Genomic DNA, 144179 nt, shown 5'->3' with positions numbered 1-144179 from the left:
TCAGTTCGCATTTAACATAGTTTATGGTACATGAGATATTCTCTTTTCAAACATGCCAGTGACAAGAATATTAAATGTATTAACCTAACTGATCATCCACCTCTACAGAAAAACTGAACTGAACTGCTATCAGTGGTTGGTGAAAAGACAAAGCCCAACAGCCTGAGTCTAATGAACAGCTGTGTAGCCCTCATTAAGAGTGTGGAGCAACCGCTGATCCTTAATGAGCTTCTTCATTAAGAGCCATTTAGAAAGGAAAAGTCTGTAGACAGCCAGACTCAACACCAGGAGCACCAGGGCAGGCTATCCCATCAGGGAAAACCATTACACACACACAGAATGTATATCAGGACACAGTGCATGTTAGACTCAACAGAGCAGTCCCTAATTCAAAGGTTACTCCTCAATAATATCACTCACACTTGACTCAACCAGTAGTTTCAATGATCATTTGGTCTGTGTGATCATGTCTGACCACAAAATGAATTCATCTGAATGCTGCAGTGTCTCTAAGAGAGACTGTTATCTATCTGTCTATCTGAGCTGATTATCTGCAAGGCATGTCTTTAGTTAAGTTTGTAGTTTAATCTGAAGGAAACACTGAATCTCAAATATACTGGCAGTGATGTTCAAAAGAACATACTAGCAGTGCAGACACTGTGGTGGAAAATCAGTGCTCAATGTTCACCTTGCAACATACATTCACACATAAAAGTATCATTTTTACGTCCATTATACTTATACAATCTTAAATTGTTGCACAACTCGGCCTAGTCACATCAGTTTTAATTTGGGCAGTTCTAATCCAGCACAAGGGGTGTGTGTGTATTCAGGACGGCCCATGACCTTGTGCAGAACTCATCAGTTTTGGTTGACAGGTTAATGAGACCTAGTGTGTTGATACAAAGTGCTGTTTACCAGAAATATTCTCAAACATGAGCCAAAAACCATTATGCTACTAGCCTTTAGAAAGCACCTAACTGTGCCAGGAACACTGAGCAAGTATCTTGTTGTTCACAGATATCTAAGCCATATTTGGTAATGATTTGAGCATCAGACAGGGCCACTGAGTATGGTCAGGTTCATTAGAAATACATAATGTCATTAGTGTATCAAATTGTATTAGCATGATACTACAGAGGGATCAAATGGCTAAGGGAGGGATAAGATAGTTCCACCCGTTGGTATAAAAACTAAAGTTTCAGGGTGTTGTCCCTCAGTCTATCTTTTCTGCTGAAAAGTGACTCCTTGATCTTTTGAATAAATAAAAGATCTTGTGAAGACCCTCATCCTTTGTTGTTATTTTTGAAATCCACCACAGTATTATTAATATCATGTACAAATCAATAGTAAACACTTGATAATAATAATTATTAAGTGCAAAGGTTGAACAGTTAGTGAGACAGAAAGGAACTGTGTTGGTTAGCCACATAACTAAAATACACAATTTTAACTCTAATAACATTTTTCATTTGGCAATGAATAATGACAATAATGATAATAACAGTAATATAATGCTGAATAAGAACTGTTTGAATAGTATGGAATTGAACAGCACCTCACCAGGATGATGTTTTCATGTTGGCATGCAGAGCCTTTTTTACACCAGGTGTAGAGCTGCATGTTCCTCACACAGTTCAACCCTAGTTTCATCAAACCACAGAACTTTTTCCCAGCAGTGCTGTGGAGAGTCAGGATGCTCTTTGGCAAGCTTCAGGTGCAGTGATGTTATTTTAGGTGAGCAGCAGCTTCTGTAGTTTTGGTCAGAGATTGGTATTTCACTTGTATTTCTTGTGATCTGGCTGTATTTTGAAAATCCACCCTCCCTCATGTTCATTGTGGTTGTTGTGACTTCCTTTTATTTTGCAATTATTTGACCTGGTTTGTTGCTGGTGTTTTATTTCCTGTCATTATTCTGTTTCCCTTTTTTCAGCCACATCTGTGTCTTATTTGTAGTTATCTCCTGTGTGTGTTTCTAGTCCTGTCTATCCCCTGTTTGTTGTCAGAATCAGATTTTTTTTTTTCTCATGCTGTGTGTGTCAACAAAGCCAGGGAGACTTATCATATGTTCTCTGCAATCTTAATTTGTAATATGAGATGTAAGTACACAAAATATATGTGATAATTATTAGGGTACTTGGATTATAGACAACATGTGGGTCACAGTTTCCGAAAAATGACCTGTTACTCACTGTTTATGATGTTCTGCCTGGTGCATTTAGGCTGTACTATATGAATGTGATACGTGTTAAGTATTTACTTGACTTTAACAGAATTTTCAGCTGCAGCCTCAGCAAGTGCACCTGGCAAAAAGTCAGGATAAAATATAAAATCTTTCTAGAAAGTGGTCTGCATTGATAGTTCCCACCATTAGTACTGTATATAGTAGTATTATATGCATTATATTGTCTTTCAGGAAAAGAAAATAAACATTGATTTTTTTTTTTCATTTTTTTGAGTTTTTAGTGGAGAGTGGAGTCACTCCCACTACAGAGTTAGCCTCTTTCAGTCAACAGGATGGGAACACAGAGGAAACCACAAACCTAACCTGCTCGGAGCAGTTTAGAGACGCGAGTGTTAATTAACATGGCAGCAGACCCGAGTAGAACCTAGCCACTTTTGTAGTGTGGGTTAATTGGGAAGTTACACCTGACATCACTAGGCTACTCTTGAAGTTACTCTGATAAGTCAGTAACCTTGCTGCGTATTACAGGCCTTACATTAATAATGTAACGCTATGGCTTAACTAGTCGCACAGTGTGACAGAGCACAAAATGTCTACGATTGAAGGTATAAATTGTGTGGAGGAGTGAAAGATGTGGGCAGGAGAAGAGCAGAAGCACAAATGTTTCAGAAAAAGCTGAGGGGCTCTCCAATGTACACTCATTATAAATTCAAAAATTGCCAGAAATGAGCATTAAATATAAACTGTGATTATTCAAAAACTATGCAAGACATCAAAAGTTGAATGTAAGCTTAATAGCTGAAATTGTTTAAATTAAGTTTCTAGTTAAAAGTATGCCAAAGTAGTTGTTTAAAAAGTGTGACTGCTGAGTCAGCATTCCTAATTATACTAATAACTAACTAATTATAATTCAACTAATAATAATAATAAATGTATAGTTGACATGTTTGTATTCATCTTGATATCCTAAATCATAAAAAAGCCCCTCCTCCACCCATCCCTCCAGAACCCATGAAAATTAGCTGGTCGCAACTGTATTATGTTCCAGTTCAACAAAAATTAACCAACACTGGTATTATAGTTTTGTCCATTATTGTGCTGTTTGCCCATCCAATTGATACAATTTATCTATCTGGGGTTCACGCCAAACAAATTACCCCCAACTCATCATTACTACAATCGGATCTGAGAAGTTTCCCCTGCCTGGGTGTTGGTCTGATTTCTTTTTTTTTTGCTGCTTTGGGCCACAGAGATAGGAATGAATAGGGTCAAATGTAGCCCCATTGAACAAGTTAATCACATTGTATCTACAATTTATCCCACAGGTTGCAGCAAAAATGCTCCCACTTATCAATTCTCTCAGTTGGGGGTCACCTTCCAAGCCCTGATTATATGCTGCCAAATTTATTGCACCCCACTGTACCTATGCAATTCAATGCACTCAGCATTCTGCTGCCATTGATTGGCTGCATGTGACAGTGCTGCAAGTAATGTGTAAGACACCGCCACTGATCAATAAAAAAATGTATGTTCCTTGAACCTAGGAGGCATTCTGTAATGAAATCAATAGCTGTGTGTGGCTTCTGGCATTAAGATCATTGGCTAGGCTGTTATTTAGTCATTGTTGTCCTACACCAGCAGCAAAACCTGGCTACCAGAAGAAATCAATGGCAGCGTATCACAGCCAGCATCCCAATTACTGGCAGGGCTGGTGAGAAATCAATGCAGCTTTTTGCCATTACTACTTCTTGTGGGAAATCACAGGCCATTATTATACTTAGGGAATCTACTGCACAAAGGTGATGCCTGGCTGCTGATATGTTAGATCCATTTGAGGTGCTTAGCTTCCATTCATGATACGTGATGATAATGTATTGATCATTGGTAGCTCCTGACAAAAATGAACTATTTTCAACTGGTAAACTGGTTATTGCTATTATTATCATGGAGATCCATACTTTGCAGACAGTCACAAACTTTATGTTTGACATACTGTTTGTGTGAGTGTATATAAAATTATGCATAAAAATTAATTTGGAGGTTCTATTTGAACAACAGCAACAACAACAACAACAGTAATAATAATAATAATAATAACTGAGTTACTCTTAAATAGAATTGTGTGTAAGTTGTAAATTGCATTATGCAGGAAATTATATACATTGTTTTGGTGGTCTAAATTTAATTATTTTTGGATTAATGAAACATCAAGGGATCCAAGGGAAATTATCACTGTGCAGCAAAGTTAAGCCTGCATCTTGTAAACATCAATTTACAACAGGTTGTACGCAGCTTCACAGAGACGATGTCTGTTTGGATGTTATTCATTTAACATTAAGACATTGGCAGTGAATTCTATGGGCTTCTGGGGTTTGCACAGTGTCTCTAACCTGTTCCAGTGCTGGGTCTGCAACAATGTTTAGGTCAAGTCAAGTCAAGTCAAATTTTATTTATATAGCGCCAATTCACAACAGAAGTTATCTCGAGACGCTGGTGGATGGTTCGTGTCAAAGTAACACTGACATGAATGTCAGGATCCAAGGTTTTCCAGCAGAACATTGGATTGTAACAAGATTATCAATGTTATTCAACTCACCTGAAATAATGATGATATAACCTTAACCTTAACCCTGAAGTAATAATGAGATTGCTCTCTCTTAGGTGGTTTTTGGTTGTGGCCACTCTGACATGGCTTTCACCTTCCCACATTAACTGTACAGAGAACTGGAACTGGTGCATCAATTTAAGGCCACACTGGACCAAGTGTGTTAAGATCTGCTCAGGATATTTTAGATTTTAGATATATTGAGTGGCAAAGTCAGGGGCAGACACAATGACATCACCCAAATAAACTGAAAGTCTTTTGTCAAGTCAAGTCTAAAGTGACACCAATTCATGATCCTTGAGCATTACTCAAGTCCATACTTCTTCTAATTGTATAATAATCCTACATCTCATCCTAAATACAAATCCTTACCCAAAAGTAATGTAAATCTTGACCTGACCTAATAAATATGCATCAACAAGCCAGTCAGGACTTGTTACACCTATCGCACACAACTTGGTAAAACACAGGTCAAATGCAAAGGTATGATATTAAATGTCAGAAACTCACCAGTGGTCACCCACAAGTCACAGGTAGGCTTAGTAAATGCTTTCATGGCCAATCAGAAGACAGATGCACACATGGCATGTTTGTAGGTGTCTGGTTTTATGTGTGTGCTGGCCCTATAGGTGTGGTGCAGCTCCTTTCTCATCTGTTCCACATTCACCCATCCACTGCTGTGGGATAAGACAATACAACCCTCCAGCAAAGGAAACTCTGGAACTCCCACTGGGAGCCCCAGAAGTTTAAAAAGTTCCAACACTGCAAACATGATCTGTCAACAGATGCTTTCATTAATGGTCTGCATTGCTTTATTGCATTACAAGGCTCAGACAAATTAAGTGCGACCAATATACCATTGGTGCCAAAAATGCGCAGCATGCAGTTCTACAGAAAGTTGATGCAGAGAGACTTGAAACCTTCCTTGCAGGAAAACAACCTGAATTTATCTTGATCGCACCTCATACAAGTTATGCAAGTCAGTCAAGTGTGGTTGCGACAGATATGGACAGTAAGTCATTCTCCCCTGATAGACTCATCCTCCCAAGACAATGGGACTCTGTCTTCGCCCTAATCAGTTGCATGTTTTCATGCTAAAGGAGCTATACCTCACCAGAGTATTTAATTACTGGTACTTACTGGTACTTCATATCATCTTGATTTGGATCTTAACAGTGGTCATTTATATTAAAAAGGTTGTATATTTAGTTTTTCAAGTCAATTGTAGCACACCAGTCAACTTTACTTAAATAAAATGTAACTTCTCAATTACAAATTTATGGCTAGTGAAAATTCTGAGTGGTTGGTGACTTGGGAAAACCTCTACGACAGTGTCTGGATTCAAGATCTGTGTGGAGATTTGGAGGAGTCCAAGAGACTGTGTTGGACAAAGATGGAGGGCCCAGACATCTAAGAGATAAAAATCTGAACAATAGAGGTGAACCAATAAGCAATGTATCTGTGGTAAGTACAAGGGGAAGGTAAAACAGTAAAGTTTGTAGTGTACATAGTGCTCTATAAAGGGTAATTTCATATAAGGGAATCATTTGTGTTATCTTGCATGTAAAACCACTTAATATGTTATGCATTTGTTATATTATTATTGTTCTTATTTAGTTGTTTCCTGTCTACACGGAACTTTATTCTGAAAAGACACTGTATGCATGTAACGAACAGACATTGATAGAGTAAGTAAACTGATGAAACGGAAACTGAACACGGAGAGAGAAATAAGTACTAAAGGTAAACGGAGAGAGAAAGTTATAACGAGAATGGCAACAAGGTTCATTAAATGCATTTGTTTGTGGCAATTTTGACTTTGTTCTGTCTTTTGCTAAGTTTTAGATGCTAACAGAGTAGTGTATTATTTTTTCTTTCTGCTTGTTTCATTTCTGTTGATCTCTTACGTTGGTCTATGAACAAGGAAAGAGAGTAAACAGCATCAGACCATCAGTGGCTAGGGTTAGGGTGAGAAATCTAAAGACAATCAAATGCAAGTCATTTATCATCAAAAATATTTGAGATGTGCAGCGCGTTTTGATTTCTTTATATCGGTATGATGGGATGTGGTTGTTATGTAACACTCATACACTCTGTGCTGTCATTGCCCCACCTCTGGGTGTTTCTGGGTGACAGGTCAGATTGTTTTTGTGCAGCAGGTCCAGGCTTGCTCCATTTCTGAAGAGTCACCACACCACGTAAGTCACACTCTTAACATGTAAATTGTATTGTATATTTTTGATTATAGATCATTCATAGATTTTTGGCTCCCTGAGTGTTGAATTGACTTTGAAAACCACAGACACAGTTAAAAAGTAGTTTGATCAGTCAGCAGAGCTTTGAGTGTTCACATTATCTTTCAGACAGTATTCAGCTCTCTGTTTTGTAGATCTAAAACACAAGTATACCCTTAACAATAACAGTGTATGAGTAGTTTATTGTGTTTAAAGGAACATTTTTGAAGACTTTTGTCAGCAATTTGTTGACTTTTCATCTTTGTTGTTTTATTAGGATTGTGAGCATTGGATATTCATTTCTAAACTAGATGGATTTAAATCATGTGAAATTTAAACTGTATGAAACAGAGTGGAAAACTAAGCCCTGCCTCTTCCTTTTTGTCTAGCTGTAAGCCAGCAGAGATGGAAAAGCTCATGGAGAATGATGTATTTATGGCCTTCTCCACCTATGCTGCTATTGTCATTCTGAAGATGATGCTGATGGCGCCAATGACTGCATACTACCGCCTCACCAGAGGGGTAAGACACAATAGTGCCTTCATTATCTGTCATCTCATTACAAGATATGTCTTGTTTTACATTGGTTTCCATAATTGTATGCACAGGGTTTCTGGATGTGTTTAGCTTAGATTAGTCTCCTAACAACTTCAAAGCCTCAAAGAATTGTGTTGGTTTTCATCCTGGTAAAGAGGAAGAAGAGAAAAAACTCCACCCTCCAAATCCACCATGTCTTATGTTCTACAGTACTACAAAATGAAAAGTCATGCACACAGTCTGAGGCACAACCCAGGCTGTTAAATAGAATGACCAGAAAAAAAAGTATGATGACAATAAGTTCAAAATCACAAATCAAACTAATTATTATATTCACCGAACGACAGTTGTGTATTCTCTTCATGTATTTGCATTTCTACACTATAGTATTGAACCTCTCTTGAACTTTCGGGTATGCAGAGGTAAACACTTCAGACTTTGTGTCAATGCATGTATTATCTCTACGATTTAGGCATTTGCTAATGATGAAGATGTGAGCAGAAAACCTGCAGAAGAGAGGAAGAAGCTTCTGAGAGCCCATCCAGATGTAGAACGAGTTCGAAGGTGAGATGACCTGGTCTTGAAATGCAGATGTTGCCACCACACTGATAATTCATCAGAGTGACATGACTTTTTTTCTTTTTCTTTTTTTACTTACATTGGTTTTGAAGTGTATAAGCACTTACATTATTTGGAGTGAGGCAGCTAAAACAAGTTTTACTACATTAAACAGTTATTTTAACCACTAGCTTTCATACAAAAAGTTCCACGTGTTTCCACTGTTCCACAGTGTCATGCTCTTAACTGAAATGGTTATCATATCATATCACATCATAAAGGGATAGTTGTTGCTTTTTCAAAAGAAGTCCAGCTGCCTTCCACTCCAGCACTGAAGACTAACTAAATGGTAATTTAGGATGAAGGACTTGTTGCCATAATTTGTATCCCGATGGGGATCTCACTCTACTAAAAATGCAGTTATACTGAATTTGTTTGGGACCACTGACATATTGAACAGATGGACTATTATCACTATAATAAATCAAATAGTATGTTTCAGTATAGTATATTGTACTATTTGTTGTGTTGTTTTTCCAGGTGTCATCAGAATGACCTGGAGAACATAATCCCCTTCGTGGTGATCGGTCTTCTTTACGCTCTGAGTGGCCCTGAACTTTCGACTGCTCTGCTTCACTTCCGCCTCTTCACTGGCTCGCGGATCTTCCACACCATTGCTTACGTTGGTGCTCTGCCTCAGCCCAGCAGGGGTCTGTCCTGGATGCTGGGCATGCTGGTCACCTTCTCCATGGCTTACAGGGTGCTCAGTACAGTTGTCCTCCTTTAAAGATGACAACTGGACCAGTAGACCTTGATCTCTTCTACACAAGCTTACATTCCTATGATACCTGAACTTGTTTTTTACTTCACTTTCTATGAGCTTGATTATTAAACAGCCATTGTATTCATTTTTGCCCTCCCTGTAACTTGCTGGAACTGTGAATGGAAAATTTAGTTTTAATAAACTCAATAAATCAACTTTGTGTTTGGGTTATTTCTTCTCAAGGTAATGGAATAGGTTCTAAAACTCAAATGCAGCTATGAATTACTTTGCAAAAATATAGTAAAATAAAGCACAGGTGTTCAGTGTGGCTATGTATTCATGTCATTCATGTGAAAATGAGTTAAATCCACCCTGTTACTTAAAACATTACAGTATGTTTTCAGATATGAATGTAACCATAGGTGTAGCCCGCCCAGAATTATGGCCATATTCACTTTAAAATGTTTGGAAAGTATTCTGTATAATAAACCTGAGGTAAAGTTGTTCCATCCATACTTGGCAGTAACAGTAACACCTCGTCCAACAGGTTACACAACCTTAGGTTGAATTCCACTCATTCATATCATACTGATCTTTGGACTTGTCTGTTCACGGTGACTGTGCAAAAAACAAGGTAAAAAGCACATTCTTTATCTTGTACTTAATATAAACTCTTAACTACACACCTCACCTGGTCTAGAAGAAATACATGTCTGTAGATGTATGTACATGTATTTATAGTTACAAATTAATTGATACATTTTGGGGAATAATGCAACTTCCCATGTTTGTTTTTCTTAATGTTTGACCACAGTGACATCTGACATGTCTGTTACTCTCTTCAATGAGGGGATTATGGTTCATTTTAGTGTTATCTAGTTGTGCTGGTCCCTGCTCCTCTTGTGTATATGTACAGTGTGCTGTGGGTTAATGTTGTTTGACAGATCACAGGTCAGCTTTCTTTGCTTTGCTATCAGCTTTGTAAAATAAATATTTACAGCATATAGTCACTGATATGCTATAATGTTGGACCGATATGAAGAGGTTTTGACATGTCACATATAGATCATTAAATGTGTTTTTTCTGTTGTTCTCCAGTGAATTCTCACAGGGACATTCCATCACTGAGTAGTACAATGGACAGCCAGGTCCTCCAATAATTTTCAACCTATGCCACTGCTGTCATCTTGAAGATGATGCTCATGTAACCTTTGACCTCTTACTTCCACCTCATGAGAAAGGTGCTTTATTCCTAACCTTTATTCCTAATAACAGAGAAGGATGGAACTTTATTTATGAAGACAAATAATTTGAGAGCAGAGTTTCCTACCTGATTTTTAGTGTCTCTTCAAGTGTTTGCAAACCTAGAAGACACCAAATTAGTTTAATCAGCAGAAGACAAGAAACTGGTCCACGTAGATGCAGATGTGGAACGGATCCGCAGGTACACCATTCAACTAGAATTACTCTGAAATATGAGTAATTTCTTTTAGATTCTACTGTAGGCTTTGAATATTACCATTTACTTGAATAATGTAACCACTGATGTTCACCTGACTTCACTTCCTTTCAAAATGTTACAAGAAAAAAAGTTTCAAACATAGAATGTGATGTCTGAATTCAAGAGATGTGATGTAGAAATGACAGAGACTTACTTATTGTCTTTGGCATAGTGTTGACACAAAAACACAAAATCATTTATCTTTTTTTTTTTATCAGCTGTCCAGTGGTGATCAGCTACTGAAAACCACTTGCACGTGTTTGTTGCACCAGATTTCTCCTATTGAAAGCACAAATTGAAAATAATTATCTTAAAGCAGCATTATACAGTCAGTCAGGTTGTGTGTTCAGAGACACTAACATCTGAGAGGTGATGTACATCATTCATTTTCACAGGCATGTATTTACAGTGCTGTGCTACATTAAAATAAAGTGATAACATACAAAATTCTGAATATAAACATAAAAAAACAATATTTGCCACAAATGGAAACAAAACTCACCTGACTGTGTGTCACAGAAGTCACAACTGCACTTAAGGAAAGTAAAATATACCACAAAAAGCAATGAACGCACATAACCACAGAGGAACAGAGTGAAAAAATAAAAGAAATAGTCAAACTAAACCAAGCCAGAGCCAAACATAATAAAAGGAAATCACTCAGAACAAAACATTTTACTGATTCATGTTCATGCAAACAGACTGGTGACTCTAGCCTGTCATCTGTCATTTAAAGTGGAGACCTTGCTGTAATGGTGTTACCTTCAGTTTCCATTTGGAGTCATTTTCCGCATTTAATTTGGACTTCATTATTAAAGCAAAAATTTTACTAAAAGTCAATATGAGTCTTATTTTATCTGTATTTTTCATACATATTTGGTTCATTATTAATTTCCTTTACAAAGATACAATGAATCATATTTTGATTACCTCAGCAGTTGAAGTCAAGATGAATAATGTGTAATAATGTGCTGCCAAATGATAAAACAAACACAAAGAATGAAGCCATATGAGACTGGGAGATATTAAAGAGCTGTTTCTGAAACTCACAGTTTATGTTCTGTACTGTACATGTGTTAATTACTGCACACAATTTTATTCTGTTTTTACTCACTCCTACAGTCAGAGGTGTAGGAGTATCTAAAATAAAGTAGTATTTATGCTCTGTCTGTGACAGACGCAGAACAGACAACCTGACTGTGATGCTTTGGAAACCTGTCTGGCCTCCACTAGAGGGAGGCATTTTAAAAGTCAACTGGGTTGCTCCTCATCAGGAGTCATTTATGGACCAGGTGCAGCTCATAAAGGTGCTTCAGCTCAAGCTATTAACTTCATTAGCTTTGCTGAAAACATTCCCCTACATATTCGACGATGCAGCTTTTATTTAATTTCCAAACAAGCACAAGCACTCTGCCAGGTGTAACATATTTATGCAGAGCCTCAGTGCTGAACTAAATGTAAGAAACAGCAACAGCTTTAATATCATTTAACACGATTTGCTAACATTTTTATACAGAATAACTGTCATCATCAGATGCTCACTTGTGTTTGTTGTGAAGAAGGAAAGTGTACTGACATATTTGGATGTGTCAGCTGCTGATATGATGAATGCCTCACACTACACATGAAGGTGACTGGCTCCAACACGGAGCAGTGAAACCCATGGAAGAGCACTGTAAAATAGTGGAGTGAAATTACCATGAAGGCTGCTTTTGGCAGCCTCTTGTCTGCATTGTGTCCTGTCCCTGTGTAAGGAGGGGAGTTTTATAGGAGCTCATTTGTTTGGGACCCTTGGCCCTCCAGGGTCAGTCATTCCTCAGACAAGCCAGGCATTTCACAGCTTGGGTGGAGGGGGAGGAGCACTCTCCACCATCCTCCAAAAGTAACAATGTCAGACACACCCAGGAGCCTTACTCATACTGCATGCAGTGTAGGCTGGACTCTGTCTGTGAGCTCTCCAATGAATGGTAATTTGCAACCATTTCACATTAGCACAGTATTTGATTTGTCAAAATATTCAGTTTTTTTGCAAAATGTTTGTTGCCTGTCTGAGATCTTCTGTCAATCTCCACTTGTGGCAACTGTCACTATTTTAAAATATCAGGTTCAAATAATTTCAAACTAATATAGTTCACAGCCCATACAGTGTATTAAAAGTTGTTAGTGTGTCCATACTCATCCTGACTCATGGTAGTCAGGACATGAATCCAGGATGACAGTTTAGAAGCAGGACACAGGATGTCCTGGCTCTAGTGTTTAGATCCAGTTCTTTGTACATTCAACCATCCATCCTGACCTACCTGGTTCCAGACCTTGGAATCACTGCCAACATCTCAGATTTATTCAGCAAAATATGTCAGATTCATACCATGTAGTTTCCTTGGTTTGATTCCGGCTGGGGATGTGGATGTAGTTACTTAGTGGTTGGTACGTAGCCTCCACAGTGTTTGTATGTATATCTCTGTTCCACTCACTGTGTACCCGTTGTACTACAATCATGTGTACTCTGCTCAGATCGGTCCTGTGCCTTATTGTTCAGCTGTTTAACTGTACAGCCGCTTAATTGGGCACAACTTCAAAGTAATGCTCCATCGGCACCAAGGTGAGCCAGATATTTATATCGTACACCGCCAACCAATGTCCTGAAAGATTAATGGTTAGAGAGAATCAGACTAAAGGCTGGCAAAGACAATTATGAATCAATTGGGTACCATCAGGTGGACATTTTGAGGCCACATTTTCTTTATTTCCTCTTACCATGCTAAGACATAGTGCTGTTATAGGAGATACAGTGTGCTATCCTCCTGAGCATTTTCAGCAATAAAGACCCGAGTCTGCTTTCATCCTTCATTTTACCAGCTGTCTCTGCCAGAGAGTACAACACAGGTAAACTTGGGCTAGGCTACAACTCTGCTTAGCCTTTCGGCACTGTACATGCAGTTACACAAACTTACACAAAAATATATAGCTTGTGTAGGTAGTCCCATTAAATGCTGACCTGACCTCTATAGTAGAATGGCAATGAATATTCTGTGAACCTAAGAGTTTCAAATCAGCAGCTACTGAAACAGCCTCAGTGATGGCAGAGTTGAGGGGACTGTGTCCAAAATTTTTTTCTAATTTGTAATAACCTTGCTCACTTTCCACAGTGACTGATCATGTGGACTAGGTTCAGAAAGTGTGCAAGGTTTGAACTTCTCCCTCAGCTTTCCATCTTCTTTCTTCATACAACTACTTCTGTCACTTTTTTTTTGGAGAGAGATAGAGGGGAGTACGCTGCAGCCAGGAGAAGGCTATGACAGCAGACTTTTCCCCTGTCTTTAAGAATGGCCATTCAGAACAGATAGCAATACTTTTGACTTTTGGTGTAGTCAGCTGACACATTTATGAACTCATCACAGACTATGTTGTGATTTTCACAACTCTAAAGGATTGAAGGATTATCATTATATAGACATGAGAAATATAAAGGCTAGTGTGCACAGACTGAGTTGTTATAAACCTATATATCAAAGACCAAAACATACTACTGCTGATTAGTAATGTATATATTCCTTCACATACATTAACAGACACTAATCCCAAACACCAGTATAATGTACTTACTACTAATAATAATACATAGAATTCAAAGTTGCTTTTTGTTGTCTGTTATATTGCGATTTGATTGTGAAAAGGGAGCTGAGTCGAAAGGCAATTTACCAGTCGATCTGCGTTCCGACTCTCACCTATGGCCACGAAATCTGGGTAGTGACCGAAAGAAAAAGATCGCGGATACAGGCGGCTGAAATGAGGGTGTCTGGACTCAGCCTTAGAGATAGGGTGAGAAGCCTGGACATCCGGAGGGAGCTGAGAGTAGAGCCCCAGCTCCCTCGCGTTGAAAGGAGCCAGTTGAGGTGATTCGGGCATCTGGTTAGGATGCCTCCTAGGAGACTCCCTTTGGAGATTTTCTGGGCACGCCCAAATTGTGAGGAGACCCCGGGGTGGAGGTGGAAAACGGGACGTCTGGAATGCCCTGCTTAGCCTGTTGCCACCGCGACCCGATTCCGGAATAAGCAGGGAATACTGAACTGATTTTTTATCATATTTATCATTTTGGAACTGGTAAGGCATGTGCTAACAGATTAAACTACACCTGTGTGGTAAAGTATGTAGCTGGAACACAGGGACAGACATTACATTACTTAAAATATTTTGGTTAAATGGATTTAGTTAGTGGTTAACAAATTTTTACTAGGGTTAGATTTGAATGAAATGAAAATATTTCCATTATAAGATATCTTATCCATTAACAAAAATATCATGATATCAGGTACATATGTACACGCGCGCGCGCGCAGACACACACACACACACACACACACACAAAATCAAGCCTAACCCTTCCAGCCAGCTGACTCCTCGTCATATGTTTCAATCTGTGGCTGAGCATGGCTGGGGTCAGCAGATTGCTTATGCTGATCCCAGTGATTGGAGTGCCGGTGATTACCATAAGCAATTTAAATGTTATTGATTTAACCTCCTGCATGCTGTAATTGAACACTGTGGCCAAGCACCCAACTTTGCCCCTCTCCCTCTCCCTGATTCTCTTTTTTATCCCAGGTTTTTCTTACTTCCTATCCCAGCATTTTATTATTTCAACCCCCTTTGCCTGCTTCTGTTCTTCCTCTACATTAGTCTCCATGCTAAACATGTAGTCAGTCCGTACCCTTGGGCAAGGGAAGAGGTGGAAACACCAATAGCCAGTCAATAGGCAGTCTGTCATGGTAACAATGAAAATGTTCAATTGACATCCAGCAGTGGATAATTTACAGTCTCATCACCACTGTTCTAGTGTGTGTGTGTGTGTGTGTTAGAGAGGGCTGGGGAGAGTGGAAGTGGCACATAATGTTTTTTTTCTGCATTAATAAGAATCATTTTCTGATAATTACACTCTTCAGTAGACCATCATTACTAATCACCAGCTTTAACACAAAAGCCCAATTTCTTACTTAATTACAGTTTGGGTGTTTTTAGATAACAAGGACAATGTGATTGTAAATTACAGAGTGGAATTGACAAAAAATGATACTAGCAATTCTTTCATTAAAATATTCCCAAATCTGTTTCATATCTTCTTCATTATACTGACTCATAATGGAGGACTAGATTCAGCACTCAATCAATTAATAAATGGAGAGAAGTCTACCTGGGAGACACAGTAGTGCATTCTCCATTTTTCATTATGCACTGCTATTCCTCATGAGGGATCACAATTTCTTGTTTTAATATTTTAGTGTTCTAACTTAAGCTTCAGAATTCTCTCCAGGTAGCACACTAGATCATCTTGACATTTCAAAGTACTGAAACCTTTGAAATAAAGTGTTTTTTATTAAATTCTATTAACATAATTTATGCTTGTCAGGTGCCCCACCTCAGCAGCAGCTGGGTTGGGGCTGTGGAGAGACGCAACTGCCATATTTCATCCTCTGGTCCCCTCAGATGGAAGACTGGCCTGCTAAAACAGTGGTGATGATTAGTGCAGGAGACAAACTGCCCAGCATTCAGTGTCATTATTCACTTCCTGTTTTAGCATGGCTAAAAAGCATAGGGACTTTCTGAGGAGGAGCTCTTCATTTAGCTATCACTTCAACAAAGAATTTAAAATAGCCTTGTGTTCACTCAGTCAAACATGTTTGTTTAAAATAATCTAGGTTATGTTTTGTTGAATATTTTACCTATATTTTACTGTTTTTGTATTGTCATTTTATTAGTTAATATTGATGCTTCTGCTGGATATGATGTGTGTGGCACAGCTGTGGCTGCAGTGTTGGAGACCTGTTGAATTGTGTTATTTGGGTTTTTATAGCATTGCTTTAGTAATGGGATTTATTCTGGCTACATGACATGTCTGTCTGTGCAAAGTTCTGTTATACTGCATTTCTGTATATTGTTGATGGTTTATAGCTGTGACATCATAATGGCGGTTGTAAGAGGTGGGTCAATTCAAGTAGGACACCACTACTAGGTGAAATGCATGGCCTGCCACTGCATTCAACTAACACAACTTGCAGGAGTTTACCAGTTAGACTGCCAGTTCATCCAGTTTCAGTTCAGTTTCCACCCAGGCACCGATCTCATCCCTGAATCATCATTTACCTGTGACAACCCCCAGACTCCCCTTACAGAGCCCAACACAGTGGACAGACTGGTTTCCAAAGAAGTCAACAACAGATTTATGATAGGCCCACCAGCCCTGTAAACATGCACAAATAACTCAGAGAATCAAATTAGCTTTTCTATTATCTTTTAATAACTGAAAATGATCATATTGATTTTAATATTAATATTAATAACGAATCCTACTCAAATATCTGTAACTTCCGATTTAAGAGATCTCGTTCTCTATTTCAAAGAAACACACGCACTGCAGTCTAGCACTATAGTGGCCTATGTAAAACATTCTTAACTTAGTACTTGGTGTTCTTACCTCTTACTTATGTACTTAGGCATCCCTGACTCCCTAAGAACTAAGAGTGCTGCGTGGACTTGAGCTAGTTATGGAGGAGTGTGGAGGAGCCAACGTGGAGTTCTTCAAGAACAAACCCACCACTGCAGATGTCTGTGTGGTGTCATTGTGTTATTCTGCATCATTTAACTACTGATGGCTCCCTTCTCTGAAACCCTGGAGGGGTTGATCCTTCTTCCAAGTGTAAGTTACGTTTTTTTGTTTTTTCTTCATTACACCACACACATAATGCATGCAGCAAATACTCATCAATTCAGATCAGTCCATGATCAGTATAATATTAAAAATACATTTCTTATTTTAAAACAACAGGGCTTGTCTATCAATCAGTTTCCCGGGCATGGTATCATTTGCAGTGTGACAACAGTGGTGTCAATGCTGAAATGGGTTTTTCTTTGTTGAGTTTCAGGTGAAACACCAGGATGCTGTTCTCACCACTGAATGATCAGCACTGAGGGGTGTGTCATTTAGGATGACATCCAGTCAGCTTTTCTGTTCAGGCTTGCTGCTGTCTTTTCTACTACTACAGCTTCAGTATTCACTACCAAGATGATGCTGCATGTTCACTGGAATTCATTCAGAGGTTAGGTGTTCACATCCTTCTGCTGGGTACTGTGCTCACAGTAGCTTTGAGGACCTTGTGTTCCTTGAGTTTCATCTCACAGGTCACATACAAGCTGCCCAAACACTGGGCCATGTCTAATCAAGGCAAAATAAATAATGACTCCTCATTGTGGAGGAAACCATCATTGAATTTATAAACTGTATTGAATGACAACGTGTAATTGCTAAAAAAGATTATAAAATGTAACATCACTTACAGCTAAGGTAGTAAAGAACAATGTTGTTGTTGTTTGATTTGTATTATTATCTCAATTAGTAAACTTTTTTTCACACCTTGTTTTTCAGGTGGTTCAATGGGATAAATCCCGAGAGAAGCTCCAAGATTGGATGTGGCAAAGTCAACCAGAAAAAGATGACATCAATCAACCCTCATGTCTCCAGTCTACTGAGGAAATGAATGGACTTTGAGTTGGACTTTATATAAGTCACTGAACATACACTCACACACTCTGTTAGTCTCTTAACTACATTCTAAGTCAAGTCTAAATTATTTACTCTGTTTATCTGTTTATTTGTTCTAAGTGTTCTTGAGTGTTTTTTTCAATCTTATTTTCATTACTCAAATAGAGTAATGGTCCAAAAAGACACTTTGAAGCTGTGTTATTTGTCTTAAAAGTTGAAGTTTACTCAATGTATTAAAACATGGTGTTTTATAGTAGGACTGCTAAGGAGTAACTAATTTAATTGTAATTAATTTAACATTAAATTTGTTACAGTGTGGGTCAAAATATAAATAAATACATACATATATGTATACATATATACATATATGTATACACACACACAGAAAATTAGATATTTGACATTAATACTGAAGATATCAAAACTATGAAGGAACACAATATGAAATTATGTATAGAACAAAAAAGTGCTAAACAAACCTAAATATGTTTTAGAATCTTAAAGGTGCAGAGGGTGTTTCTGCCACCTGGACCCAAACTGGAGGAAGGTTCCACAGTAGAGGAGCCTGATAGCTGAAGCTGACTCTGCTTCCCATTTTATGCTGGAAACCATTCTGGGAGAACAGTGTTCTAGTAGGATATAAGGGGACTGTGAGCTCTTTAAGATGGTGGATTTAACCAGGAAGCCAATATAGAGAAGCTAACACAGGAGAAATATGAAATACGGTCTCTTTTTCTGGTTCCTGTCAGTAATCACACTGCAGCATTTTGGATCAACTGGAGAGTCTTAGGAGACTTGTTGGGGCAGCCCAACAATAATGACTTGTAATAGTTCAGACTCGAAGTAACAAATAAATGGACTAATTTTTCTGCATCTTTTTGACAGGAAGTCGTTGATTTTGGCAATATTATGCAGGTGGAGGCCACCCTTGTTTGTTTGTTTTATGTGGGAGTTAAAGGATATATTCTGATCATAGATAACTCTGAGATTCCGTACGGTGGCACTGGAGGCCAGGGCAGTGCCATCTAGAGTTTTTTTTTTAGAGAATTTACACAGGGATCTCCTGTCTCACCACAGAGAGTATCCTTGTATGGCACAGCAGGACCAGTTGTTTCTAGGCATAGACAATACAGCCATGGTTGAATGGGTCCTCCAAAGCAGTTGTAAGATAAAATAAGAAAAAGGCAAACCACTAAACTCACCAGTTAGAAGTTAATGCATTAAAAGAACACAAAAACACACTAAAATACACCAAATACACAGTGAGGTGGCCAGAGTCGAGCTGCTGCTCATGCAGTGCTGAAAGAGATGTAGTCCACATTATAGTCCGCCTTAAAAAATCCACAGCAAGATACACAGATGACATAGCAGCATAGCATCCATGGTTCAGAGGGTTCAGAGGTAATGGCGATCAGTGCTGGTAATCTGACTAAAGTAATCCCACATATACTTTTATTTTAGTTGTCTGACAAAAACTCAGTACCTTTTTTTCTTTGACACAACCATGATGATCACCATTAGAGCTTTAATCCACAGAAGCCAATCCAACTGGTTTAGCTGGACCACAATTCATATGGAAAAATGTCACCAAAAGGGCTGATGGTTAATGTTTTAATTTAGAAATGAGAAGTTGTGTTATAAGAGAGAACACTGACTTGCATCTCTTGAGTAGGTAATTAATTACCAATTACCAATTAAAATACCAAAATGTACTGTGATGTAAGACTTTTGACTGGCAATATGCCTGAGAATTACACTGTACAAGATGTTATGCTAGGTTACATATAGAGTTGATGCTATTACTTTGCTAACTTTCTGCAACATGACTTCTTTTTGTGCAGTCTTGGTATGTTATGGACCTCATTTTAGAGGCTAAATGCTTCCCCGCAGCAACATGTGACCGAGGTGCTGATAAACTTTTATTTGTCTAATAAAAATAGATGGATTTATCTGTTACCAACTTGGCTTCTTATACAGGCAGCACTTATGTCTTGCCAAAATGGGGCTGAATGAATAGCAGTTAATTAGCCCCCGTCCAGGTTATTGATTTTGCTCCTGCAGAACTCATTAACTCTAGATGTGCTGCTTGAATGGCATAGTTGCGATTTGCTTCATCATACTGCATGGAATGCCTATGTTGCTGAGGCATATTATTAATCACAGTTATAGTTTAAATTATTTCATGTGGACAGAAATCAGGAGCCTTCACTGCAGCAAAGAGAGGAGGTTGACGACATGATTTCAAATCTCTGTCACTTTCACTCAATAAAAGTAAACAACCACTTGCACATATTTACAGTACCAGTCAAGAGTTTGGAGACACAGTGCTGATGTTTGTATCTCTATCTCCCTCAACAGGGCCACCCCCATCTTTGTCTCTCCCTAACAGCTGACCAAGTGAGGAAGCAACTCATGAAGACCAAGGCAAGAAAGGACACAGGTCCAAATGGCATCAGTTCCAGGCTGCTTAAAGACTGCAGACCAGCTTTCTAAGATGGTTCTGGGAGGCCACTTTAGACCAGTGGCCTTAATTTCCCAGACCACTTCCTGATGAAAACCATGGAAAGGATCTTACTCAACCACCTCCAACCCCTAGTGAGCTCAAAGCCAGTCCCCCTTCAACTCACTGATCAATGATGCATGGCAGTGGATGATGTAGTCATGTAGCTACTACACAGATTCCTCTCACACCTGGAAAACCTTGTGAGCACTGTGAGGGTAATTTTTTCTCTTTTCCAGTGCCTTCAGGACAATACAACCATTGCTGCTTGGGGGAAGCTACCTGCCTGCCAACAGACTACAGTATATGATACTTAATGACTGTGTCTAATGTGGTGGGTTGCAGCACAGGGGCCCAACAGGGTATGGTGCTCTCTCCTTTTCTGTGCACCCTGTATACATCAGACTTCAGATATAATACAGCTGTCACCTCAAGATGTTCTCTGATGATTCAGCCATCTTTGGATGCGGATCAGAAGGTGCGACCTCAATCATCTTCACATAAGCAGCAGCAAGATTTCAGCAGGAATATGCCCCAGACTACATGGATTGGATATTGAGATGGTGGGGACCATGCAAATACCTGGGTGTTCACCTAAGAAATAAACTATAGAAGGACTAATCAGGTAACACGGATATTCTAGATAAGATAAGATACATTTGTCACATACACACACAAATAAAATACAGCAGCAAGACACTGAGGTAGAATAGGGGTAAAATAAACAAAAAGGTAAGAAAAATAGGAATGAAATATATACACAAAAAGAGAAGAATCAGTTACTTTAAGGTGCGAGAAAGAGTCTTAAGGCAACAGTTAGTTAGTAGTGCTGGTGGGAGTAATATTGATATTGGTAGTGACATAGTGTAGCATTTATGTTAAAAATATGACGGGAGTGTAACAGAATGTGTGCAATACAGTTTGTAGGTTTAAGTACTTAAATAATTTAATAATGCAGTTCTATGCTGTCAGGTTTAACTGGCCAGATGAATTGTAAAGTCTGATGGCACTAGGCAGGAACATTTGCTGTATTACTCCTTCAGACAGCGGGGTTGTTTTTGTTTGTTTTGTTTCTGAGATTGTCCAAGGACTTGTTGAGGGGGTGGGAGGGATTGTCCATAATTGCCAGCAGTTTCGCCAGCATTCTGTCCTTGACCACCTTGTCCAGGGTGGGCATTATAAAATGTTATCATGGTCTCTGAATCTACTCCGTACAGCCTAAGTCTACAAAGACAGTGGGTTCTTTGAGCCAGTTTTGAGCACAGAAGATCTACATGATTACTCTATTTTAAGTTCTTGTCTAACTCTGTTGCAGTGTATCCTTCCATACATCCAGTCCACTGAGTCCTACAAACATGTAAATGTGTAGTTCTGACTGCTAGCATGTAGAGTACAAGAAGTGTTACATTCAGAGATGCCATCTTTTTGCTCGTCTGTACTGGTTGGACAATAGTCGTTATGTGTGTGGGTATAGGAAGTGTGCACACCCCTTCTCCTGGCCAACTGGGGCTGTAACACAAGTCATTAGAGTGTAGAAACTAACTCTATTTACTGACTGAGGAGATGAAGATTGCTATGTCACTTAAAAAACTCAATACTACTTAACCTGTAGGGGTTACAGTCTTGCTGCAGCTTGTCCCAACATCCACTGAGTGAGGTTTCCCCTAGACAGGACACCAGTTTATCACAGTGTTGTACCACCATAAGCCTCAACAGCTTTATGGTCCTTGTCAAAAATTCTCAAAGTGTGTGAAACTCCTGAGCATTTACTCAAAGAGTATGATATGGTGTTAATTATTTGCTTAGAACTTAATCCTGAGTAAAGAGTATGCTCCCTGAGTTTGAAGACTTTACTTGAGCATAAGTAATGGATGATGATTGCTGTAGGTGTCTCAGTGCTACAATGATGTAACTGCGATTATAGCAGTTTGTGAGTGATCATTTCAACATTTCTTCAAGGCTGTAGACAATCTGTTCTGGTAGGCAAAGACTGAGTACAGAATGATGTCAGTGTGTTAGTTGTGTTGCCAGCCCTCTGACAGATCAGATTGTGAGGATGAGGGGGAAATCTGTCATGGTGCCATTCCTTGCATTCTGCAGAGATGTCACTGATGCTGCAGGTGGGACTGCACTACCACACATGGGGATAACCATAGCTGCTGACAGTTTGAGCCTGCCAGCAAATCTGGGATCTGAAAACGGCAGCATGAGGGAGAGAAATATGGAGACAAAGCCTAAAAAAGTGCAAACAGATTTATTTGGCCTGTATGTGGTGTGCTTTGGCTTTCACCCTGTGGCATTTGTAAATCAATAATTGAACGGAGCGAGGATAATAGCTCCTACACACACCATACACTCTCAGCACGCTGAACAAAACTCATTTGAAAGCTAAATAAATTGCTGCTCATGGTCCAGAGTTGCTCACCTGTCTCCTTTCAGTGGGATGGATGGAGAATGCTGTGGGTTGTACACACATTAGCTTGTATGCTGGGATTCCACCAGTGCTTTATATGTCCATCATATAAAGCACTCATCTGTTCCTTCACCCACTGTCACAATAAGTCTTAGTGGTGTTACCTGATCCCTTATCACACAGATTAGAGAAGCCACACAGTCTTGTATCCTGATGGCATCCCTGTAGTGAGGTCTGTACTGTGCTTATTCCATAATGAGACTGTACAATACTGGGGCAACTGTCTGTATTTGTAGATAAAGATGGTGCTGGAAAAGAGATGCTGAACTGTCAAGGGATGAGAAAAGAGCTGCAGTTGTATGCAGACCCAGAACAACTTAAAGTAATTCTGTTGCACCATTAAGTTTATATGTCACCTGGGGATCGTTTTAAATTTTGTATGCATGTGAATGAGGCCTAATATCTTATCTGTCTTTTAATCAGGCTGTATGAAAAAACACAAAATAACCACTCCTATTAATTTTCTATATCAACAGTCTCAATCAAAATATTTCCAATGCAAATTTGCACTTTTATGTGGATGATATTATGATATACTTAAAGACGAGACAAACCACTATCTGTAATGCTAGTGATGGCGGTTGTGTGACACATGTCCCTCCCCATACCTGAAACAGCTTGTCATTTGAATCAGGAAACAGTGAACCAGTCACCTCAGTGCACAATCGAGTGTTCAAGACAGTTTTAACTGCTGGTGGCGGTGGGTGCAGATGGACTTGGAATAATCCTGGAAGAGAATATCTAATAATGGTAATTGTTGCTTCTTTCTTTTACATGTATTCAGCAAGCAATGAAAAAACAGTTGAAATTGACTTTTTCTTTTAGTCTTGCCTTTCCACCTTTACGTCTGTGCTGGACTATGGTTACATTTAGGATTATGTTATATATATGTGTGCATCTTTGCCTCGCTTACACACTCTGAGTACTGTCTACCATAGAGCACCAAGGTTTATCATAAATTTTAAAGCCCTTATTCACTATTGCTTGTTGTATGCTCAGGTTAGATGGTCTGTCTTGTCTACCCATACACTTACACATTTGCAGTCTACAGACATAGGATATAGCCCTATAGTTGGCTAAAATGTCTGGATCAAGAATATTTTTAACCCTTTTTTTAATTTAAGAGGTTCAGTTACTACAACCTCATTGATACGGTAAATTTTTAAAAATGTTGATTAGTGCATCTGTATCTCTGCCTCTCTGTGTGCCACTCTACAACTACAAATTTGGCATGAAACCTAATTTTAATATTATTACACAGTATTGTTATTTATGGTTAGCAACATTTGCTCTGTATTTCTCTGCATTAACTACCTATCATTACTACTGAGTCAAATTTGGCCCATACCACCACTGATGTAACTTTTCCCAAAGACATTTAAAAAAGAAAAAAAGGAAGAAAAAGAAAAAGAAAAAAATGTATTATAATTATTGTATTCCATAGGCCATTGCTAAGGGTGTAATGAAGCCTTGTTTTGATCAGATGTATGTTTCGCACATCTGAACTTGAAAACGGGTCAAATTTGACCCCCAGTTTTTAGAAAACAATGGAGCTCTGTGGCACAGAGAAAAGTGATATATCAGGATACATCCACAATACTTGAAGTTGTGGGGCGCATTTAATTTCATCATCTGTGGTTTTCCTCTAATCCCATAAATACAGCCTGGGTTTTACATTTAGCATTTAGCTCCCGCAGTAGGCTGTATAGATGTATGTGTGTCTGAAATTAGTTGTCCCTGTAAAGATTAAATAAAATGTTAAAAATAAATATCTGGATTAAATTGAATGAAAATTGTCAAACTGCATCCAGAGGAAATGAGAGCAGCACTGATGAGGTCTGTTCCATCAGCTGCTTTGATTTCTTTACTGTCCACCAGCTTCTACAGGAGGTGCAGAGAAGCAGATTCATTTTTGACGATGGGATCAATAACGAGATTTTTGCCCCCTTTTCCTGTCCTCCTGACACAGACATCAAATTTATTGTTTACCTCCCACTTATTGAGTTTTAAACATTGTTAAATCATACCTTTCAGCTGTTTAATTTCACCTTGTGCTAGACCTTCATTCCCCCTGAGAATTCTGTCTTTATACATGCTATCTGCTACGAGTACAGAAGAGGGATGAAGAGAATGGAGAGAGAGAGAGAGAGAGAGAGAGAGAGGGTGCTAATGAAGCTTTCCTCTCCATTATTTTGGTCTCTCCCCTCTCCTATGGCTTAGGTGCTCCTGCATAAAATGCTGATGTGGTTCCCCCTCCCTCCCCCAGGTCTTTCTTCTCCATCTCTTCCCTGTGGCAATAGATCAGATTTCCTCCAGGGAAATCATTACTTGGCATCATTACCATTCCCAACACTTTTATGTACTACCCCTTGTTTCCTCACTCCATTGCTTGATTAAGTTTGGGGGTGGGGGTGGGGGGGATACCTTTTTAAAACCAGCCCCAATAAACAGGTCTTGGAGGAGTTGCTTTGATTGGGGTGTTTTTAGGGTTCCAGTGTGATTGTTGTCTTATGGGACAGCTCCTTTTCTGACCAAATTTTAAATAAAAACCTCCCTATTTCCAACCAGAGACATGAAAAACTCTTGTTATTGGTGGAGACCAAATGCAGCAGATGTTCCAGTTCAACCTTTATTAGCAATGGTAATGAATTTAGCAAGTTGCTGATGATGCATATGTTTGTTAGAGCTGAACATAGCTGGAATGTTTTGATCAGAGGGGACTGGTGAACTGTGAGAACTGTTCTCATTGTGTTGATGAATCTACAGCACTGACTCTCCATCCACTCCACCACTCCACCGTACTCTGAGACACAGCTGGGTTTACTGCAGAGCTAAGTTTGCACATTTTCTTGTTAGAGTTTGATCAAGTTTATTCTGACCATGTCAACAAACCTGTTAACTTAGTGGCCTTCATCACAGCATGGAAGTCTTGTTTATATACAGGAGGTGGCAGGTGATTGGCTCACAGGGGTCACATAGTAACTGACTTCCTAAGGTTCCTTATACATCTTTTCTTGATACTATGATACTATGCTTGTTGTATGCTCGGGTTGGATGGTCTGTCTTGTCCACCCATAGACTTATGCATTGGCATATTCTTATTTATAAGACTATTCTTGGTCTGCATTTTACGACCTACAGATGTACATCCTTCAAAAAAGTATGGAAAATTATTGTCTTTGCTCCCACAGTTTATTCCTACTATCTGCCTATACTGAATTGGGAATTGTTTAGGAATTGAGTATACCGTAAAATGACCTGAATCTCAGAGAGCTGGTCTCACTGGTTCCATTTTTTCATGATCTGGAGGCAGACACATCTGTCTGCAGGAGTTCTGACTGATCCATTTAGCCCCTGTTTGATCCCTGATGTAGGGACTTGTGACACACATTTTAATTTTGATATTTTACGATTCTATAGCTCATTCTTTATTTAACATTCTAAATTGTTATATCTGTGTCTGAAACCCTGTTAATTGAGTTGCTACCTGTCTTGGCCAGGATACTCTTTTGAAAGAGGTTTTTAATCTCAATGAGACCTGGTTGGAAACAGACTTGACTTGGACGTGACCCATCAGTGTCTATCGTTTAAAAGGTACTAACTACTAACTTCACACATGAGGTTCAGATTCATGTGGAGTACTACTCAGCCAGTGAAAACAATTGCATAATTTCTTCCTTGGCTCCGGACAACCTTTGACAATGCTATTGTGATGTCATTCGGGTGATCTCAAGTTGAACTATACACAGTGGGCATTTACCAGGGAAGGAGGATCTAAGGAATGTAAATGTGGAAATTGTGCTATTCAGTGTTTTTGGAGCTAGAGTAAAAGTTAGTTAGCCTCTGTCAGTTCTTTTGTGTCTATCAAGACCTCCAAGTTTATGGAAGTGTGATACTAAAACATCCCCTATAATGAGTACATGCAGAGCATCCATCTTTGAGATGTTTCAACACCTTGATTGGAGTCCATAGGGTGAGACCATGGAGTGAGACCTCACATACAAAGGCTGTATGTAAGGTCTCACAACTGACATGAGGAGGAAGGAGCTGTCAGGGACCTTTTGAAGGAAGACCTGCTCTATATGTACAGTGCCTCAGGATAACGTCTGTTGTGAATTGGTGCTATATAAATAAAATTGTCTTGACTTGACTCCTCATCAAACCTGACAGAGTTTACAAGGATATTCAGAGAAGAATGGCAGAAAATCCCCATATCCATGTGTGTAAAGCTCGCCAGGGCAGTCTCAAGAGGACTCAAGACTGTAATTGCTGCCAAAGGTGCTTACAGTCTGAAGACTTAATATTTCTGTGTTTTGTTCTTAATAACATTTTTCTAAAATTCTGTTTTCACCTTGTCATTGTGGGGCATTAAGAGTAGATTGATTAGGAAAAAAGTAATCAAAATTACATTAGCAGATGACTGCAACATAACACATTTTAAAAAAGTGATGGGGTCTAAATACTTTCTGAATGCACTGTATAAATGGGATAGAGCTGTGCTGATTCCTTTTAATCCTTTCTGTAGCATGTTGATTAAAATTGTAATTCACTCTGTGATTTGCTGTATTTTTAGGATATGTGCCATCTATCGATTTTTCAAACTCATAGTTTTTGTGTCTTTGTTTGACCGGCAGTCCCAGGTAAGTCCCCATGCCTTAGTAGTGCTGTATGTGGCAGAGAGGCCCCAGGGTAGAGCCTCAGGCAATGGCTTTGGCCCAACCACTCTCCAGGGACAGTCCTACTCAACTGGTCTGTTCCATCTTTAGGGACGAATACAAGCACCCCACTCTCCTGTCTTCTGTACTCTGTCTCTCTCACATTCTGTTTCTCTCCTGCTCTGCCCAAAATATGTCTTTCATAATTCCACCAATGCAAAATCATCTCACCAAGAAGGGGCATGATGAGAGTCATGTTAATAGCAGCTGTATGAAGTATGAAAAGTAATATGTTGAAAAATAAATATATATTTATTATTGAGAAACAGCACAGCTATCTGACTGAATCTAACAACAATCACAAGCTGTCATGACACTCAGTGTGCTATTACAACTAACGGTGCAGTTTCTGGTAATTTCTGTGCCAGCCCCACAATCGTACTGACTTTTCTCTTCCTGCTTTTCAGTGGATTAGAAATGAAGCTCCATCAGTCTCTGTGGGCCTCTGAGGGCCACCTTGGCCTTTCAGGCTGGGGCTTGCCAGGGTATTAGGGGTGTCAGGTTCTATGACGGGACGGTGAACAGTAATTACAGCGAGGCCCTGGCCCCCGTCAAGATTTCCTGGTGTCAGGAGGACAGTGCTGTATTGGCAGGAGGAGCACCAGCCCTGGAGTCTCCAGAGGACCCATTAGGATGGAGGCCCAGTGTCCTGATCAAGCCAACCCCTGTGCACTTCCACTGCACAATTACAGCTAGGCCCACTCATTTGAGGAGCTCACCACTGTTGTTAGCGTATCCTCAGTCCACAGCCTCCTTAATAACACACTCAGCTGTGAGAAGTAGCAGAGCAGCAGGGTGAGACGTGCAGGGTGAGTTAATGATGGGGTTTATGGCCTCCGTGTGATGTTACATAAGATCTGATTGGAAGAGAGAGATCCTGACCTTGTGGTGCACTGGACCTATTACTGAAAAACAACAAGTCTGCCCGCTTTGTAGTAAGGACAGTTTAGGTTAATATTCTATTCAGGGCACATTCAGGACATCTTAATCCTGAAACAAAGACATAACAGGTTACTGAGGGTTACAGGAGTTTCTTTTCTTTTTACTCTTTGCTTTCATACTTTCATTCTAATTATGGTTTTTTGTATGTATATACACTATGTGGGCAAAACTATTTAGACATGGTTATAACAATCTGTGAACATGGTTTTAACAGTTTTGTCTGTATTTATTTGTAATTGCGTTGAGCAATAATGTTGCATTGCATATTGCTTTATTGTTTTACACATTTCTCCTGTTCTAATTAAGGGATTAAAAAATATGATATAAAACTACTAAAATTAGTTCTGTAAAGTTTTGTTTCATGTGTAAGACTGTAACACAGTTCACTCGATTAAACATTTTGATTATTCTATTCTGACATTTTTTCAATGTGATTTTGCAGACATTTGCTGGATGGAGATACATATCAATATTAGAAAAAAAAAACATACTAACATTATGATTGATTTAAAACATATAAGCCCTAATATGTGTTTGTTATATTGAGGAGAGGGTGACCAACTCTCCAGGGCAGACTGAAAAACAGGCCTTTGCTTCTAATACTGTGCAGGTGAATCACAGCTTTAAAACAGAAAAAAGCCTACAAGAGTACAACAGTTAATTTGTGAAGAATAAAACTATTTAGAAGTTTTATTTAGTAAAAATACTAATACCAGAGTGTAAAAATACTCCATTACAAGTAAATGGAGTGGAGTAAAAAGTATAATGTTTATGTGTAAAATGTATTGAAATAATAGTAGCCTATGAAGTAGCATTTACTGGAAATAAACAAGTATAAGTACTTTGAGGTCATACAGCAAAGCAAAGAACTTGAGTAAATGCACTTAGTTACAGTCCACAACAGGCTGTCACCATCAGAGACCACTGATATGATACAAACCAGACCCCCCCCAACTCTCTCTCTCTCTCTCAAACACAAGTCAGATCAAGTCAGTTTTATTTATATAGCGCCAATTCACAACAGAAGTTATCCCGAGGCACTGTACATATAGAGCAGGTCTAGACCATACTCTTTAGCTTATAAAATTTACAGAGAGAAACCCAACAGATCCCACCATGAGCAAGCACTAGGTGACTGTGGCAAGGAAAAACTTCCTTTTAAGAGGCAGAAACCTCGAGCAGAACTGGACTCAAGGTGGGCGGTCATCTGCCTCGACCGGTTGGGTTTAGACAGAGAGAGGGGGGTGGGGGGGTGGGATAAGAGAAAGACAACATTGCAAATACACAGACTAAGTCAAAATGTAAATAGTATTATTATTATTATTATTATTATTATTATTGTTGTTGTTGTTGTTGTTGTTGTTGTTGTTGTTGTTGTTGTTATTATTATTATTTTAGCTAAAGGAATAATAAGCCTGGGCACTAATGTGCTTGAGGGAAGAAACACACAGTTAGAGTGATGCAGTGATACTAAGACGGTTTATAGTAATCTCGTTGGCAGGACATCATGGACAACATTTACTAACTACTAAGCTTAACTGATGCATTGAGACTGACCCAACCCGCCAACAGAAAAATGGTAACTTGAAAAAAGAATCATAATAAAATGCTAACCAAAATTTAAGGCATAAAGATGAGTTTTTTGGATTTAAAGGCCTCAACTGAGTCAGCCTGTCTAATTACAATTACTTATTCCAGAAGAAGGGGGTCTGATAGGAAAAGGCCCTGCAGCCTGCTGACTATTTTTTTTAACTCTGGGGACAGATAGCAGCTCTGCACTCTGAGAATGCAGAGCATGGGAGGGAATATAAGAAGATCAGACAGGTATGAGGGGGCTAGCCCATTTAGAATTTTATCAGTCATTAGGAGCACTTGAAAGTCTGATCTAACATGAATAGGGAGCAATGAAGGGAGGCTAAAATTGGAGTAATGTGGTCAAACCTTCTTGATTTGGTTAGCACTCTAGCTGCAGCATTTTGAACAAATTGTAGTACGTGGTAGTCCCGAACTAGAATTTCAGCATCTGCCATGGAGAGAAAAGGCCGAATCCTAGCTATATTGCGTAGGTGAAAAAAGGCAGTCTTTGTAATGTCTTTAATGTGCTGATCGAAGGAAAGAGCAGGATCAAATGTGACACCCAGATTCTTGGCTGTTGTACTTTGAGAAATCACACAGTTGTCAAGGGATATAGTTACTTGATTGAACTGGTGTCTATATCGCACCTGGGCCAATAATCAGCATTTCAGTTTTGTCTGAGTTAAAAGCAGGACGTTTTGAGACAGCTTTTCACAGAAGACAAGCAGACCTCTAGTTCCCTAATTTGAACACACACACACACACACACACACACACAGTGCCTCTAGCAACCCCACTGGTTGTTTATATCTGTTCACTCTGAATAGCTGCTTAATTGCTTCAGACTTTCTTAAAACTTCATTTGAACTGTGTACACCTGTTCCACATTCAGTGGAAGTGTGTGAGTATCTGAACCTGTGGCAAAATGTATTAAAATGTGTAACTGCTGAATTACTGGTAAACTGTTTTATGTAGTAACTCATATAAGTCCTTGCAACCAACAACCAACAGTCTGTATTATACCTGTCTTTATTGTAGACTAAACACAAAAGTCCTTTTGGCTTGGTGACCTCAGCTCCTCCTCATGAAGTGACTCAGAAACTGTGGGCAGTTACTATCTGCTTATTATCAGATATCGTAAGAAGCAGTTAAATGCATTTATTCCTGTCACTGAGTCTCCTTGAACAGGATATTTTAGCTCCAGCTTCAAGATCCTGTGCTAAGCAAGGCAGAACAATTAATTGTATTTCACCCATTTGGCCTCCGTACCACCCAGCTCTAAATGTTTTGGGGATGTGTCCAGTCTACTTTTCTACTACATTGGATCTGATAAAGAGTACCTCTTTGACAGACCAACCCCAGCCTGGGGTTACTTACATGGTCCACATTTTGGAAAATGGATGCCTTCTCAGGGTCACACTGCCATCTGCAGCGCCTCGTCCACACACAAAGACAGAAATGTGTTCTTTCTTAATCATGAGCAGTTACAGCCAACACTGGATTCACAGGTAAACTGCAGTGGACTCTGTCGTCCTGCTGCAGACTGAACTCTGCACCTGAACCTGTTCCATGGACTGAACATATGACACTACATTCAAAGACTTGAAGGGTGCTCTTACATCAACACCAACCTTAGACTTGTCAGACTATAAGTTGCCTTGTCACCTGTATGTGCATGAGAAGGATAGTTGTGATTCAGAAATATGACTCTCATTACTCCCCTCTGACCTACTGCCCTTCTTCTAAGCTGCCTCCTGTAGTGCAGAGCTGTTGCTGCCACATCTATCTCAACTGAAAAGTCCATCCTCACTCATGTAAAGCTTTTGTTCCTTATGCCTGTGTGACCCAGCATATCATAGTTTTATGACATCATCTGTCAAACCAATCCAACACTCAGCTCTTCTATCCAACCTTTTGAAAGCCAGTCTCTTGTCTTCTCAGTTGGCTGTTGTACAATGTGCAGTTCGTCCAGCTGGTACTGAGTCTGTTTAGCAGCAGTGTTCACTGCTTTACTTTTGAAAACAAACTGTGCTTATCCTTTCCTCTGTGGTACATGGTATCTTTACAATGTTCTGTTCCTCTGCAGGTTTTCTCACCTGATGTCGCAGGTGCAAAATTCAACAAAAACTATGCAAATAACAGGTTTGAAATTGCCAGGTCCAGGTCCTTAATGCTGTATTCCTGAGTATCAGGAGTACACCTGACAAATCCACAAGTCCACATCAAGTGTTAATGGGAGGACCTATGCTGATGACCTGTCAGATTTCACAGGTTTCCATTAGCCTGCCAGAGCCTGGAAAAGAGACTATACATACTTTTAAGGCAAGAGATTTTGTGTTTAGGAAATCACCAGATAAAGTTTCTCTTTCTTAGGTGAGTCTGACCACGTGAACTGTGCTAAAGGTGGGTGGGAATGCAAAATGGATCCCATGCCACAAGGTGCCAAAAACATCTGAGCAGTGGAAAAGAGGGCAGGGATGGTGCTTACTGACATAGTTGCCAGTGTGAGTCCTCTGTGCAACTGTGCTTCTCCTTCTCAGTGTAAGAGTAGTTACCTTCATCCTCCTGGAGAACAAGATAAGATAGTCATGGGCTGACATGCTCACAAACACTTTTTATTCTCAGCTACAGCCACTGAGCCACAGCTACACTGGCTACGATGTCAGTTAGCACACTATGTGCAGCATGGAATCAGAGTTTTTCTGGCTGCACCGTAAATACCAACATCAGCTGAACCTACACCGGGATCTTGTTTGTGGACTTCAGCTCTCCCTTTAACACCATCATTCCAGCACTGCTACAGGACAAGCTCTCCCAGCTGAGCGTGCCTGACTCCATCTACAGGTGGATCACAGACTTCCTGTTGGACAGGAGGCAGCATGTGAAGCTGGGAAAACACATCTCTGACTCTCATCACCATCAGCACCGGTTCCCCTCAAGGCTGTGTTCTCTTCCCTCTACTCTTCTCCCTGACCTCCAGACACCACATCATGTGCTCATCCTCATTGGGCTCATCTCTGGTGGGGATGAGTCTACCTACAGGAGGGAGACTGATCAGCTGGTCATGTGGTACAATGAAAACAACCTGGAGCTAAATGCTGTGAAGACAGTGGAGATGGTTGTAGACTTTAGGAAGAACACAGCTTCACCCTCCCTCATCATCCTGTGTGACTCCCCAGTTAGAACTGTGGAGTCCTTCTGTTTCCTGGGGACCATCATCACCCAGGACCTCAAGTGGGAGCTAAACATCAGCTCCCTGATCAAGAAAGCCCAGCAGAGGATGTACTTCCTGCGGAAGTTCAACCTGCCAAGGACTATGATGGTGCACTTCTACACCTCCATCATTGAGTCCATCCTCACCTCTTCCATCACCATCTGGTACACTGCTGCTACTGCCAAGGACAGAGGCAGACTGCAATGTGTCATCCAGTCTGCTTAGAAGGTGATCGGCTGCAACCTGCCTTCTCTCCAGGACCTGTACACCTCCAGGACCCTGAGGTGGGCAGGAAAGATCATGGCTGATCCCTCCCACCCTGGTCACAAACTCTTCAGGACAGGACACTCCCTTCTGGCAGGAGGTTGCAGTCTATCGAAACCAAGACCTCATGGCACAAGAACAGTTTCTTCCCCTTTGCAACTGGGCTCCTCAACAAGACCACCCCCCACCCCCCACCCCCCAACACACACACAGACTGTCACAGATTATAATCCCCCCACCCCCAACTACATGTTACATTAATGTTATACGCACATCTCTCCGGACAATCACTGCCACCTTCAAACATCTGCACTCTACATTTTAATTCTGTATATTTATGCTCCCTGAGTATATATTTATGTTCCTTGTAAATATAGTTTTTGCTTTTTGCTTTTTTTTTTTTTTTTTTACTATCACTGTTCTTTAGCACTGATATACCAAGACAAATTCCTTGTATGTGCAAACTTACTTGGCAATAAAGTCTGATTCTGATTCTGAATATTTTTCTTTTTTGCTATAATTTGGTCGCCACCAACTCTTAAGCTGCTAGGTGCTCCACTAGCTGGTTTCTAGAGTCAAGACTGGTGATTATTGTCTAAGCCTTTATTGCTATTACTGACCCCTTTCACATTACACATAGTGCATTTATATATTACCACTGTTTCTGTTCTCCCCTGTGTGTTTCAGACAGTGAAATAACATGAGACGTTACCTGGATGTAACTCCAGTTCTATAAATTTGTACTGTAAATGAGAGATATATAAATTGTGGGGAATGTCAAGCACGGTTAACTATAAATCCAGCTTCAGTGTGGTCTGGTGTGATGTTGGATGTTAAGTCTCTGCTTGCATTCTGCATTCTGGTTAATCCCATAGCTGTTGAATGGGGTTGAGGTCAGGGCTCTGTACAGACCAGTCAAGAGCTTCAGCCAAATGGGGAAAACCATTTTTTTGTGGAGCTGGCTTTATGCATGGGAATGCTGTTCTCATGTTGAGACAGGAAGGGACCTACCCCAAACATTATTGTTTAAAATGTCACTGTATGCTGAAACATTTCCCCTCACTGGAACTGAGAGGCCTGGAGAAGCAGCTTGAGACAAAAAATACACAGGGGTGTCCATATACCTTTGGTCATATATGGTGTCTTGCACACATACCTTTAGGTTTCCATTGCCTGTTTATACATGTAAGATAAGAGTTCATGAGTGTGTGTGTGGTGTGTATGTAGAAAGCCTATTGTTTTCTGTATTTTCTAAAACTGCACCTCAGTTTATCGCTGATACACACATTTCTCCTCAGATCCCCCATCTGCCCTGTTTGATTACACTTATCCTCTAGAGAGAGGGGAGGAGAGAGAGAGGGAGCAGTGCCTTTGAGTCTCCTCCGCCATTTCACACAACAAAATAAGACGTTTCATCACACAATGCTTCTCCACCAAATGAGCTGGGTGAAAATTGCCTTTTGAATAATCCGCCTCTTGATTTTTTTTTCTTTTTTCCTCCTGAAAGGTTTTCTGAAGGTTATTGTTGAGAATAATGCAGCTCATGCCCCCCTGCAGATGACAATCATCTTTCCAATTTGTTTGAGATTAGGTCATATGAAAACAGCACATCGTAAACACACAGTGTCTGTGTGCCGGCGACGGAGAATGGAAAGGGTGGCACCGTTTCCCCCTGTTCTGAGTGCATCCAGCTTTGATTGCTGTGACACTGGCAGTGGGAGAAACCAGGGCAACAAACAAACAGAAATCCACAGATCTCTGTTACTAACTGGAAGAAAGAGAGAAGGCGAACCCCCACCTTCGTATCGAAGCAGCATGACCAGATTGGATGTTTGATTCAGTAAACACACTACAGCTTCAGCTGCTTCTTTTGATTCAACATGAATCATATCTGAACAAACAAACAAGTTCTCAGTGTTTGAGATACGATAGTATTGACATCAGCGGAGCCATCTGAAAAGAACATTAATATTTCTCTTAGCACCACTAGAGGTTGACTTTTATCACTGAGACACTTAAAATAGCATTGCAGTGCCTGGCCTCTGCTGGTCAGCTGTGCTGTGTGTGAGTGGGTGGATTGCAGTAATTTTCCTTGCATGGTTGAGATGGCAGACTGAGGCCTAAAAGGGCATCTGCTAGAGATTAACCTGCTACATCAAAATAAAGATTTCTGAGACCCAGGAAGCTGAATGGCTGCAGAATCCTGACTGCAGCGAGGCTAACGGCAGATTCCTCAGTGGTGATAACTTGCTTAATGCCTTCTGAATAGAAAATCAGTTGACTGGGTCAGATTAGTACTCGAACATGTGTTTGAGATGCAACTACACAATCAATGGGCTGCTAATTGATTCAGAGACATTGACATTTTTTTCTATCTAGAATGTCAATAATGAGCTAGTTGTCTTTTCTGAAGAGACGCTATGATACACAATGTTCAACTATAAATAGTAGTCAGATAATTACACAACATTACAAATGTAATCTATTGAAGAACCTTTGTAGAATGTATTTAAACAATAGCAAGTGGGTAGGCAATCTGATCAAATTTAAAATTCAAAGACCCTTCTAGCAAGCTGGAAGACTGTGTTCACTGTTCATTACAGCTACTAGACATACATGTTTGACAGAGTGAACAACTTTGCTATTCTTAGAGCTCAGTCATGGCATCATTCGTCTTGTGCTTTTGCAGAGTTAAACTCTGGTGAACTCTGAGAAGAGTGAATTTGCATCCTTGAGCAACTGCAGTCTGAGAAGTGAAGGGTCCAGAATGGAGGAAGAAATCATATTGGCTGTATTGCATCATGCAGTTATATATAACCTTAATCCCTGATATAATAAGAAATACAGATATTTTCACTTATTGTCTTATTGTCCAGTTAACCAGTTAAGGGCTCCCATAGTCAAAAACCACTTTCCTTCACAAGAGCATGCAAATACATTTTGCTGTGCCTCTTCCCAGTGTGACAGGGCTCTAACAGCCACACTGATAGTAGGACTGTTACTGTTTGTTCAAATATGAATAACTATCTCTGTCTATTCTTTCCCACCTTCCATCTGTCCTCTTTGTGGTCACCTCCATTGTGTTCTAATGCAGCCGAGTTAACAATATATTTATTCTCATTTACATGCGTTTGTGTTTTTGATGTCAGACATCAGAGCAGATAGAAACACACAGAATTAGAGCGGGCCTCAACAGTAATAATTGCATGGTGGTTGCTTATAAAATTAGTTAATGGCTGTTTTATAACTTCAATCGTCTGACAAAGTCAACATAAATATAACTTAATGACAGAGGAGTGTGATATATCACACTGTGTGTGAGTGACAAATAAGTGTTCACAAAGAACATAGTGTTTAATATTTCCTTAACGTGTGGTACTGTGTTAACCATGATTAATACATCTTTGACTGAATGTCTGAAAGCCTATGTCAAACATTAGGATTATTTATTCAGTGCAGTGCCTGTATAATATGAAATACAGTGAGACAATATACAAGCTGCTTTGGGTTTCTTCTCTGCATCAACGTAGAAAAGTGATGAGGAGCCAACTTTGCAACGACACCTGGTGGCAGAAAAGAGAAAAGTATGTTGGATTTTATGAGACTGGAGCACAGTCAGAGGATGCTGCGTTCTCACTGCTACTACACTGCAGGGGCATTGCAACTAGTATGACACTCTCAGGTGCCGTCACTGCACATTTACACTTTGGCCACACAGTGGCTTTAAAGGAAACAACATAAGTTTCATCTTATTGTGAGCATGAACCTACTCAACAACTTTAAAAGCAATCTAAAAATGTATTTGTGAGACATTTGTGTGTGTGTGAAATGATGTGCCTGATGGTAACCTAAATAAATATATGAAGGGAACTGTGTTCTAGTATTTGTTTGTTGTGTTGAAGGTCAAATGTTGTACTACTGACAGGTCAGGAATCATTAACAACATTGGGATTTATCCTCCGTCTATTCATTAAATCTTTAAATCTTATGTATCACTTGTGTACTTTTTTTCATCATTTGGAAAATTTCACATAAATACAGCTACTAGTTTTGAAGATACCTTATCACAGACCTGGTTGAGTAGTGGCAGAATAAAGCTCAGGGGATCAGCAGATTTAGCGGGACACACTCTGTGGGGGCCACAAATATCCATATTAAATTAAGCATGGCATTTCTCTACACCTCAGTCAGGGATGTTTGACAACCATGGCTGAGGTGTAGCAGCAGCTGCATTCCTAATACCATAGTTAACTTTGAGTATTACTTATAAAACTAAAGAACATAGTATGGAATTTACTGCTCCCTGCTCCCCTCCTCTACTGTGACTGACACTAAGGCCTCAAAATAACTGGTGCAAAAGTGAGTCTAGTGAATGAACTTCACAGTCATTATCCAGACAATACTATATTCATTTGATGTTTGTCTTTTCTTTTTATAGAGCAAATGTCATAATTGGTTTTGACTGGTGAATCAGTAATGGTGACCTGAGTGTTGTGCAATGTTACTCAGGGCTGACTAATCTTTCAAAGGGTTGTACTCAGTTGGGTACTACACTCAAATCAGACCAAAAATACAAAAGTCCATTATCCCTGCAATAAAGAGTTAATGACCCAACATCGGGAATATATTTGCCAGGGCGCCCATCTCCTTGAAAGGGCCAAAGGATAAGGAGTCATTAAAGCAGTGTTATCTGGTTCAGATAGCATTGGCATGTCTGTGAAGATCATTATTTTTGCCCCTGGAGCAGTTTGGCAAAGGAGAGCAGGGCTAACTGCACACCCAATGCTTACTCCAGGGTCAGCTGTGACACAGGGATGAAGACGCTAACGATACACAGCCTGGCAGTTAATGCTTTTTCTAAATGGTCTTAATGACTATGGACCCTAATGTGGGAGAGCTTGGGCTCTCTGTTTTTTTTGTGCTTTGTCAGCTCACTGTAGCTGCCAGGGACACAGCTGACTTTGTTGCTTTTTCAATTTCTTTACTTTTCACAGGGTATCTTCTACTTTGATGTTTATTTCTTTTCTTCTGGAGGGAGAGGAGTGCACATCTCATAGCCCCATGGCTCATGGCCCTGCTGAGCTGTGAGTGGTTTATATTGTAATAAAGAGTTTTAAATAAAACACAGCATTGTGCCTCCCAGTTCAGCCTTCCCTTTGGTAAAGCTGAGTGCTTTTGTAACGGAAAACCCCAAATCTCAGACAGACACAAGAGAGTAAGAGGGAGCTGACTTTAGCTCAGACACAAGTAACTTGTAACTTGTAGGCAGAATAAATATTCAATGTGGTTCACTGCATTATTGACATATCTGTATTCCTATGAGGCTAACGGATTGAATTGGATTGGTTTGTGTACTGTAAGTGGTAATGCTATTAACTGTGTATAGACCTGAAAGGCCTGCAAGAATCAGAAGAGGAAATCTAATATATATGTACAAGTCTATCCTCCAGAATAATGACAATAAAAAGCAAAATTTTGAGATTGACGTTGTTGAAACTCTGTTGAAAGCTCTGCTATCCTGAATGCAGCCAGTGCACCTGCTCCTCATTATCCCATCAGTTCTGCAGTACTTACTTAAATCCAGCTTTCCAGTCAGATTGTTCAGTCTTCTTTTCAGTTCAGGTCAGTTTTCTAGTGAGTTCTCTAGTTTTGTTACTTCCTTCTGAGTTGCCTTTTCCTAACTATTTTTTCTCTTGTGCTCCAGGATCATTCCCTGTCTGACTGCCTGCCTACCTATTGCTCATTTTAAGCCCAGCCATCTCCATCTTGCTACTCTGCCCCCCACCCCCCAGCTGCTCTTGGCCTCCTCCTTGGCCGGTAGGTGGTGATGTAACTTGATGAGTCTGCAGCACAAACAAAGCTAAATAGTCCACCATTGCTGTTGTTGTTTCTCTCTTCGCACATAGCTATTCGATTTTCAAAAGATTACACTCTGGAACCTCGTTTTAAAAGTTTGCATTTTTAGGCCCCAAAATGCTGTTGTTGTGTGAATGAAAGGCCAAAGGTTTACTGTTTTATGCAAAAACCACTGTTGTGTCCAACTCTTCCTTCTTGAAGGCAGTCATTGCTCTGCCCCTCCTCACCTGCTCACCTCATTCATTTTACAGCCTTAAACTTACCTGCTCTGGTTCAACTTCCTTTTACGGTAAATCCAGATAAACTTGCCACCTGAGTCTGTGTTCCACTCCCAGGCCCACTAAATTATCTTTGCTTACAGCAACATAAATACTCTGAGTGGACCACAAATTCGTCTGAAGTGCAAGGGGGCTCTGACTTCACCCTGGAACCTGAGGCACATGGCTGTCTGTTCTGTTAGTGTGTCTAGTTTCAGTGTTCAGTATCTGGGATCTCTTTGCATGTTCTATGCTGAAAATAGTCACATAATCTTTATACATCACATCATTGTATCTCTTAAACAAGAAAGAAGTCAGACAGCCTCAAAACTGAAAGAAGAGGAACTCTGGTAATCAGGGCCCTCATTCGCAAGTTCAGCAGTGCAGCCAGAGCCATCTGATGGAGAGCTCTGTGAAGGCCAGATAAAAGCTGAGCAGAGGTTTACCACTGTCAGAGTCCAGGAACACAGAAGAGACATCACAAGGATCCTATTCAAGTTATTCAAGAGAATTACAGTAAACTTAAAACTGAATTCTGAGTCAGCCTGGATCAAACAATTCATCCACAACTCTCACTCAAAGGAAAGGAAACAAGGAGAGCTGTCAACTAAGGGTCTGTCAGAGGTTGAAAGACAATTGATTTTGGAAACACCAAATCAAGGTTTCCAAAGAAAAATAGATGCAAAGAAAGCTGGACAAAACATGATGAACTTCATCCTTAAGTGAGCAGCATCCATGGGTCCTTTCCTCCAATCACTATCCAAAATGCTGATCAAACACAGTCATGATCAGGTGATGCCTTCATGCATGAGAGACATTCTAGTGCAAATATGAAACAAGTATTGGATCCCAAGAGTGTGAGAAGAGGTAAACAGGATCACTACAGCTTGTACCACCTCTTAGAGATGGATAGTAAAACCCGTGCAGCAGATAACAACACCCCTGCCAAGACTCTGGATTACAGAGTCTTGGAGAATGTGGACTTTCCAGGTCCAAGACCAGGGGCAAAAGGAGTACATAGCACTGTTCACCTGTGCTGTGACCTATGCAGTGCATCTGAAAACAGCTGAAGGAATAATGTTAACAACGTTAGTTAAGCTACACATAAGTCAATCTCTTCAATTGTTAGGTTAAACTGTCTTGTTGTTTCAATGCCGGTGATACTTTTTATTTAACGTTACAGATACAGAGTTCATAAGAGTTCATGGGTTAAGTTCATCCACTCATGATTAATTCTGTGTGTAAAGTGCAAAGTTTAGGTACAGGTTGATATGTAAGAACATTGTTACATTTTCTAGCTTTTTGGCTTGAACTGTAGTTGAGAGTACACTGGTTTCTTTAGATTAAGGTTTGGACTGGCAGCATGGACACACTCTTGTGTGTGAACTGCAGCAGTTCAGGTGAGACCATCATGCACAGGTGAGGTAGGTGGTGTGGCCCAAGGCTAACTTAGCCTGGCTTGTATACCAGCCTTTGCGGCTTGGATCGCTGTGTTGATGAAAGATGGTAGTGAGACATTGTGGTGGCATTCATAATCAGAAGCTTTCCTCTGCAGCAACGAAAGCAGAACACGGCCCTCCAACACTATTATGCTGCAACCTTAGCTTCTCTGGACACTATACAGTTGTTGATTACAACTACTTAGTGTAAAGCTTTCTCAGACCGTTCTCATTTGTTAGTTAAGCTATTTTTCAGAATTAAAAACAAAAACAAATTAAGCTTTCAAAAAGTGATGGGTACAAAACCAGCCATTTCAAAAAGTGGTGGAGACATGTTCCCAGCTTCTCCAGAGTACATGACAGTCATGGTTTAAAAATTCCTCCATATGATTTAAAAATAACATTTTTAAATCATAACATAGTGGCTATTGGTAGCCTCATTCTCAAACTGTTAACTCTACCTTCCATGAACCAGTATTGAAAACACTGTTTCTACCGTAATGCTCAGTTCATCTGTTATAGATTGGTAAATGCTTATAGTATTCTATGGTAAACTTCTCCTGGGCCAACAAAAGACATACATTTGCTCAAACATCACCTGCATTTATTTGCATATGTTGTAATGGTGCAGAGGGTCATCACATTGTGTTGCATCATCCCTTTGGCCACAGACAACATAGCAGTAACGATGTCACATTATTAGCAGCAGGACTCAGGGGTTAACATCTGAATCCAGGGCAGCTGAGCCATAATAATACATGACACATGTCTGCAGTTTGTGAGAATTCCTCTCAATGGTTGCCACACTCTTTTAATTTGACTATACTGTAATCTCCATCTACTCTGAGTGTTTTCATCTACTAAAGGACTTTCAACAGCTTGTGCCTAATCAAAGAGTTTCTCTCTCTTCTTTGTGTCTGTGGATAAGGAAATTCAATTAGCTTAATTGGCCTGGATATTATGCTCTGTAATGTGGTGTCGACAAACTTCACAGGGCACTTTAGAAGCACCTCACTAATGAGAGCAATAACTTTAATCCAAATGTTTTACCTCGACATCCCAGATGATTCTAAATTGAAATCCAGGTAATTAGTTGAAATAACCCATGAGGAGATAGATGGTGCCTCTTCGTCTGCTAATGGCAAAGTATGAATGAAGTGTTGGCTTTTCTCTTGTTCCATGTGAGACACATGACAGCACCAAAATAGAAAATCCACTTTTAACTCTGTCAAGAAGAAAGCCTATTGTGTATTTTGAGCTGAACAAAAGATGAATTTGAAAAATGTGCAAATATCTTATTTGAATGGAAAATTTCAACCCTGAAACCAAGGATCTTTACTCTGAGGCTCTGTGAGCTCCCTTTCATTTTAGCAAAACTAAGAAGGACATTTTACAAGCACCAGAGACAATAAACTGAGGAAATTATCTTTACTTTTAGTCATATGTCATAGACTGCAACATGCTTTGCTGGCTTACTCTGGTGGTGGATTGGTAATGTTCTGCTCTTGTGTGAGACATTTAGCTTTAGTTGATTCAGTAAACATAGAAGTATAAAAGCAGACTCTCTTCAGATATGAAACTCTGTCTTACAATCATTGAAAAAACAGTCAAACTTATAAGAATGTCAGAAAAAAGACACCACACTCACTGTTAACACAATAAAACTGTATTACATTTGTGCTTAAAATTATTACAATTACAGTATTTACAAGTGTTGTCCTAAAAATAAACATCTCATGCTGGATGACACATAAAAAGAAATCATTGTACAACAGCAAGCAAAAGTGAATATTTCTTTTATGTACACCCATAATTTACAAATTAGAGAAGGATCTTTTCCAGCTAAGAAATGGTGCAGAGCACTGTCACAAGCTGATATTTAATACAGAAATATCAATGGTTTGTTTGTTTGAAGAGGATGAAACTCCTCTACAGCAGGGAACCATTGACTGGCCAGTTAAATGAACCCAAAGCTGTGTGGAAAATTACAGAGCCTTCCTCAACATTAAGCCGGTGATTGAGAAATCACTGATTAGATTCAAGTACCAGCATGTCAAACAACCAAATTATGGACAACTGGTGGTGCACTGAATGTTTATCAAATAAATAGTGTACAAAAAGTAACCAACCCAGACTGATCCCTACACCCCTACAACCACTACAACAACTTGCCTCCATGCGAATCTCTCCATATTTCAGTTTGACCGCTGTGAAAGCAAGATTTTAATAAATACAAAAAGTCTGTTTCAGCAAAAAATACACAGCCTGTCTTCACAAGAACAGAGCCTGTAGTCACAGTCCAAACCCAGGCTGCCCAGATACTGCTGAAAGTAGTTCTGATGGAATGCATTTCAGGAATTGACCTGACTCTTGTCACCACCTGAAAGGTCTCACATAGCCAGGTGTTTTTCTGCAGGCATTAAGTCTGGTCCAGAACATTTAAAGCTACTTTAATTGTTTAATTGTTTGTTTGTTTGTTTTTTGGCCACTTGGGGGCTGCAGAACAAATTAAAAACATAACTTCTGACATAATATACTATCAGCATGGGGCAAACAGTTTCCTATTTACACATCCAGCAGACAAAGAGCAACTTTAGCATCTCACTGGAGCTGTTTGTCTCCACCTGGTGAATGTCCATCCAATCCTCCTTTTAGTCTGGTTTTGTCTCCAACAACTCCTGTGAAAAGTATCTGGCTCCTTAGCTGCACCGTACTCCACTTTCTTCACCAGCTACTTGCTAACTCTTGGTTTGGCTGAAAAGCTCAGAGCTGAGAGTTAGATGATGATGTAAATTTCCCCATTGTGGTAGTCCCACAATGGGGAAATTATTTTATGATAATCTGTAGTTTCACTACCAGGGATGCCTTTTACATTAGAAAATAGATGTCATTTTATCCATTGTTAATTTATTAACAAATGCTGATTAGAGCAGCTTTATTGTTTTCAAAAGCCACTTACTTTGATGAGAAATAGTCTTTTCATTGACATTCACAGCCAATCTCAACAGCCAATCACACTTTTACCTCAAGTACCTCAAGTATATTAATGTAGAGAGAAATTTCATCTGACAAAAGAAAAGCACTGATTATGTCATAATGTTAGCAACTATTGGCATGTTGAAATCCTTGTGATCAGCTGTGGAACCCTAAAGTCCTGAAAGCATTACATGGACCAGACCAAGCCTTGTGAGACTGCATGGCAGATAAGTCCTCAACCTGAAGAGAGATCCTAAAACACACACACACACACACACACACACACACACACACACACAACAACAACAACAACAACAACTCAAGCATCCAAAGGCATTATGTTTGCCGCTCTTCAGTTTACATTCACTGTGTTTTTAATCTGATATCATACAGTAAAAAGGTCTTTATCTCAAAATTACATCGATTGACGATACCTCAGTGTGTTTTAGATTCAAGTAGAAGTTGTTGGACTATGCAGTCAGGTTGGATGCAGTCTGTCCAGATGAAGTGAGACAAGTCTGGTTTTGGGTGGGTTAATTTTTCTTTTTCCAACAAGGCCGGCGTTTATTGGCCAGAAGGAAAGAGGCAGCATCCATCAGTCACAAACAAAGAAATAGACAAACAGTTTTTTTCGTAGTTGTAGTTTGTTGTATGCTTCCAGGGCCTTTCCCTGCCACACTGGCGTGTCTATGGCTATTTTGTACAGCAGAATGTGTCCCCTCCCAGGGAGGCTCACTTAGTTATGTACATGTGGGGGACAGGAGATGAACAGGAGGCAATAGTGCTTTTTGTTGTGTGATTGCAAGCTCTCCTTCAGTCTCTCTCTTTCTCCCACTCCTCCTCTTCCTCCTCCTCCTCCTCCATGTTGGCCTATGAGGGTCAGCGGACCTGGGGAGCGTAGCCCTCCTTCATCAGCCCCTCCTCGTAGTCTGTCTGGCATAGGATCATGTTGTTCTTCAGGAAAAATTTGTCTCCCACACAAAACCTGCACCACACAAAGAGACAGAGGAGGGGGTGGGGGTTTACATAAACATCAAAGCCAGAATCTCATCATTAGTACTCAGCTGTAGGCTAGCAGGCCCAGCCTGCTGCAGCAGCAGCTTTGTGACTATTGTGAAGAATCTCTACCTTAGCTACCATAACCCCCTTCAGCTGCAGCGGTGCCGTGTGCAAACGAGGAGTTCTCCTCCAGGAAACAGTCCACTCAATTACAAGGTGGGAAATACAGGGCTTAGGGGGTGGGGGTTACTTTGAGTAGAGAAGGGGCTCTGGTGTATACGAATGGAATTATCTCTGTTTCAGGCCAGGGTTCCTTTCCACCTGCAGCTACTACAGAACCACCCCCATCCCCCTACCCCTTACTGACCATGGCAATCCTTTCCTGCTCCAGCCAGGGGAGCCCACAGTTACGCTTGACCTTTCAGCACAGCACCAAGTGGAGATTATGTTGAACATGTAAGAGAGGTAACTCAGCTGTATTGCCCTGAGGGCTGCTTATCTCCTCCAAAGTGCAGGTTGGACAAGGTCAGAAAGCAGCAGTGCCAATGTTTACCAGTGGGGAGGTGGAGCTGGGGTGGGGGTAAGGGGACAGTGAGTCTCGCCTCCGTTTGACTTCCCTGGATGTCAAGACTGCTGAGTTCAGTGCTGGGAGCTGCACACAGCAGATGCAACTCAGGTACCTGACGAGCTCAGGCTGTTTGTAGCATTTATTCAGGGCTGCAGGGCAGATTGAGAGAATGATTTGTTACATCCTCTTGGGACCAATTAGCAGGATTCAAATACACCGTAGGTATTGGCACAAAATACTGAGAGTGAGAATGGTGTGTTTCTTGAAAAAAGCCAAATGTTCTGAGGAAGAGATGACATTTATTTTGAACGAGATATGATGTAAAGCTGAAGTACTTTTTTGAATTCATGAACGGATGGAATGGATGAAATGAGGATAAAGTACATAACAGTAGGTAGGATTTTAGGGATGCCTTCCTGCCAACCTGCAGTACTTTTAGAAATGAATGACTCATCAGGTAAACTCTGCTGATAAAATCAGCTTCACCCAGCTAATGTTTTTTAAGCTAAATTTAAAAAAAATTCTCTCTGTCATGGCTGACAAATACATATTGACCTGTTTTCTCCAAAATTACAGAAGTGAGACTTATAGCCTAAAAACAAGGGGTAATAAATTTTTTGTTAATATTTATTGTTTAAAAATTATAATTTAAAGCCTTCATGCAGAGTGTGAGTCCAGGGGGGTGGATGCTAAAACCCCTTTATAGAATAGAATATCATTTAATGTAATATTTTCTGTCTAAGAGAAGAGTGGCCTCAGCACAATTGTGTCCAATACAAGAGTAATGTTTAGTCTTCTTCTCTCATGACTTCATTAGGTTTTTTGCCTCTTTCACTTCACATTATACTTTATACATCATTATACTATAAAGATCATCTGAAAAATCTGAACAAGAAGGAATTTAAATGAAAGGTCTTGAAAATATTTCTTATTGCCCTGAGACAGCTTTGACTGGAGACTTGGACATAGTTTATAACACAGGTGAATAATTGTCTGAACTCTGATAAATTATAAAATTATACTTTTTGTTTCTGAGTTGTAGCTTTCTTTCCTCAACTGTGCAGGATCATCTCCTAATTCAGCTTTTTTTTTTCAGCAGATGGAAACGTTTAGCCTGCAGTGTAATTTTTGTCTAACATATCTGGTTAATGCCAGGACACTTCACACCTTTATTAGCAAACTAAACATAGATGACTCACATCCATCATCTGCACTGTTTGAAACAGTGATTGAGTCAAGGCAAAGGCCTGTTTCATTCATCCACTCCAAAATATGTTCTGTTTAAATGATATGTTCACTCCCACTTTAGCTTTATCTCCTTTATTTTTTTACCTTCTCTCCACTACTTGTACCAGCTCTCCCTCTTTGTCATCCTCTTCCTCTCCTTCTTCCCTCTTCCCACACCTCTCATCCCTCCCTGCTATTATTTCACCCATAGCCCAATTGTTTCTGCTTGGTGAAATGTCAACAGCATATGTGACATATGTGCACCAATTATGATGGGGCTATTACACTGAGCCCATCACAGGCATGTCTAATAAAACACCTTGTAATGCCCCAGTATTTCCACTGTTTGTGTTTGTGTTGCTGTGTGCAGCTTTCAGTGCAGAGTGATAAACTGAATAAATGGAAATATTCTGATAAAAAGGTGAGGCATACATTGTCTTCATTTACCCAGTAATTTTTGAGATCTTATCTTATTTTTATCTAATTATGATTTAATGTTTTTACAAATGTGTATGTCTGTAATTGTTGTGTATGAAGGAATATCATGCAGATTTGCAAAAACACTATACAAATACAAATCCATCTGCCCATGAAGACTGTGGGATTTTGTTGTATGCCTGAGATAGAGATGTAAATATACAAATACAGCAGATTTTATTAGGTTTGGATTCTGAATTTTTTTCTGAAATGATAAAAAATTATAGATGCAGAATAATATAATTTAATATAACTTATAAATAATAATAATAATATATTTTCTTTATTCAAATCGTATATATATATGTGTGTGTGTGTGCATGTGTGTGTGTGTGTGTGTGTGTGTTGATTTAAAGGTGGTTAGTCATTTCTCTGTAGACCTACATCATTTTTTTGTTGTTGTTGTTGTCTTTTTGCACAGTTGCAAAACCTGCAGTTTGGATTTCAGTCATACTTCAGTCATACATTTTCAACGGAGGTTGACATCCTGTTTTTTAATCCCACCTGCAAAGCTGCGATTGGTTGGTTTTTTCTTCCAGCTGAGGCAGGCATTTTTAATGAACGCAACACCAGATCTATTTAAAATTTCAGAGGGATCTTGGCTGTGGGCAGTGATTCAGTGATTCAGAGGTTTGGAGCTAACCTAAATACTCCTTAGCTGCTTTTGAGAGAGACTGTCTCAAAGTGTGTGCTGTTATTCCATAAACATGTCTCAGCCCTAGTGTATTTAAGTTTATGGTGGCAGGCTCTCAAGCCACACACACTGCAGTGTGGCCATTAAAAACAGATACAGTAAAAACCTCTTTACATGTTTTTGGATGACATATCTTATGGGGTTGTTACAATACTAAAATTTTAAGTTGTCTGAGAGGTTAGGTTGTCCATACAAATGTACTCAGGTACAGCCCTGGGGGCTTGGGGACTTGGCACCCTATTTTTGCTGCTGATCAAATAGAGTTGGTAGGGAAGGCTGTTTATTTGCTGGTCGGCTTTTCTCACCTCCAGTCTGGGACTTTAAGAGAAACATAACACTTTTCAGACACAAATAATTGTGGTATCCGCTTTAATTTGCACTCTATTAATGTCTATTAATGTTACAGAGGGGCAGGACTGATAACGTTTGCGGTCTAGCTCTCACATTAACGTTTCATTATTAGCTATAGCCGCTAACCGCAATCTTGTTAACAGATGGCTAATGCGGCTATTGGCTAACTGCTAATAGTTAAACGGCTAACATTAACATGTGCATTTGGCAGGTTAACATTTATAATTATAATACCTGAGTGCTGTTGAACCGGGGGCTTTGCTGACCTCTCAAAATTCCACATAAATGCCTATCCAACTGCCAAATGCCTATCCAAGTTCATTTGAAGCATACGGGCACTGTAACATGCCTCTTCAAAATCTCATATAGGTGTGCAGTTAGGTTAAAATCTGGAGACTATCAAGACCATGTGGTTTACATAATTTTCACACTAATTTTCACCATATGTTCCACTTTTTTACTCAGATTTTTCCTTTATTTCATCACCTACCTGTACCTATACACATGTTGCTGCTCACTGCTACTCATCACAAGAACTAGCTATGGCACCGCCTTCATTAAAGGTCTCTCTAAACATCACATCTGCTCTCACAAGTACAGTATGTCTAATATTAGTGTGTGCAATCGAATCATGGTTTCTAAGTTTACAGTGAGTGCTGTCTTCCCCTCTACCTTTGCTGCCTTCAGTTTCTTCCCTCCATCTTCCTTCCTTTACTTAGAGGTGACTGTGACTAATGAGTCTTTAGAGACCTATTGTTGTAGGAAGAGAAAGAATGGCTTCCACAGGCACACACTTAAAAGATGTATTGCGATGCCAGCTATTTGCCTCGGGGGCTCGTGTTAACTAGAGTATTCACTTTCCACTCAAATGAAGAAACAGGGAGATTGTCAAAGAGCGAAAATAGTCTCAACTGCACCAAATCTAATTACTGTTAGGATGCATACAGGTTCAGAAACACTTGGCCCTATGACACTGATGCTTAATTGTAACAGTGTGTTGTAAATCTTCTCTGGCAGATTGCTGCTGGGTAACCAGACAGTGGCAGCACAAGGACGTGCTGAAGATGAGATTTTCTTTGGGGAATGTAATGTAGTGAATATAATTTCACATTTGGAAAAGGAGGAGATTGACATTTTTTATTCATTCTGTCTCCATCTTTGGAGTTAAACATTCACTGCTGTTGTGTTTTATTGTTTCTGTTATCTTAGCACTCACAGATGTCAGGTTTGAAGCCATCATGTTAGCCTCTTGCACCTTCTGCACCTTGGTATGACCCTACCACAGTATAAACTCCATAGAAGAATCTACATTCAGTTATGAGACAGTGGCATGAGAGACCCACATTTGCGAAGCACTCGGTACCCAAATATGCAATCACTGTACTTACACTCATACAACCCAGGGACATGGACTTGGAACATAAAAATATATCTCAGCTTGTATTTATAATGCAAGTAAAAGGTGAGTTGTTCTGTGACCTGTGTATACAGCTGGACTGACACAAATGAGACAGATGAATGAAAAACACCTTTGATGTAGACACATTGTAAATCTGATTTAAATGCTGCCTCACATTTCACTAGGTTTAGCAAGGTTATTGCCTTCCAGAGGTTCTTCCTTTGAAAAAGGCAGCCCCTACAGAAATCCAGCTACAATCTAGACTAATAACATGCACACTACAAGTTGATGCGGAGAGTCTTAAAATTCAGTGGTACACAGCTAGGATCTTTTGAGCATTTGGGCATTTTGAATTGGCTCTTGGTTGAAACAGATTCTGTCATCCCCAGGAAAAACTGACATTTATTTATATCTAATTTGTTTTTATTTTTTTACGTTTTTCTCCATAGTGTAGGATTATGTAGTTGAATTGTGTTCTCTCCTAGGCTGGCTGCACAGACTCTGAGTCCTCAACACCAATCATACACAAAGTGACAACTGTGTCCCTTATTGCCTATTAGGCCCCTGTCTAACAAGCCTAACTCACGACATACAAGGCACCAGTTGTTGAACTTAGCTGTTCTGAATCCAATTGGTGTCAGTTTTTCCCCTCCAAAGCTCCAGTATGGAGCCTCCTCCCTATATCAGCACTGACCTTCCCCTGCACTGTCACCCATCCTGCTCTCCTCTTCTCCCCTCTACTCTAACCTTCCTCCAGCCTCCCTAGACTGTGGCCTCCAGCTCATCAGGGGGAAATTGGGCCAGCACTGGCTAGATGATGAGGCTGGACGACAGCCCTATCGATTAGCTGTCCCCCAGGGCTGATCTGTGGCTAACTGCTTGCTGGATGGAGTCTCATATCACTTTCCTATTCCCAACACCCCCACCCTCACCAACACATCCCCTCTCCTCAAAACCAGCTTGTAGCACCTTTGGCTCTAAGACCACAGTGGCGCTTCCTTTCCCCAGCTCAGGTAGGAAAATAACAGGTCTGACTGGTGGGAAGGTCACGGCGGTAGATTTATGTCCAGTTTAACAGAGTAAGGCCACAGTGGTTGCAGACATGAGCAATCAGAGCCAATGTAAGATCCTATATTTTCACTGATAGACCAGGGACAGAGCTATTCACTCCCCTCAGCTTGATACCATTTCAAAGTCATGCATAGGGTGAAAAAAGAGGGGGAAAGCCTTTTGCGCTCTGGTAGATACACAAGAAAGATAACTGGTTAGACTGTTCCATTTATTCCACTCTGAAGTCTTCTTTCATGGCAAGAAAAAGAAGGTGACAATTTGATGGTGATGATGACAAAGAAAAAGAGAGAGGTCACAGGTCATGATTGCAGTGACATGTCCAACCTGACCTGGACAGTCCTACCATTTCATGTCCCTGCTCTGTGTGATACAGTGGTGTGGACATACCCTAAAAGCTACCCAAAGCTGGATAGATGCATGAGGGAGAGTGTGTGTGTGTGTGTGGTGGGGGTAGCTGTATGTTCATGCTCGGTTGTAGCAATTCAACCTTCAAACGCCAACATGGGCTGTGGGTGACCTGCAGGAGCAATGGATAATTACACTGTGTGACCCTTTGTGACCTCGTGATTGCCTGCTCTGTTTATCAGATTTCACATTTTATGACAATGTTCCACAGAGAAATCTCTGGGCCATTTGTTAGATGGATTAGATTGCTTTATCGAAGGGCCCGTGGGGGAAGGGAGTCGGGTTTTCATGTTTGTTTGAGGCTGGGAAACAAGAGGGGGCAGAGCTGGTATAGATGAATGAGGCGGCAGATCGGTATGCCAGACAAAGAACAGAAGCCCATTTCCAGGACAGCTGCAACGAGATGATGAGAAACTATTCAGGGAATCTTAAGTGAGATCTCCTGATAGATCACAGGCTGAGCCTGAGAAAATGTGTAAAGGTCATTCTATTAATGTTGAGAAACCCACCAAGACTGGACTTATTTAGTAATGTGGTGGTCATCACTCAGAATTCTAACTACTCTGAATCCTAAATCTTCTAAAAGACAGACATCAGTTGCTTCAGAGATGAAGCAGAACAACAGCCTGCCACCAGGCTGTTATTCTGAGAACTGTTTTCATTTCTTATTTCAGCTACTTTTTTTTAGCTATGCTGTTCCTCCAGAACACAAGGGATCCTGTGAATGTATATTTCTGCACAGGTATCTTAAAGAAATAAAAGTCAGAGGTGAGGAACAGCTTCAATTAAAGCCACTGCCACATGATAAATCTTAGCCAGGTCCTGATGAAATTGTGATGGACATCTGAACTGTGTTTGCAGAGCCACAGCGGACCACGTGAAACACACTAACGTCGATTTTATTCAACAGTTCAGCAACTGCCCTAATGTAAAAAGAAAGATTTGCTCGTGCTTAAATGGGTTTTAATGTGAGAGAGCAGAGTTGGCCTGCCTGGGCCTGGCTGATGAAGATTACCTGACTTCTTCCATTAGGAGAGACTGTCTGGTGCAGCCGGCTGAAGTGGCAAGACAATAACCGAGTGCTAATTGTGCGTAACCAGGTCCTTTGCCTTTAGCATGCACAATGTGTCTGCTTAGTGTGTGTGGGTGCCTGTGTCTGCAACAAAGTTGAGTTTGGGAAAAAAATGAGAGAGACACAGGAACCAAGCCAACACATAACCTTCCTAATGTTCCCCTGAGGCTTTGTTTTGGATAGTTGTAACCTTCAAAAACATTTGATAACATTCTGGTTTGTTCATTAGCTCCAGTAATGTTCCCAGTAAGTCTTCACACTGCCTCCATCACAGCATTCTGGAGTCTTCTAATATCATCTGAAGGGCCTTTTGATGAGAGTTTTTCTGAAAATGCACTTTGTCACCTCCATTTGTACAGTTTGTGAGGGACTGTGTCTTGTTGTTGCATTAGAAACTTTCTGCAATCTCATGTACGGTAGTTATGAGGGTACTGTCCATTAAGTATTAAATAAAATTTATGTATTTATATAGGGGTGGACAAAACACTGCAAGCACTCAAACTATTAAGAGTTCAGGCCACAACCACTAACTATGGATGCAGCACAGGTTTTAACAAATACTGAATATTCTCATCACCAAAAGTAGATGTGTTGCCAGTGAAGTCATTGTAGGACCACCATAATGGTTAAAAATGGTTAAAAATCTTGAAAAAGGTTTTCCTATCACTGAGTTCAGTGTCTCCAAACTGCTCCTGTTCTGGTGCTGCAGTGATGAGCAGTGTCCTGACACCACTGACCACATCCTGTTTACAGGGTGGAGGTGGAGCAGGTGGCCCTCAGGCCTCAGATGTCTCACATGTGTTTATTTATTCACTGGTTCGGTCACAGTGATAATTCTCGGGTGTGGGCTTTTTCTTCAAGTCTAAGCAGCACTTGGGATTCACTATGCTGCGATCTCGCTTCTCTGACAAGCCGTCTGTCTGGACACAGGTATGGAGCAGGTGTGTGGTCCAATCACTTACCTCTGATTACAGAGCTGGCATGCAAAGCAGTCCAGGTGGTAGACGTTCTCCTTGGCCCTCATGACCATCTCGAAGGCAGGAATTAGCTTGCTGCAGGCTGCACAGTTCCCTGTCACACCAAACAACCTGAGACACCCACACACATGCATAAACACACACACAAAGAAGACACATGATGTAAGTCATTCAAAACCTACCCAACCTACCCACTCAGTACACAACTAAGTCCGAGACATTCTTAATTTACATGTTCTATGTTGTTTACTGAACCTTGTAAAAAAAAGAAATGTATCAACCAAGAACCATAAGTTTATATTTAGAGCAGCTCTGGAACTGTTGAAAGGTGACAGGTTTCCAGTTTCTTCATGTTTTCAATCTTTGTGCTAAGTTAGGATAAACAATTCCCAGACTTGGTGAATTCATCTTATTAATCTGGACCTGTTCTGTATGAGATAATTTCTTATGATTTGATTTATAAATAAAACTGACTTGCAACAAAAATGACCAGAAGTCACTTTTTCATTTTTGTCTTTTTTCCTAAATGTTCTGTGAACAGTTAGAACAATGAGACTCAACATATGGAAAACATTTATTTTATTATTTTATAGTCCAGAGTTTGTTAACTAAAGGACATGAGCTCAGCACATTTAAACTTTTGAACAATTTTTGACTCCACCCATGTCCCACCTTTGCATACCATTATTCCTAGAAATACCTCAAACAGAGTAAAGAGGAGTGAAGCTGTTACTGCTGCTTCTTGGTGACTCTGAGAATGAGAGTGACAGCTGTCAAAGAGATTGTGATAAACACACAAACATGCGCTGCTGAGACGGATAGGCTCTCTAAATCAGTTACAAAAATAGGCAGGACAGAGTTGCATTACAGTAACAAAAAAAAAAAAAAAATAGCAGGGCCACAGCTTGTGCCATAGAAATAGATGGGACATGGCTAGCACTACTGCCCAGGGAGGACTCTATTATTTCTTCGCCTGCTCCAGGGACATTAATGTGACTATTCATTAGGGATTCAGGGCTGTTACTACACAGCAACCTAGACCAGGCCAGCAAGGGAAAAAATATCTGATAACGAAATCATATAACAAAATAACCTATTAGGCAGACTTCTTGAGGCACTTTTAGCCGTCGTTGTTAAAATGATAAAACGGCATGCCACTCTCAGAGTCTGTAAGAGATCGCAATCTGATAAATGATCTCAGGGCCTGGGATATGCAGGGTTGTTTATTAACCTTCAGAAAGTATGTTTCCCAGAGGCAAAGGAAGCAGATAGATTGTACCCTCATAAATACCTACAGAATTAAGGACCACTGTCAACACACCTTGAGACAATGAAGGATATCTCATGTAACGTGGTAGGTGGGTGAAAACACAGAGGGCCAATTCACTGGATTAGTGCTGACTTAATTAAAAGAATTATGCCTTTTCCTTTCAGCAATCTAAATTTAGATACATTTGTGGTACTGCTTGTCCTTTCTCTTTTCTGCACAAATGTGCATTGCCGGAAGGGCTTCACATGAAACAGATGAAATGATGATTTCTCTCCTTACAAAGCAGAGTAACTGATCTAAAAAAATTTTTTTTAAATAAAGAACAAGAAATGATAGATTTAGTGTGAGATAATGAGCTTGAGTTTTTGAGCATAACAGCAGCACTTTGTACAGCAGCTTATGACAAAGAGTTGTAATGCAGACACCTCTCACTGTGCAGGGCCAACTGTCCTTGTCTTCCAGTAACCTGAATCATTTTAAGATAGCATACACTCAAGGCTCTAGATTAGAAATGATGGAGGGCATTTGTGTAAAAAAGCTACGTTTTAAGCTTTCTGCCTGTCAGCTTAAATCAACATGGTGTTCTGTTTCACTGTCGGTCGTGTCTGCCCATGCTCTTCTCTCATCTCTTGCAAATTGAAGCTGGCCTGCGCTGCTGAAAAGGACTGTCACCCCACTTTGCTCTGAAGAATTCTGGGTGAAAGTCCTTGTATCTCTGAACATCCAGTGTTTGTGAGTGTCTCCCATTCAGTGAGCATTTGAATCAGTAAATATAAATAAGCCCAGCTCACACATTCAAGAAAAACCAAAACATTTCAACACCTTACATATGGTGTGTTTTAAACAGGTATCCTTTTATTTACGCTGTATATATTCCATCATGCTCTGCTGGTAGAACTTCAGCCTAAACTTAAGTTAACGTAACTTAAAGTACAGGTTTAGTTTCAGGAACTCATTCCCAAAATAGATGGACAACAGTGGAAATAAGGTAGAACCTCTGACAATGGATGCATGTTACATTACAGGAGGTTCCTGCTGTGGAAAGGGCTAAAAGAAGACACTGGATGAAACGTCTTGTTACGTTCCACTGCTTCTTGACTTTCAGGAAAAAGTTGAGCTTCATGGACAACTCAGAAGTAATGACAGTGTTAGTAAAATAATTTATTACCACCAGAGTAAATATAGGAAATATAAAGGAAATGGAGTCCATATGAAAGACCCACTCATAAAGATGAAACTGAATTTTAAAAAAAAGTATCCTTTCAAAGACCCCTAGCAGAACTTCTTCATTTTCTTCCTTCTGCCTGTCATCCACTTGTTTGCTACATAATTCATCCTGTACCTCCCTGTGCTACTTTAACCACTGCTTGAAATGATTAAACCTCCTAACCTGTGCTGGCTTAGGGGGATACGTACATCACCTCCTCAAATCAAACTGTTTTTCTAGCATCTCTGACAAGCTGAGCTAAAAAAGTGCTGATAAAGGTCTTCAGAGGTTTACCCAGACTGCATCTGTGGCAGCCACAGCATCTAGCCAACATGGCTTGCTGGGCTCTTGTGTGGCAAAGACTCTTCAAACCAACTACACACAGGAAGCCCTGGCTCACCCAGTGGGGAGGGAAGATAGATGGAGCGTACCTGCCACTCGTATTTCATCGTTCCACCAGTTTGATGTCACAGACGCTAATGGCTCTCAGGGGAGGAAGAAAATTAAGCATGGTTTGGTTATAATGAATTCAAAGGCACAGACTAAAACCCTACACGAGGATGATGTTTTAGAGGCCTTGTGTGGCAGGGCCTTGGACTCAATGATTTCAGTACTGGATTTAATTTGTAATAACTGCAAAAATTTCAAAGGATTCTCTGAGGCTGACAGTGGTACAGCTGTCTGCCATATCTAGAAGGCAGCTGACTGTGAGTCTGCTGAAACAAAGAAAACAGAATAACATATGTAGAATATTGGGCTTGACATACACTTCGTATCCATTGCTGACAAGATGGCATTTATATTTAAAGAGGCTGGAGATACAACATGAAATAAAAATTCATGCTTTGCTCAAATCTGAATTTTAAAGAGAATAGAGGCAGTCAGTGCCCAATACATTGTTTCAGTCAAAAGGCATTCAATGTGCATTAGAGCCTGGTTCAGCTCAGTGGTACCTATTTGATGAGAGAAAAACAGACACCAATTAAATTATTCCACAAGGCTTTAGCCCAGTGGACCCCAAAACCCAGTGTGAATGTGCAGCCCCCCCCATCCTGCCTTGGGAAAATGCAGTGGTGTCATGCCAAAGCTTCTTCTCATCTTTGTCAAGTTAATTCAAAAATACAATGACCCCACTGCTGATTACTGGGGTGTAGGAAATAAAATGAATTATCCTTGACTTTATACATGAAGCCACCGATACTGTACAAGGCCAATGCATCTAATGGCGGAATGATTTTCCAAAGCTAAGTCAGCACTGAATCACATTGGACAGATCGGAGCTCAGTCAGTGAAGGAGAAACAAACTGGATAAAAAACATAGAGGCCGTGATGAAGTGGGACTGCATCAGAAAACCCCTCCCCCACACCTTTCTGATCTAAGTGGTGTTGACCATTTTTGGCAGCACAGACACATCACAATTTTACAATTAATAACACAACACTAAAATATGAGTGTGGAAAACTTAGAGCTACAAGTTATAACAAATATGTTTTTACAATTTTCCCATTATTGCTGACCGGCACAGGCTATAGCTATCAACACACTAACAGAAGGTCATGTGCTGTTCCTGTGTGCATTCATCGTTTCACTCTAAGTGAATACATTATCAAAGTACTCCACAAACCAAAATGAAACCTGAAGTAGTGACAACTCTTTTCTATGGACTAATGTTACTGAAGAAGTCTCCTCAGCACAATACAATAACACATTCAGCACCACAGACACAAGTACAGATACTGGAACTATCTTGTACAAGGAAACAGTCCTATTGAAAACTGTGTTCTGTGGATTATTCAGTATGGCTGGTCCCTGCTTCTGGAGAGGGATGTTGAAGGTTACAAATGCTATTTCATTGAAGACCACAAACTAAATACCTGCATTGTACTGAGGTAGAGGCAGAAACTTTAAGCCCCTTTTACACAGAGACTGCACTATATTAGACTTAAGACCCTAGAATACGCCACCTTTGGTTGTTTACACTGAACCACACAGAGTCTGTGTAATGTCTCAAGTGTGTGATTTTATACAACTTGCTGGCATCATGGATACAGAGGTGTGAGGTGTAACACAGCACAGTCAGCATCAGCTGGTGTCTGTCCCTCTGTGTCAGCTCTCCCTTTTACACAGATGTCAGTTCAGCTCTAGGACAACCTCCACTACCAGCTTAAAGGTGAGTCAGCTCCTCTGTAGCTTTTACACAGAATGACAAGGCAGAATAACGGAAACATTTCTGCTTTGAACAGGCTGTGTCAAAGGGGCACTAGATACCACTAGATGAAAGAGAGAATTTTTTTTTTTTTTTGTAGTGGTAATTTAGGTGAAATGACCCTTTAAAACTAATTGTTGAGCACTGCCTATTGAACAAACTTTGATTAAACTTTGGAACCAGTGTGAACCAACTGACAGAGGAGCTTTGCTCTCCTCTCCTCTCCTCTCCCCTGCTCCAACCCCCATCTCTGCTGCCTCTCCCACCGCTTCAATTGCTCCAGCCTCGGCATGCATTTATCAGCTGCTGGATTAGAATTTGTTTCCTCATAAACCATTGATCATCGGCCTATTACTAGGCAAATGACAGTTAATTACCCACTACATTAACCACCGGGACCTGGGGACTGACTCCCTGTGCCATCAGTCAACATGATGAATGTGGCAAGTTCAGTAATGCACGGCCGTTCCCTCATCTGCCTGCCACACTGAGAACAACACCTGGATCTCACTTCCAGGCACCCAGGGAAAATCTATGGCAATCTGCATAATTACAGGCTCAGGGTTAATAACAGACAAATGATTTGCTGCATCTCAACGTAGGCTTTTTTAATGGGACTGTGCTTTGTCCATTGGATGATCCACCCTGGCTGGAACCATGCTGGTGTCCAACCTGGAATTTAATCACAGTACGGAGAAGTTTCAAAAGTCTGTCCATAAAAGGGACAAGAGAGGCAAAAAATAATTGATTGTATTTGCCCGCCAATGCTTCATTACAGGTAAATCTTGATAAAAGCAGGAGAACACAAAGTGAAAGGTGGGGCTACAGAAAGCTGAGGTGCTGATGTGAATTGTAGTGTTCAGGGGATAGGAGACAGTTAAGGGTGGCAGATGTAATCAGACTCGTGCGTTACTCAATTTAGTCCTCCCTGCATGTGTGATTGTCAGTGATTAAACAACTCTAGGGGCAAAATTATTTCAATTACTGCGGCCATGACCTGGGAATTGTCCCTGGGATAAGATTTTCCTCCTTGAGTGCCCTGACTTGCCTAGCTGCTGGGTCTATCAGTTCTCATCTGCACCTGGACTCTGATATCCTAATGATGAATTATGGCCTGCTTTTTGAGAGACTGCCGACCATAAAGAGGAACAATTCCCTGAACTGTCAACCTGAAGAGAAGCCGCAGAGTGCTACCTAATTAGCCCCTATAGAAACTCCTTGAAAAGGCTGAAAAACATCACGCATCTCTAAGACTGTGAGGAGAGGAGATAAGCTACTTGTGGCAGTCATATCCTACATTACTATGATCAAATATTAGCTTTATCCAAAGTGACTGCATCCAATGTAATTTTAAAAAAAGCAAATCCTACCCTCACCGATTAAGAAATTATCCCTTATCTTTAACCTTAACCTCCTCTCACAAGCATAACACAATTCCTGGTTAAAATTTACTCAAGTTTTTCTGTTCTGAAATGAGAAACAGCTCTTTTAAAAAGTTTAGCAGGAAAAGGCTTTCAGCACAGTGTTTTTGGCAGTGCTGTGTTTGGGTCCATTTTGGAAAGGGTGTAATGAAAGATTTTGACCCCTGCAGGGGCCAGATGTGCAGTTCGATAGGCACTTCTCTACGCCAACCCACCTGCAATCCCAAACTGGGTGCCAGGCTGTAGCACACTAGCCCTGCAATTATCTGCACCAAACATGCACAGTCCCATGAGTCATTGCTCTTCACAGCTAATTTAGCTAATCTCAACTGGAAGGGACGGTCCAAAAAATAATGCGTCCAGGCAACTGAACTGAAGCATTTTAGTTCAAATCAAAGTACCAATGTTTTGTCCTGCATGGAGGCAAAATGGTGGCCTTGTTATTTCAGACAGGGAACAAAAAGCAGAAATCTGTTGGTGCTTCCTTTAGAAAATCATGTATATTGCACCAGAGTTTGAAGAACTTGAGACTTTAAAGGGGGCATTATTCTACACACAACAGACAGCAAAAGACCAAAACCAGCCATTTCAGTTCTCCTCTCAATAACTCCTGACTCTCCCACTTTTCCCACTGTCCGTAGTGCTCAACTTCAAGTCCACTGACTTTTAAAGGGTCAGTGATTTCTTAAAACAGCTCAACACTCTTCAGTGATGCATCAGTATTTCACCTTTTAATGAATGAGAATGTGTAACATGAATCTGTTTGAATTCATTTGAATACAACCAATGTAACTTCATCCTGAGCTGTGTAACATTGACGTCTCCCCCATTGGAGTGACAAGCAAACAGCTTTACCATGATTCTCCCATCTGTGGTGGAAGATATAAAACTACCATTACATCTCAATTTTGCTTTTAGCAAAGAGAACAACAGTTCACTTTAAGAACAGCCCCAACTGTGAACTGTTAAGGACCCAATTACAGACAGAAATTACTTGATACTAGATTTTTACAACTGGAAATTTCAGTAACAGTCACAAAGCATAAAAACACTTTAATTTAATTTTGACCCAGCATACAGAACTGTGCACAGTGTTTGGGATTAGTCATTTATTAATGGTAGAGCTGCTTTACTTGAGATACTTTGTCAGATATTGGAGATGACAAAAGTCTACTGAGCTCGGGTTAATAGCTTTCTCCCCAAATCATAAAGGTTGTACTTCAAACGCAGGCTAAATGATATTGTTATTGGAAGCCTATCATTTTTTGCCATTAAATGACATTCCTTCTGTGCTTTTGGAAAACAAAACAAAGGAAGCCCACTCTTAACCTTCCCTTAAGGAAATGTGACCCCTCTCATCAGGACGATTAAGTGCTGGATGGAAACAGACCCTCCAGTATGTGTGACCCTCCTTCAGACTCAATCGCTCGTGATTACCGGCACCCAGTTTGACCCCTTAGCATTTTCAGATTACATGTGAAAAGCCCAATTTAATTACAGAACTTCAGAACACACGCATTTGTGAGCTGGAGCATTATTGGTGAGGTAATTGCTAGATGTGTGAAGAGAACTGTGGTGTTGGGAGGTTAATGGCAGCCAAGCTTTCCCAAGCACAAAATAACAATTATAGTGTGCTTTCAGAGCTTTTAACATCTATGTGCCATCTCATTAAACTGCAGACTGAGGTGGAGGCTGCACAGCTACACACACACTTCTCTTTGTATAATGTTTTCTGCCATTTGAACCTTTAAGAGAGACAGAAAAATATAACAAATGACTGAGAATTTAGAAATGAGTGACATGTTCACAAACATTACACTTACTCCACTTCAGTAAAAGAACATGCAAAAAACATGCACAGCTTCCTGTTGTGTTCTTTAGCTTCTGATGGTCAAAACAAAGCAAATCAAATAAAAAAAAAATTTTTCCTAAAAAATAAAAAAATCTTTCACAGAAAAGAAACAGCTGACCTGCAGGATGCTGGTGTGACACATGGCCCATCAGTGAAATCTGACTGACTGACATGTTGAAACATTGACATGGATGGGAATATAAATATGCCTCCACACTGACTGTCAGCAGCAGCATCTTTTCATATTCATTCCATTCTCTTATTGTGCTATCTTCAACATATCAGAGGAAACACCTTCAGAGAAGGTCAACAGGTTATTCTTTGATAATACTGTGGATTTTTCTGTCATTCAAGGAGAGTGGTGGGAACTACCATATCTTCTTCTCAACAACACATTCTGTAGATTCATTTCCTCAATATTTCCTCAGATCATTGTGTTCAGAGAAACTTCATGTAGGTTTTAACTAAACATTTCAAATGGCAGCTTGAGTTTTCTGTTGAATTTAATGTCTGTATTAATGATATTTCCTCCATTTATAAACAATTAAATGCTGAAATGAACATAACAAATATACTTATGATACTTTTCACAGCAGTGAGCCTGCAGAAATAATCATTACTAATGACTCATGTACTTTTTGGTATCTGAAGTCTCCTTTAGGAACCTGAATTTTAAGAAAGAAAAATAAAATGAAAAAAAAAGTAAAGTATTTTTCTTTTATGTTCTTTTGTCCACCAGAGAAGAAAACTACAAGAGAGTAGAGCAGGATAACAGTTGTCATCTATCTGAAACTGGACATCACAAAACAACTGCCACCAAATTACCATGGGAACCAACGCCACTATTAGACCACATACTGTGGGCACTGTAATCACCTAACATTAGGGGGCACTGGTTGGTCAGCTGGTTGTTACTATCAACACTATTCGGTCTTGAAAACTGGTGAAAGACAGGCATAGTAGAGGAGGCTATTTGGATGCTGCATATCTTTACTCATTTTCCAGGAAAGTGGGATCACAGCTGTGATGACCTGTGTCAGATCAGAAACTGTGACCTCCATTCAATGACGTGCTCCTGCTGATACCTGAAATATTTTGCACTTATTCAGTCTTTTAAATGACAAGATAATTACTGTGTAAAACCTTTTTTTTATTTCCACGTACAGTTGAACTGAGGCAGAATTTCTGACACAGGTCATCAGAACTGTAACCCCACAGAGCCTGCAAACGGAACACACAAATACAGCATTTAAACACTGTCAGCTCTTCACCTTTCTGTCTTTCCTCCAGACAACCATTCATACATAAATAACATCCACACAATAGTTCACATTCACACATTCACATACAAATTGTGGCTGTTTTTCATTTTAAATAAACAAAATTAATATCAAGTATAATTTGAGGTCGACATCCATTTTTAGATTTTCTTTTCTTTTTCTTTTGATAATGAATGGATTGAGAGCAGCCAATTAAATTAATGAGAACCTTCAAATGACTGGCTAAAGCCAAATATTTTTCCATATTTGTGAGAATCTTTCTATAGCACTGATGTAGAGCAATTTTTAACTGTTTGTGTTAGAGCAGCGGCTCTGTCCTGACAGAGACAACATGCCTGACCTCTCATTAAAAGCACAGGGACACAAAGTTAAAACAAGAGATTAGATTAGAGTTTTAAAAGCTGATAGCAGTGTTATTTCTTAACTCTGTGGTCATATCAGGTTCTCAGCTAGGAGTTACCTTGGTGTCTGTTTCTTTTTTTTTTAACTAAATGTGTTTTTTTTATGTGTGTTGCATTTTGATTGATGCTGCTTTTTTCTTTGTCTTTGTCTAAATCCAAGAAATCTACAAAATCAGATCACGTGATCAATGATGTTCAGTATGGAGAAAAATTAATGTTGTCATATTAGATCAGAACCACAGAGGACATGAAGCAGAGCTGTTGTTTGGGGCCTGTGTGATATGTTGTGAAGCTGACAGGAGGATTTCTGCAGACCATCACCTCTATCTGTGAGACCCAGCTCTATCAGACTTTCTTCATGTAGTGTAGGTGGCTGAAAAATCACCTGGACACTGCTTGTACAGCATGGCTTTGACTGTCACTTTAGCATTTCACAGATTAAAGGTGTATGGAAACTAGTGGAAGGTGCAGCCCCTCTACAATAAGATGAATTCTCTCACCACACTGTAAAAAAAAAAAAAAATCTAATTTTAAGAAAGTCAGAAAGTCTTGTTTCTGGGAAATGACTCTGTCCATCCATTATCTATACCGCTTATCTGTAAGGGTTGCAGGGGGGCTGGAGCCAATCCCAGCTGACACTGGGGGAAACGTGGGGTACACCATGGACAGATCACCAGTGCATTGCAGGGCCAGGGAAATGACTCCTATTTTAAAAATAATCTGGTAAAACATGTTTTGCATCAGAAAAAAAAATCTCATTTTAAGAAAATATATTAAAAAATATATTTAACTTTGTCTTACCAAGATAATTTGTCTTATACAAGCTAATATTGAGCTCAGTTTAGCCAGTAACAAGCTGCAACAGTGGTTTGCATAAAATCCTAGCAGAGGAACAAGATGAAGATGAGAAAGAAGAGAAAGACCACGTTACAACTCCTCCATTTAAGAACTGTATCAAATGACACTGATTGAAGTTTGTTCATCTATTTTTTTTCATCGTCAAAGAGCATGAGAGCTGTCAGACTCTACAGAACCCAGAATTGCTCCACCTTATTACTGCTCAGAGAACCACACAACACAACTACACAACACACACAGCACAATACCAACCCTTCAGTGACTGTAGAGACAGCAACAGACTTTAAAATGAAGTTTTTCCTTGTTTTAATAAAAAATGCTAAAAACAAGAAAACTAGGTGCCTTTATTTGAGACAAAGTCCCTTCTTTTTTTTCTTCTGTTTGAAGGAATTGTATCTTACAGTAAACTTCTTTTTTTTTTTTGCTAATTAACTAAACAAACTAAGATTAATAATCAGCTTATTATTCTTTAAGTCAACTCAAACACAGAGCAACGTACTCATGTGTTCTTAAATAACTGAGTTTTCACTGTTTGTGATAAACACAACTTGCTTGCGTTTTGGTATTTTTGTGTCATTTTAAGGCCCATCACTGTTTTTCAGAGGCCAGACTTCAGTGTTAGCTATAAGAACTGTAGCCCAGCAGGACTAACTCAGTACAGGACAATATCAGAGAATATTTGGCTTCTTCCTTATGGGGCTGTTTGGGCAGTGTACTGTCTGCTCAGATACACATCAGATATACCAGAGACAGACGTGACCTCTGCAACACATTGATTCTTTTATTCCCCCAAAACCAATTATAGATTGGATGTCCTCTCAATAATGAGTCTTTGTATGGATTTGGTCAGGTTGATTGTCAGGGTCTCAGCTTGGACCACCATCCTGAGATGATGCCTTCAAAAGACTTTCAGCACTGCTCTTGGGTTAGATTAAGCCTGAAATAGTATTTTGGCACCTTCTGTGGCAGTAGATAGCTCTTGCATCAGCCAGCACAGACAAAGTGATGCAGGACTGGATGTGCCAGCGCTGTCAGGTAACTTAATGAAGTTGTTAATTCCTTTGCTGAGTGACTTGTTTGTTGATGTGCCCTGGCCAAGGGCAAAGCGCTGTGGAGAATTAGCATTCTTCTCTTTCTTTTGGCTTTCCTATGAATAAATCAGGCTGTTAAAATTGCCGCATTTACATCTCATTTTACACAAGCATAGCACAGCAGCTACAGCTGGCTCAGCTTGGTTACACAAGTCAGACTCTCTCCTTCCTCACTGTGGTGTGTGTTATCAGAGAGATTCAGGTCTGACCCATCACAAAGCATCAAACACCTCCATTCTCAGCTCTGTGCTTATCATGGAGGAAAGAACAACATCAAAACCATCATATTATGTTCACAAAGCTGTTGCACTATAAGAACAAGAGTCTGACAAGTGTTTTTCATTGACTTGAATAACTTAACCAGTGCTGATCACTGGAGAGATCTGGCTGCCATGCAGCCTGGGAGGCAGCGGCTGGATCAGGGCTGGGTGGCTGGGGGTGTTGGGGGCTGTTGGGGTGCACAATAGTGTCTGGCAGTTCCGCTAGGCCGCCCACTAATTGAGAAGTCGCTCAGGGGTTCAGTGCAGGCCTCACAGCTCTGCCTATACCATCCAAATAATGGCTGTAAGTGGGGCTGACACCAACCAATCAGCATTTTGAAATCCTGTTTTCCACAGCGATGCTCCTGCGCTGCTCCACCCCTCACTGTTCTAACAGCTGCAACCAGCTCCAGCCTCCATCCTACTCTTCTGCATCCCCACTTCATCTCCATAAAGGCCTCATTAACCAGGGGTGGCACAGAAGGCCTGGCTGAAGTCCACCACATCCACCATCTCCACACACACACATACAGACACACCACCTGTCAACTGAGCTGACTGACTCTGACTGAGCTCAACTCCATCTCCCACATCTCCATCAACAACATGAGGTGACCTTCTTGGTCAAACTGGGATGCACGTTTACTCTGAGCCTTCATGTTTGTTTTTTTTTAATCCCACAGAGGTCTGCTCATTTGTCATGTTTCTTTGCCTGTTAGAGAACTTTTAAGTGATGTCACATGTTTTCAAGAATGACACAGGCAATATCTCTATTTTATATGATATTATACGATATTATATTACATGCTCTTTGTCAAACACCAACAAACTAACAGTGGTGGCTAATACAAACAGTTGACAGTGTTGTGTTGCTATGGTGTCGCAGTGTGTCACTGTTCCGCACATTAACAGCACTACCTGATTTCTTCACAATGCTGTAAACATGGACTTACTGTTGCACACTGATACTCGCTCTCTTCTCTGTGTCTGGACATGTTCAGAGTTCAGACTAATCCAGGTCCAATCAAGGTTTCAGCCTCAGCTTCTGGAACATTCCCAGAGAGTGTGTGGAGGCTGAGCCCTGAGCAGAGTGGATGGAGGGACAGTCACCTGAGCCTCATCGGCCTCTGCTGATCCCTGATCTGCCCTGCTCTCAGCCCTGCAGCTACTGTTGATCTGGCTGGATCTTCACTGAGGAGGCAGTTGCACATCTGCACACATATGGGGGTTAAAGGTCATACTGGGCAGTGTTTAACTAAGAGGTGCTCTTCCTCTTTATCCTCCACCTCTCTGTATCTCTCCATCCTCTGCTCCAGCTTCACTCTGCATCCTCTCATTGGTGGGAACAAAGCCAGACCCTTGTCTGTCTTCATCTGCTCCGACAGGCCACATTAATCATGCATGCATTCCCCCTGCCCCAACACACCTGCTTTTGTCACTTGGAGCTATTTAGCATCGATGGTTAAAAAGAAAGTGAAGTGCACAGGGGAGTGGACTGTCTTCGCTCTCGGCCATCACACAGGTTCCACCTCCCTCCCCACCACACTTAACTTTGCAGAGGTGAGGAGATTTTTTTTTCTTTTCAAGCTGACTATGTACATGTGATTGTACACAGGCTGAAAAACTGAAACTGAAAACTGTGGATGATTCCCAAACACATAGTCCTGAAACAAAACAAAACCAATGTGTGCCAAAGCCTGTGGGGCTGAGGAGGGGAGGGGGGCTGCATATCACTGTGTGTCAAACAACAGGGCTGTTATCATGCGCTCACATGCCTGCAGAGGAGAGGTGGGAGCCAAATATGTGGTGGCGCTGCAGCCAGTGGTGTGTTCCAGGCAAGGCACAGGGCCCATGCTACAGAGAACCATTTACCCACACATAGCATTCAACAAGACAACACATCACAACACACAAGGAGTTCACCACTGATACAACTACAACAACAACAACACAGTTCCTTTTTTTTCTTCCACATCATCAAACTTTGAGCACACAGCCCTCTGACACAAGGCAAGTTGTCCTTTTTGTCATTCCTTAATCTATTTAAAAAACAAGATTGTGGTGTCAACATCTAATTAAGATCCTAGAATTTCAAAAGGTACTTAATATGTCAGGATATATTTTGGGTGTGTGTGTGCAGGGTTCCTACAGCTTTAGGCAGATAAGATTTAAGACTTTTTCAGACTTTTTCAATGCGACACAGAATAAAATTTAAGGCCAATTTTACTACAACGAAAATAGTAAAAACTGATAAATAAAGGGTGCAACAGCATCAGTTGTTTCAGGTTGAAGGACAGTTTTGTCCATACATGTTTTTGAGACCTAAAGGGCTAAAAAAAACTGAATCAACAACATATGCAAGATGTGCACATCTCACAATATTCAAGGTGGTGAATCAATGAAAACCAACAGATGAAAACAGACTGACAGTCCACACACTGCAGCTCCCCTAAATAGTCTGCTGGGACATCCACCAGCTAGCATGAGGAGGAGCATGGAGCTTAGGGCATCACTTTGCTGGTGGATGTCACAGTGGACTTTGTTTGTGGCAACGGCAGTGTGTGTGGACCTCTGTCTGTTTTAATCTGTGAACCACATTAATGAAATAAAAACAAATAACAAAAATGGATGTTTGTCTATATATGTTGGCCCTGCAATAGACTGGCAATCTGTCCAGGGTGTACACCACCTCTCACCCAGTGTCAGCTGGGATAGGCTCCAGCTTCCCCACAACCCTTACAGATAAGTGGTATAGATAATGGACAAATGAATGAAATAACAAAAACAAATACTGTCACATTGACCCTGCTTAAACAACAGGCAGTTTGCAGCTACAGACACCACCCAGTGTCCTCATCTTGAACATTACAAACAGTATCTGGATCTTTGTCCCTTACACCAGTTAACCCACCAACAACATCCTCTTCTCTCTTTCACCTACAGCATAGATCTGAGTTCTTTGGCTTTTGTCTCCAACTCTGCCTAAACTTCCTGTAATTCACAGAGCTTTTCTTATTATTGTATTCTCACAGTGTTTGATTTTGTGATGAACTGTACTGTCAAATCAGCACTTCCCCATGTTGTTGAGCCCAGTTAGCTTAGCTTAGCAGACAGGAGACCTGAAACCTAAGGCCTGAGGCCTGTGCTACGAAGCAGGATTTGCGGTTAGCAAGGTAACTTCAGGTTTAACTCTGGGTTTTCAGTCTTACGACAGTGGTTCACTTGTTATTATGGTAAATCGCCATGGTAACTTCTGCTGAATGGCTAACCTGCTACGGGGCAGATTAACTTCAGAGAATCAGATCAAAACCTGTCAAGAGCCCAACTACTGCTCAGTCGGATCATTGGAAAACTAGAGTCATCATTCCAATAGGATCCCAAAGTGGACAGAAGAGTTTACAAATAAAGTGACAAATAATAAAAATCAATATATTTTTATAGCTCAGTGGAATCGTTTTGTTTAACGATAAATCATCACATGCTTACTGTTATATTTTGATTTTGACTTAACAAAGATGCTTTTATCTACAAACGGTTGAATATTATTGTAAATGAACATATCAGTCAGATCGACCTCAGACATTAACTCTCTCCTCTCTGCTTTGGCAGCAGAAACAGTCTGACATGTCTGTAACTTTTTATCTGCATCACATATTCACAATAACTCAGAATAAATCACCATCAGACAAAAGAGCAAAAACACTCACTCAGCATTTACTTATTTACAATAAATCCTCAGCCTGACTTTACTGATTGGAAATTATTTCTAGTGTCTTTTAGTCTCGCTGCTTAAACTTCATCCCTTTCATTCAGGCTCGAGGAACTGTTGGATATACAGAATACACAGAGTATAAATAATACACAAAACATCTACAGTTCTTTACCTTTTGATGGAACACAGAAAACATAATTTGGATTTAAATGTTTTCCTGAATATAAGCATCACATGCTCCAACTTGAATGACACTAGAACAGGTAGATTACAGAAAATCTAACTGCCAAAAAGTGAGAAAAAAATGTTTTTTTTTCCCCCTGAATCTTAAAGTGACTTCAGAGGGAACTGTAGGAAATCAGGGATCAGGAGGTTAACCACAGCTACAGACAAAACACAATCACTTAAAATACACTTTCCCTCAACCATTTTCACTACAGCCTAAAACATTTAGCTTTTACTCTATCAAAGAACTTCCCACATAACAGATTAAAAATGGGTAATACTCGAGACCAAAACCTCTCCTTAATCTGTAAAGCCTTCAGGATCATTGCCTAAGAGGAAAAGGGCCATTAATATATGCATGGAAATGACCTGCGGCACTCCCCATGAAGAAGGGGCAGCAAAGGTCAAATAGCCTCCAAACTGCACTGGAGTTTAATTAAAAAGACAAAGACGAGCATAATTTCGAAGTGGACAGCCACGATTACTGTTAGGTGAGAGGGGGAGCTGGCCTCAGGCTCTTTCAGCAGGCCCTTATTCCCTTTCCCATAAGGCAGAGTGACATCTTCCCATCCCTTTGATGTCAATATAGACCATTTATTAGGGCCATAAAGGTTAATCTGGAAGGAGAGAGGATATCAAATAGTTGGGATGAGGAAAGAAATCCACATGAGCTATCAGTGTAGAGTGAAGTTAAATTTAGCCTGAGTCCAGTCAGCAGGTAATGGAGTTCCCAACATCAGCTTCTACACTGGTTGAAAGTTAAATGAAAACCTTGAAAGAAATTTAATGCTGACACTTTGGTGCCTGTGACCAGAGGAGGGCACAGTGGGCTTCATACATTTAAAAGGCTTGATTTGCTTGAATGAATTTAACGCAATATGAGTCAATATTCATTACAAAGAGGTCTGCCTGGTCAGAGGGGTTCATGACTGGGACGCTCACATGATTTACAATATTACAAAGTATCAGGAGATGATGGATGTGTTCAATTGTACAAAGTAACTGACACAATGAATTTTTCATTACCCTGGTTGATATGTCTGGGACACTGCATTAGATAAGCCCACTGATGAAACACAGAGCTGAGGGTGTATATCAGCTAGACCTCAGAGCCGCACAACAGCCAGCAGACTCCCAGGATCTCAGCAGACACAGAGATGTGGTCCGCTTTGGGTCCACTGTACAGGTTAGCATGATCTATACCATAATAATTGACAGAGGGCTCCATGGTTACACTGAAGCATGGCCCGACCTGTTAGCCTCAAATAAACAGTAAACGTAAGGAGCAGTTTTCCTGTTTCTACAGGAAGTAAAGACGGTGTGTCAGAGGATGCTTAAAAGATATTAGTATTTATCACAGCTTTAGTCCTGTTTTTGTTGCTTTGCTTATGACCACAGTGAAATCACCACAGTCTGATGTGGACAAACAAACTAACTAACCTCCTCACTGGAGCTCAGACTGAAAGCGAGCATACCTGAAATGTCACTAATCATTTCTCATTTGGCAGGAAATCTGTGAGCACACCACTACAGTCAGTTCAGCAGGTCAGGGGTGAAGGAGGAGGTAAACTCAGGTGGATCTTTACAGCAGACTCTGACTGACCTGGACATAATGACCAAGCTGTCATCTGAAATACAAATTATACATACAGACTGACAATAATGTGTCAGAGTTAAAGGCAGGATAGATCAGTAGAAGAGAGCCTGTGTGTAAATGAAACATTGTGTCAGTTGATGTGAGCAGTCTTTGTGGATTTTTTCATGTGGACCTGGACAATCGGGATTAATTTGTATCTTTTCATATTCATTCACCTCTTTGCTCTTACTTCTAAAAGTTACCCACAACCTGAGGACTTTTTTATTTGTATTTGTATTTGTAAGATACATGCAGCATTTTGAAGTAAAGTTTACCTGTGTGTTGTCAGATATGAAAATGAAGCTGTGAGAAATAAATACAACAGCCACAAAGGTCTGCACACACAGCCCCCTCCTGCTGACAGCCCTCAACAGTCTGCATGGTGGAGGCAGTATCATGGTTTGGGGATGCATGAGTGCTGCTGGTGTTGGTCATCTCACTGTCTGTGATGGCACATTGAACTCTGCCAAGTATTGTGCCATTCTCGAAAACCCACATGCTCCCTTCTGCACATGCACTGTTCCATTGAGGTCAAAACTGGATGTTTCAACAAGATAATGCCCCTTGCCACACATCCAAGGCCAGGAGAACTTGGCTACAGGAGCACTGTATCCAGGTCTTAGAGTGGCCAGCTCAATCCCTGGACATGAGCCCCATTGAAAATCTGTGGTGGATTATCAAAAGGTCTGTTTCAAAGTGTTGATCATTATGTATATTCATCTTCTTTTTCTGAATCAAATTTAATCTTTGTTGTCAATCACCATGATCTTTAGTCATGATTTAATGACTACTGCCCTCTGTGAGATTAGAAGAGCTGGCAGCTGTCCTACACACACACACACACACATTATACATGCTGCTATTTAAAGCTGCTTGGTATATTTTAAAGATATCTAAATATCTTTTAAATTGGACTACTTTATACCAAAAACTATGTTTTAGTGGCCATGCACGGTACAGGACAGCTGTAGTTCTTCAACTTTCAGTCTCATAAACCTCAGAAAACTTTATATGATCAGTGGAAAAGACAAAGCATTTTTTGTCCATAGGACTGTCCATTGATAACCTGCAGGATGTGGTCATGTCACTGCTCTGGGTACATGCCAAGCTGTATTATCAGTGACTGAAAATACAAACCCAAATACATGTCTTACAGAGGATCAGCTACTTTTCTCAGGGATCTACAAATATCCTCCACAGACAATCTCTGAGATCATCCTCTCATGTAACAACCTGAACCATCAGACTCTCCTCTCACACAACACTTCAAATCCCCAAAACAAACTGGACAACGTCATTTTAGGGCTCTGTATTGAGACATGAAAACACAAAACTACAGGTGTGATAGCTGTATGGGGAGCATCAGTTCATTCTCTTCCTAAGATCAGATCATAACACAGGTGAACCTCAACCCACTAAACAGACACTGAGCAGCTAAACTGTGCTGCTGGGCTGAGGAGACCTATGATGCAAATAAACTGAGTGAGGCCTAAAGAAACCTCATGAAAAGGTTAGAGGGAAGAAGCTGCTGTCACTACAGCCCAGACCACAAGGATTTGGACGTTTCTTCAGGCTCTGAGCTTCAGCATATTCCATTTGAAATGAACTAACGGATGGATGGAGACCAGCAGCGCTAATTACTTTACTTGAAAAACATCAGTAGGCAAGATTTTTCTGAAAGAAAATGAACCATTAGAAATGTTAAAGCTTGAGTAACCTGTCACACAATAAAAGTGTTAAACTCAGGTAGAGGTATGGTGACGCAGTGGTTAGTACCGTCTACTCACAGCAAGGAGGTTCCAGGTTCAAACCCCAGTTCACCTGGGGCTTTTCTGTGTGGAGCTTGCATGTTCTCCCTGTGCCTGTGTGGGCTCTCTCCAGTTCTCCCACTTCCTCCCACAGTTCAAAGACATGCAGGTTAATTGGTGATTCTAAATTGTCCATAGGTGTGAATGTGAGTGTGAATGGTTGTTTGTCTCTATATGTCAGCCCTTCAATAGACTGGTAATCTGTCCAGGGTGTACTCCCCCTCTCACCAAGTGTCAACTGGGATTGGTTCCAGCCCCCTGCGACCCTTGAGGATAACATAAGTATAGATAATGGATGGATGGATTGAGAATATGACCTGATTGATTCAAAGCTGTGCAGGGTTATGAAAATCCTGAAAAAAGCAATCTTTATAATAACTGTAATTAAATTCCTTATTTTGACCTTACATATACTCCACTAGTCAGAGGAATCTTTCGATGAGCTATATTTGACTCTTCGTTTGAAAGTGTTATTAAGATATGAACTGAGCCAGGGTGAATGTCTACCTTTAACTCTGTTTTCATGGGAGCATGTTTATTACACTTAGTTACATTAGTAACTTAAATATAAACTGAACTCAGCTGACAGCAGTTAGAACAACAAAACAATCTACACTGATACTTTTGGTTTGCCTCAGTCTAATAGATTCAGGAGGGGAAACTAGAATTAAAAATTTCAAAATATAACAGAGCGATCACTACAACAATCTGACAGCATACTTAGGTCAGGATTAGTGGCAAGTATTAAATCCAGATGAAGTCTGAGAATTCAGTGTAGTAGATTCATTCATTAAAGTAAAGCAAATTCAGACATTTGTCTCTAAATACATTATGTTAGAAAAAGGTTCCTGAAAACAGGACTAAAGTCTGTAAATTATGTATTACAGCATTGTGGAGTTAGACCATTTAACAGTTTTCCATCAGCTTCATGTTCAGGATTTCATGGGCGGGTCTGAAATGGGTCGATGATGCACTGGGGCCACCACTCAGCATAATCCCGTCCCAACTCCACACAAGGTCTGCACCTTATTCTCTGGACACTGTCTGAGTTCAGAGACATTCAGTGTTCAGCCCACGACCATATGACACCACAATATCTTGACTAGAACTGACTACACTGACGTCACAGTACAGCAAACACTGACACACACCACAGCATTATCACACAGTACGCTCACTCACTGAAAGTTAGCAGTAAAGTTACAGAACAGAGAGAAATGAACTGAGGTTACAGGAATAATAGAGTTAGAGTTACATGAATGATCAGTAGAACAAACAAAATAACATTAGTCAATCAAACAAAATTAGGATAGCCTACTCAAACTCAAACTGAACACAGCACTTTAATGTAGTATTCGTGAAGAGCAAAAACATGCTGCCTAAATACCTCTGGTCTGAACTGAAATCTAAAAGAAACAGGAACATGGGATTCAAATATGTACTGTACTGTATGTTTCAGGGTTCAAAATATTTTTCCACTCTGTACAAAAAATAAAAACATATCCATGTTGCCATTTATGCCACCAATTGTATTTTCACCAAAACTACACTGCTGAGCTGCACAGCTAAAATGACAATAAAAGCCCTATGAATTCCACTAACTAGAGACGTCCAATAATTTGACTGGTGATTAGAATTTCTCCCAACTTCATCTCTGCTCCTCCCGATGGATCTGTCCTACCCAGCCATTTGAATTTACTGCTGCCGTCACAGGTTTAACGACAATGCAGGGGTTCGGAGAAAGAGACAGAGAGATGCTGTTGAAAACGATAGCCCTAGCCTACTCATATTCTAATACCTTCAGCTCAGTGGTAAAGGTATGCTTAAAACACCAAGTGGTGACATCTTAATTTTTCACATCCAGAGACTGTAGCTATGTGGCTCTCCTCTCTCCTCCCCATGAATTATTCTTGCTCTAAGCAGCATGTCTCCTCACAGGGAAGGGGGTATTGTTTTACAACACAGCCGGTTGTGGCCTACTTGCTTCGCCCGGGGTTCTTTTCAAGGAGTAGTCTTAGGTGACCCCTCTCTCTGGCAGTTATTAATAATAACACGTGCCAGGGAATAGTTCACCTTGTAGCACTGAGGCTGCCTCACCACTGTGTGTATATCCAGCCTCATACAGAAGAATCTCCGGGGAGAGAGGGAAGAGGGTTGAGGTGGGTAGAGGAGAGGGATGTGTGTGCGGCAGGGTGAAAGCTATAGGAAGCCAGAGAGCCAACACACAAAAGACATCAAACAAAGTTTCCCCCTTGTATGTAATTAGAATCAGGTAATCATCTATCTCCTCTAAAGTGATGGAGAGTCTGATTAGCAGCATCAAAGAAGGCCAATAGGGTTGAGACTTAAGAGGGAGATGGAGAGGCAGTGTGTATGTGTGTGTTTGTGTGTGTGGAGAGATGAAGGAAAAGGAAGGTAAAGTGGCAAGGCTGACAAACTGAGTGCTGCATTCTCCACCTAGAGGTCCCATTAAAAGCTTGAGCAGGAGAGCCCCTTTGTGCATGCTGAGTGCTCTATTGTAATAACAAGCAGCGGAGACTGGATTCAATCTGGCGCCTGAATGAACCAATGCAATACAGGAAAATTCTCCCCCTCAAGTGCTCAAGGGGTTCAAACACATCAAGGCTGCTTCTTTTTGAGGCCTCAGAAAACATTTTGTCCTCAGAGGAATCTTTGCGTTAAATGTCTACATCCTAACATAACCTTCAGAGATGTATTTGCCATTTAATAGAATTAATGATATTGAGGTGGGTAGAGGAGAGGGATGTGTCAGACTAACTTGACTTTTAGCCATAAACAGAGCACAGTTCTGCTGTGGTCACACCAAAGAAAAACAAAAATGTGGCCCAGCACAAGGACAGAGTAAGTAATGATGATGGCATTCACTGGCACAGTTGGCACTCTAACCTTTTAGAAAACCACATCCTTCAAAAACACAAAATCCTCCTCTTCCTCCTCCAAATAAGAAAAAAAGAAACAACTATAGATGGGTACAGACAGGGGAGAGAGAGAGAAACATTATGTTTGGTGTCAGACACTTGCTGAAGTTGACCTTACCGCATTAAACAGGAGAGTGAAGAGGAGCTAAACAGATCTCCCAGCCAGCTTTAATTTAGCTGACTGAACGATCTTGATTTACAGTTTTCACCTGTTGCTGCTGTTCCAGTCTTGGTTTCTCAGGCAATGGTTATTTTCCACACAGTTTGAATCAAACATCTTCATTCTAGATAAGATATAAGTTAGCTTGTCTCTGAGGAGACAAGCCCATAGTTAGATTTTTATTGTTAGGCGACCTCTAGTGGCTGAGACAACTATGATGGGAGCAAAAGAGGATATAAAGTGACGTAAGATATAATGCTACAGAGTCTGCTTACGGACGGTCAGTGTACGGACAAGTCGACCAAACACAGGACCTGACCACTGTTCCTTTTCTGTGAGAAACTGAAAGCTAACATAGTTTCTTTTCTCCACCACTGTCTGACAACCTTAACCCTGTTTATTATCGTATCCATGACAACAAAGGTCCTTTAACCTTTAACCCCCATACTTCTTTTAACCCAAGCAAAACAAACCTAACCAGACTCTTCCACAACCTTAACTGTGAGGCCCACTACACCTGCCGCTGGTGCGCTCCTATTTTTTGTTTCCTTGTCTCAGTTTGGACCTTTCACACAGTATACGGATTAACTTTGTAGAGACTTGGACTGAAGTTACATTATCATTTTGGGGTAATGCAGGACCCAATTTAAAACTTAACCTACACTACATTTTTCTGCAGTGACAGTGACAGTATGGTTATGAGTTTGTAGCTCTTATGTATTCAGGTCACACAGGTGACCACTGGTCTCCATAAGATAATTAACCACTGATGACATTTACAAATATTTACCACTTATTATCACCAAGAAGAGAGGAGTGTTTAAGGTTTCTGGAGATACCTCCAGAACAGTGCTAAGTGTTTTTAAATGACCTTTTGGGTTTTTCAAATATCAGCAATGGTTACCTCTATAACCTGAATGATGACAGGCCCACACTGGGGCTGGGTTAAGGGTAAAGATGCTGGCCATGGCCAGCAGAATTATATTATGCTTGCCATGCATCTTGGTATGGTTATGGTTAGGCAGTAAAAGGCTTGGTTATAAGTGACAGGACGTGAACTCCAGTTTCCTACACTAAAGTGGGATAAACTGCCCATATACCTCCGTCACTGTATCACCATCCAAAACAAATATTAATCCTAGGGAGAGCAGACAAGCTCTAAGTACAGGACAAAAACATGAGACTTGAAACACAGCCACAAGTTTCAGGTCAGTAATAATGTGAAGTGTTGGTCAAAAGATGTAAAGACACTGTGGTTCTACTCTGTAAGCATTCCCTACACTGCAGGAAGAGACGTGTTGGTGACCGGCGGTCTGGCTGGCGATGTCCCTGTGCCCTTCAGTGTTAGATGGGAGAAGAGCTGAACATCTGTGGAAGTCATTAGAGAAAAAGAAGCTGCCCCGAATCTTTCAGCCTGCAGAGAATCAGGAGGAGAGAGCTATGACAAACTATACTCAGCCTCCTGCACATCTCCCAGGAGCATGGCCATCATCAAGTGAGCAGGGTTTCTTTAGTGGAAATCACTGGCTTTCAGGTTTTTGTGGAGTTGTTTGCCATCCTTCACTGCCTCAATAATGACTGATCTAGCTGGGAGTCCAGTCTGCCCTGTGGAATGAGGCCATATTTTATTTGGGTACAACTAAATCTTTAGTCTCATATTCCCACTAAATGGTCACTTAATTACCACTTCATTGTTCAGTTGGACACTGACTGCTGCTCAGCTGCTTCTTCTGTCACTGTCACTGGGCTGAGATCTGGTTTTTCATAACCAGTCACTATTGACGTGTAGAGCTGCTCTGACATGTGGAGCTGCTCTGACATCAGTTTCATTAAGGCTGCATCAGCAGCACTCATTCCTGTAGGCCTGAAAGGAGGCTGTAAAAACTGTAATGTTTGATGCAGTAGCTGTGTTAAGTTTGAATTCATGTCAAATACAAGTGGCTCCAACAATGATAGATTAACACTGTCCTTCCTTCTGCTCAGTGCTTCATATTGCATTATCTACACGATCACTGTAAAAAACCTCTTGATGAACACTGAAGGTATCGTAACCTAAAAACAAGCTGAGCATCTAGAAACAATGTGAGCTAATGTTAGCAGCAGCTGTTACCTGCAGGCCCTTATTAAACAGATTTTGAACATGAAACTACTAAAACAATAACCATTAAGCAACCGCCCCCATCTCTTCCAGGCTTTTTGCTTGCACCGTACAGAACAAGAAGCAGCGGAGATGCAGCACTCGGCAGAAACAGAACCATAAACATTAGTTCCATGTCTCTATGAAGTAAGACGTAAATTGCCTCCCACCTCCACCCGATAAAAAGTTGGTCAGATAAAAATTAGCTCTTAAACTCTTAACTCTTAAAAAAAAATGTTGACTATCTTTACCGTGATGATTAATTGACTAATTGATTATTAATGCACATCCCTACTATAGACATTTTCATATGTATTCACCAAGGCTGGGCAATAAAATGATAACAATATATACCGCAATATAATTTTTCCTCGATAGACATATAAGACATGGTTGATACAACATCGATGGAACTCATTCCATCACTGACAGACAACAGGAAAAGCCAAGGATAATGAGAATAGCACCGCGCCAAACCAATCATGTGGCTGGAACAGAGTTACAGCCATGTCAAGTAAGGTTGACACACACAGCACAGAGCACAGGAGTAAGCACATGTGCTAATGTTTTGGGTACTGCAGCCGTGCACAGCTGTATGTCAGGATTAGGAGCTAGATAAAAGAGAAAATACAGAAAGAAAATGTTAACGAAAACTCGAGCGACAGCGCTACAGAGGAAGATGCCCCAACAGACACAGCCCCGAATAACAGAGGATTGACAGGCACTTAGAGAGCCGGTAGAGACAGACACAGCTGATAAAAACTCTCTGGGATTTGTCCCAGTAGAAAACACAAAATATAAATACAAATCTGACTTAATGTTTGCTCCTTCATTCTACCATTTTCTCTCTTTGTCTCATCTTTCTCTCTCTGCTCAGCTCAAATTTTGCTAATTTATAATATAAATAAAAGTTCGACAGAAATAGTGATTTGATTTATATCGTTATATATATCTATATTGACTGATATGAAAAATCATATTGTGATACGAGTTTTTCCCATTCATACTGTAAAAACTTTCAGCCATCTGTTACGTCCACAGAGTGTCTGATACTGTATCACTTTAAAGGACTGAACATGAAACTAATCTTAGAGATGGTACGTGTAAGGCCAATGTAAAGATACAGGGCACAAACTGAGACAAAGTTTCATCCACACGCATTCACAGTGTTTCAACTTTAGAAAAAATGTTTCTGCTTATCTTGAGGCTTTTGACTTTTTTTGAGGCTTTTTTTTTTTAAACTCTGAATGACTGAGCAGCTACACATTCACATGCACAGTCTGCTGTTAGCTAGCTACAGTCAGACATGTGGCCCATTGGCTGTTTGGAATGATTAAGCACAAACTGGACAGTATCAATAAAATAAAATAAAATAAAGTGACTGAGATGAATGTTGCCACAAAGCAGACAAACAAACAAACAAAAATCTAACAAACTAACAAAAAATGTGTGTATGGAGCTCTGGATCAGCAGAGTGAATGTGAAATGGTGAATAATTCAGAATCTGGATCAAGGCCTTCAGCACTCCATGTGACTGTGTCTGAGATTAGAGAACTATATTTGACTACTTTGTGAGTAATCACATGCTGAACAGTTTTCTTGTATTAAAGGTCTGACGTGTGTTCATGAGGAGGAATGTATCTAAATGAGATTTGTGAGGAAAATAGATGAGTTTCAGGCAGACTGAGCCTTTTCTCTTCACTTCTTGCCGCTCCTTGGAGATAAAGCTTGACTTGATGTCACATTCACGCCTGATGCCGACACACAAACTGACAATGCTTCATAAGCCCAATGTGAGATGAAAAAAGATACAGTTTTCATTTACATTTCCATATACAGTATGGTTATACAAGGTGGCTGTGGACTACAGAGTTGATTCTGGAAAAGGAGAAAAATGTAAGTTATTACAGTGAACCATGCTCTACATGTTGGTTATCTCTCACTGATAGCCAGCTCTCCGTTAATAAATCCAGCCGTGTTGACAGCTCTGTGAGTTTGCTTGCATTTACAATCTTAGTAAAACCACTGTAGAGGAAAATTGAAGTTGGATTTAAAAAAATGAATGAATAGATAGATAAATAAATAAGTGTTCTCCTGGTGCTGTCTTTAAAATGGATGTCTGGAATTTACAGTTTTTCATTAACTGATGCCCAGTCAGCTTTCTTTAGGCTGGCCTTGGAGCAGTGCAGCGGCGGTGGTGTGTGTGCAGTGGCACTCAGCAGGCCAGCCGTGCCGCAGTCTTCATTTTCTCAGCGTTTTTTAACTTAAATGTGTCAGTCTGCCCGCTCTCCTCCCTCCTCTGGGCTTTCAAACATTATCGCTCTGTACTGTGAAAATCAAACATCAGCATAAACAGTGGCGTCGCACCATTACCAGTATCATCAGTGGAAGCTTTGGTTTCAAAGGGATCATTTGTTGATAGAATGTTGTTGCTGAATTTCTCCATATTCAGAGAGAGCAAAGCACAAATCAAAATCCAGTAGATAATACCTGTAATTATGTTTGTGGTTGCAGGTTTATGAGGGGACAGCTTGGTTACACACACACATACACACACAAAGGCCTCTCTGTACATCACATTTGATCACAGTTTAAGCCTGAAGTTTTTCTCCCTGTGTTTTTTTCCTCACTCTTTTGTTCATGTGTTGTGAGGATTATTATGTTTCAGCTCATGGCTGTAGACCCCTGAAGGATTCAGTTAGCCCTGATTATGCCAGGCTTAATAACATGCCACCCCGTTGCTAGGATTGGTTTGGAGAAGGGGCTTGGGGACGGAGGGTGGCAGGTGGGAATGGTGGGTGGGTATGGGGTGTGTGTGTGTGTGTAGGGGGGGGGGGGGGGGGGGGATGAAATGTGAAGTCATCATTTCTTCCTCTCTAACTAACCTGGGCTGACAGACTGAGATAAACATGAGGAGGAATAATGTACTAGCGGTCATCTTTTTAGTATGGCAGTGTGCATGCGTGCGTCTAAACAGCATTGCTTTGTGATGTTGCAGCAGCTGATTGCCTGAGTGATGGAGCCAGGCGTTCTTTGTTACTCTGCAGAGCCGATGTGGATTGCTCTGGTTTGATACATTTGCTGTCCATTAGGCAGCAGTGAGGAGACGTCAGGGTGCATTCACTGACAGGCCACACATAACAGTCAATTCAATCACCTTCAGCTTTGAAGATGAAACAATAACGTGTTGGAATTGGTTTCTCCTATAGGCCACATGCCTGTTCAGAGACGCTGGCCTGGCCTCACTGCTTCTGTACGTGTTGGTGCTAGACACACAACGTCCACATCAGCTGATTCACTGATGACATCCTGAAGCTCTGCCAAGAGAGAAGGCTGCACTATCAAGGCCAAACTGATCATCAGGATTATTTTTGTCATTATTCATTGATTTTAGGGACTGAATCATTTCACACATTACATTACATTTAAATAAACCGAGCACTGTTTTTAGCCCCAGGTTGTGTTACACTCCTGCTAATGTACAACTATCTGCATCAACATCAGACTGGTCCTCATTCACAGGTCATCTAGAAGCAAAATATGAATCAAATTGTACCAAAATCAAAACAACAGAGCTGCTGTAAAGGGTTCCTGTTGTTGTCTGACAGGGGTTCAGTGAGCTAACATTAGCGACGTCAGCCGTCATTCATTCATCTTACTGCAGGTTGTGGTGGTTTTTCAGGCTGAACAGGTTAGCTGTGTTGCTTTGGTGCAGACATGAGTCTCAGTCACATCACTCACCCTAAATCCAAAATACTCTGAATGATGATCCACTTTGAGAGACAAGCTCCTTTCCATTCGCTCAAGACATTTTATTTTTGTTGCTCTGTGAATCGCTGCAGCTGCACTGTTGGTGGCTGTACTTGGTTTGATATGCAGCAGAGTTTTCTATGAGCGGAGCATTTTAAGCATCAGTTTCACAGAAGATCATCTTCATTTGATTTTGGGAAGACAAAACTGTGACTGAGATTAATATTTGATTAATTGTGCTGCCCAATGAGAAAGACCTGACAAACTGGGTCCTGGATGTGGATGGAGGTGTGGACACATCACACTGAGATACTAAATATCCAGGAAATGTACTGAGGTCTGGTGCCATTCTGTACGGCCTTATTGCCAACAAATGTCATGAAAAGAAACAAACCAATAATGTGTTTAACTGTCTCTTAGTAAGTCCACTGGTTCCTACTACATCTTCAAAAACAGCTCACACACACAGTTTCATTACTGAAAGAGACTCAGTCATTTCTCCTAACTCTAACCCTACAACAAGTTTATATTTGATCTGTGTAGACCAAAAAGAAGGATGAAGGACTTTCTACATGAAAAATTTGGATCTGGGCTTAGGTTAGGACAAAGAAATGATGCTCTGCGTTTCCCTACTTTACTGCTGACAAGGAAGTTTCATGTCAGATTTCAGATCCATTAATAAGAAGTTAAAATATAAACATGAAACATTTCTTGTTGACTGATAGAGAGATTCATATTCACACTGACACAATGATCACACTCAAATATTATAGGACATTATACAAACATTATAATAAACCACTAAAGGAAGGACAGTAAGCATAGCTCCATAGCATTATTGTCGGCTTCCTACAGAGAGAGCACCTGTCAGTTCCAACAGAGGCTGGGACCTCTTTGTTGACAGCTCTGTAACTCTGACACATCACGGCTTCTATTCTCTGTTTCCCACTGACTGTGGATTTTTGGGAAACACTTTGCTCACACTCACACTCACACATACACACACACACACACATTGGGAGCAATTTGGTATCAGGTATCAAATTATCAACCTTTCAATCAATGAATGACCTGTGCCACCACCTGAACTACAGCCGCCGCTGCCGCCACATCGTATTTTTTTCAGTTACATGTAAATGTAGAAAACAGAAAGACGCATAAACGAGTCGAGGGAAACAAACTTTCCTCGGTGATAAAGAGCGTCTCCACCTGCAGTTGACAGCCGACTCAGCTTGTGTTAGTGTGCAGGCCGAGTGTTAGTCTACAGCAGCTAACAGTGGTCTTCTGTACCAGGCCTCCATCAGACAAACAGCACACACACACACAGGCTGGCATACATGATTCATGTGAGACGTAAAGCCGCTGTCATCAGTGTAAAAATGCAACATGAAATTATAAATCTGACATTTTGCATTTTTTCACATTTTGTCACACACACACACATATATATATATATATATATATATATATGTAATGTAATGTTGAAAAAGATGGCTTTGATTATCTACAATCTTGTCTTTGGTAAATTATGTTGTTGGTATAGAAAGCTTTCCCTGTGTCATTCATTTCTACTGTACAGGGCTGAAGCTAGTAGCTGCCTCTGCCTCAGCACCACTCACACAAGCACCACCATAGTAAACCGAAACTAATGTCACATTAAAAAATTCTTTACAATATTTTCAAATCATCTGTCAATGGGTGTTGTATGCTCTTTAATGACATACGACACCTGTCTAAAACAACATTTTGTTGATTCATGTATCTGCTGTCTTTATCACTGACTGGTTTTTAAATGCCACCGTATAAACTGAACTCGTGCAGAGTTTGTTACTGATGCAAAAACCAGATTTGGGTTTGTTAAAAATGACCATTTGCAATCTTACTATGTGTGTTAACTGATATTGACACTGATAATTGGACTCCTGCTGATAAAAAGGATCTTAACTTCTGTTGAAAATGTACGTTCTGCTTTACAGAAAAAGCAGGAGATTGGACTCTGATCCATCGAATACATATACCTGAGTGTAGGTAGGCCACAGAGTCTAACACGTCAGCATCAGAACACTACATGACACTGCTTCATGATATTTACTTAATAATTCAAATAATAAATGCAATTTTAAATAATTGAAAAGATAACAACAGAGTATATAAACATGAATTAATGAGTCCCAATGAAACACTGCTATTCCACCCACTGTAAATTAAGATGCTTCACTTTCACTAAAAATCTCACAGGTTTTAGTTGGATTGCTCCTCTGTCAGTTGCTGTCTTATTTTAAATCAGATCTTCACTGCAACTATCCACGCGCACACACACACACACACACACACACACACACACACACACACACACATATCTCTTCATTTGTCAAACAAACCTAGTTATCCTGAAAAAAAAGATGCCACAACAACCAGATCTGAAGCTAATCAGAGACTTCACCAGGCAGATAACCGAGGCAAAAGCAAAATTAAAATTTGTGGAAACATGGACACATAAATCTAATTACTATTAATTATGTTATTATTAAGTATAGTGATATTTACTAATAATTTAAATAATACATTTAATAGATAAAAATGACACATAAATTTAACTAATTTAAAAATTGGAAATAGTAAAAAAAAATCCATGGGATAATTTACATGTGAAATCTGCCACTGTCTTATCACTGGACCTTAAAACAGGTCACAGACCAAACCCCAGAGGAAATAAAATTATGGCTGTGCTCCACTCCACCAAAATACAGGAATTCAACTGGAAGTGTAAATGTGTGTAAGTGGATTTCAGTGGGTTCACTCTCTGTGAGCAGACTCTATGTTTTCTGGATGCTACGCCGTGTTTATTGAACGTAACGCAGACACAGTGAGAATATCGTCCGTCTGTCTTACCGTAGGTAGTCTCTCCGGCACAGGATGAGGTTGGCTTTGGTGTAGAGCGTGGACCCCACCTCGCCCAGCCTGCAGTCACAGCAGGCACACTTGAGGCAGTCCTCGTGCCAGTACTTATCGAGGGCCTTCAGCAGGTAGCGGTCCTTGATCTTCCGGTTGCAGCCGGCACAGCCTTTTGGCTTGGTGTCCGGCTGGACGGAGAGCATTTGTATACCTGTGAGAAGCACAGAGAGAAGCTTTAGAGAGAGAAGCTTTAAACACCCAGCCAATACAGCACGCTACATGCTGACTGAAGAGGAGGCAGGCGGTTTCTCAATGGAGACGGCCTCATGGTTAAATACACACAAAGACATTCTAACATTTCAGACACTGTTTAATGAAACACTGCGGCTGAACTGTTAAAGAAGAAAAAACTGTTCACATGTTTTCATTCTGTTTCTTAATCTTTGAGCAGCAGCAGTGCAGTATTCATATATTTAACAACAACTCAAAATTACACTACTGAAATGAAAGTGACCCTCACACACTGGAGCATTAATATCTTTCTAAATAAAATAAAGAAAAGAAAGAAGAAAAAAAAAACATATTTGAACCTGGACTGCTTCAGGTATCAGAACCTGTTTTCAATCAGTGAAAATAAATGTCAGCCATTGTCACTCATGTCAACAAAAACATCTGTGGATCTCAGAGCCTGGTCCGTGAAGGGCCATGGGTTTCCAGATCTCTGTCCCACAGCCCTGCACTGTTCTCACAGGACTGTGACAATGCTGTGGGTCCACAGTGGAAAAGGGATTAAATACGCTTACTCAAAAAGTGTGCAGATTGTTCTGAGAAAATTAACAAATAAAATGATTTTTTTCCCATCATAAAAATTACAGCAGCAGTCACGAGCTCCTGTTTAGTCTTCATTAATAAAACACACCAATTCTTCAGTTCACGCTGAAGATTAAATGTAACAAATTAACTGGACTAAAAATGTAGTCCAGTTCACTGAAATATTCTCAAACTTAAGTGAACACTATTTTCTATTAGACAACAACATGAAGTAAAAACTCATTTTGCACACTAAAAACCTCTAGATTTGAGAGTTGAAGCACAGTACTGTCCAACAACGCCACACACAAAAATGTAAATCATTTTCAAATGGTGATGAGAGGGCTAGAAGTATTTTCTGTTGGTAAACTCTGTAGATTTCTTGTCACTGTGCTGTAACAGTTAGTGTACAATTCTCAGTCCAGGCCTACGTAAAACACACAGCGCATCTCTAACATGAGAAACACACACTTGCGTTAGCTTCAGTCTAAGTCCATGAAAATGAAAATGTCCTGTGCAGTAAAGAGAGGTGAGCTGGAGAGCGGCTGTGCTGCATTTAATGCTCACAGAAACACAAAGGCTGAAAGGAGGTGATCTGACTGATTAACATATTCCTCAGAGAGGAGGACCGAGCGTTTGACAGAGACTCTTAACTAAAATCTCTGACCTGACCTATATTTAACTGAATCACAGTCATTAGAAAAAACAGGTGTGGATGTCATTTCACTATTATTTGAAAAGCTCAATATTCATTGCATTATTTTAGAAAATAACAAAAATAAATAATGATTGAATATTTAATACTTTAAAGTATTATTCAAACCATGGTGAGCTGATGTGAGTGTGTTTGAGCAGCCGCGACTGAGGAACTGTTCCTGGTCTCTGTAAACTACAGCGATGGACTGACTGCGACAAAGAAGAAGAAGTGATGTAGCTGGTCAGTGGTCAGCAGACTAACAGTCCTGTTGAAGTGTTACTGAGAGCAACCAGCAGCCCCCACAGACACAAAGCCACAGTTTCACTCTCACTTTTCTTCTCCTGACCTTCTCTGTGTTTGAAGGGGCGTGGCTACAGGAGAGGAGCTGTGCAGGCTGTATTGTTTAGGCTGGGCTGACTGTGGAGAGCCTTTGTAGGGCCACTGAGGACGGGTGTGGGGGGGGGCAATGTGGCTTCACACCAGGCTGGAATTAGTATTCTCCTACTATTCCCTAAGGACAGGCACACCCCCACTCCCCTTTGTCCTCCTTTCACCACACACACACACACACACACACACACAGTGTTTCTTTTAGTTTTATCTTATCTTTTATAGTTCTCCTCAAACACTGAAACTTTGAATTAACCAGTTCAGAGATATCGGACAGTCTGAAACAGAAAAACACCATCAGATCAGATCAGTTCTGTCAGAGCTTCTTTGAACAAGCTGAGAGACCTTTTCCACTGATTTCACAACAGTTCATTTCAGTTGTAAATCCTGTTGTCTTTTTCTTACCAGTGGGTGTGTGTGAGTGTGTGTGAACACACTGAACTGTCACAGGACACTAATGAAAGCTCAGTCTGACTTCATGTACTCTGCTGTAAATGAATAAAGTTCAAACCCCTCTCACTCTGAGGTGGTGGAGTGGATCAGAGCTGCCGTCCCCTGCTACACTCTGTTCAGACTAAACTCCTGAATGTTTACTGAGGAAAACCTACAGAAACAGAAGCTAACTGGCTGGTTAGCTCCAGCGTTGATCTGTTAATTGGCTGTACTCAGAGAGCGGCTCGGCCGGCTGCTCTCCCCGTGCCTCTTCAGCCCCGGCTCCACCACGGAGTCCCCGCTGCTCATCACCAAAGCAAAGCATCCAAGAGTTTCCACTCCCCTTTTACTGGGCAATCAACCCGACCGCTTCACTCTTCCGATTACCGGGGTGTGTGTGTGTGTGTGTGTGTGTGTGTGTGTGTGTGGAGGGGGGGGGTCACTGGTCATTTTCCATAAAGGAAGGGAAACAGCTGCTCAGAGTCCTGATGGTTTGTGTTTGATTTACTCGCTGGCTTGCAGTCTCTCTCTCCTCATCTCCGGGCTACTGCCGCTGCGCGTCCTCGGCCACATGCAGCCGATCAGCAGTGCCCGGAGGACGTAGGATGATGGAGGGATGGAGCGGAGAATAGCCTGCTATTTCAGTCTCAGCTGTTCGCCAACGAGATGCTGACATTTCACCCTATCAGTTTAATTACTGTTGCCATGGCAGCGGAGCGCCAGTAAAGGCCAGTAACGGATTTAACACACACACTCAATTTACCATGCAGCTTTCACAAGCACAGAGCAGAGAGCGGACCCGCGGTGAAGGCGATGGACGCGGTCAAATATCAGTATAATCACTAACACCACACCGGAGCTCATCCCGTCACTGTGTGAATGAAAGCTCATCAGAGGAAAAACACAGACAGAGGCTGCGGGTCAGATCTGGACACGCAGCGGTGAAAACATCAACTAAACACACAAGAAACATGTCCTTCATACAAACCGAAGCGCAATCAAATGTCTTACCGAAACTTTTCTCCCTTTTCTGCATTTGTTGAAGCAGCCGAAGCACCACCATGCAACCCGATACCGCCTGGTCCAGAGAGCAGCGATCTGCAGACACACTGGGATCAGGCTTTGTTAGAGAGGGAACAATCCAGCGCGGCGACCAGAGACGAATGAAAAGAAGGGGGAAGCAGCGGCCAACAAAACGCAGGCGGGGGTGCTAGAGCGAGCTGTTCCAGCCGTCGGGCGTCACGCGGCGTCTGAGAGGACGTTTATCACCGTCCGGAGCTGACGAGCAGAGAGAGGCAGCGCGACAAACAGACGCGTGTCCTCGGCGGTGCAGCAGCGTGTGATGCTACCGGCCGCCTCAGCGCAGCCTCCCGCTTCACGCCGCTTCACTAATTAACGCCCTGACGTTCACCGGTCACCGCGCACACAGACCGAGCAGAGACGGTTCCTCAGCCCGGAACATCTCACCTGCTCTGCTCACACTCTCACCTCTCTCTTACAGCCTGCTTACATTTCACACAGCTCATTTCACTTCAGCCTCATTCTCATCGTTAGGGACGTGTTGGCGGACTAGCAGCTCACACTGATTTTTCCAAATGCAAACATGGCAGAACAATAACGGAGCTGTTTCCTGTTCCCCTCACCTTTCTCAGCAAGTTCAGCAGAAGCCTCAACTCCAGCCGCGGACTTAGCTACAGAGCCTGTGAGGAGGAAAAGTTTAGCAGAGCGTGCCGATCTTCAGGATGGACGACTTGAGCTTCACATGAACCACAGAGACCGTGTTGGAGGATTCTACCCAGCTACAGGTGTTGGTCCGCCCGTCCTTGAGCTTGCAGTGTGTGGGAGGTTTAAGCCGGTGTCCCCGTGCATCAGCGACCGAGTGGAGAGAGACAGAGTCAGGCTTTATGATGTTCACAGCCCCGGTCCCTTAGCGGTCAGACACCACACCGCCACGATAAGGTCACTCACTCAGGCCCGTTACCACACGCTCCACTGTAACACACGGCATATATCGCGTGCGCGCCCTTGGAACGCCCATTTTTCTCTAACGTCCTTCAGTGTTTGGGGCGCGCGGAGACACGCGCTCCTTTCAGCACACACACTGACACAGGTACGTCTGCTGAGAGGAGCACGCGGTGCAGTTAAAGCGTCACCACGAGTTTCTCTAAGTGAAGGTGGACCTGATGCTCCTGCTGACACCCCTGACTGACCCCTGACCTCTCACACCTGCACGGTTTAATACGAGGAATTCAGTCCACTCACAGTCTCCAAAAACTGCATGAGAACCAGTCACCCATATCAAGACATGCTGTAAACCAGGAATTTATTTCAGCTCTGTAGTAACAAGACTGTCAGATTCTTACAACAGAGAATGTTAAACATGAAGCCAACAGGAAACAGATCTAATGAGGATAACTGAATCAGTTTCTGCTGAGGACACAGATTCCTGTTCTTCTGGATGTCTTTGTCCACGCGCAAGCGTCCTGTGAGGTCCTGGCGGCTGCCTGATGATCTCCTCTCCACACTCTTTATTTAAATCGTTCCTGTAATTAATGGACGAAATTATTCTCCCCTGTTATTGCGCCAATTCGCACCAGTCCGCGGGCCGTGTCTGACTGGATGAGGCCGTGATGAGGCCCACATGTGAAGGTACGGTGCCCCCACACCCCCGCCTCCTCACCGCTGCCTCACGACCTGCTGTTACACACAGACACAGCTCACAGTACTCCAGTCCACAGCCTGACGAGTTAATAGTTGGCATGCGGCTCCAGCCTAAAATGCAGCGATAATGAGATGGGTCATAAAATGTTCTGCGCGCCATTATGAGTGATGAGATGCATTAAAGTTGACAGGGTATTACCTGCCAGTAATTAGGTTTTGTCATGGATTGAATTATTTCAAGGCGGCCTATCTTGGTAATCATGCAATTTGCTGCAGAGTGTGTGGTGTGTGTGAGGCTGCCACCTCTCTCCCGCTGCCCTTCCACTCTCCTTTCACTCACTGCGTTCCGCCAATTATTCATCCTCCGCGTGGATGGAGGATGGAGACTATGCAGGTGGAGGATGGAGGAGATCGTCACATGGATCAAATCTCTTCATCCAGCGGAAACTCGCTCCTCCATATTCCCTTTACATGAGCGTAAGATGTTATGTTGGTACCTGACCCCCCCCCCCCTCTCCCCAGCCCAGCCCCCCCCGCCCCCTCCCTCTATCTACAGTGAAGGAACAGAATGAGAGCGCGGACCTGCACCAAAACCCACCGGTACTCCCCCCGCACTTAGCGGCGATTTGGTTCAGTGTGATGCTGAGCAGAGGACCGAGTGTGTCCGAGGCTGCTCTGATGTCACGTCCTCAGCCGCCTCGTGCGCCGCTTCACGCGCAGCCCTCGCTCCGCAGACAGCCTCAAACTCACAACCCAGACACACAAAGAGGACCGAACACCTACCTTGAAGTAGATCCAGGGATGTCCAGAACAAACTGCTCTGCTCCGTCTCTTCTGTCTCCTCTGGACTTTGAATCAAAGTGTCCACTCGGTAACTTTGTCGCCGCTCCTCCAGCTGCAGCGCGTCCGCACTAAACTTGGCGACAGGAGTTGGAGAACAGTTGTTGGGATGTCACATCAAACTAAACTAGGCTCCCCCTCAGCTCTGCGCGTCTCGGACCCGGCTCACAGGGCGTCTCTGTCCCCCTTGTTGCTTCCTCACATTATCCCTCCCTCGTCTGTCTGTGTGTCTCTGGTTCTCTGGCAGGGAACGCGGTGGAGAGTGGAGCCTCCTCTCCTATTTAAGCCCCTCCACCAGGTCCCCAGTCAGCAGCACACTCCAGCTCATCCAAGAAGCTGACAAGCACCGTTAGGGAAGGCAGCGCATGTTGCTCTAATGGACCTCATTAAGCTCTACTTACAGATGTTCTCTTAACATAATTGATCTGCAGCGAGTTGAGAGGACGGCAACCTATTCCCCAGCCCCCAATTATGGCCCGGTAATTAGATCCCCAACCTCCAGCTCTCCACACTCACCCTTCTAACATTCCGAAATATCAAAGTATCTTTCTCTCAAAGCGACCGCCCCCCACCTCCCCCATCTCCCACCACCACCTCACCTCCATGTCTCCTCCCCCTCCCACCCACAAGACACTATTGACAGTCAGATCTGCTAACCTTTGTAGTGTAGCCAGACTTAGCAGTGCACTGACTCCAACTGACAGAGCTCACTCACTCTTCTATTCCTCCTTTCTCTCTCCTTGCCTTTTTTCTATCCGTTGGGAGACAGAGACAGAGAAAGAGAGACGGAGTGAGTGGCACAGATGGAGAAAGAAAGAGAGAGCAAGGGAAGGGAAAAAAGTAAGTTAGCACTTTCCATAACGGTTGTAATGATAATATCTGTCAGGGGAAAATCTTAGTGTCTTTTATCTGAAATAATTCCTGTGATGGCAACTTTGAATGGGTGGGGGGTGTTTGGGGGTTCTGGGAACCGGTGAGGAGTAAGAGTGCAGCTTTTATAATGCCAATCAGTGCCGCTCCTATCACCCATCTAATTAGTTAGACTGCTAAAACAGAAAGCACTTGACATATAAAAAACTGTTTATGACAGGGTGTCATCAGGTTTTCTCTGAGTCAGCAGTGTTGGATATAATATACACACATATACATGTTGTCATGTTAGTACTGCACATGGCTGGATGTAAGACCCAGATTGAAATGTTTCTTCCCTGTGTGTTTCTCCAGCAGCACACATGAGGCCTGCAGCTCCTGACTGGAGCAGTGTGTGGTGGCGACAGTGGATCAGTATCATCATTCTTGTTAGCAGGCAGAGGTGATGTGTTCCTCTGTCTCTGAGGTCCATTTTAACAGTTTCAATCTGGTTATATTCTAGATTTACTGACAAGCAGTGAATGTCTCCTACTAACAAGTAATGTGTCCATATACAAAGTGTGATAGATCTTACTTTTCTGTGCCATACTGCTCCATTGTTATCAAAAGCACATCCATTGTTTTGGCTGACATGTTCTTTATGAACAAACACACTATAATATAACTTAATCTTACACCACCCTGCTGCCTGAAATGCAAACTCCAGCACCAAATGTGAAGTTCCAGTTAGGTTTAGAGTTGTAAAAGATCAGGTAGAGGAAGATCCCACAGTCAGCAGTTGTGTTTCCATATAATTGTCAAGCAAATTTGAAGCAAACTTTTGAAATATCTCAGGAAAATAAATTAATAAATAAAATGCAAATGAGGTGCGTCTCCATTAACTGTGTTGCATAGTGTTGTCAGAAGGTTCCGGTGTGGGCTGCATCACGCACACAGGTAATAAAAAGAATAGAAGAAGAAGTCGCAACCACAAAACAAGTTGTTTGCTTACCGCCAAAAAAACCTCAATGAAGAGACCAACCCAGTCACTTTGACAGAGAGCTTGGACAGAGAGCTTGAGGGACTCTTTCATCATCATCCTCATATTCTTCCTCTTCTTCCTTAGAAGCAGAAACAGCTCATCAGTCACATGAGTTAAATGTTCATTAAGTCAGAACTTGTTCAGGAAAGCATATAAACCTTTTTGAGCAATTGAAGTTTTTTGCATTTTGCTGATTACTATGGTAAAACTTCAAAATGCACATAAACACACACTAATGGAAACATGGCTAATGGCTTGGTGTGTCACCCTGTTGGTGTATTTCCTCTTTATTCCTCACCTCCTCTTCTTCCACAAGTAAAATGCAGCCTACCAAGGGCTTAATGGACCAGTTTAGCAGTGCATTTGTGTTGGACATTGCAGTTTAAAAATCAGTTATAGTGCTGTGTTGTTTGTGCTGGTGACAGCACCAGAGACTGTTAAGTGTTTGTGTATCAGTTGATATGAGAAGGATCAGTAGACTACAGCTGTCCAATAAATGTAGAGGGGTAAAAAGTACAGTATTTGTAAATGTAGTGGGGTAGTAGTATAGTAATAGTATAGAAATACTCGTTTAAATACTCAGAAATTCTCATTTAAATTTGAGGTGCTTGTACTTAAGTACTGTACTTGAGGAGATGTATTTTATTTACATCTGTCACTGGTTTTCACAGGACAATGGTGAGATGATAGTGCCAATACATTCCCTCTGTATGTGTTTATGGCTGCACGGTGGTGCAGAGGTTAGCACCATCACTTCACAGCAAGAAGGTTTTGGGTTTGAGTTATGGTTCACCCAGGACACCCTCTCTGTGTGGAGTTCACATGTTCTCCCTGTGCCTGTGTGGATTTTCTTCAGGTACTCTGGCACCCTCCCACAGTTAGATGGTGACTTTAAACTGTCCTGTGATAGACTGGTCATCTGTTCAGGGTGAACCCTGCCTCTCACCCAGTCTCAGCTGGGGTTGGCTCCAGACCCATGACCCTCAAAGGATAAGAGGTATATCTGATGGATTTGCGTTTACTCTTTCTGTAGTGTTACTCTGCATTTTCCATAAGATAGCATGTCAGTCAAATTTTGTGTTCAGTTTGACAGCAGTATCACACCATGCGTTTCTTACTAATGACCCTAATATTTCAGCTGTTAACAATACATTAACACAAACAGGTTTTAGGTTGAGAAAGTTTAGAATACTGATGACAGCAGATGTGAGGGGTTTGTCCCAGTAGTAACATTTCAGATGTGTGTCCTTCTGAGAGGATCTCCTCACTAAGGGCCTTTGACATTTACCTGAGAACACTCCAGTCCCTCACTGGTATCATTGTCTTCCATAGTGGAGTCATCTCAGGCAATGGTCCCCCCCCACACACACCCACACACACACACACACACACACACACACATTTAACCCCTCTGCATTTAACCCATCCAAACTAGTGAATGCGCACACACCCAGAGCAGTGTTGGCCATGTTGGCTCTCAACAACAACAACAATACTACTCCTTCATTTCGTGTTTAACAGCAGAGTAAAAGATAAACATTCCCACCATGAATAGGGTGTATAAAAAGGGCTATACACACCTCCTCCCACCCAGGAGGATAAACCAGGGACCTGTCTACACTTACGACCAGCGGAGCCTCTCTTCACTCCATAAATGTTACCAGTATACAGCCTTTAAGTGGGGTCAAGGGATACATCATTTTAATGACAACTTCTCCTTTCCCTAGCAGATCAGTTTTGTCTTTTGGCATACTAGAAGTGTCAGGCCTAAGCTCCAGAGTAATCTCTCCACAAAAAGTCTGGAGAATCACCTCTGGTAATATGTCAGAGGGGAGCCATCCAAATCTAAAGAGTAGCTGGACCAAAGAGTATTGACCCTTCTTATTACTCCACTGAGAGTTAATGGAGATTACTTAATTCAAACGCCTATTCATTCAGTCCGAATATAAAATGAGAACAGCAGCAGTTAAAAAGCTTAGAGTATGGTAAAAGGCTGTCTCATTCTCTCTGACTCTGAACAGGAAATAATAGTCAGCAGCCAGTAACAAGTGAAGGATCACAGCAGCAATCAAAGAGAAGCTAGAGCTTTACATTGTGAAAAGACTCAACATTCGTGATTTGTATGATACAACACACTGAGACACACTGAGCTGTTTCACATTAAGACTTAAACACACAACGTTCTGTGTTGTAAACTGACTTTCTTTTTCAAAAAGTAATCTACTGTAAACACCCTAAACAGCCTAAATTATTCCAATGTAGAAATTTAGCTGAATCACATTTTTTATGTGAACTTGTGTTATTGTCTTTATTATTCATGGCCACCACAACAGACATTTGGGTTCTTGGTTTTGGGAATAACATAGTTGTCTGTTTAATCTTCAGTGTGATCCTGATAATTATCTACAAATAAATGAAGGAAACACCACTCTTCATCACATAATGTCAGCATTCACGACTTCATTGGAAAGACTAGAAATAATTGGTGGAGACAGTGAAAAGAGTTTTAATTGACATAACCCCCACATAACACATAACCCCTGACGTTCCTTATTCAACAGTCTGGTGTGGTGTCATGCTTTACCCTGTCACTTTGAAACACATGTTAAAAGTTCACATTTATTAGTTAAATGTTACTTAGATACTACATTAAAGTAAAAATTTAAAACAGGCCATTTTCATTGGCAGATAACAATAAATAGTGGATGTCCATTACAGTGGGAGTCTGAAGAGGTTCAGAGGTCAACTCATCCAAAGTGGAAAAAAACAACCAAACCAAAGATATTTTCTCTCCTCCCTCTGGTGGCATCTATCTGAGCAGATAGTTCTGACTTTTACTTTGTCCAAGTTTAGAGATACTGTTTCCAACTCCAACCTGATAACATTGAGGTCAATAAAATGTATTGTGTTGTATTGTTCACAACACTGAAAAATGACATTTAAAAAGTTCAACAACAACACATCTTTCTAGAAACTGTCCCTGCATAATACACAGAACATACAGAGGGTCTGTTTCATCTCTCGTTCCATAGAAATATTTGACTGTCAGGTCTGTAGATCATCAATAGTTTTTTCAACTACTACCTTTAGCCCATCCTATTAGCTTCCTCTGATTTGAAAAGAAGCAGTATGCTCTCCTTATCAACACCAGCTTTATTCTTGAGGAATTATTTCACTGTGTGGTAATTATGATTGTAATCCACCTGCTCACTGTTGTAAATGAATAATGTCATAGATGATGGAATATCTTTAAAATGAAAAGATGGGATGGGAAGTGTCTATGACCTGCCATCTTCAGGTCTCACCACAGATGTACTATGGGGTTTAAGTGTTGGCCACTCACGAACAGTCAGACTTGTCCTGAAGTCACTCCATGTTGTCTAGACCTTCTGCTGTAGAACATTGTTGTGCTGAAAGGTGAGCCATCTCCCCAGTTAATGTCCCTGCTGCTGAGAAACAGCATAACACCACCATGCTTCACTGTAGGGATGGTATTAGCCAGGTGATGAGCAGTGTGTGGTACATAGTGACATAGTGAGTTCTGCCGAAAGAGTTCCTAGTGTGCTGCCATATACCTTTTACTCATGGTGGCTTCTGTCTAACCACTCTACCATAAAGAAGTAATTGATGGAGGCTGCTGAGATGATCACCCTTCTGTCAAGTTCTCCTATTTCTGCAAAGGACCAAATCTCTGTTAGAGTGACCACTGGGTTCTTGGTTTCCTCCCTGACCAGGCCGTTCTTTTCTGGTTATTCAGTTTGGCTGGATGGCCTACTCTGGGAAGGGTCCTGGTGGTTCTGGTGGGTCTGAATAATTTCGTAAATTAGATTTCAACATGTTTTCAGTATGTCATTATGGATTATTGAGAGTAGACTCATGGGCAAAAATGACAATTTTATTCATTGGAAATCTACAACACAAATACAAAAGTGAAGGGGTTTGAATACTTTTTAAATCCACTTTACTCTATTGGTATTGCAAAACCAGATGTTTTTCTGTGAAGCCCACTAGGTATCATGAAGTGTATATAAATCAGAGTCAAAAATACACACTGACAGTTCTCAAATCATACAAAATTGAATTGTAGTGAATCATCTGTGTTTAATCCCGTTTTGATTTTATGCGTTTTGGACAGAGATGCATGGATGTTGTCTCAACTCAAACTGGTTCACAGTCTGCTAACGTTCTCTGTGGCAGCAGTCTGGCCCACATAAAATATATTGACAAATGATCACAAGAAAGCAGTATGGACTATGCAGAGATACGTTCAATTTATACCCACCGAATGTTTATTTTATTTTATTTAAATAACACACATAAATCAACATTTGTAAATGTTCCAGATATAGCCAGCCAGCTAGATGTTCCAGAAACCAGTAAAGTGACAGCTTGTCAACAATACGTCTTCAACAAGCTTCGACAAATCCTGCCTATTTATGATTGTTTAAAGTTTTCTGTCAGACAAATGAGAAAACTGGTGGAGCACACTGGGAAGTATTTTAATGCTACAGGATCTAACAGGATGAGGCTGCTAGGTCAAAATCAGAGTTTGCTCTGCTGAGATTACATGTGACAGGCACAAAATACAGAAACTAAGAAGATGGAGAACAAAGCAAAGCATACTCTGAAAGCCTGTTCTGCACATATGAGCACTGTGACTGAATCCATGTAATTTTGGTAGCGCTTACTAATATCAAAGGTGTACATGTTTTTGAAAGAACTGAAAAAAAAGAACACTCCTGATAATTTTTACTATTTTGAAAAAAAAAAAAAGAAAATCAGTAAAAAAAAGTGTGTAGTTTAGATCTAATCACCTTTTAAGATGTTTATGGTTTACCGATGAGTAATATGTGACTAAAAAAATCTGATAAAATAAACAGGACTCAATTATTTTAAGCATGAATAAAAACAACTACAACCTGAGTACTGTGACACAAGTTCAGTGGCAGAACCAGTTCATCCAACTAATTCTATTAAGGGTTGGTCATTTTGATACCAGTACAAATAAAATACCCAAGTTTTGGTGTGATGACGAGAGATTAAGGATGCGTCATCTTTCTGTCTTGACCATTTTTATCTATTTGTCTTAACAGTTTATTGTATTTGGTGCCAAAACACAGTTTGGTTGATGCTCAGGAAATGTTGAAATCCAAGGAGCACAGTCAGGTATAACATGGACAGAGAAAAAGACCCAAGCTGAAAGCCTGTCACAATGTAAGTCCTTTTGCTAAGGAAAACTCAGCCATATATATACATATGGAAATTTCATATCCACTACATACACACATTTGATGCCATCACACACACACACACACACACACACACACACACACACACACATTCTGACAACATCTTAACACCTGCTGGCTCTGTCTGTATCGCACACTAACATACATAGTACTATATGATGAGCCTTTGAATACTATTTCTCCAAGCCTTTAACGATAACCTTGAACAATGCAATGCTGGTAATTGCTACATTATATCAATCAGTTCCATCCGGTGTGATTTCCTTGAGTAGCTTGGGCTGAAATTACTTGTGTGTTCAGAACTGAGCATTTCAAACAGACTGCTGTATGCCTCAGCAGCAATCAATCATCCTTAATCCAAAACCAATTTACTCCGCCTGAAGAGGAAAATATCTTTTAATCTCTTGCCGACAATCCCTGATTGCAGTGTCGAGCTTCAGTTGACAGTCAAACTGTGCTGCTTAGAATGGGACGTTTATATTGGATTTGCAGTTTCCATCTTTACATACACATGAATGAATAGTAAGTACAATAGCCAGGACCAGGGCCAGTTTTTGCCTCACTGATGACGGGATAGCTTATGTTGCACAAGTGGATAAAATCACAGCTGGTTGAATCACGGGCTCAGTAAACAAGAGGTCAACCCTTTTTTCACATCTTGTTTAAAGCAGGAATGTTTCCGTTATTCTGCCTTGTTGTTCTGTATAAAAGCTACAGAATAGCTGACTCACCTTTAAACCCAGTAGTAGAGGTAGTCAGCTGAACTGACATCTGTGTAAAAGGGAGAGCCAACCTAGTGGGACAGACAGTGATGGATGCTGACTCTGCATGTTGTATAAAATCACACACCAGGTACATTACACTGACTCTGTGTGGTTCAATGTAAACAACCAGGGCGTGTATTCTAAGGTCTTAAGTCCAATAAAGCGTGATCACTGTGTAAAAGGAGCCACAGTTTTGCTCACATATGACCGTTATGTCCTCACCTGCTAGAGGACATAACCTGCTAGATGCTTTAAATAATACCAGACCCTAGGTATGACCACAGACCACATCAACAGGGACACACAAAGCCCCAGCAAAACTTCAGAAATTAGTGGGAGATATATGAGAAAAATAACTAATGGTAATGTTGTTGTTCAGTCTAAGTTAACCACAGTACAGCTGAAATCTTTGGTACAGATAAAGAAGCTGAGGTAGTGATTAAGCTCTCACGTACACATAGCATCATTTCGTCATTTCAGTTTCATATAAAAAAAAACAAAAAAACAATGTTTCTCCACAAACACACAAGGCTTTGAGAGCAGCTGTTTGCTCAGCTTGTTTCTCTGATTACTGAAGATCCAGACGTCTGATGACAAAAATCCTCAACTAGTTTAATATTATAGTTATAACATTATATAAAGTGACGGTGACATGACTTGAAACATTAAGAAAGCAGTCGGCTGAAAATGTTCTAATGTCCGGCCATCGGTGACTGGAACATTTCAGGTTCTGTGTTTTAGACTCTCAGCACAGATGAGAGACACACTGCTGACAACCAGTCTGAGGTCCGTTGCTGATGAGTGGAGTTAAAGTTAGTGCATCTGTACATTACACTGCAAAAAATATGACTCCACATGACAACATATTATTATTTTGGTTAACATGTTAACAATTATGTCACAACTAATTAATTAATCAACTTAAATTGGCTTGATTAATCAACTTCAAAAGTAATTAAAATGCCCATCCCTAGTTTCAACCCTCTTAACCTGTTAGAGGTGTCTAATGGGAGTACAGTACAGAACAGTAAATGGACTGCACCTATATAGAGCTTTTCTAGTCATATCACCCATTCAAAGTGTTTTCCACTATGGGTACTCTGACACACAAATACCCATTCACATACTGATGATGATACATCAGGGGTGACTTGGGGTTCAGTATCAGGATACTTCAGCATATGGACTGGAGGAGGCAGGGCTCATTTTAATCTGGTGATGATATATGTACATTGGTAAATTTGGTGTTCGTGCAGAATACAAAGTCATCCGTGTTGGGTTTTGTCTTATTCAGGTTTTGTTAATTAATTTAGGCTGTCACTTTGTACATGATAAAATGAGCATATAAAGTTTACTTGATGAATACAATGTCACTCTGACTGGTAAATAGTAGTTTATAAAAGCAATGTCAACTTCAAAAATGCATGCTTGGACAAAATGCAACACTGGACATTGGCAGTGTTCTCCTTAATTCATTAATGACTGGCAACCATTAAAAATTCCCACTTCATTAACAAAACATGGTTAGTTCTGGATGTGGGCGTGGCACATTGATGTAGTAAGTGTGGGCAGCGTTGGAAGTCAAATACTGCCTTCCCACAGCCAGTTCAATTTACCAGTGAAGGCAGCATAACACAGACCTTACAATATCACCAAACCACGTGCCCTGGTTACACCTCTGTCATGCTATCTGTCCACACTCATTTGACAGCAACACACCATGTCCACTGTGATGGCAGCAGGCTTATCAGAGTCTCTGCCAACACTTTCAAACTGCAATGACTGCTGCGCAGGTTATACACAGTTGTTTAACATAATTTGTTTTGCTAGTTGAATAATTGTATAACTCATCTTATTCAAGTGTTGGTGACTCGACGTGAGAATGTCTGTGAATGTGCTGCAATTCATGCATACTGTCTGAAAGAAGCTTTGACAAGAATAAATCTTCTTTGTGGAGGACTTTGGACACATACACACACAGACACTCACAGCTGAATTATCTTTGTACAAATTGGAGGGAAAAATGCCAGTGTTCCAAGACACCATATTTTCACATTTGAACAATCCCATTCTGGATTAAAGATTTAAATATGAACAGAAATCTTTCAAGTATTCAGTGTACCTCTGACATTCAGCCATCTGTTGTATGTAGGAATTGTTTGTGCTGTACTCTGTCCTTCAAAGCAGATGTGGTTATGTCTGTCAGGATGAGGACAATAGTTATACTGAATCCATTATAACCTCTAACCTCTGCTAGTGGAGCTGGAGGGGAGACATGTTTGATGATTCTGTCTGTCTTATTAAATTAAGAATGGATTTAAACTGAACTATGCTGAAAGACTGGTCATGAGAAAAAAGCATGAAAAATGTGGTTATCACTGGAGGTTGTTGAAGCTTAAGTCAAAGACTTGCAGACATTTTAATTAGAGTTATTGCATTAACAATGCCACAATGTACACATTGTACGTACATTGTACGCATTTATATACACTAAGCACTACACCTACTTATTCATGCAATTATCGAATCAGTTCACATCAATCATGAATGAGGGAAAAAACACGATCTCAGTGACTTTGGTTGTGACATGATTGTTGGAGTCAGACAGGTTGGTTTGGGTATTTCTGAAACTGCCGATCTTGAAACCTTCCAGTGAGCAGAAGTCCTGCGGAGGGAGACATGAGAGAGGCAGAGGTAATGGTCAGACTAGTTGGAGCTGACAGAAAGACTGAGGTAACTACTTTTTGGTGAAGACCATGCAAGGTTCCACTCCTGTCAGCCAGGAACAGAAATCTGAGGCTGCAGTGGACGGAGACTCGCCAAAACTGGACAGTTGAAGACTGGAAACATGTAGCCCGGTCTGATGGATCTGGATTTCTGCTGAGGCAGCGGATGGTAGGGTCAGAATTTATCTTCAGCAGCATGAATCCATTGAGCCAACCTGCCTTGTGTCAACAGACCCATCAGACAAAACCAGACAAACAGAGTCAGGATGAAGAAAACTATAAACGTCCCTGTTGAAGTGAAGAGACTAAGAAACCTCTTGGCTTTATATCAGCCAAAACTGCAACAATCACTGCCCAACAAAAGAGAATCATGGAAATATAATGGGAGAAGTTCAATCACTTCAGAAAAAAATAACACATGGAAAAAGAAATGAGTGGCTGACCTGGGACAGTACTCCAGGATGAACATGAGATCTCATCATTAGTGGCCTGACGACCAGACACCAGTCCTACGCTGGGGCAGCTGAGGTCACTGAAGAGAAAGGTGGTTGGCTTCTTCAACAGCAATGCCAATTCTGTTAACAATGGTGAGATCGAAATGAAAGGTACCTGCTTAAAAGAAACCAAAAAGAACACAGAAATCGCAAGGAGAGGAAGAATAGACTGAAGATAAATCCCAAGTTATAAAAAAGGATATTAACACTTGAAAATCACACAGCCATTGTGAATACCACACAGAGGAGCAGTTTAAAAGAAATGTAAAAATGGAAGGAATAATATCGATAATACATTTTAACAGGAGAAGCGTCAACTTAAACTTTTCAAAATTCAAACACTGCTTACAACAACTAGACAAGAAATTCACAGCATAACTGATACCTGAGGCCTGTCTTAAAAAGAAATTACCCTAATATGGTTGAGATTAAGGGATATGAAATGTTTTTTATCAACAGAACTAAAACAAAGGGTGATGGAATACATCACAGTTGAAATTGAGATGGAGAAATAAGAAAAGATAATGATCAGCTGTGTATAGAGACAAACAGGATCCTGTATCCACACTTTTGAGGAAAGGTTACTGGTAGTGTACATAGTAATAAAAAAGGATTTCAATATCGATGATAAACCCACTAGAACAATACAACTACAGAGTTCATCACTGTGCAACATGAGTCTATATCCCTCAATTAGACCAGACCAACATTCAGTACTACACTCACTGACAATATATTTATTAATGTTGTGGACAATAAAGTTCTAAGTGGACTATGAATTAATGACACAAATGACCATCTGCTAATGTCTGCAATCATCCAGAGCTGAACCAGGACCAAGAAAGACATCAAAACTCTCAAAAGAATTAGACACAAAACAAAAGTTGCAGTTCATTTCTGTAAAGAAGACCTAATGAAACAATGTACATGAAACAAAGTATGTAAGTTGATGTGGAAGATATAAATGAAGTATCACTGAGTGAATCATTTTAATCTATTATATCCTCTCCTGTGGGAAAAAATGTCCTCTGAACAACAAGACAACAACAAACTGACAAAAATTATGAAAAGCAACAAAAAAGAGGGCTACAGTAAACAACTGGAGGAGAACAGAAGCAATATTAAAAATACATGTAAGATATTAAATGCTATCATTAAAAACTGGCAGGAGAAGGCAGGATTATCTAAGCATCCCCTGACAAAAAAATAGCACAATGAAAGACATGGCCTTAAGTTGGAGTGAGGTGGAGGGAAAAATAACACCATCCCAGGACAAGCTGTAAACCAGCCTGTGACTGGGAGAGAATTCAACCTCACCTGCCCCCTCTCCTCACCTGGCACAGGTATTTCATATAGGTCATCAAAGAATGAAAGTAGGTCTCAGTGTTGTGTGTCCCAACAGGAGTTTATGCATTTGTATTCCTTTGTTTTGTTTTGTTTGGATGTAGAATGTAGGCAAAGTGTAAACTAAACTGGCCAGTCTCATTTATAGGAGTTTAGAACTTAAATGTAAAGTAATATGTTGGCCAGTGGCTTTGAGTTATTGGCCACTGATGCATTTTTGGGATGTGAGATGAAACTGTTGATCTGAGCTGTGTGTTGTTGGTGAGGAGAGAAGTGGTGTGGTGAAGAGTTTTTGAAAATGTGACTTCAGTATGGAGAAATGTTGTTTTCCCATTGTAAAAAAAACAAAACAAAACAAAACAAAAAACTGTAATTTGTGTTTTTAACCAACTGTAGTTGTTTTACAGCACTGAGTTCAACATTAGTTCCAGCAGTCTGAGCTCAGCAGTGTGTTAGATTATCATCATGCACTGATGTTCTCTAGATTCACAGCACTAATGAGAGTACAATAACAACAGTCACAATCTCCTCTGGCTATGAAGAATAACATGTCAGTCATTTGCTGTAGTACATTCTCTGCTACAGTTTCTCTGAGCCCCACAGTAACCAAACTAATTGAGAGCCATATGTAAGCAAGTGGTTCTTGCTTTAGAGTAGCACAGGGAGGGAGTCTTACAAATGAGCCCCCCTGGAAGGAAACACAGCTGAGCCACGGTCAAGCAGAACATCACAACGGAGAACAAAACAGAACAAGCCAGGGACACTTCACCAGTGGTTTCAGCAGCCAACACTCAGCTGTGTGTTTGGCATGAGGATGAGTTAGTGTGAGGAATGCAAGGGTTAGATGCAGTTAGCAGTGTAGAAAGCAATTTTCAAAGCAATTTTTGTTATACAATTAAAAAATAGGCTCCACAGTAATGACCACAGACTGGAACACACAGTATGAAAACCTACAGTAGAGTAGACAGTTAAAGGAATGATACACCAAACTCTGTCAGGCCAACAGCCATGTGTGATTACCTGAACCAGACTGAGGGTGTATATCAGGTTGAGAAGACAACACAGTTAACACTGAGGTTCCTTCAGTGATGCTGCTCATTCAGCTTTTTAAGGTCCCTCCCACACACAGATACACACTCTTACTTTAACTATGCACAGTCACACTTCTGATGGAAGCACAAATAGCAAATTCAAGAGATGTCAGGTGACTGACTTCAGATGATTTATTCCTTTACTCTTACCTGAGCAACACACCTTGTCAGTGAGCAAGTACTCTTGGAAGAGGTAGGTCTTCAGTCAAAAGAGACATGTTACATGCTGTAACATATTCCTTATTCTTCTGACACCAGTCAGTAATTAGTGCTTTTAATGAGTGTGTCTGCAAACTGATAGCAACATTACAATTCTGTATTCAAAGCTTAGCTGTAATACCTGTAACTGCCTGTGGTACATACTGCAATGCCAAACTAGTTGGACTCAAATGCACGACTCAGCAATCAGGTGTTCAGGTACAAGCTCAATGTTTAATAGCAGTCTTAGATAGGTACAAGAACAAGAGTTCAGGTGGAGGTACAACATCAGCAGGCAAAATCAAGTCCAAAAACACAAGGAGCAGTCACACTCGGAATGCAAAACTCACAAGAAGAAAAGGCTGGAATGCTGGTACAGAGACAAAAGACAAACACAAGGGAGTGAGAGGGAGGCTTATATACTGGGAGTCAGGGAAGACAATGAGACACAGGTGCAACACATTAGGGTGGGGCAAGTGATCGCACAGGTGGGGACAACAGGAGGGCAGGAAGTCAAGGGACCTGGACCAAGAGACAAAAATGAGTATATCACAATAAAACAGAAAATGACCCAAAAGGATGGGGAACACATGAAAAGACATGACCTGGATGTGACACATATTGAAAATTTTATTGTACCTTGGCAAAATTCATAAAACTCTCACCTTGTTTTTACTGATATTTTACTGAATGACTTTATAGTATGTAAAGAGTTCATACCCCAATGAACATTATTTGTGATAACTTGATGGTTGCAGTATAACCAGGCTCAAAATGGAAAGGGTCATCCTCTGTGATGCGTGAATGTCCTCAGTAAACTGTGGCCAGTTGATGGTGAGATTAGCTGGAATACAGAGTGAAATCTTGGTCTCGTGGTGGTGTTGGTTAGGTGGGGTCAGATTTAATGGAAATCCAGCCATCATCGAGACACGTTTTCATTGATGAAGCTGTCTGGGATCTGGACTGGACTTGCATACTAGTGCAGTGGTTATTCCTCTGTTATCCAATTAAACATTGCAGAATAGTTTCCTTTGATATTGATTCATAGAAGAGGTCAAAGGTGTTGAGTTCAACAATAGTTGATGTAAGAAGCAAGAAGTGTAACACGTATTGACTGGATGAATAATGAGGTGAGCAGATGCCAATAGAGAGGGCACACAGTGTCCTCTATCCTAAACAGCCTGCCCACTCTCTGTTTTTTAGCTTCCAAGCAGAGGACTGGCTGATTAAGAGAAGGCTTGTGGGTGGCTGTTGTTTTACTCCCTATTGATCCCCAGAGCACAACTTTCCATCATGCAGAGAAGGCCAGGGCCAAAGACGACAGCTAATTAAGATGGCTAATCACTTCATTTCACAACGGCTGCAGGCTCTGTCACTCTTCTTCCCAGCATCTGTTGTTTGGTATCAGTGACATGATAAAAAACAAGCTGTATAATTCTAATATTACTGATCTGCAGTAATGGTGAGAAAATCAGGAGTGGAGGGGTGGTATATGGCTGAGGACAGGCCTTTCAATTCTGCAGGTCTGGGAAACAATGGCTAGCCACTGATGGAACTTGTTTGACTAGACCCTGACAGGGAGAGCCCAAGTTATAGAACACCAAAATAAATTCTGAATTGGCCATGACACATTTTACGTTCTAGCAGTGGCATTCCATCAGGACATGTAAGGTAAGCAGAGTTTGACCAGTTAAAGCTAAAATGTGCATCAATTAGAACAATATGGAAGTGGATGTGACTTCTCAGGACAGTGTTCTGTCCCATAAGGGATCCCATCCATCTTATAGTTTACTGCCCTCTTGTAGTAGGCTATTGTCTTGGCAGCTAGGTTGACTACCAGCTACTGCATCTGTTGTTTCTGTCATTTTTAGTGGGCATGGGTGTGGGCGGAGCTTGGCCGAGTCCTGTTGACAAAGGCTGGCGTGTATCAAACAGAGGGGGGAGCAGCATTTACTGGACATTTGCGCATGGAAATTTGTAATAGTCCTTGGATTTTTGATGTGTAACTAGCTATAGCCAGCCACAGACAGGTACGCCTGTCAGGCTTCCTCTGGCTCAGTGTACACTGCTCTGAGATCAGTTATGATACCGAATGTGTTATCATACACATGCTCATATGTGTGTGGCAACTGTTATTTCAAAAGTCTTTTCTTCATAAGTGTTAAGAGATGGCAGTGGCAAGTAAACAAGCAAATTCCACTGATTTATCATGTATAAGCTGTCCTATTAATCACCCTGGTCATTGTGTTTTGAAGAGGAGTAAGGGTATGTTGTGTAATAGCTTTTAATAACTCATTTTACAAGTAAAGCTTAAAGTCCACCTCATAATTCTAAGATAACCTGGTACCTCTAAACATTATTACACAACCTTGATGTTTCATATTCTTTCAGTTTACACAGTTACAGTTAACCATGTAACATAATACCCAAGGCTTTTAATTTTGGTCTTATTGTATTAATACACTCCATTCTGTAAACATAGTGGCAAAGAAGTACAGTTTAACTAAAGCTTGGCATTTAGGTAGCAAGTCATTCCCATCATAGTTTCAAGTCACAAACATGAAAAGAAACAGTATTTAAAAAATAGCTGTGCATGACTCTGGAAAATTCAATAGCTGTCTATCTATCTGTCAGCTGGTCCATTAAATATCTTAAGTATTGGATAGACTGGCACACCAGACCATGTATCCTAAGGACTTTCATCAAGCACCTAATATGGGTGCAAAATCCAGTATTTTTGTTTATGACCAAATACCTGCAAAATTAATGTCATCAACATTTGCCTTAAGTATAAATTGTAATCCATTCTAATCAGCATGTTTATACCTTAATCTAAGATGGGGAACATAGTAATTATTGGAGCATGTTGACATTAGCATTCACAGCTCAAAGAACCACTGTGTAAGTTCAGCCACACAGTCTCGAACTTGGCTGTAGACTAGTGGATATTACAGGGATGTTATTAATTTGATTAATCAATTTGAAAGTCACTTTGAAGTCACTATAGGAAGTTGCTGTTGCTGTGGAAACTGATGGATACAGTGGTATTGCCAATATTCTGAAGCAGTTTCAGTTCATCATAGATGTATCAGCTGATCAGAAAAACCAGAGATATGTTTATGATGATGTAGAAACAGTGTTTCCAGTGACCAGAGTTTGTCCATGGAGCACAGATAGAACTTTATCTTTAATTTATTAAATTGATTTCTAAAATGTAGACTGTCCTCCAAGAAAAGCACACTATCAGAAGTGTCATTAAATACCCAGTAGCAAGATTGTGTTGTGTTTCTATAAACCATGACCTAGATGGTTCCCCAACCTGAACCCATTAGTGTTACAAACATGTTGAGTTTGGAGGACTTAGAGTTTCTCCCTCTGTCCTTCTCTTTAATCACCAGATTTAAGGGATCATTGTCAGATTTTTAAAAGCCATAAAAAATACAATTAATGTCGTAATGTAAGATTCAGTGCTTACCAGTTTTACTGTAACAATTCCCATCAAATCATTAATGCAAAATCCTGTTTTTTTTTTTTTTTTAAGGAGAGCTATGGCAGCTGAATGGTTATAGCACATGTCACAGAACTGTGACGTGGCCCATGTGTGCTGTCTGCTTCTTCTCTGTTAACTATCAAACACAGGTAAGAAAATGACATGCAGATAAATGCAATCACAGATACATACAAAGTGTCACAGTCTTTTTGTGGTCTCTAATGTACAGACCTGTGAGGGTTTGATGGGAATCCATTGTGTCATCAAACTGCAAATTAGGCATGTAGTTCATGCTGCTTTGGGGTTGAAAGCCCCTTAGGATGGAGAGGGCTTTCACTCAAACACAGCTCACAGCAGAAGATGACATGGTTGATGTACAAGAAAACTCAAAGTCTTTACATCTCCTTTCGTTGCTGTCTTTTTATTTTTATTTTTTATTTTTGCAGAGACCACCCATTCTGCTCCTTCATGTTTTAATTGACTGCTCTGTTAGAGCGTTGGGGCACCCTGCACAACAGTCTGCTAATCCCCCTATGATCATCACACCCCAGCCCAGCCTCACAGGGACTGGAAAAACTTGGATCCTGTTCCATTATATCTGTGTGTCAGTTGTGATGCCATCTCCTGTGACAACAGCCGCCTCGGCATACACTGCAAGATGAGAGCTCGTTCTACAGTGAGAATACAGGAGGAAGCAGTCACCTCAGTCCATTTCACAATCACTCTTTGTGAAGTATTGGATTCTGCTTTTTAGGTCAAGTGGACTTATTCTGATTCCTAAACATTCCTCAACCAGTGAGTGTGGTGGAGTGTATTTATGCGTAGAAGGCACAGGATCACCAAAGCAATATTAATGACAGGGAACTCCATGTGGAAAGCCAACCTCAGCCTCAGTGTTACTCCCATCGTTTATTTGCTCTTTTGACCAGTCTGAAAAGTGATTTGTGCGTTGGGATAAACACAGTGGAGCTAAGCCCCAGTCAGCGCTTATGAAAGGAAACTGTTAGGGAATGATTTCCCATCTGGATTCAGCCTAGATAAGCAGTTTGAAACTGCAGTTGCTCGTATACTGTTGACTGCATTACAGGGTTTGTGTGTGTGAGGCCACAACATTACATCTCTCCTTCACTGTTTGATGCTGGAATGCCACTGCACCGTGGCTGGAGTGGGAAAAAGAAAAATGTGAGAAGTTGAGTTAAATCATGCCAAGTTGTACAACATACAAACTTAGCAAGAGATTACAGCTAGAGTCACTTCACAACAGGCAGATCCACCAGGGAGCTAATAGAGAGAGGAGAAACAGGAAGAGCTGTCTCCTCTCACTCTTATGCATCGGGGGAGTGATATGCTGGAAAAAAAAGAAGGGAATCACAAAGGATAAGGCTGAGAGATCCAGGCTCCACTACACATTGGGCCTGTCATCTTCTGGAGCCATTTTGACATTTCCCCCAATCCTGGGCTGCTTTCAGCTTGGCTAAGGGCTGTTTTTAAATGCACTCCACTGATCAGTCTGGGGGAGGATGAGTGAGGGAATCTGGCAGGTTTGGAAAACTAAAATAGTTGACTGATAAGAAGGAGAATTTGATAGTTAATATCTTTACATGTCAGGTGTCAGTTGTCAACACACTGTAGCTGTCTGTCTTTGAATGAGAATTTATTTTAGTGATACTGGGGGTGACACATCTAATAGGCATTTAGCTATCATTGTTGCTTTTATTGTGCTGCTGCTGCTGCTGAAGTATATATTGAAATGTGCACTTGCCAAACTGGATGGGACTGTGGCTGAAAAGGCTGAGAGAAAGCAAGATAATTGGACTCCTATAGATGGGAAAACTGCAAGATGTGGCAAATCTGAGCGACGAGCCCCATGTCAGGATGTATTAAATGGAGCTAGGTCATCTGTAATTATGCCCCTGTTGCAAGGAGGAAGACATATGATCATTGTGTCGCAGTTTTGGGAGCTTTTCAATCTCCATTTTGATGTGAAGGCTTGGGCCACCAAAAGGAAGCCTGCTGCTGACTCAGGCCTGCTTCTCTTTCATTTCTGAGATTGTTTTTCCACATTGTGAGTTGATTGGTTGATCTCCTCCACCTCTGTATTCACAGAATGGGTAGATGGCTTTCCCTGGAGTCTTACCTTTTCTTTCTTTATTGCTAGCAGCACAACTGCAAAGATGCCCTTCAGTTATTCTCTAAAGCAAAGAGCGAATAATCTCTGCTGAGGGGAAACCTCATAGAAACAGTTGCCTTGGAATAATTGCTTCAAACAAATGAGCTCTTGAAGGTCCATTAGGCAAGTATTGTTCCCATCAAACAGTGTGTGATACTGAGGGCTGCTCAGAAGGCCTGTGTGAAACAGATGGAGCCACACTGTCCACATTTCAAATGAGAATTTAAACACTACCTAAGGCCTGTATGACTACCTCAATTTACAGACACACTGTAACATGCACAGATCTGCTGGGTTGACAAGAGATGTTTAAGACTGAACAGAAGTCAGACTTTAATAATGTAACTGGCAGTTCAAAAAGTACATGTCCATTCCAGTGCCTCGTGTGTGTAATGTGACTAAATATGTTATGTGTCACTAAGCTTTAAAAACATCTCTGACGGCTGTTCCTGTGAGCTGTGCTACCATTGTTTCCATTCACAGTATTATCATTAATATTGTTGTTATTGTCCCATGTCATAAGGAGGTGCTATAATAAACATAAAAGCATTTAATAACTCAGTAAATGTACCTCACATAGTCAAATACTTTTTCTCCATGTGTTCCCCATATTGATCTGTATCTCCTGGTAAAGGCCATTTCTGACTATATTTGTTTAAAGTCACCGGTCATTGATAGAAATAATTCCTCCTAGTGCCAATGCAGGTTACAAAGAGGAGCTCTAAATGACACCAAACTGCATGAAAAAGATAGGTACTTCTGCTTCCACAGTCAGTAAAGTTTTTATTATTATGGACATTCTACGTTTTATGTGAAATGCTAGTCTAATTACACATATCTGTAACTGGAACACATATTACTTTGTGAGCTGCCTAGTTGTGGGTGCATTATTCTGCAGCAAGAGTTTGGTGGATAGAGCTCATGTCACAGGAGACCCAGAAAACTGAGAGTACATGAAAATGCTTCAATACAATTCTTTTTCTTTTCTTTGTATATTATAATCAAATATTCTGTCATATCAAGACATTCTTTAGCAAAGACAAGAAAGTCAGTTTAGGTGTCATTGTTGGAGTTTTGTCCTCTTTTTGAACTAACTCTGTAGTTGACAATATCCAGGAGGGTAGCTGCACATTTGTAATTTCTAAATAGTTCTAATAAAGGCTGCAAAGCTCCTGTATATAGAGATGGAATTTTATTGTTCACTTGGACATAAGGAGTCAGTGTAGTTTTCACTCTGGCATATAACATATATGCATTATATTTCACTGTATTTTATGTTGTAATCTATCTTTTAAATAGCTATAGCATGTAACATTATTATCACCAAATTATTTTTTACACATCCTCTTTTAAAAAAGTAACATAGCAATGTTTACTCAGAGAACATTTAACTAACTTTTTAAAAAACTTTATCTGACTTACATTTACTCCACTTGAGTAAAAGTAACATTACTTTTGCTGGAATACAATTTTTCAGTACTCTTTCCTCTTTCCTTGCCCCTGCCATGTTATGTTTGCCCTCAGGAAAGGCTTACAGGTTGGCAGGTGGGGGAAAGCATTGCTATGTTTTCTAATATCTTAATCTTTGTTCTAGCATGGATATTACACAAGTTGAAATGTTTTTGGCTGCTGTAATAAGTTAAGTCTGTCTCCTTTTAGGATGAAGATTGCCAGTGCTGCTTTTTTTTTGCTGATCTTAGCTTGCTCACTCAGTTGTTTGTTTTTTTTTTTAAACCATTGCGCTACCTATTACTGTTTTTGTTCTTTTTGACTGAATTATTATTTGACATTTTATTACAATGTACCCTTAAGCCTTGTTCTGAGACTGCTCCTAGTTTATATAATTTTATCTTAACATATATATTTAATATTTAATTATTTACCAAGTATTTCTCTGAATAGTATGTTCCTTTATGGTCACTGATATCACTTTAGACCTACTAACTTATAGTGCTTTTTGCTCAAACTGTGTTTTTGTAGTGCCTGATTGCCACTGTTTTAGCACAGGACATGCTCTGTGTGTCCTCTTATATATCTTATTATTTGCGTGCATTAAGTGTGCCCTTGTGCTTATCCTTAAAATGAATTATCATCTGACTTATTAGCAGCCCATGTTTCTGTCTCGATCTGTGGACCTCTTCTCCTGGTGGGAACTCTGAGAAAATAAGTGAAAATGTTAATCTGGACTCAGTACATCTAATTATTGTTATTCTTTTGTGAAAGTATCAAGGTGCTGTAGTTGATAATTTGTCCTGTAGCATGATCTGGTCAGGCCCTCTCTCTGGCTTGCATGAAAACATTACACTTTTTTTTTAGCTGCCTCACTGTTAACACACAGAATTCTGCAAGGAGACATCAGTAGAGACATGATGGAGATGAATGGCAGAATGACACCAGACAACAAGTTAGGACAAAGTAACTCATTTCAGTTGGCCACTCTGATACTCTTAGCTACTGGTGTTATGGTGAGTTGAAACCAACTGACAACGCTGTCAGCAGCCCAGCAGGAGAGAAACTGTGGTAGGATTTCATAAGTGAGCTATGACCAAGACACCAACTTAATGTCTGCAATGTTTGCACTGTATACATTTCTATTTTTACACATGATTTCATGTATTTTCATTGCCATAAACAAGCATTTTAAATGTGTTATATAATGTCCTATAGATTCCTTTATGATGTCTTTTTCAGACAGTGGCAGGGGAATTATATCAATCAGTGCTTGCTGCTGTTGTATGCATTCATTCATGTATTGGTTTATAAATAACATTGTCAGAATGAAGAGATGTTGTCAAGCTGACAAACATGAACAGACACAAGTCATAGGCTGAATATGAACCAAACAGATGAATTGGACAATCAAACCTATGATCATTTTGGGTTAAAAAAATGGATGCAGAATAGTCAGTGGATGTCTTATACTTGGTGGGAAGCAGCTCAGCACACTAACCGAGAGACACGATTTGAGCTATTTTGATGCATTTCATTACTGAAAATAAATGTCATACTTGCAACCCATGCATGAGCATGCAAGAGCCCTGCAGCACTCAAAATTTCTCTACAGTTTGTGAGTAATAATTATTTGTGAAAGGTGACAGTGATGCCACTTAGGGTCTGTGTCAAAGCAGTGCCTGCAAAGTGCTTTTGTGGTACACAGCCCAGGCAGGCAGGTCATATCCCTCTTAAGGGTTACATTCTACAGCTGAAACGGTTGGTAGTTGGTATTTTATTGGCTTAATCGAATATTTTAGACTTAATATACTGATGATCTTCAGGAAAATAAGAAATAACTAAGAAATTCCCCACCAAAGATTCATTCCTAACAGCATAGAGAAGGCTTAGAAATAGCACTCCAAGCTGTAAATAGAATGTACAGAAAATATACTGTATGATCACTATGTCTGACTTCAAGGATGGCTATACTATATTTATTTCTTTTGTTTACTTTTTTTTTATATCATTCAGTTATCAAAAACAATAACCCATAATAATGGACAATGATGTGTGTGTGTATGTGCATGTGTCCATGTGTGCTAATGATTTTGAGAATTTCCGAGAGTTGTTATGAGGGCAGCAGCAGGCAGTCCTGGCAGACTCCTCAGCTTCGATTATGTATCCTCGCTTATTCAATCACTGCATTGCTCTATTGCTGACATTTGGTCAATACTGCAATCTTCTAGTGATCTGAATATGCCAGACAGTCTGCTCCACTGAATTCCATTAGTTTTGCCTTCAGATTGATGCACTAAAACAAGATATTGAGTGAGAAACAATAATTTGACTTTTTATTTTGGCCTCTGAGGGAATGTCAACAGTTTATACTTCACTTAATATCTGGCATAAATTGTTGTGCATATAGTTAGGATTTATACACCAGATCTGCGAAAATTACACTGTAATACACATACAAAAAATGTACAAATACATGTCCAGGTAATACATTCATATAAATAAAAACTACAGTGGCAAGAAAAGTAAACTCTTGAATTTAATAAATGGTTGAACTTCCTTTGGCAGCAGTAGCCTTAGTCCAGCTCTTCCAGTCTCTGATCAATGTTCAGGAGGAAGTTTGGAGCCACCTGCAGAGCTGGATGCAGGATGTCTGGTGTGAATGTCTCTCTGAGCTCATTCCACAGCAGTCCTGTTGGGTTCAGGTCTGGACTCTGACTCCACAAGGTGGATTTTCTTTGTCTTAAGTCTGTAGCAGATTTACATTGATGTTCAGGGTCCTGCTGATCTTCAGCTGGTGGACACACACCCTGACATTATCCTATAAGATACACTGAGAAACTAAGAAATTTATGGTGATCTGTCCAGGGTGTACCCCACCTCTCACCAAGTGTCAGCTGGGATTGGTATAAGTGGTATAGATAATAGGTGGTTGGAAGATTGAGCCAAGGGTAAGCATGTAACGTGAAAATAAAAAGTGCTTGAAATCAAACCTTGAGGGATGCCACACTTAATGGGAGCAGGGGATGAAGAGCAGTTCTCCTTTCTAACTGAAAAAGTTCTGTCTCTCAGGGAAGAGGTAAACCCTCTTAGCACTGGACTCTGCAGACCAACTTTGACCTCCAGGCTTTTAAGAAGATGGTCATGGTCGATTGTGTCAAATGCTGTGCTGTGTGGGGTTAAGCACAACCAAAACAACACAAGCACCAGAATTGATAGAGAGAAGGACATCAGTCTTTAACAGAGCAGACTCTGTATGGTGCTGAGCTCTAAAACCAGACTGGAATTTATCAAGGTGTTCAAGTAAGATCTGACAGGAGACAACTTTTTCTAAAATTTTAGAAATAAATGGTAGTTTAGAGATGGGCCTGTAGTCATTATGGTCACTGGGGTCTGGGTTATGTAACTTTAAGAGGGGTTGCACAATTAATTCCATTTTTAAATCTAGAGGGGGACAACTCCATTTATTAAACAGGTAGTAATTATAACCAAAATGAGGGGACAGATTGTGATAAAAACCTGCATTAATTCACATAATTATGGCATACTGACGGGAAAAGAACAGATGTATTTCTACTCAAACTCAGACTGGATGGAGAAGGGTGGATAGAGATGGGGTCAGATAAAGAGCTGTAAATCTGTAAAGACCTGAAGTTCTGCTTCAGAAATTTGAACATTTCATTACAAATCATGCCGACATTTATGCAAATAACTAAACAGTTGCTCACCAGTATGTCTTGCATGTCTCAGCATATTTAAATAAAGATAGTGACCAGGTCTAAAATCTAATTTTGTGGTTTAATTTTACTTAAACTGGACACCACTCCCTATAACCATAGAACTTCCTGGGTTTCTGAAACCATCAGTAGCCACAGTCAACTCAGTCATGGCTCTCATGAATGGACACTTCAGAACAAAACATTCATAACTCCTAGCTACTTAGGTACAACTGTGACTCACCTGTCCCTTTAAGTTACTGGAATAACAAATTGCCTAAATTACAAGACAAACTATGTTAGTTGTCTAGAATGTTCCTCCAGAATGACACATGGTCTGACACCCCTATCAATAGGACAACATTTGTCTGTGCCTGCAAAAACTGTTTTATAACACTATGGTTCAACTTTTATTTAGGTTCAATTACTTGGTTAAGGTGACAGCACTTTCAGTATGGTTCCAATAATAGTCACTTGGTTTTGATTCAGGAAACATTGTGGCCATTGTTTAAACAAATGTTGACTGTCAGCAGGAAACAAGACATAAACGAACACAGACAGAAAAGTGGTCTTCCATGTTTTGGTGACCCATATTATCCACCCTGACCTCCTCCACATGAGCACTCTATAACAATGTCACCTGACCACCTCCTATTTTCTGTCGTGACTACTACGACCACTAAAAGGCTCTGTCATTTGTATGTAAATGGATGTTTTTGGGGCATGTACTGAAATGAGGGAGTCATATTTCTTGAGAGGACAGGCTCTATAGAAGCTTGTGGAATGTGACTTTGTTCAATCAGCTGTGGTAAACAGTGACCGGAGCTGATGCTGACCCCAGCTCTGTTTTTATTGCACTCTTACACATACATCATATCAGTGACCTGTTATAAACAGCTGATGTGCTTGTTCTTCAGAAGGTCAGGACATGTTGGTGATTAAGTTTTGGCTTATTTAATAATTAACTTTTCTTTGGCTGTGCGTCACCTCGTCTATTGCTCTGGAGACAGAATACATGTCTCCATGGATTGCCACAATGTGAATATTTAAAGAAACAGCATAAATAAATGAATGCCCTACAGCTGGGTGTACTTATCAGCAGCCAGAGCTTGTGACAGGCAACTGGATCAAACCCAAACAGCTTCTAGTTCAGATATATCATACTATGTTCTGTAGAAATCCTGACAAAGGACACCTGCTTTTGATCTGTGGAAAATGGTAATGTTAATTTCTACTTTCGATAAGCTGGTTTATGAGTATCCAGTCAAAACTGCCATACTGTCAGTGTATGCTGAACCTGCTTTTTGTGGTTATCAACTTGTTACAGTAAAACCAAAACAAGTTCAGGCTACTGTGGCGACTAATTTTTGATATGTTTAATATATTTTATATTTTAAGATAACAGTGAATCTGGCCTTAAACACAGAAGCCAGGACCCATGTTTAACAAAAGCTATCACCCAATCAGCAGTGAGGACACAGAGTACAGGAAGCAGAATTGAGTAATAATGAGCAAACTGTGAGCAGTGACATGTGCGCCACCAGCTCAAATTTGTCATGGATCCACCAAGTGGGAAGCCATCCAGTATTACAATCAGCAGCAAACCATGATCCATCCAATCCCTTCATCTGTTTGGCTGGCACAGCTCCTACAAGCCACCAATGAACTGTGAGGAATATCACAGGGAAGTTATTTAGCCCTTGTGTGTGTGGAACTCTGGTTCTGTTTGAAAATGATGGTGAAGCAGAAACAAAATGAAACAAAAAACAAATACACAGACCTATGCACTGAAATTGTTAAATTCACAATGATATTTGATCACTGTGAACAAATTACACCATGGTGATGACACAAGTCCTGAAATCTAAGAGACAAAATAAATTGTTTGCCATTACAGCTACAAAAAAGATTCATGAGTGTCCTGATCTGATATGTCTATGATTAACCAGTTGATCCTGAAAGAGAAATAAAACACTAACACAGCACAAAGATACACAATTTGGCATTCTACTGCTACACTCAGCAATAGTCAATGAGTGACTGTGGTCTTGGTGATAGTTGGGTATTTTATTTATTTATTTATTTACAAATTTAACCATTGTTTTCCTTTAAAGAAGTAACTCAATTATACCCAACATCACTGAGAAAAAAATCTCCCATTCACAGTAAGTGACCTTACACAAATATCCATTACCTTCAGTGTGAACCTGTTTCATAAACCAACATAACCACACAATTACCTTTCAATACATGTTTCTTTCAAGATCCTGACTTAAATACACTTACATGTATAACCAGAGAGGGCGGGGATCTTTTATGAAGGTGAATGACTGATATCTCTGTGTAGTGTCTGACGTTCCATATATGGTTTTTACTCTTTTGCAATGCCTGAAGCTCCATGTATGTCTTTCTATTCTTTGGGTTCATGTTTAGGTTAGTAGCCATGAACATATACATATAAGGAACAGGGATAGGGTCTTTCCTCCCTTCTCTCTGTCTCTTGGAAAAAGTGAGGTCATTGAGTGAGAGCCCAATGTCTTGCTGTAAATCGTAAAGACGACTAACATATATATATACTGGTGTTCAGAGCTGTTAGGGAGAGAGATCCATATTGGCTCGGATCCTCTCACAGGCTACTGCAGTGCTTGTCCGATGCTGAACTACTTTGTAATAAACTTCTATATACAAGTAAGTCAGTGTCAGCGGAGATCTTCTCTTCATCATCTTCACATCGACATCATCATCTAATATACCACAAGAATTTGGCGTCACGAACTTCGGACGTGTTGTGACCTGCGGCGTTCCTGGCAACTTCAGCGCACCTACTCCCGCACCGAGCCTGCAGGATATGGTGAGCATTTCTCGCTTCTGGGGTGCTGGTTCGTTCGTTGCTGTTGTGAGTGTTTGCTGTTTGGTCGCACCGGAAAGAATTGTGCTGTGTTGATGTTTGGGGTGATGCTCCGTTCTAAATTTGATTTTATTGCGCTGTGGACAGCGCATAAACAGGGGGGAGAGTGACAGAGAAGTGAAGAAAATAAGAAGTTTGAAGAAGTGAAGAAAATAAGAGTTTGAAGTAAAAAGTGTAGAATAGCCTAATTAGTAACGATAAGGTGAGCTAAATAACATCATGCAAGATTAATGAAGATTGGGCCCTTATCTTCTTAACGGTAAGACATGTGTACATTAGTCACTGCGTGAAAGTTGGTTTTGAGAGATAGTCGGATTAGAAAAAGAGGAGAAAAAAAGAGAAGGAACAATCCTGGGCCCAGGGCAAATTGGACGGTTGAGAAAAAAAAAGAGATATAGGAAAAAGGAATAAAGGGAAATAGGAATAAGGAAGAGATAGAGGAATAAAAAGGTAAAGAGAAAAAGCCGCAGATTTGGTCAAAGCCCTCTGGGAGGCGGTTTTAGACGGGCCAAAAATCCTGGAAAATCACTAGGTGAATTTCAGGTCAGTTCAAGGAACTGGGGGTGTAGAGTGCAAAATTCAATTGTAAGTTCCCACTCGAACACTAGTTGACGAACAGTGTCTGAAGCAGCCTCTCATTGAATATCTACACCTCATGAGGTAGCATAAATTTAGAAGGAAACTAAGAGAAAAAGGAGCGGCAGAAAAGCATGCTATAGGATAAAGTATGAATGAGTAGATTTTGAGAATTTAGGATTGGATGTTGTTTGTGTTTTGGAATGAAGTTGACTCTGCTGTGTGTTTTGTGAATCCTTTTTGTGTCCCTGTTGAGTGTTTGTCTGTGTGTGTGTGTGTGTGTGCGTGTGGAGCGCTGTCTCAGCTGTGTGTGAAAGGCTGTGACACGGGATGGTGTATGGGGTTTATGTTAAGAAGATAGATTTTGTATTGAATAGGAATATATAGGTTGTGGTTGAAAATAGGAGATATAGTAATGTATAAGGAAAGATATTTTGTCTGATACGGATAAGATTTATGAGTTTTTTGAGAGAGGACGTTTTTATGATTAAAACCTATGAGCTTCTTTTTAAGAAGACGTTCTTTTATTGATAAAGTGTATGAGCCTCTTTCAAAAAGACGTTTTTGTTATTGTTAAAATATATGAGCCTCTTACGAGGGGACTTTTGATATTGTTAAAAGTGTATGAGCCTTTTTTGGGGGACAGTTTGAATAAAAACTATGAGCCTTTTTTAAGGACGTTTTTGGGAAAAAAGAAAAGAGAGAGAAGAGGGAGAACTTATGAGCCCCCAAAAGGACATAGAAAGAATAGGAGGATGTTTTGTGTGGGTATAAAAAAAACTTAAAGAGAAATAAAAGAATAGTAGGAGATATAGTTCATGGATGATAATGTATTAATGGAGGAATTAAGATGTTAGAGTGACCTGTGTGTTGGTAGGTAATGTGTCTAATGTGTGAGAGTTGGGGAGAAGGAAAAAAGGAGGTGGAGTGCTCCAGGATGCAGAAGGATGGCAGCTGGCCAAGGTGTCATGTGGATTGAGGTTTGCTGACAATAGTGTGTGCAGCTTCTGAATCCAGTCTGCTCAAGGCCAGTGTAGTTTTATCCACAAACTCTTTTCTACAAATACCTGCATTTTAAACATATGTGTTATATAGGTATAACATATCATATGTTGTAGTTGTTTAAAGGAGAAGCTTGGCAATGGACTGACTTGTTAATGCATTTAATCAATAGAATAGAATTATTTGGGTCAAATGCTGTTAAGAGCAGAGTGGCAAATGTGAGTTTTATTGTCTGTGGTGATTTGAGTGGAGTTGAGGATTGAACACACTTGATGATAGTTGGTCCCTTGCAGGAGCGTGTGATCTTTTGAGCCTCATATAGGATTGGACTTTTGTTGAAGAAATATTTGAGGGAACTTTACACATAATTTGGAGGATTAATTGTGTGTTTAGTTGATATCATATGTCGACTTAGTGTTGTACATCCACTGTTATATTGATTGAGTTTTTGGTTCCTTTGGAGTAAGTAAATTTATTGATTATGGTAAAATAGTGGTTTAAAATAAAATAAAATAGATAAATAAAATAGGGAGAAGTAGGTTAAGTATTTAGAAGTAGTTTTAGTAATCAGTTTAAATTTACAATGAAGGGAGCTACTACAATGTCAGAGAAGGATATTAAAATTCAGAGAGTAATTACCCCTGTTGATGTAGTACAGAAGAATAATCCTTTAGTTAAAGGTATTGCGAAGATATCGGAGAAGTGGCATAAGCGTTGGCCTGAAATTGACCAACCATGGCCAGTGGTAGGGACTCTTAACCCCGATGTAATTAAAATAATGCATGTGCTTGTGTCTACATATAAAGCGGAACAAAAGAAGGGTAAAAAGGGGGAAAAACGTAAAGAAAAGAGACAAGTGGAGCTTGGTGTTCTTCAGTTGTTTGAAAACGAGGGACAGAAATTGATAAAATCTGCAAAAGAAAAGAGAGACAGAGGTGTAGAGGAAATAAGAAAGAATGTAAAGGAAACAGAAAAATTAATGGCAGAGATTAATACACCCTTCTCACACGTGGATCCAGCGAAGAAACCCCCACCTTATGAGAAGAAGGTGAAGTTTGAGGAAGTTTATCCCCAGCTTCCAGTGATCTCTCAGGAGGGTAATTATCAGATTAAAGATGAGAATGATCAGGTAATAGAAGTGGGACAAGCAGAAACGACTATAACGATGTATCCAAGCTCTAAGAGTAAGAGGGAAACTATTTGTGTGGGAGCTAAGGATGATCAGAGTGATTTGGAAGAGGCTATGGGTAGATATGATCCTGAAGTCAGGAGGATGTTGGCTAGAGCGGAAAGAAGAGGAGAAACATGGACGGCAGAGGACTCAGAAGATGATAGTTCTAGTGAAAGTGAGAATGAAGGCAGTGATTGGGAGGAGCAAGTTCCTTTGCCTTCAAGAGGTTTTTTCCCTGCGGCAACTAGCACTGGAATAGAAGAGGAGAGACGAACGGCCTTACAAGAGGTTGAGAAAAGTATAAATCAATGCCTTTCGCATCTCTATGAGTCGTTTAGACCAGAGGATCAGAAAGTATGGGAGAATCAATTAAAGTGGTTAAAGACACAGAGGAAAACCTTGCGGAAAAAGATTTCCCAAAAATTAGGTAAGAGATATTCACTGCGCCCAAGAAAAGGGAAAATGTGTCCAGTGGTTGTTCGAGGACAGAATTTGGAATACAAGCCTTGGCAGAATACAGATATGTCAGATATACTTGAGAAGTTACCTACTCTTCAAGATGGAGCACATCCTTGGATTTCAAAGTTGGAAGAGATTATGGTGGGAACACAAGCTGCCATGGGAGATGTTAAGAGACTCTTGGCTAGTCTCCTTGGGGTTCCAGCTATGGAAGAGATTCTACAGAAAGCGGGACTTGACCGATATATAGGTACTGCTGTGAATGATTCGGAGCTGTTTGCAGCAAGTAGAGGTCGAGTGTGGAGAGTATTGAAAGATACATTTCCTACTAATGTACATCCTGATAATATCTTTATTGAGCCATTAGGACAGGAAGAAAATCCGAGGGCCTATGTGTCAAGAGCCCATCAGGTGTGGAGAAATGTCACAGGAAATGATCCAGACTTGAATCAAATGGAGCAGTCAATTTTGCGGGCTAAAATACAGAAGGGGCTGCCCTTACCAGTGAGGAGCAAATTGGCAGAGGTGGTTGGTCTTGGAAGTATGACAAAGAATGTCTATGCGGATCATATAGCCCATCAAGTGGAGCTATATAGGAAAAAGGAACATGATCAGAAAGAGCAGGATCGAGAGATCCTTAGGAAACTTAATCAAATAGAGGTTAGCGGAAGGTAAGCGAGTGATGAGATATACATCGATTCCGCATATGCATATACTGAATGTCATTTGTTTGGATCAGTGTAGAAGAGCTGAGAGTTTAAGAAAATAGATGGTTCTCCATTGCAGTATTATGCTCAAATAATGAAACTGTTGCATGTGATGATAAACCAGTTGAAGGTCAGAGATACATGTTTAGGTTTTTGTGTAGAGAGCTCATAAGCAGGTGGGGACTTCCAGGTTGGATACTCTCAGATAAAGGGAAAGAGTTTATGGATAAAATGGTGAAATTGATTTAGTAAAATTGGGAATTAGATGGTTTGGAGTAATTTATCATCCACGAAGCCAAAGGATAGAGAGAGAGGAGTGAGATATGCAAAGAAGATTTTGATGTGAAGGTTGTGTGTATATTGAATTCTGAAGGATTGTGGTATGTGAGTTGTTTGAAAGAGAGTTGAAGCAAGTTTTATGAAAGAGAAGGGAAGTGATATAGATGGAGATGAAAGAGTATTGATAGAAGGTGGACTGTTGGAGACATATCTGTTTTGAATATTCATATCTCTCATTATGGTTTTGATGTTTCTTATTGTTTTATCCTTTCACTCTATAGAGTGATATGATAAAAGGGGGGAAATGGAAAATGTGATTTATAATCTGAAATGATATGATATTGTGAATTTTACATTTACTTATAGGATCATGATCTGCATTTGATGTTTTAATTTACATCTGTTGTTTGGTACAAGATACTGGTTGGTGTTTTCTTTCTTCCAGAACAGTATTGGGGGAAAGGATCACTATGGGACAATAAGAATGGACTGGAGGACTCTGAATAAGGATACTGTGATGCAATATTCGGAGTCAACACTTCATCGACACAACAGTGACAGTCGACGTTGCTGAGGAGCTGTTGTGGGATGTTTGATTTAGTTTTTGATTTTCTACATTGTATGAGTAATACTTAAACTGTGTGACATTTTCTTAGGTTGAAATTGTTGAAGGAAGATGTCTTCTGTTGTGGGGTAAATGCATTGGGACCTCAGATGTTTTCTTTCTTTTTCTGATGCCTAGGGAAATTGGGGCTAGGCAGGGAAAGGTCCATTGGAAGGTGCGATGGGTCGACCAGCCTGAAAGTGGACATTGTTTGGATTTTATTTTCTGAGGGTTCCATATGTACTTGCTTGAAGTTATATCCTTGTATTAATGATGAAATTTCTCCTTTTAATTGGTTTGGAGTACTATAAAGTGGTCGCCTGGGGCAGAGGGGCCGTGAGAGAATTTCCTGTCTAGATTGTTTGATGGAAATTTCAGGAATGATAGCTGCTTGACAGGTTTTCGCTCTCACACTCCATAAAGTTGTAATTATGCTCTAGGAAGCATGTGTAGGAGGATTGTTTATTACTTTTGCAAACATGTATGTTTTATTCTTATATTTTTCGAGACTATTTTAGCCTCGAAAGGGGGGAAATATGTAGTGTCTGACGTTCCATATATGGTTTTTACTCTTTTGCAATGCCTGAAGCTCCATGTATGTCTTTCTATTCTTTGGGTTCATGTTTAGGTTAGTAGCCATGAACATATACATATAAGGAACAGGGATAGGGTCTTTCCTCCCTTCTCTCTGTCTCTTGGAAAAAGTGAGGTCATTGAGTGAGAGCCCAATGTCTTGCTGTAAATCGTAAAGACGACTAACATATATATATACTGGTGTTCAGAGCTGTTAGGGAGAGAGATCCATATTGGCTCGGATCCTCTCACAGGCTACTGCAGTGCTTGTCCGATGCTGAACTACTTTGTAATAAACTTCTATATACAAGTAAGTCAGTGTCAGCGGAGATCTTCTCTTCATCATCTTCACATCGACATCATCATCTAATATACCACATCTGTTTTTAGGGAAAGAGGAAAAGCTAAGTAATAAGCAGTTAAATAATATCCTACTCGTCATATGTGAAGAAAAAAAAACAACCAACAACAACCTGGAAACCACATTTGTAAGTAAACTCTCAAATAATAAGACACTGATATATATTTTACTAACTAGTTGTAGTTGAAGACAAACAAGTGGAATCAACAAACTGCCATTTTAGCTTCACTTCTAACAGTTTAAATGAAATACCTAATAGCACTATTTATTCCTGTTCTGAGTCACATAAAACACAATGATACAACCCCAACCAGTATAAATACAGCTAGTATTTCAGGACTTCTTAAACCAGGTAAGGATCCTATCTTAATGTCAAACTAACCAAAATCATCACCAGAGCACTACATATCAGGCTTGAGACTGTAATTTAATCAATAATCTATTATGATCAAACAAGCTTCATTTTATTCAGTCTTTTCCACTTCACAACTCTGACAAAAAAACAACAAAACTCTCTAGAGTCAGAGAAGGTGTATGATATGGTTAACAGGAAATTTCTGCTTAGCTCATGAAAGAATTTTGACCTATCAAAATCTTTCACTAACTGAATAAGTGTTTTCTACACATCACCAGTGACCATAGGTTTTACTAATGGTGTATCCTCAAAACATTTTAACTGCACATGAGCACAAGAGAAATGCACACTCCATTTGGAGTTTAAACCAAAACATTAGCTGTAGTCAAACCACAAAACAGTATCTTAAATATGCCACCTTACTATGTTGTTAGACAAAAACACTGATAAGTTGTGTAGCTGCTTTCTTGTTATATTTGGGAGCAGGGACACAGGAGTGATGACCCAGATGTGGGCATGGAGACAGGGCAGACAGTTCAGTGGATTTATTTAACTAGCAAAAAGCAGAACAAAAGCCTTACTGGATGATAGTGGCAAACAAATCCAAAAAGGTGACAAGTCCAAGAAAGGACCCCCCCCCCCACACACACACACACAAATGAAACACAGGTGAAACAGAAAACAAGCGACAGGCAAAAAGAACAAGACAGGAAATAAAAGTACAAAAGACACACAAGGAAGGTGACTACAAAATAAAACAGGAAGTAACAAAAATAACAGGACACAAAAGGAAGGTGAAAACCAAAATAAAACAGGAAACTAAAGTCATTGAGTGGGTGGGTTATAAGATTTCTCAGCAGTCATCATTCCAAACATCTCTTTGGTTGCAGGTACACTGCTGCTACTGCCTCTGTCCTTGGCAGTAGCAGCAGTGTACCAGATTGTGATGGAGGAGGTGAGGATGGACTCAGTGATGGAGGTGTTGAAGTGCACCATCATAGTCCTTGGCAGGTTGAACTTCAACTGCCGCAGGAAGTACATCCTCTGCTGGGCTTTCTTGATCAGGGAGCTGATGTTTAGCTCCCATTTGAGGTCCTGGGTGATGATGGTCCCCAGGAAATGGAAGGACTCCACAGTTCCGACTGGGGAGTCACACAGGATAATGGGGGAGGGTTAAGCTGTGTTCTTCCTGAAGTTTACAACCATCTCCACTGTCTTCACAGCATTTAGTGCCAGGTTGTTTTCATTGCACCACATGACCAGCTGGTCAATCTCCCTCCTGTAGGTAGACTCATCCCCACCAGAGATGAGTGGTGACAGACTGGTGACTGGAGATGCGGCTGTTGGTGTACAGGGAGAAGATTAGAGGGGAGAGAACACAGCCTTGAGGGGAGCCGGTGCTTATGGTCTGAGAGTCAGAGATGTGTTTTCCCAAATTCACATGCTGCCTCCTGTCAGACAGGAAGTCTGTGATCCACCTGTAGATGGAGTCGAGCATGCTCGAGAGTGAGAGTTTGAGAGTTTGTCCTGTAGCAGTGCTGGAATGATGTGTTAAAGGCTTAGCTGAAGTCCACAAACAAGATCCTGGCATAGGTTCCTGGGGAGTCCAGGTGCTGCAGGATGAAGTGGAGGGCCATGTTGACTGCATCGTCTACAGACCTGTTGGCTCTGTAGGCAAACTGCAGGGGGTCCAGGAGTGGGTCAGTGATGGAGTTGAGGTGGGACAGCACAAGGCGCTCAAATGACTTCATTACCTCAGAGGTCAGGGTGACGGGTCTGTAGTCATTAAGTCCTGTGATCCTTGGTTTTTTAGGGACAGGGATGGTGGTGGAGGCCTTGAAGCAGGCTGGCACATGGCATTGTTCACAGACATCTTCAACACCTCACTGGAGACAGCTGATCAGCGCAGTGCTTCAGGGTGGATGGGGAGACTGAGTCTGGCCCGGCTGCCTTGCAGGGGTTCTGTATATAACTGGTTTAACAATCATGCCATCACAACTGAGACTTGATTATTGATTATTCACTATCATCCATGATATCTTTAATCTTGATGCTGCTCAGAGGGTCACAGCAAGACAAGCAGAAAAGTTGAACACAAACAACAAAATGCAATCTGGGTCATATAAAAGAGTTAGCAAAGTAAAGATTTCCAAACATATATGTGAGTCTGTGCTCTCTGTGTGGATCTAATAATGAAGGAACCTTAGCCTCCACTGGTACTGCCTCGCTCACAATCCCACAGTATCAATTGAGTCAATCAGAGCTTATTCTGAAGGTTGGGGTAGGACACCAGGACCTTATTTCCAGATAGAGGCTTGGCATTATCATTCATATTAAACAATAACCCAATGGCACTTATTTTCAGAGAACAATATCAGTGGTTAATCAATAATGCATCCAAGGTTCAATTTGAAATTGATATTCTGCTTGCAGTTAATATCATGTGGCTACTCAGCTCCAGCTCTCTGTCTATGAAGAAATTACCTGGCTAAATAATCAAATGCTATAGTGTGAGTGGCTGCTACACAGCAGATATTTATCTCCTGGGAGGACAGCTTAATATCACAGGAAATATTAATATAAGAGGAGGACAAGCAAATACTTGTGGAGATAAGATGACTGCTATCAAGCAGCTAAACGATTTTTGACTACCACATGTCAATAATAGGAAAGCTTATGCATTTGTAAAAGTTCTGCCTTATTGCTGATTTACATAGAAATTGCCTTATTTTAGACTAAATAAGGACTTCTTTCATTCACTTATTACACTTTTTAGCCAAGGTCTTGGATAAGGTATTGCTTGAGAGCATTTCTATGCTACTGTGGTGCACTGATGGGGCAATTTTTCATCAAATAAGAATGGCCTTCCACTCTATTGTTACATATCAGAGGGATAAATAACACAGCTACATTTACTCAAATACTAGACATAAGAACAGTTTTTAAGGATTTGTACATGATTTTATCTGTTTTGTGAGACTGTACCTTTCCATCTCTCTCTCTATACAACCACTGCAAAATGTACATGCAAAGCTCAGAAGCAGGACCCAAACTGGTAACGATAGTTGTGTTTGGTCTGTCAATGCATCTGCCAAATGAACATAAATATATTAATCCACTTTCCACACAGTTGTGGAAAATCATTTCCAACATAATAATCTTTACTTGTGCTGAGTTTGTGGAGGATGTTTTGTTTATTTAATGATTTATTGAAGGATTGATCAGTGTGGACTCACCACTTACAGACTAATGTGGTATGATGTATCCAAAATGTTCACCTTCATTTTGTCAAGTCTGTGAATGCATGATGATATGGAATTTAGGATCTCAGTTGTTGTCATGGTTACAACCAAATCCAAGATTAACAAGGTCTTTTAAGGCAAGTATCACCACTAAATAGCCATCTTTTTTTTTAAACTGCAGGTTGTACTTCTGCTCCTTTAGCTCATCCCACCACAGCTTCTGTTTTAAGTGTAAATAAAAACAGTTGATGCACCACACAGTGTTTGTTTTGATGTCCTCCTCTTCCAGGCTTATTCCAGGTCCATCTGCAGCCACTGCCACCAACAATTACAACTGTCCTGACCGTCGACTGTGCACATCCATCAATGCAACAAAGTGATTGGTTCAATATGTTTCCTGGTTCAGCAGTTGACTGGCTGTTTCAGGGAGGGGTAGGGTGGGACATGTGTCACACAACTGCCATCACTGCCATCACAGACAGTTCTATTCAAGATTCACTAGGTGGTCTGTCTCCACCCTTGTAACACCTCTGCCCTGTGGTCACTGTAATCAGTTCACATATGAAGGCCTCATTAACTTTGCTTTAGTTAGGTTTCAGTCTGTAAATTCATAATTTCCTTGAAAGATTTACAAAGAAATTACAATAACCAGAAACACGTGCATATAAAAATAAATAAATATATATAATAAATAGAAATAAATATTTTCAAATATATAATAAATAAATGAATAAAATATATATCATCTCACATTCATATCATCATACTACATACTGTAGTATATGTAATCTTCCAAAGACAGCCTGGTGAAGCCTGCAGCCAGAACAGATAAATTAACATGTGTTGAAGTGTACAGCTGAACATGTGGGGAACTTGTGACATTTAAATTTAGAACTGTTTTTGTTGTGAGTAAAAACGTGTGTGATTAGTCAAACATTATTTTTCCCCTCTAAAAGCTTACAATGGGAGTGTGTTGGAGGGTTTTATTTCTTAATCCATGAAATACTATGTGCTGTACTTTTAAAAGCAACAACAACCTGAGCACCATCAGTATCAGTAACAGATACTGACCTCTGGCCTTTCAAAAAGATAGCTTTTAGTCTTTTTTATCCCTAATCCTCAAGTCTTCATGCAGACAATTGAGCCATGTCTTTTCAAAGACAGGTGGCCATTGATTGATTGACCAAAAATAAGATGCAGGGTTTGGATGTTTCCTCTGTCGATCACAATGACAAGTTCTACTGCTTTGCCAGCAGCCATTCCTCAGTTCTTTCCTCATGCCATCAGAGAAATATAGTTTGAAACTATTTGTGACCTTTATTGACTCAAAATGTGAAAAAGCCCCTCTGATGCTACATTATTACCACACAATAAAAGTAAGTATTGTAATGTGGTCCATCATAAGCCCATATGGTAAATGAGTAGAATACTCCGTGGCAGGAGATACGTTATCCATGTAAACAGTGAGGTTGGCAACATGCATGAAATACAGCTGCCTCCACAGACCCCACAAATGATTATTGATGAAAACATAATGGTGGAATGTGTTCTCCCTCTGTGGCTCAGCATCTCCACACAAAGACCATAAGAATAATTATTATTTCAACAGAACAAATATTACCCCTTGGGCTCCAATTATTTTCATGCATTGGCTCCTTCAGTGTCTGACTAGATTCTTTTTAATGGTAAAAAACAGTGTTGTGCTTCCACCCTGTGTGTAAAAACTGAGCTGCTGTGTGATGCATAATGAGGCCAGGTCATGGAGATATGGACATGATATATTCACTGTATCTCACTTCTACACAACTGAGCACACAAAGCAAGACAGGAAGTGAGGGGAATGAGTCGGTCTAGAGTTTGGAAGGATGCTGCAGGTGCCAGTTTCTGACTGAAAAACCAACTGAAAACCAAAGCTGTGTTAGTCTGCCTCTCAATACTCTCTAAAATGTTGCACTGCGGGGAACTGATAGGATACATTTTTAGATCTGTATGTGTGTAGTGTCTGACATATTTTGATAACAAATGGCAGAAATTTGCGATGCCACTGAGAGTGAGGGGTGCAGGGAGACCTTTGAGAACTAACTTACTGCGGCAGTCAAGGTTAGTGTGATTACAGCTCCTAGCTGCTGTTTCTCACTGGAATTCTATATGTCATGGTATCCAGCTAGAACTGCTAGTTGTCTATCAATATGTGAATTGTTGTTAAAAAAAAAAAAGTTTCAGTTTCCAACAAAAATTAAATATTCCCCCAAAAAGAAAGAGAAAGAATGAAGTCTGTTAGAGGAGGGCCCATTCCTCTGTGTCCCTAGGACCTCCAAATCACTTAGTCCACTGCTGGTGTGTATTATCAGAGCCAATACTGCAAGAAAGTAGTGCACATTCCTTAGACAGGTGGATTGAATTCATTTCATACAAGCAACACTGACTTATCATCACCATCTAAAGTTATTCTCTCTGTATCCACCTGATGAATCCAGTCCAATATTCATCTCCTTTGTTTTTTTCCCATTATGTTCAGAACATCAGCTGTCAACAGATACTGTAAAACCAACACAAGGAGCCCAGAGCTCTGTAGAACTGAGGAGAGGTGCAGAGTTGATGATAATTCTCTGTTGGTATATCTCTACCAATGTTGACTTTAACATTATCTACAATCATTGGTTATAACAACTTTAAATGATATATTGGTATATACAATGATATATTAATTCAAATATTCAAACACAAGCCAGATGTTTTATGTCTGCAGAATGAAATCAAATTGAAATATTCAAGATGCTTGGAATCATTTAAATACATATCTCCAAATTGTATGTTGCATGACCTAAACTACATATGGTTTAACTAAAGGTGTATCTGCAGAGTTGACGAGGTCAGTTACTTAATATGGAATGTGTAATGTAATTACTTATGTATATTACGTTGAATTAACTCTTCTAATTTAGCATTATATATTATTTAATTAATTTTTTTGTCCACATAACTCCTCCATTCACATTATATTTGTGCTGCAGCAGCGAAATCAGTGATTGACCCATTTAATGGAAAATGACCAAATGCCGCGCAGAAGACTCACACCAACTTTTGCTCCATGCAAAGACTAGTATCATCAAAGACTGTGTAAAGTTTATTCCAACTAATTGGCAGCAACATAAAAGGGAGATTGAACAGCACTGGAAGACACAGAAAAAAAATCTTTTCTTGAAATTTGTCTGTTTTCTTTCATACGGCAAAAACAAAGCATTTGCTCGTTAATGATGAAAGAGCTCCATAACTCCCATGTTGATTGACGATCACTGAGATGTATGACACCTCTCAACTTGTCATAGAGGAGTTATTTGTACTCTGCTGCGATCCATTCTGTGAGGAAAGACCAGATGTCCCATCTTAATTAGGCCAGCAGTGATGTTTTTAATGACTTCTAGCCCATTACAGGCGACAGAAGAGTTTTCAGATCTTCCTCCTGTCACTCCTGTGGGCCTGCTGCTCTTTGTCTTAGGCTGGAATGTGAGTTTTGACACATATAAATCCTCCAAAGACAGTCAGGGAGAGAGACAAGATGCACTTGTGTTTGTGTGTGTAGGCATGCACACATAAATGAGAGCTGGAGACAAAGAATTGTTGAATCTGTTGTCGAAAAATGAGAGCAACTTTCCCTAATGTGTTCTGTGTTCGTTTATCGCGCACACTTCATTTATGGGAATGTGGGCATGTATTATAAAATATATTTAATTCATGGTATATAAAGTTGAAAAAGTAGGCCATCGTAGTTGATGCAGGATCTGCTGTGTGTGCTCCTTAAATAATAGTGCAAAGGAAGGAAAAAAACCACCCTCCAAGGAATCTGTGTAGTTCTCTCTCTAAGGTTTTGAGTCAGACAACACCTTCTATTCCCTTTCTTCCCTTCCCTTTTGCTTCAGCTTTCTTTCTTCTGTTTGGTTATTCTGTAGTTCTGCTCCCTGACTTTTTTTCCCTTACTTCTTCTTTTTTTTTCTGGCAGTCAAGACTCCATAATATTGTCTTATGTCTTCTCTCATTCATTTTAAGTAGATCATGGCTCAAAAATGCTCACTATGAAATAGCATCAGAAAAGGCAGCTCATTTTAGAGCTGCAGATCAAATATGAATATAGTCTATTTGCAGTGATGTCTGCTCTGTGATGTGTCAATGAGTAACATCTGCACTGCTGTGCTGGAGGAGGCTGAGGTGAACAGACACACCACCTTCTTGTCCTATCTGTAACACATGAACCACCTCAAGGTAAAGTTTCTGAACAAATGTTATTGCTTGCTGTAATGAGGGTATAAAATGTAATTAATATTTTAGAATAAGTCCTATTTTTCATTTCTGAAACCCACTGTGGGGCTTCTTTTCAAAGGGTTTCAGTCAAGACCCAATGGGAGATTCAATTGACTTTAATCTTGCATTCGTTTGAAAATTTGAGCCCATTAGTTAACTTTGCCTTCTCAGTGCAGTTTTCATTGCATTTCAATGAAGCCGCTTTCCTGTGGTGTTAAAACACTAATAGATGCTTCAAATAGCAAATGAGAGAGAGGGAATATGAGCATGAGAGAGAATAAGAGAGGAAGGAAAAAGGAGATGGGGAGAGGAGGAGATAGTTAAAACAGTCAAAAATATTATTATGAAACATCTATATTTTCAATTTGAACATTGCACACACACACACACACACATGAGGTATGTGATCATACTGTTAATGATATATTGTTATTATGTGCTGGAGTGAATTGTTAGTAGACTGAGACACAACATGGCTGATGGATGCAATATATTGTGACTGGAGCAGGGAGTGGCCAAAATAACCATAATCAGTTAAAGGAATGACAGTGGGACCTGAATTATTCTCTTTGATGCCAGGTGGACCTCAAAAGGAACACTCTCTAATTGCCACAGCTCTGTACTGTTTCTTTCCTCTCTCCACTCTTTCTGGACAGTGTTCACATGTCTCTCTTTCACCTGCTGTCACTGTACTCAGCCTGAGACGAACTTTGGAGATATCTCCACCTAAGGCTAGCTCATTTCCACTCAGTATGATGGATGTGAATGCTCTTCATACAATATATCCCCTTTAGACTTTAAGTTCTGAGCATCTCAGAAATTGCCTTTTTGTGGATTCATGAGCGAGGGCATTGAAAACCTCCCAGTAGTGCTTTCACCAAACATTTTTCAAAAGGTGTTTGTGTCACCAAGCTCATCTAGCTCTCCACTCAGCTAGTCCTTCCAACCAGCTGCCTTACCCAGTCACAATAGGCAAGACATCCACTGACCCCAGTGGATGGAACTGCATCCACTCCATCCACTGCCCTAAACCAAATGTCATTATGCTTTTCATCACGGGATAAACAGCTCTCTTTTTCCCTCAGAATCCCCATTAATGAAAAATAGGTCAAATGCAGAGCTCAAAAAGGAATGCCAAAATTTCCCACCCCCGTCGCAAGCCTGACCCCATGGAAAAACATGCAGAGAAGAAACTCTCTCCAGCAATTTGTCATGCTTCTCAGCAAGCTCTGGCTCACATTAAATATATGTACACATCAAAGGAAATGATGAGAATGGCTATTTCACAAGTACTCTGCATTGTGATTACTTAAATGCCTCTCCTGCTGGTGAGTGAGGCTGCGTCAAAGGGAAATGAGTCAACAGATCCTATAGACATGCCAAAGTATCCTGTGGATTTTCTAGAATCAGTCTGGTTGGGTTTGTGGGATCCATCCTACCTTAGTGCAGTCGCTCCTCAAATGAAAGCTCATGTTGTTGTTTCCACTGCCTCTGTTTAATCAAGCCGTCCCCTCCCCCTCTCCAGCATCTTCACAAGCTACTGACACAATGCCTGACTAATCCCACGCCCAGCTTTGGGATATGGCACCCACACAGTCAAATGAGCAAACAAAGAGCCTAAGTCCTCTGTACTGGATTAGGGAGGTATAGAAATAATGGTGGGCCATAAATACCCAGTCAGTGAGTGTGGCTGCTGCTGGCTAACCCCAGACACCCAGTATCACCAAGCCAAGTGTCTCAGACTGTCTGAACCCAGCCAAGCTCAGCCCATCTGTTTTGAGCCTGGTACTGGACCTCTAGTAAAATACAGTGTTACACTGACCACATCAGTCTTTTCCATGATGGTTTCAAGAAGGCCTTCCAATAGATGCCTGACATCAAGAAGAACTCTGTTACCTGACTGGATGAACTCACCACTCACTACACTGTCAGCAGTCTCTGCACCTAGTTTTAACCACAGGATTGATGTGTCAGATAGACTAATCAGCTAAGTTTGTGCTTTTTAAAATTTGTATAAAAACTGGGAGACCAAAACCAAACCCTGTGGGTATGAGTAGTATTAGCTGTTTCCCTCTGATTCCACTCTTTATGCTAAGCTAAGGTAACCATGTCCTGACTCCACATTGGTGCTTACACATAATCACAGTGATTCAACAAAACATTGTTGTGTAAAAACTGCTTTTCTGCTCAAAACGAGATTTTAAGTGCTGGAATCTGAACGTTTGGGTCAATTCTCTACCATGACTTAACAGGCAAGACTCTGAGGTAACCCTGTAACTGTGCTAACAGCTGGCACCAGTCTAATGTTAACAAGCCTGATAAGCACAAGCAGAAAAACGAGGTCTGTGATAAATAGCATGGCTACAACACAAATATACACTCTCTCTCAAAGGGCCATGGATGTGCTCTGAGTGACTCCTTGACTTTCCAGGACAGAAACAACAATAGCTGCTCATGGCTGGTTAGCTGTGACTACACCGTTCAATCAGGTTCCCCCATGTTACCTAATCCATGAGACACACACTTCATAGCCATGAAGCCATGTCACTAAGACCTAGTCTCTAGCCACCATGACTATATCTGCCAAATTTCATGGCAACCCCCCCCCCCCCACACACACACACACACACACACACACACACCACCACCAACTACTACAGTCAACTATCAGAGGATGTTTTCCAGACTAGAGCAAATTAGGCAATTATCCAACTCATCTAATCTCCAATAGATGGAGTCAGATCGTGACATTAGTCTTCATTCTTTCATTTGAAGACAGAAACGCTGCTGCCTTTATTACACTGCCAGTTGCCATTCAACATGCACCTTATGTTAAATACAGTGACAAAAGGAAGGATGATGAACAGACTGGCCTCCACTGTTGTGTAATGAAAGTTAGTGAGCAGCCAGCAGAACAAAGTATGGACCATAGATAGACTGTGGGATTTAATGCTTGACTGGACTGTTGAAAGCAGGTGCTGTGGAGGGGTGTGTGCATATTCCTTACAGCATATGTGCTGCTGTGTGTGTTGCTTTATGGTTTGTGTATGTGTGTTTTGAGGCAGAATTTCTGTTTGTATTTGTGTGGGGAGGTGTGTGTATCTGTGTGTCAGTCAGTCAATGAGTGTTTAAAGGCTCAGTCATTGGACCCGAGGGAAAGGAAAATGAAGGGAAAAGCACAGGGCAAAGTTGCAGCATGGGGGTCTGTATCGAACTCAGGCCATCTACCCACGATCCCTGCTGCATCCAATTTCAGCACCAACGCCTCCTGTTAAACCCCATCAAACAGACACATGGTGGCACAAAGGAAAACCTCATCTCCACAGGAAACTAATCCGCCGGTGTGCGCTGTAAGCCTGTCAGTTTTTTTTTTTTTATTTAAAGAAGTCATCACTCATTTTGCCAAAGATTAAAAGTATGGCTAAATTGAGAAAATCCGCTTAGGAATTCTGAATTTAAATAGTGAGTTGGAGGGGCAGCTAGGAGAGTTGCCAAGGCTTGTGGGGAGCACAGACAGGTATGGGAGGTGAGATAAATTGAAAATATACATATTTGTTTTGTAGTTGGATTTCCCATAACCATCAGACTGTTTTTCATTTTTTGTGAAAGCAGGGGTGGGGGTGGAGGTGTGGGGGGTAGCTGGAAGCAGGAGGCCTCCCCATCCACACTTGACAGTTGTAGGAAATGAGAGCCTCACCTCACAAGCGGTGTCCTGATTGGAGATTTCAGCTGCAGAGACACGCATGTGAAATGACTTCCTGTGACTTTAATTGCCTTGCTGTTGGCAACAAGGTGTTTCAGCAGGGGAATGCCAATTGCTTACCAGCATGGCCATGGAGGGTGGGTCAATACACATCTCTGTGATCTGCAGCACACTATGGCCTGGTTTCATTGTGTTTAGTGGAGGTCAAGACAGTTAGGCACCATTCAACAGCACACTGTCCTCCTAAGGAAAATAACAGCATCAGTGGATTGTTCAAATACAATACAATACATACATGTTTCTGTGTTTCAAATGTCCTCTGATGGCTGCGTTGATTATGACTTTTGTCTGTCGAGGTAGAGCTAATGTGACATTATTACAGAGCCATAAAACTTCATAGGAAAAGGTCTTCATGGGTAGATGGGTAAACAAAGGACTGGATTTTTCCACAGAATGCCACCATCTTTACCTAACCTTGTATCAAAGTAGGTGTTTTAACTGCAATACAAAGAGTTACTAACATATAATTATAATTCTGGTATATTTCAACCTGATGAATTTCCAATAAATGTGGCTCTATGAGTCACAATAATTTTGCATTCATTACCTCTGTTGTAGAGATGCAATGAAACAAGGACTCACACAAAACAGCTTCTACCATGAGTCTCACAGAGAATTATCACCAGCTCTGCAGTTTCCCTCAGCTCTATGCAGCATTTTGCAGTATTTTCAGCTCATTGTTTTAGTTTGAGTAATCTTAGTTCACTCTTACTGGCGAGCAGTATCCTCCACTGTTTTAGTAAAAAACAAAACCCAGAGAGACCCACTGTGTATAACCTGCCCAGCACCAAACCACTGAGCATAGACACAGCCAGTGACCAGCTGCTGAACACACTGGAACATTTAGTAACTAAAGATCTCAGGAGACTAAAACAGAGATTAAAAAAGACCAGGTACTGGAATGACATACATCAGTTGGTCATGTTGGGCATAAGTAGGAGTTATTGAAAAAAATTGTATAAATATTTATATTAGGTGACTAATTATTATATAAATTAATAGGTTTTAATTTACATTAAATCCACCTCAGGACACTAGATAGCCAATTCATTAAATCAGTCTCATTAAATATACTAATTACCGATTAACAGTTAATGGCTACAACCAAAATGTCCATATCAATAGTTAGTAAAAGTTGAAAGATTTGGAGTTCTTTTGTACAACATTAAGAAGATGAGTTAGCTGGTTGATGCTAACTCTGTGCTGTGGCTCCTTCTGTTGGTGAACCCTGGCAGAGCTTGTGTCGTACCTGCTGGTGCTTGATCTTGAATCCTTTAGTAGGCCCTTTGCGTCGCTGCCAAAGTTTGGTCCAGTGCAGGTCTGTGCTTCAGGCAGGCCTAATGGAATTCAGAGAGCTGAGCTGAGAAGAGCAGAGCTCCTCATGGAGGCTGTGAAAAGGATCAAGACTGAGAACTGAGAAGACTGAAGACTGAGAGCTCTGAGAAGAGAAGGGTGCTTCCTCTTTTTGTATGGCCTGGTGACATGAAGATCCTTGCCGTGCAGTGACCAATTGCAGCTGGAGTTGGAGATTTCACAGTGTGTGTAAAAAGGCAAAGGACGCTGGGAGACTGAGTTCAGTGGCTCTCCTTTGTCTGTAGAGCCATTTGGTCTTATCCTCCATTTTGAATGGGCTGAGGCCCAACAGTGGTCTGGCTGCTGAGTGTCCCTGTGGGTATAATAAACAGGCATCTGTCTGACCATAGCTCGAACAGCTGCTGTTAGCTAACTTCATCACATTTTCGGCTTGTTGTGGGAAAAAAAAAAAAAATTACTGTAGGTTTAAGTAGTCAAAGTAGCCAAACCACAATCACCTCTGAACTCAAACCAAATGTTAAAGACCATATGAATCTATTTATCATGAGATAACAGTTTTGGAGGTAACCACCCAGTAACTGAGTCAGAAACAACATTTTCTGGGGTTTAGTTTGGAGAATTAGTTGGTCAGTCCTGGACTCAAATGGGGAGAATGAAAAGTTACTTCTGAGGCTATAGGCCAAGGCTGCTGGGAGCACTCCCATGATGCATTGAGCACTTCTCTCAGTCTCTTGCATGTCATTCTCTCTGTACTTTGAGCTTGTCCTCTGTTTCCTCAGTCTACAGATATCTCTGACTCCAGATTCTGCAGGATCCACATCCACTCAACACTCAATAACAATAATAATAATGATAATAATAAATATTATCATAGTCCATCGCAGGGCCAACAAACAAACAACCACTCACACTCACACCTACAGGCAATTTAGAGTCACCAGTTAACCAAACGTGCATGTCTTTGGTGGGAGAAAGCAGGAGTACCCAAAGAGAACAAACAAAGACATTTATTATTATTATTATTATTATTATTATTATTATTATTATTACAACCAGTCTGTCTAAATAAATCAGTTTACAGCTGTTTGGTTGTATACAAATAAAACTAAACTGAACTGAAAATTGAGGGTCTTGGAGGTATCATTTTATTAAACGGTGTAAAAAACAGATGATGACGATTTACTGTCCGGTATGGGTTGAGTGTCTATATAAACACCTTGTATTATTTTCTTTTTCCTTTTTATGACTGAAGAAAGTCTGAAAGCTTGTGTAACCTAAATAAAATTTCCATTTGTATTTTAATTCTTTTTAGTGAATCCACAAAATCAAGTGTATGAAGAGTACTGTATGTCAGTAAATACCACATGTTTGACTACAGGCCTTGCTAATGAAGTCTCCCTTTTTGTATGTCACATGTATCTGAACTGTGCTTTTCCAAACAGACTGAAATCACTGTGTCTATGAGATATTTCATGCACTGGCCAGAGAGTCTGTCTTAGGTGATAATTATGTCAGCTCCCAGACCAAATGATGTATTATTTATTTTGCAGTAACTCGCTGCTCCCCCTCCCTCTAACTGCTGGCTGAGATGTGTGCCCCTCGAGTGGTCATTAATCTGATATCTGGCTGGCCTGGGCACAGCCCCTATGATCCTGACCCAATCTCAGATCCTAATCCAAGGAGGAAGAGGGCTGCAGGCCAGGATTTGGAGGCCCCAGCTATCTCTCTCTCTATAATTGATAGGTTTTAGGCGATTATACGCTTCACGTGATTATGATCTATAACGATGTATTGATTGGACTGTACTGGGATCCAACCGGGTTGTTTTTCACGCCAGAGACACCTATACCTCCTCTCCAGCGTCCACCATTTGGCTGCTGCACATTTTGGTTTGGAGCTATTTTGGACTTTGAAATAAGGAAGACAGGCACTGATACTGTGTATGAAATATAATACACACACACAGAGGCACACACACTAACTAGAATTTATTTTAGAACATTATATGAGGCTGATATTGGCCTTTTATTCTCCATGGTATCTGGGTGGGTCAGTATCCTCCAGCCCTGATAATAATGGGGGTTCCTTCCTGAAACAGTCTGGAGAAGCAGACATGACATTTCCTGATGAATACTGTTCTGTTGGTTTGGACGTGAGACATTTATGCTTCTAGGTCAACATCAACACATATCAACATAATCTTCCAATGAAAAACCAACACTTTGAAGTTTAAACAGCACTACCTTTTTAGCTTCTGTTTCATGATGCAACTACTATCCATTCCCAACAATCTAAGCATACTTCTGCTTTCAGCAGAAAGTCATTGGCAATATTTGAGGTTTTTGCTCTTTAGTAAAATCCTAAATCATTTGTGCTTCGTTTTTTAAAAACCTTTTAAAATGTACAACAACAACTACTACTACTACTACTACTAAAGGGAGGCTCTCTGTGTGATTTTGTCAGACTATGTCGTGTTCTGTGGATTCTGCTGGATGTTTTGAATGTGTTATAGTGTGTAAAACAGTGATGATAGAGAGCAGGAGGGGGCTGAATGGAGGTTTAACAGCATGGTGCTCAGCAGAGTATTCAGCTGTATCTGTAACTGGCCAGTCACAGTCAGTGTAGCAGTGAAGTTAAGTTTCAGGTGTTTGACTCAGACTGGAGGTCCCTGCAAAAATGAGCATCTGTATAGTTCCATGACAACTGAGAAATGAAAACTCCACATCAAGTTAGTCTGCACTTTGTTTAACTGCTGTCTCCAAGGTCAGCAGTCAGCTTTTATATATATTAAAAATGTGACATGAAACTAAAAACAAATGAAAACAATCCTGTCTCCTCACAGATGTCTTACAATGCCTGCTGAATCTAAAAGCCCAAAGACAGACTCTAATACTCTGATGCTTAACGTGATCTAAAGTGTAAAGGTACATACACAGTAGAATAAAACATGAACGAGAACACTTACGTTTTTTTAATCCAAATACTGAAATACTGTCACAGGTTCTTATATTATCAACAGATTGTGCCAACATCATCCTTCAGTAGGATCTGAACCTTTACCTGAAGAACACAAAGGTCTCTGGGTGTGAATGTGGGCCTGTGAAGCAGCAGAGAAGTAGTGGGAGATAGTTAATTATGATAAGTGTGGACTGGGCTGTAATAACCACACTCTCTAATCTGGATCACTACAGCTCTACAGCCCTGAGCTCTAAAATATGAAGGACAGCTGACAGAGGGAGGAAGCATAAAGCTCTGTTCCTCAGCAACACAGAGATCTACTGAGGCCAGAACGTCTGTGGTATCACATCGACTATAGGTGAAGCAGGAAGGATGATGATCGGCAGACATCAATACCCGCCGAGAGACAGTGTCAGATGTATGACACTGTGCTCACATGATGATCCCATTAGACCAGACTTTTTTTTTAGGGAGGACTCATTGTGAGCAATGACATCTCCTCTCCTAACCATCATGTTCAGAACAAAACACAGCAAAACAGTTGAACCTGGTTGAACCACAATGCAATGCAATGTCATCTGGCAAAACAGAGAGAGCAACACAGTCTCTGAGTCTCTGACTCCCCCTTCCAGAATCCATCTCTTTCAGCAGCAAGCCATGCAAGGAGAAAGAGAGGGAATTAAAGAAAAGCAGACAGAAGCACTTCAAGCTCATTCTAGCATTATGGCACATTTCCATTTTTCGCCTCGGTCTTAATCTCCATTGAGTGACTGTCATCACCCTCAGGCAGTAATTAGGCATGGACTCTGGACAACAACAGACGAGCCGGTCTAGCTCGTCTTGAGAAGCAAATTACCTTTAGCTTATGGTAAGCAATATTCCGTGCCAGGCAACTTTTACTGCTGATTAGCAATTAGCCCAAACTAGCGGCAGCCGAAGCGCTAATGTTTAATTTGCTCCTCTAATGATATACAGCGTTATGGGGCAGGCGAGTGGGGATGGAAGGAGGCTTAGAAACGTATGGATTTCTACTTAATTCGTTTTCATTTACGACCTGACAGGCCTGCAGGTAGGAAAAGGAGGAAATTTCTTTGCAATTAGTAATGGCTGCTCCTCAAAGAGAAGGCAGCAGGCGAATGCTAAGAAGGCACACACCACACACACTCTTACTGTCTCTTTCCTGGGCCCTTCCCAGCACATTCACCAGCTCAATTATTCACAGTGAAGTTTGAATAATAACAGCATTTTCTCTGAGAAAACATAGTGATTACTGTGTGCGTCTCCTTCTGTTCGGAGAGGCAGTTGTGAGTATGAGCTAAACATACCTGGAGAGCTATTACAGGGAGACCCCTCTACTAAATGGATTGCGGCATGCTGTCATAATGATAATGTTGTTATAGCTATGAGGCCTGCGGCCTACAGAAAGATCAGGAGGAAATAAGGGAAGTGACATCAACGGGTATCTGTAAACATCTTAATGAAATGATTCTGTGCTGAATATGTGTTTATTACAATCTATGGCAGGAAAAGGTGATTTGTATTTTCTGGTATCAGTTATTAAGAGGTGATATTTTGTGCAACAACAACCGCAGAATTTAGTCCAACTTCAAGTTCAAACACATGTAGTTGTGTGTGTAGTAAAGGCGCAGCAGTGGCAGCTTAAACAAGCTTTTGCTGACTTGTGCTGAGGTAATACTGTGTGTGTGCTGTATAAGGCAGTGGCTCTTTAGCTCCTAATACCTTGTTTACTTCAGATTCTCTGCTTGTTTGCAAACACAAGCAGGCGGTGTCAGAGGAGGCTCCAGAAGCTCCCACAGGACCACCATAATCTGGGGCGGATTCTTGTTTAAACTATAATGTGCTAGTGGGCTGGACTCGACAAATCAGGTGGACTGGACAAATCTCTTGTGGGCTGTGTCTGAAACAGGGGCTTGTTAAAAAGTGCAATGGGCGCTGTGGGAATAGCCCCTCTCCCCTCTGGGTTAGGGACTCCTCCTCTCTAATGAAGCTGGAGGATGAGGCTCGTTATGTGCTGCCGCCTGTTATTCTCCGGGCCGTGACTTTCTCACTTTTGCCTTCGTTTTCTTTTCCACTGGCTGTAGTGCAGTGACTGTGGTGTGGAACCAATCAGGCAAACCATTTTGGCTCCTGTTTTTTTCCTTCAAACTGCTCCAGCATTATAGATGTTTCTGAGGGGGGTGATTTAGAGAAGATGTGGCCCTGCAGAAGTTGAGACAAATGGAGGCAGTCAGGGCTGCTGGTGGGCATCCACACTCTGGACAGCTGTAGTGCTTAGATGGTGACGATAACAATAATACTAGTCTAGTGGGTCATTAGAGCTCTAACAGTGACAATCACTCACACACTGGCAAAAGATTCTTTGTAGCACTGGACCTTAAACACGGTAACAGGCTGCAGATTTTTTTTAAAGTTCTTTTTTTAGTTTATGTAACTGCAACAACTGTGTATTTCCATAAATGATGTACAGTATTTTTAGAATAACAACATACCAAATGACAATGTGAAAACAGCATGACTGTGTGTGGCTCGTAGAGATGAAGCTCCAGCTCCTTTGGCTTTACATAGATTTATAGTGAGTATTATCTCATTGTCCAGTTGTAATTTTTTCACTCTAAAAAGCCACTGTCCATTTCCTGCTCAGCACCAAATGGCAGTGTAAAAGGTGATAATATGTCAGTGTTGTGCTCACAGCTTGTTTCCATTGCCCCCAAATGGACAAAAAAATCTATTATTGCAGGTTAATTAATCCCATTAATGATGTTTACAGAAAAAAAATGTAATGATAAATTATTTTATCCTTTCATCCTCAATGTGTTTTTTTAAATCACATTTTGTTGTTGTTTTTGGTGACTCCTAAACAGGAGATGGCCATTTACAGTAAAAGAAAACTTCAATCTGTCATCAGTCTGTGTTTCAGTTTGTCAGTATATACTTGACCAAGTAGATATGGAACATGTTCTTGCAGTGTACTTAACACAAGGACATCAGTATTCACAGCGGTGTGATCATTCATGGAGACAGACAGAGTAAATACAGCCTGGTTACTGATCCCCAATAAAAAAACATTAGAAACTTACATCGGTCAACAAGGCAGATGTGTCAGACACATCAAATATTTTATGTATAGAGAGAGAGAAAGAGAGAGAGAGAGGACAGTCTAGACCTGCTCTATATGGAAAGTGCCCTGACATAACTTGTGTGTGATTCAGTGCTATGCTATAAATAAAACTGACTTGATTGATTGATTGAAGTAAACAGTTAATTGGAAATACTCAAATGAAGCACAAGTAGCTAAAACTGGACATAAAAACAGTACTTGAGTAAATGTACTTTGTTACCATCAACTACTGTCTTTATCCCACATAACACACACAGACAAACGTACACACACGAAGTTTACAAGTTTACAGCACTAAGTGAAGAAAATAAACTCAGCTGTAAATTTCACATGATGAGTAGAAGAATACAGCAGTCCTCCCTGACTGTGTGCTACACTCCCTGGTTATTTGACTTTTTATTTTTATCCCCATGCACACTCTGCCGAGGTACGGCTGTTGTGTATGTTGCTGTTGTGAAAGTTCAAAAACAAGGTAGATTTTTCTTCTCTTTCCTCTTTCAAAGTCCACAAACTCAACTTTTCTCCAACCTGTGCAGCAGGTTTGCCTAGACTCTGGAGAGAGGTAGCATGGAGGAGGAACAGGGAACTCTCAGTCATCTCCTCACACAAAAACACAGAAAAAGACTGACAGGCAACTGGTTCAAAGCTCCCTCTCCTCTCCCTTCTCCTCTGGTGCAGAATTTCAATGCTCCATTTTTTCCCCCACAAAGACTGTTTCTCAATGATTCTCTGTCAGCCCCTCAAAGCTCCCCCTGCTCATTGATGAATTAAGATAAACATCAAAACTGTGGCAACACTGTACTCTCAGAATTGCATTGCAAACAGAAAGGCATTTTCTTTATTCTCTGTTTAGAAAACATACAATATATAAATTTGCTGCACAGAGGGGAATTACATGCAAAACAATACAATACAACAGAACACTGGTACATTAGTTACTAGCTTAACTCTGACAGGTGCATCTCAAAAAATTAGAACACTGTGAAAAAGTTCAGTTAATTCAGAAAGTGGAAATTGTACATGTTCTAGACTCATTACATTCAAACTAAAATGTTTCAAGCATTTGTTTTAGTTTAATGTTGATAATTACAGTCTACAGCTAAGAAAAACTAAAAATAACATATCCTAGAATGAATATCTTATTTGGAAATCACTATTTATGCAGTATAAATACCATGAATCTCTCAGTCTGGTTCAGTACACACAACCACAATCATGGGGAAGACTACTGACTTAACAGCTGTCCAGAAGACTCTCATTGACACCCCCCACAAGGAGGGTAAGCCACAGAAGATCATCGCTGAAAGAGCTGGCTATTTGCAGAGTGCTGTATCAAAGCTTATTCATGGAAAGTTGACTGGAAGGGAAAAGTGTGGTAGGAAAAGGTGCACACGCAGCAGGGATGACTGCAGCCTTGAGAAGATTCAAGAACTTGGGCAAGCTTCACAAGGAGTGGACTGAAACTGGAGTCAGTGCACCACACACAGACGTGTCCAGGAAATGGGCTACAAGTGTCGCATTCCTTGTGTCAAGCCACTCCTGAACCAAAGAGAATGTCAGAAAAGTCTTACCAGGGCTAA

General features: G+C 40.6%; 2 protein-coding genes across 14 annotated transcripts in view; one reads left to right on the top strand and one right to left on the bottom strand.

Annotated features, from left to right (window-relative positions):
- LOC108897551 (microsomal glutathione S-transferase 1) overlaps nucleotides 1-9097 on the top strand; it is a 21810-nt gene extending 12713 nt beyond the window's left edge. For 4 of the 11 annotated variants that reach the window (XM_051077630.1, XM_051077637.1, XM_051077635.1 and 1 more), the window contains 3 exons: nucleotides 7414-7546; nucleotides 8034-8125; nucleotides 8660-9097. In XM_051077630.1, coding sequence (XP_050933587.1) covers nucleotides 7414-7546; nucleotides 8034-8125; nucleotides 8660-8906 — 472 coding nt within the window. In that variant the 3' untranslated portion in view covers nucleotides 8907-9097. Of the gene's footprint in view, nucleotides 1-5848; nucleotides 5987-6122; nucleotides 6255-6440; nucleotides 6534-6926; nucleotides 6989-7413; nucleotides 7547-8033; nucleotides 8126-8659 lie in introns of those variants that run through there. The other 7 variants (XM_051077629.1, XM_051077640.1, XM_051077632.1 and 4 more) reach the window with 6 other exon arrangements.
- Nucleotides 9098-42803: 33706 nt separating this feature from the next.
- Nucleotides 42804-90826, bottom strand: lmo3 (LIM domain only 3). 3 transcript variants are annotated; one of them, XM_018697241.2, is made up of 4 exons: nucleotides 90251-90826; nucleotides 84475-84688; nucleotides 53354-53479; nucleotides 42804-45113 (listed from the first exon to the last, which is right to left on the bottom strand). In XM_018697241.2, exons 2-4 carry the CDS (start codon nucleotides 84678-84680, stop codon nucleotides 45008-45010), a joined length of 438 nt encoding a protein of 145 aa, XP_018552757.1. In that variant the 5' UTR covers nucleotides 84681-84688; nucleotides 90251-90826; the 3' UTR covers nucleotides 42804-45007. The 3 variants fall into 3 exon arrangements, with proteins under 3 accessions (XP_018552757.1, XP_018552758.1, XP_018552756.1); XM_018697242.2 differs by lacking the exon at nucleotides 90251-90826 and adding an exon at nucleotides 88450-89297; XM_018697240.2 differs by lacking the exon at nucleotides 90251-90826 and adding an exon at nucleotides 87818-88380.
- Nucleotides 90827-144179: the final 53353 nt, after the last annotated feature.

Source organism: Lates calcarifer, linkage group LG18 (genome assembly GCF_001640805.2).
Source record: "Lates calcarifer isolate ASB-BC8 linkage group LG18, TLL_Latcal_v3, whole genome shotgun sequence".
Taxonomy (NCBI): domain Eukaryota; kingdom Metazoa; phylum Chordata; class Actinopteri; family Centropomidae; genus Lates; species Lates calcarifer.
The sequence above is the reverse complement of the archived record's forward strand: the minus strand, read 5'-3'. Positions and strand labels throughout refer to the sequence as shown.

Excerpts from the sequence above, each read along its gene's own strand:
- lmo3 (XM_018697240.2), bottom strand. The coding sequence starts at position 87,869 with ATGGTGGTGCTTCGGCTGCTTCAACAAATGCAGAAAAGGGAGAAAAGT. Across the intron at positions 53,480-84,474 it reads TGCCGGAGAGACTACCTACG|GTTGTTTGGTGTGACAGGGA; the intron begins GTAAGACAGACG and ends TGGGTGTCTCAG. Across the intron at positions 45,114-53,353 it reads TGCCAGCTCTGTAATCAGAG|GTTTTGTGTGGGAGACAAAT; the intron begins GTAAGTGATTGG and ends TGTGTGGTGCAG.